The sequence below is a fragment of the Lissotriton helveticus genome, chromosome 1_1, assembly GCF_964261635.1.
Source record: "Lissotriton helveticus chromosome 1_1, aLisHel1.1, whole genome shotgun sequence".
NCBI lineage: Eukaryota > Metazoa > Chordata > Amphibia > Caudata > Salamandridae > Lissotriton > Lissotriton helveticus.
The window spans coordinates 1,817,809,338-1,817,953,516 of record NC_136057.1 but is presented as its reverse complement, the minus strand read 5'-3'; the positions used below and the strand labels follow the sequence as shown (position 1 = coordinate 1,817,953,516).

General features: G+C 45.2%; 1 protein-coding gene across 2 annotated transcripts; it reads right to left on the bottom strand.

Moving 5' to 3' along the window:
- Positions 1–59,274: 59,274 nt before the first annotated feature.
- DDX59 (DEAD-box helicase 59) lies at positions 59,275–138,490 on the bottom strand. Of its 2 annotated transcripts, XM_078640992.1 has the most exons (8): positions 137,509–138,482; positions 125,143–125,310; positions 121,274–121,363; positions 107,990–108,241; positions 106,218–106,370; positions 102,985–103,113; positions 60,001–60,244; positions 59,275–59,428 (listed from the first exon to the last, which is right to left on the bottom strand). In XM_078640992.1, the coding sequence occupies exons 1-8, from the start codon at positions 138,370–138,372 to the stop codon at positions 59,412–59,414; spliced, it is 1,917 nt and encodes a 638-aa protein (XP_078497118.1). In that variant the 5' UTR covers positions 138,373–138,482; the 3' UTR covers positions 59,275–59,411. The 2 variants fall into 2 exon arrangements, with proteins under 2 accessions (XP_078497118.1, XP_078497123.1); XM_078640997.1 differs by lacking the exon at positions 59,275–59,428 and having other exon boundaries at positions 59,547–60,244; positions 137,509–138,490.
- Between the last annotated feature and the right edge of the window lie 5,689 nt (positions 138,491–144,179).

The window sequence follows — 144,179 nt, the reverse complement described above, 5'->3', positions numbered from 1 at the left end:
GTGTGCGAATTGACTAAATGTACCACGCATGTAGATATTGGCATCAATACACCCGGTGAGGTCAGACAACACACTAATTGTAATAGTGAAAAGTTGATCTATCTTGCTACTTGCCCATGCAGCCTGAGGTATGTCAGTATGACTACGCATAAAGTTAGAACACACATCACTGAGCATCGGAGCACCATAAGATACAAGAAACTGTCTATGAAATTGACCAATCATTTTATCGAACAAGGATAAACACTCAATGACTTACTCTGGACAGTGTTAGACAAACCCACCCCACTGTTCACATTCCAAGATTTCTCAGTTTCTTTTTGTTAAAGAACACCGCTGGATTTTTAGTTTGCGGAGCCATTTAAAGAGTTCTGAATGATGATACTGTGGACGTCTGTACCCTAATACTTTTCCTGCACTTTTGTGACACACACACCCTCATACAACTTGCACGATAGCCATGTATCTGGCAGTTAACCACTTGACAACATCTGGTGTTTGGAACCTTAAAGAATCCCTGAAACTAGTAAACTACATGAGCCTTGATTACGCTAAATTTAGACCCTGCCTTACCTTCCAAATTTAGCACTGATGGTCTTTTATTTGCCTGCTGAAAGTTGTTGAGGGGAATGAACACTTCAAGATTATACTTACAATTTAGTCATACTTAAAGGACTACAGACTCCGGATTCCAGTTTAAGGATTTATTATAAGGCCAAAAATAATTGAATGTAAACGCATCGAAGAATCAACTAATATAAGTACATAAAAATCAATACAGAGCCAAATCTTCGCATATAATTAATTCAGCGTAGAAGGCATACAGTAATAAGTTCAAGAAGCAAAATACAACACAGAATGGGGGCTGTATCTAATTCTTTGTTCATTAGGAAGGAAAGCATGAATTATCTTTCCCTATACTACTCTCATCAAGGTTCCTGACTGAGTACCCTAACTTCTTCCCAAGGGTGTCAGCACGTGTAGACTTCCTTAGAAGTACTCACGTCAAATGGGTCAAGATAGCTTAAGGCTATGGAGCTCGCTCTTAAGATGCTCCTTCTCCTCCGAAAATCTAGAAGTCTAATTTCTCTGTCCCTGCGCATAATACAACAAGTATTTACAATCAATGGTCTCGTCTTTGTTAAAGTTAGAGCTATTGGCATTGCTCATGACATTATTTTTGTTTTTAAAACATGTAAATAAATGGCATTGTCATTTACAATGCCAATAGCTTAATCTCTCGCAAATACGAGACCTATTGCATTTGCACCCACACACAGAGCCACACACACAGAGCCACACACACACACAGAGCCACACACACAGAGCCACACACACAGAGCCACACACACAGACAGAGCCACACACACAGACAGAGCCACACACACACAGACAGAGCCACACACACAGACAGAGCCACAAACACACAGACAGAGCCACACACACACAGAGCCACACACACAGACAGAGCCACACAGACAGAGCGCCACACACACACAAACACAGCGCGCCATGCACACAGCGCGCCACACACACACAAAGAGTGCCACACACACACACACAGAGAGACACACACACACACAGAGCGCCACACACACAGAGAGCCACACACACACACACACAGAGGCACACACACACACAGAGCCCCCCCCCACACACACACAGAGCACCCCCCCACACACACACACACAGCGCGCCACACACACAGAGCGCCACGCACACAGAGCGTCACACACACACAGAGCGCCACACACACACACACAGAGTGCCACACACACACAGAGCGCCACACACACACAGAGCGCCACACACACACACAGAGCACCACACACACACAGAGCGCCCCACAAACACACACACAGAGCGCCACACACACACAGAGCGCCACACACACACAGAGAGCCCCACACAAGCACACAGAGAGCCCAACACACACACACAGAGACACATAGACACAGAGCCACACACAGAGAGAGAGCCCCACACACACACACACACAGAGCCCCACAAACACACACACAGAGCCCAACACACACACACACAGAGCCACACACACACACACACATAGACCCCCCCACACACACACACAAAAACGATCACAACCAGGGAACAGAGGCAAGAAAAAACAATCACAACCAGGGAACACAGGCAAGAAAAAACGATCACAACCAGGGAACAGAAGCAAGAAAAAACAATCACAACCAGGGAACAGAGGCAAGAAAGAAGCAAATATAATAATACCAGGGCGCACCTGAACATTGCTTATGCTGGCATTACTCAGGTATATGAAGTTGAACTCTTCTACCATGTGCCAAGGTTTGCGCCATACTCGTGTACTGCTAGAAAGCATTAACTATACCTCCATATACTACTGGTCTATCAACGGGGTTACTAGAATTTTAGAGGAAAACACCAGAGTGCAGGCCGTGATGGTTTGATTTTTTTTGCTTTTCTGGCTTGAAAGCTTCTTGCAGGTAGTCTTCTTGTAGGGAAGAAATGGTTAGTGGAATGGGTCTAGAACTAAGAACAAACATCAAAAGTGGGCTCGGCACGCGGATACACGGGGCAATTGACACAAAGACATAGATGGGTGAGTAAGCAAAGTTCACGGAAATCATAAACATTTGCCCCACCCGGAAGTAAACTACATGTGAGATTATTTCCCTCCTCCAACCAAGGCACTGTACCAAACTAAAAGCTCCAAATCACTTGCGCCACTGTATCCGCAGCTCAAAGTTGCACTCACCTGCATGGTTTCCTCCTCATGCATCGCCGGGACAGACAGGGAAAAGGCGCGCAGGAAGGGAGGGGAGTAGGCGGGCAGTACAACACGCGGACGGAAGCCCACAGGAGACAACCTCCTGGGTACACTGTCGGAGTCAGCGCGCGTGGCCTACGGAAAATGCGCGCAACTGTGACACCTCTGCTGCCCTTTAGCACCGCCCCGTGTTCCCGCGCGAGTGTAAGGATCGAATTTAGCCCCCCGTCTCCTCCCCGCAGACGGCACCTTGGTCCGCTCGCGCTCAGAGTGATGTGAAAATGTTAACTGTACCCAGGAAATGAACAAAATGCGTCACCAACCATAGGGGACTAGGTGTGCTACTCCATGTATGATAACTTTTAGAGCACGGAAGGATAAGCTCACCTTCGGTTTCTCTTCAGACATTGCGCCTGGTGATACCGGGTGGGATGTGAATTTGGTGATTGTGGAGTGTTTTATAAAAAGGTTTACTGCTTAATTAACGTCAGTCCAACTCCTCGGCCGTGCCGTTTTGCTCGAACCCCCGCACCCTCGTGCACGAGCTTTCATACCCCCCTCTTCGAAACTTATCACCGATTACCCTTATTGGGCTGCACGAGGGCACGTGCTGCAATACGCGTTCACGGAGCACGTGACACACTCCTAAAAGGAGCACGCTTCGTTTCAGAAAACGATGTCACAGGTTATATAAGCCGTCAGGAGGGCAGTCGAACACCACCATGTTTCTCCGCGGTCAAGCAGAAATGCCTCGGAGAAACGCCCGTCATTTTCTGATAGGGGGGCGTGTTTTTCTGTCTCTCCTCTTCCCATTGGCTGGAATGTAAAATTCCATCCAATGGGAAGAGGAGAGAAAGAACATGAAAAAACACGCCCCGAATCCGAAAAAGATGGGGCTTAAATGGACAGACGCCCCTCTTCTCCAATGGCTGGCCTCCGTTTAGGAAGCCAGCCAATGGAAAAGGGGTCGGGTTCAAGCCCCATACTCTAAAACACAGCTTTCCAAACTTTCCACGTCGGTGACACACCTTTTCGACAATCTTCATCTTGTGACACGGTAATGCGAGCGAGCGCACCTACAGGGGGTTCTCTCTCCTCTCCGTCTCCCTCTCACTCCTCTCCCTCTCCCTCCTCTCCCTCTCTCTCCTCTCCATCACCCTCTCACTCCTCTCCCTCTCCCTCCTCCCCCTCTCTCGCTCCTCTCCCTCTCTCCCTCCTCTTCCTCTCCCTCCTCTCCCTCTCTCACTCCTCTCCCTCTCCGTCTCCCTCTCACTCCTCTTCCTCTCCCTCCTCTCCCTCTCCCTTTCCCTCTCTCCCTCTCCCTCCTCTCCCTCCCTCTCCCTTCTCTCCCTCTCCGTCTCCCTCTCACTCCTCTCTGTCTCACTCCTCTCCCTCTGCCTCCTCTCCCTCTCCCTCTCCCCCCTCCCTCTTCCTCTCCCTCCTCTCCCTCTCTCTCCCTCCTCTCCTTCTCACTCCTCTCCCTCTCCCTCCTCTCCCTCTCCCTCCTCACCCTCTCCCTCCTCTCCCTCTCACCCCTCTCCTGCTCCCTCCTCTCCGTCTCACTCCTCTCCCTCCTCTCCCTCTTCCTCTCCCTCCTCTCCCTCTCACTCCTCTCCCTCTCCCTCCTCTCCCTCTTCCTCTCCCTCCTCTCCCTCCTCTCCTTCTCTCTCCTCTCCATCTCCCTCTCACTCCTCTCCCCTCCTCTCCCTCTCCCACTCACTCCTCTCTCTCTCCCTCCTCTCCCTCTCTCCCTCCTCTCTCCCTCCTCTTCCTCTCTCACTCCTCTCCCTCCTCTCCCTCTCCGTCTCCCTCTCACTCCTCTTCCTCTCCCTCCTCTCCCTCTGTCTCCTCTCCCTCGCCCTCTCTCCCCCTCTCCCTCCTCTCCCTCTCTCTCCTCTCCCTCTCCCTCCTCTCCCTCTCCGTCTCCCTCTCACTCCTCTTCCTCTCACTCCTCTTCCTCTCACTCCTCTTCCTCTCACTCCTCTCCCTCTCCCTCCTCTCCCTCCTCTCCCTTCCTCTCCCTTTTCGACAATCTTCATCTTGTGACACGGTAATGCGAGCGAGCGCACCGAGCGAGCCAAACTTCCTACAGGGGGTTCTCTCTCCTCTCCGTCTCCCTCTCACTCCTCTCCCTCTCCCTCCTCTCCCTCTCTCTCCTCTCCATCACCCTCTCACTCCTCTCCCTCTCCCTCCTCCCCCTCTCTCGCTCCTCTCCCTCTCTCCCTCCTCTTCCTCTCCCTCCTCTCCCTCTCTCACTCCTCTCCCTCTCCCTCTCTGTCTCCCTCTCACTCCTCTTCCTCTCCCTCCTCTCCCTCTCCCTTTCCCTCTCTCCCTCTCCCTCCTCTCCCTCCCTCTCCCTCTCCCTTCTCTCCCTCTCCGTCTCCCTCTCACTCCTCTCTGTCTCACTCCTCTCCCTCTGCCTCCTCTCCCTCTCCCTCTCCCCCCTCCCTCTTCCTCTCCCTCCTCTCCCTCTCTCTCCCTCCTCTCCTTCTCCCTCCTCTCCCTCTCCCTCCTCTCCCTCTCCCTCCTCACCCTCTCCCTCCTCTCCCTCTCACCCCTCTCCCGCTCCCTCCTCTCCGTCTCACTCCTCTCCCTCCTCTCCCTCTTCCTCTCCCTCCTCTCCCTCTCACTCCTCTCCCTCTCCCTCCTCTCCCTCTTCCTCTCCCTCCTCTCCCTCCTCTCCTTCTCTCTCCTCTCCATCTCCCTCTCACTCCTCTCCCCTCCTCTCCCTCTCCCACTCACTCCTCTCTCTCTCCCTCCTCTCCCTCTCTCCCTCCTCTCTCCCTCCTCTTCCTCTCTCACTCCTCTCCCTCCTCTCCCTCTCCGTCTCCCTCTCACTCCTCTTCCTCTCCCTCCTCTCCCTCTGTCTCCTCTCCCTCGCCCTCTCTCCCCCTCTCCCTCCTCTCCCTCTCTCTCCTCTCCCTCTCCCTCCTCTCCCTCTCCGTCTCCCTCTCACTCCTCTTCCTCTCACTCCTCTTCCTCTCACTCCTCTTCCTCTCACTCCTCTCCCTCTCCCTCCTCTCCCTCCTCTCCCTTCCTCTCCCTCCTCTCCCTCTCTCCCTCTCTCCCTCCTCTTCCTCTCCCTCTCCCTCTCCCTCCCTCTCCCTCTCACTCCTCTCCCTCTCCCCTCCTCTCCCTCTCCCTCTCACTCCTCTCCCTCTCTCGCTCCTCTCCCTCTCTCCCTCCTCTTCCTCTCCCTCCTCTCCCTCGCTCTCCTCTCCCTCTCCCTCCTCTCCCTCTCTCACTCATCTCCCTCTCCCTCCTCTCCCTCTCTCGCTCCTCTCCCTCTCTCCCTCTCTCCCTCCTCTTCCTCTCCCTCTCCCTCCTCTCCCTCTCTCACTCCTCTCCCTCTCCGTCTCCCTCTCACTCCTCTTCCTCTCCCTTCTCTCCCTCTGTCTCCTGTCCCTCTCCCTGTCTCCCCCCTCTCCCTCCTCTCCCTCTCCTCTCCCTCTCATTCCTCTCCGTCTCCCTCTCACTCCTCTTCCTCTCACTCCTCTTCCTCCTCTCACTCCTCTCCCTCTCCCTCCTCTCCCTCCTCTCCCTCCTCTCCCTTCCTCTCCCTTCCTCTCCCTCTCTCCCTCTCTCCCTCCTCTTCCTCTCCCTCTCCCTCCCTCTCCCTCCTCTCCGTCTCACTCTCACTTCTCTTCCTCTCCCTCTCTCCCTCTCTCCCTCCTCTCCCTCTCCCTGCAGTCTCTCTCTCTTCCCCTCTCTTTCCCTCTCTCTCTCTCTGGCTCTCTCCCTCAGTATCTCTCTCGCCCTCTCTCTCCATCCTTCAGTCTCTCTCCCCCTCTCTATCCCCCCTCTCTATCCCTCCTCTCTCTTTATCTCTCTTTATCTCTCTCTCTCCATCCTTCAGTCTCTCTCCCTCTACCTCTCTCTGTGTCTCTGTGTTTCTCTCCATCGGTATGTCTCTCGCCCCCTCTCTCCATCCTTCAGTATCTCTCTCTCTCTCTCTGTCTCTCCCCGCTCTCTCGCTCTCTCCCTCTCTATCACTCCCTCTATCTCTGCCCCCCCACCCCCACCCCCCCATATCTCTGTGGCACCCTTTCGCCATTCCCCTTCTCTCAGGAACTTCTCGCGTGAGCCGCCCCATGAAAAGCATTGCCTCTGCTGTTTGTGCATTACAGGGAGCCGTTGGTGGTGATATTATTATTATATGCAACTACTGAGAAATAAATTCAACAAAATAGACAAATACAATGATGTAATGTTTATAAATAAATGCGGCGGTTATAAGAGAAAAAGCCCATGGACCTGAGGCTGGCCAGAGTCCCCACCTCTCTGCTAACGCCTGAGTTTTCTAAGTAATAAGATGCAGCGCCTTGAACCAGTGCGCCAAGCAGAGACTCCTTCCGAAACTGCTCGGAAGCTGCCACTGCCAGGTGTCTGACAAGGTCAAGGAGCAGGAATCATGTTCGCAGCAGCCGGTGCCCCTGGCTAAGGCTGGTGCTTGGCAGGCGAGACTGGTGCCTGCTGGGCCCAGGGTGGAGGGAGGCGCTACAGAGCATATTAACAGCAGCAGACACCCCCCCAGCGCAGAGGCGCAACTAGAGCCACATTTCGGGGGGGGCTGAAACATTTAGCAGTAGGTAGGGTAGCGCTGCAGGGGCTCTTAGAAGGGGTGAAACATCAACAAAGCCTCTTTAACAAACACAGGGTCTTTTAATGACCTGTGAAGTGCTCGGATGCGGCTGTGTGTGTGCCCGGGAGCTGTCTGAACCCGGGCTGCCACACACGAGGGGGGGGGGGGGGTCATTGTCACGCGACACACCCACAGAGTGGAGGCGACACAGTACGGTGTTGCGGCACACACTTTGGAAAGCTCTGCTCTAAAACATAAGATCTCGCCAGCGTGACTGCGCAAGCGCAGCCTACGCAGGCCGAGACCTAAAAAGGACTAACTCAGCCCCCTCCTTAATGTATCACCTGACAAATCATTTCACTTTCAAAGGCTGTGATGAATTTCCATCACTTCTCTAATTAATTATTCTTTTCTTCGAGTGGCCTTGAAGTACAGATAGGCAAGGCACAGAAGGTGTCCTCCCTTCCTGCTTCTCAGACTGTTCAAATACATTCTGGTTATCTCCTTAAATTAAAAATAACGAGGTGGAATTCCAATACCTGCAGTGGGGTGAGAGCATACTGTTCTGGCACACACAAAGATGTATTTAATTATTTCTTCAGCAACTGGGGCTTTCAAAACTATCAACAACTTTTAACTCTGGGCCTACATTGCAGGCAACTCTAACACACAATTAAATTGTTATGAATATAACGTCGTTCTGCACATTATGCATACAGAAAGGATGGTGTCTCTAGTACATGTAAATTCTATTTAAAAGTGTGCATTATATTTCTTGCTTAAGATGTAAAATAAATGCATTTAATAAACATAATACACTGCACACAATACAAATATATATGAATGCGTTTAAATCATGAGTATGATGCACCCATATAGTTTAGAATGGTGTAAGCGCTCTATCAGCCTGACTGCTTTACTCTCCCCAAACTTCCTAGATACAGGACCTCACAAGCTATATAACTAGTTCTACCTCCTGATAAGATGTTAAGCACCATTTTACTGCACATGAAACAGTATTGTTTACTTGCATTCTGCAACAAAACACATTCTGCGTATTTGCTTATTGCTTTATTTTAAATGGTTCATGAGTCCTCTGCCCTGAACTACATTATACCTTATTGACTCTTACCATACCTACTCGGACTACATTTCCCAGAATAACTTACTGGTTATGTCCTCTGCAATACAGCACTACTGATTTTTCATTTTATAGCATCAAATATTGTACTTCTCACCACATACCTTTAATAATCATTTTGGTAGGTTGGTTTCTACGTCATTAGCCATTTTCTTTCTTTTGATGTAAATCCACTGAGTGCTCCACCCTGGACTGCACTTCCCATCATCCTTCCATTGCCCTGCCCTTTGCACGTGTCACACAGCACTCAATCCTTACATTAACTAACCGTGCTGTGGCCAGCATCCTCAAACCTGGCGGGAGTCGGACGTTTCAGTGACACAACATTAAGGTAAGCTGCTCACATGAACCTTCAACCACTCGCCCTTTCAATTTCACTACTCAACACACGTCTCCTTCAGCCCAAACCATGCTGCACTCACTGAGCTTGAGTCTCAGAGTAGCATTTCTGTTCCGCATCACCCCGCCCTGCGATCAGCATTTTTTTCCCAGGAACATTTACTGAGCACACCACTCCTTTCGCCCAAACAGCGCTGCCCCCACTAAGCTCTAGTTACGGAGCAGCAAGTTTGCTTGAACACTTGCTCAATAGCTAAGAGTATATATTCACCCACCGCGGCTCAATTTGGGTTTGTGTAATAATTGCTTGCGGCCAGGGCACAAGTCCTAAAAAAAAGAAGTGGGGGGACTTACCAGGTTAGGCAGTATGCAAGTGAAATCATGACGCGTGCCATCACAGCGCATGATATCACGATGCTTGACATTGCACGGGACATCACAGGAAGTGAACTAGCTGGAAGTGACATCATAAGAAGTGACATCAGAGATATTAAGACCTCACGCATGTTTATCAGATATATCAGGAGTACATTTAAGTGCATTATGAGATTTACCAAATGAGATTTGGCATTGGGGTTGAGCCAAAAAAAGTGGCGCAATCCTGATGCAAAATCTGGGCCTCAACTAACACATTTATTTTTTTCAACCCTACCACAAAGAAATTGGCAACAAGAAGCATGGTAGTAGATCTGTATTGCTTAATTGGTTGCAAAGTCTACATTTGAAAATACTTGATTAGGTTAAGGCATCTGCTGTGAAGGTGCCCAGTAAATCTTAGGGAATAGTAAAAATGGTGAGATACCTCTAGAGGTTAATGCACTTGCTGGAGAGATCTGTGTTTTGTGAAGTCCCAGATTTGAATCAAAGTGGTAGAGAAGGTAACTTTGTCTCCTGCAAAACACATCATCTAACACAAAAATGATAGATTTTTCTTTTATGTAGATAGTTAAGTGGGTTACTGCTTTTAACACAGATCCTTTTGTTACCTGCAGTTCATAAATTGTAATCCTTTTAAAAGTCCACAGTGGGGTATGAAGGACATGTGCCTCCTACACCTTGTAACCCTCACTGTCTCATGTAACTCTTGAACATTGATTTACACACGTACATGATTTATTGTCAATGTGTATGTTATATAAAGAGCTCTGACACCCTGCATTGGGTTTCATAGTGCTATAAAAGAAACATAATAGTGCTATTGAAATTGTTATTTGTGTAAATACTGAGACAGACCAACACACCTGACATTCTTACAGTGCATTCATCTATTATATACAAGGACTGAACAAAGGCAAAAGCAGGCCTCTCTTAAGTACCTGTGAAGAAATAACAAGATGTGTGCCTTTGTTTCCCCTCCATGGCATTTACGTTTAAGTGTGAGGTTCCAGGCCACCTCCAGTCAGGATATTCAAACAAAAGGAGGCATGATGGCCCCTTAACTTCGTCACAGCTGGAGGTGAAAAAAAGCCCCCTCCCTGCACGCTGCCGCTAGTAATCAAAAGCAGGCGCTGCAGAACTTGTCCCGGTGTCTGAAAATTACACCGGGACAAGTTCAGCATGGTTCTGTGGGGCCCAACCTCTTGGCAGAAGGGACGGTGTCCACCCTGTGAAAACAGTGAGTAGACGCCGTGTACCTGCGTGTACCCCGAATGTGCCCTGCTTGCAGCTTCTGTAGTGTATTTGCCACGCTTTTAAATCTGCACCTCTCGTTTGAGCAACAAACTTGTCAAACAGTATTCACATAATTTGTATGGTGCAGAGGATTATACCACTTCCCACTAACAGACTGCTAAAGTCGAGACTGATTTGAAAACACACACTATCATTGAGTACTGAGAGACAATATGCTGTTACCTTATGCTCTTCTTGGCAATAAGAGCATGACATTGCTAGTTTCTGAGGGATTCTACCACTATCCATGGGCATACTAGGCTAGTATGGTCAGTGAGCTTTCTTAGCCAGCATTACTACACTTGGGCTAGTCTGACTCAGGCACCACTGTTTTTTTTAGCTAGACATTCAATCCTAGATGTAACTCCCACAGCATATGTTTAATCCTTCATAAGTGTATGACCAAGTCTTCATACAGCACTTTCGTCATTAGTTTAATTTTTCTTCCACGCACGATATGCCACAGCCAGGCTGTTTTTTGTCACTATCTGACAGGACTTTTGGCTGAGTGTGTCAGTACCAAGGACCCTTGCCTTTTTACCAATGTAATATTTACCTATATCACTCCTTACAAGACAGCGTGCACCCTGAGCCACACACCAGGCTCCCTCGAGTTGAGGCATGACATTCGACTATTGCGGGTAAGCGTGTGTGCTTTGTATGAATGCCACAATTGTATCTATGTTACACACACACATTTGTGGTGGATAAATCATATCAGTGTTTGGGTAACTGGTGGCACCATATTGGTAAGTGTTACTAACACTGCTGCAATAACCTAACTGTCATTATATCACTCTAGAGGTTGTAATAAAGTGGATCCGCTGTTGCGACTTTTTGTGGACCACTACATTTGGTTTTGTATTTTTCCATTATATGCACGTTATTTGAATGGAAGCAATACTTCAGGGTCCTGATGAATACTAATACACCTCTCATGAGGGTCTAGTTGGCAGAAACATGTTGACCAATGACACACAGAATTAGGGTTATTTGACCGCTGCATTGCCTCTTCACTCACCCAGCGCTATATAAAACTCTTTAAATAAAATAAAAAAATAAAATAAAACCGGGCACGCAAAAATAAAGTTGTACGCCTGCTCTGGAATCAGTTTTAATCATCACTATCACATTTTTGTTCATGCATTGCACGCTCTGCTAGCCTCACCACCCTTTAGATCTCCATAGGGAATCTACCATATTTCAAAACATCAGAAGAGCTCCTTCTTTTTAAAGAGAGAGTTGTAGCTCGCATTCTGATCTGCTGTCACGGTGTGAGGAGAATTTCAATGATAAACCAGGCCACATCTGATGAGGGAGGCATTTCTACCTAAAAAATGAATACTTTTGTTCAGCCAGGTTTCCAATTTTCTCTTAGACCGGGGCATTTCTTTGTGTGACAGACGGGCTGATATCATCATAATCCGATGTCCACAAAATCTCAGACACCAGATGGTGAAGGGATCCGCTAGGTCCTGATGAAAGCTGGGAGACCCCTTCTCATCCCACTATTTTTAATTTGCCAAAGGTATACTAAAAATAAAATAAGAAGGATTTACCCACAAGCCATTTTGAAGTTCAGATCCCTGCTTGTGACTTAACAACAAAGAGCTCCCTCAAAAAGCAGGGTTGAGCCCACCCGGTAATATTAGATGTACCAGGCTTAGGACTTGATGATGGAGCATGCTATGTGATAGCGTGGACGAGAATGATGTCTTAAAAAAAATAATGACCGTTTTCTAGGGAATAGGTTACAAATTGGGGGGGGGGCTCTAAGAAGAAGGCTAAGTGATTTGGAGAGGGTTTTGAAATTAGACAACAAGAAAAGGCAACTCATGAGGATTTATGCAGAGCATTCTATAGCAGTATTATCTCTATTATGTACTTTGTCATTTTAATACACAAAATAGTTACAAAAGAGATTGGAATGCATACTTACCAATATTTGGGAACGAGTAAGAGAGTGATTTAAAAAAAAAATCTCCAATTACAAGTTGGGGACGTTTTTAGCATGCTAAAGCCAAACTAGCAGTTTTTAGTTGAAAAGAATACAGTGAATTTCCCACCTAAATCAAGCATTCGCATGTATGCCCGCGCTATGAAAAATCCAACATTTCATAAGCAAAAATAGAATATACATTCCCCAGACATTCTTGAAAACATTATTCACAAAAAATTATTTTGTTGTGTATCGCTTCCAGACGAAGTCATTATCACCAATACAGGTTTTCAAAAGTCTGTTACTTCCTGCTCTGACCTATGGCCAGTAAAAAATATAGAGTTTCTTCAGCAGTGAAACAAATCGTGTGCTGTGACTGACAGTGAAGCATAACCAACCATACTCTCGCAAGAGATTCGAAGTAGGCCACATGCCTACAAACCCAAAACAGACGGGAGACTTCTGCTTTTTAAAACCAAAAATGTTTTAACTTTATCCCTCCTAAAATTGCCTCCACTTTATTTCTAGTGCCCAAATATTTTTTCAAAATTTCCAATTTGTTTTCCAAATGTTGTCCCACATCGGCGGCGGCAGAACTAACTGCCATCTCTGTTGTCAGTATGGGTCTTCAGGTCAGAAAGGGGAGGAAATGGCAGGATTTTGTAGGGGAAGGGTAGCAGGAGGCTAGGTGTGTTATCTGTATTTGTATAGGACATGACTAACTCAAAGGGTCGGGCGAAGTCCTGGCGCTGAAGCAGGAACTGTATGGGCAGAGCCAGGACAGGGGAGATGAAGGACCAGGACTTCAGTATACTACGGAATTCAGTAATTGCGGTTGGGGCTCTGATGTGTAGGGGCATGTAGTTACAGGCTTCAGGAGCAAGGTAGATAAAGGCCCGACTGCCAGATCTGGTTCTGCGTATAGGGGTGTTGGAGTAGAAGTCCGGTTGAGCAGAGGTGTCTGGTAATTTTCTGGAGGTTTATGGGTTTGTTGAGGCATGTTGGGCTAATGTTGTGTAAGACTTTGTATGTAGGCTCAATGAGTTAAAAGTGTGCTTGTTCATGAGTGGGAGCCAGTGGAACTCTTTGAGGTGCGGAGTGGGAGGATGAGGGCGAGCCAGCCCACTCAGTTTTGTAAGTTCTGGAGTCTTTCGGTCAGTTGAGCATTGATTCGGGCATAGAGTTCATTGCTGTAAACAAGCTTGCTGGTGATGAGTGCTTGGGTGGCTGTTCTGCGAGTGTTGGGGCTACTTTGAGGTGCTGGAGGGCCTGGAAATTCACTGTTTTAGCGGCCCACAGGAGGTGAATTCAGTGGTTTGAGTGTTTCTCTAAGAAATTTCACACATCTGATTGATAGCTGCAGGGTGGGCGTAAAATCCGTTTCGCGGGCGAATTTGCGGATTTTCTGCGATTTCGCGATCCGCGAATCTCGCGAAATCGCGGTAAAACCCGCGAATCAGCGGGGACGAATTTTCAGCCAAGCAAGGGTTACAGCAGCAGGTGCAAAAGTTGAACCTAATTTCTTTGTAACCTTTTACAAAAGGGTTACAAAGAAATTAACTTCAACTTGGGCACCTGCTGCTAAGTGCTTTCTGGCGCCTCGTTGCCTACTTGCAACTATTCTCTGACCCTGCTCTGACCCTTGAAGCAGGGTCAGAGAATAGTTACAAGTAGGCAACGAGGCACCTGTCCCAGGAATTAAACCTCATCAGGAAGCACTTACAGATATAAAAAAACAGGAAGAAGGGAGAGGATGGCAAACACACCCATTTTGAGTTGTCAGGAGGGGTTAAACTAAAAGAGACCTTTACAGCACAATTTTCCTATGCATTTTGCTAAAAATAAAGAGCTGTATGTTCTGTAGGGGCAACTCAGGAATCTGACCCTCTCTTTCTTTCTCTCGTTCTCTCTCTCTCCCTCTCTTTCTCTCTATCTATCTCTCTCTTCCTCTCCTTTCTTGCTCTATTTATCTCTTTCTCGCTCTCTTTCAAGTTCTTCCTCTTTCTCTGCTTATCTCTTTCTTTCTCCGTTGTTCTCTCTCTCTTTCTCTCTATCTCCCTCTCTTTCTTTCTCTCTATCTCACATCCTCTCTTTCTCGCTCTCTCTTTCTTTCTCTCTCACTCTCCCTCTTTCTCTCTCTCTTTCTCTTTCTCTCTCTCATCCTCTCTCTCTCTCTCCCTCTCTGTGTGTCTTTCTCTCTTTCTCTCTCTCTTTCCATGCCTCTCTCTCTCTTTCTCTCTCTCTTTTACTTTCTTGCTCTTTCTCTGTCGCTTTCTTTCTTTCTCTCTCGTTCTCTCTTTCTCTCTCCCTCTCTTTCTCTCTCTCGATCCCTCGCTCCTCTTCTCTCTCCCTCTCTTTCTCTCCCTTTCTCCCTCTCTTTCTCTCTTTCACTTTCTTGCTCTTTCGCTGTCTCTCTCATTCTCTCTCTCCCTGTTTCTTTCTTTCTTTCTTTCTTTCTTTCTTTCTTTCTTTCTTTCTTTCTTTCTTTCTTTCTTTCTCTCCCCTCTCTCTCTTTCTCTTTCTCTCCCTCTCTTTCCCTCTCTCTCCCTTTCACTTTCACTTTCTTGCTCTTTCTCAGTCTGTCTCTCTCTTTCTTTCTTTCTCTCTCTCTTTCTTTCTTTCTTTCTTTTTTCTTTCTTTCTTTCACTCTCTCTCTCCCTCCCTCTCTCTCTCTCTTTCTCACTCTCTTTCTCTCTTTTGAAACATTGCAAAGATCTCGTAGATGACAAAGTGCAAACAAGCATTTGCAATGCAATAGGTCTCGAATGTTTTGTATTTACGTGACTTAGCTGTATTGATATTACAAATTACAATGGCTTTTAATTTTTTTAAATAAATAATACTTAAATAAAAGTGATTTTAATTTATAATGGCAATAGCTTAAACTTTTGTAAATAACGTTTGTGAAGATTATGTTCAGTGTATTTTATTGTGACGAAAATCCAAGAACAGATGTGAAATATTAACATCTTTTTGTGACATTTGTAATAAAGTTTGAAACATTGAGAGATCATATTTGAACCAGTTGTTGTTGAATGGTTGCGCAGATTGATGCTGGGGTGGCGCTGAGTGGTGCTGTGGTGGTGCTGAGTGATAATGTGGTGGTGCTGAGTGATGCTGTGGTGGTGCTGAGTGATGCTGTGGTGGCACTGAGTGGTGCTGTGGTGTGCTGATTGGTGCTGTGGTGGTGCTGAGTGATACTGTGGTAGTGCTGAGTGATGCTGTGGTGGTGCTGAGTGGTGCTGTGGTGATGCTGAGTGATAATGTGGTGGCACTGAGTGATGCTGTGGTGGCGCTGAGTGATGCTGTGGTGGCGCTGAGTGGTGCTGTGGTGGTGCTGAGTGGTGCTGTGGTGGTGCTGAGTGATGCTGTGGTGGTGCTGAGTGGTGCTGTGGTGGTGCTGAGTGATGCTGTGGTGGTGCTGAGAGATAATGTGGTGGTGCTGAGTGATGCTGTGGTGGTGCTGAGTGGTGCTGTGGTGGTGCTGAGTGATGCTGTGGTGGTGCTGAGTGATGCTGTGGTGGTGCTGTGGTGATGCAGAGGGCAGAAAGGCACAAAAAGCAGTCTAACAAGGGGGTAGAAGGGCAGAAAAACAAGGGAAAAACGAGTCTAACAGAGGGCAGAAGGGCACAAAAAACACGTCTAACAGAGGACAGAAGGGCAGAAAAACAAGGGAAAAACGAGTCTAACAGAGGGCAGAAGGGCACAAAAAATGAGTCTAACGGGGCAGAAAGGCACAAAAACGAGTCTAACAGAGGGCAGAAGGCCACAAAAAACGAGTCTAACAGAGGGCAGAAGGGCACAAAAACAAGGGAATAACAGAGGGCAGAGTGGCACAAAAAACGAGTATAACAGAGGGCAGAAGGGCAGAAAAACAAGGGGAAAATGAGTCTAACAGAGGGCACAAGGGCACACAAAACGAGTCTAACAGGGGGCAGAAGGGCAGAAAACCAAACGAAAAACGAGTCTAACAGAGGGCAGAAGGGCAGAAAAACAAGGGAAAAACGAGTCTAACAGAGGGCAGAAAGGCACAAAAAACTAGTCTAACAGGGGGCAGAATGAATCCCGCCCTGCATGTTTGTCCACGAAGATGCCACCTTTTTGTGCAATACCTCTACTCAACTGGAGTACTTTCTACTGTCTAATCAGTAAGTGCTCCCTCGTTGGCTAAATGTATAGGGGCAAATTTACAATAACTGGCGCATCCCCAGGGATGCGCCAGTTATTGTGCGCCGCAGCTCCTCCACCCATGGTGTGCAGCGGCGCACCATGAGGCAAAAACGGCACAGATGCGTGACGCATCTGTGCCGTAAAAGCAGCGCATTGCTGGAGCTGCGTCGCGCTTGCGACGCATCTCCAGCAATGCTCTGGGGGGGCCCTATCTTCCCAATGCTGCATCAAGCCTTGCGCCTGCTTCAAGCAGGCGCAGGGTTTTGACGCAGAATTGGCCTAAAAGTGACTGAGTGAAATCTTGTAGATTTCACTCAGCCACTTTTAGGAGGCTGAGTCGGAACGCCTCCTGATGGCGCAGGGCTTTACAACATGACGCATCTCACAGAGAGATGCGTCACGTTGTTATACCCATGCCGCTGCATCACAAAAGGTCTTGGTATAGGGCGGCAGTGGTGGACCAGAGGGTGGTAGTGATGAACCAGAGGGTGACAGTGATGAACCAGAGGGTGGCAGCGGTAAACCAGAGGGTGACAGTGCTGAACCAGAGGGTGGCAGTGCTGAACCACTGAACCAGAGGGTGGCAGTGTAGAACCAGAGGGTGGCAGGGGTGAACCAGAGGGTGTCAGTGCTGAACCAGAGGGTGTCAGTGCTGAACCAGAGGGTGGCAGGGGTGAACCAGAGGGTGGCAGTGATAAACCAGATGGTGGCAGTGATGAACCAGATGGTGGCAGGGGTGAACCAGAGGGTGGCAGTGGGGAACCAGAGGGTGGCAGTGGTGAACCAGAGAGTGGCAGTGGTGAGCCAGAGCGTGGCAGTGCTGAACCAGAGGGTGACAGTGGTTAACCAGAGGGTGGCAGTGGTGAACCAGAGGTGCTGTGATGAACCAGAGGGTGGCAGTCGTAAACCAAAGGGTGGCAGTGGTGAACCAGAGGGTGACAGTGCTGAACCAAAGGGTGGCAGGGGTGAACCAGAGGGTGCTGTGATGAACCAGAGGGTGCTGTGATGAACCAGAGGGTGGCAGTGGTGAACCAGAGGGTGGCAGTGGTGAACCAGAGGGTGGCAGTGGTTAACCAGAGGGTGGCAGTGGTGAACCAGAGGTGCTGTGATGAACCAGAGGGTGGCAGTCGTGAACCAGAGGGTGGCAGTGGTGAACCAGAGGGTGACAGTGCTGAACCAGAGGGTGGCAGGGGTGAACCAGAGAGTGGCAGTGGTGAACCAGAGGGTGGCAGTGGTGAACCAGAGGGTGGCAGTGGTGAACCAGAGGGTGGCAGGGGTGAACCAGTGGGTGGCAGGGGTGAACCAGAGGGTGGCAGTGCTGAACCAGAGGGTGGCAGTGCTGAACCAGAGGGTGGCAGTGCTGAACCAGAGGGTGGCAGTGGTGAATCAGAGGGTGGCAGTGGTGAATCAGAGGGTGGCAGGGGTGAACCAGTGGGTGACAGGGGTGAACCAGAGGGTGGCAGTGCTGAACCAGAGGGTGGCAGTGCTGAACCAGAGGGTGGCAGTGCTGAACCAGAGGGTGGCAGGGGTGAACCAGAGGGTGGCAGGGGTGAACCAGAGGGTGGCATGGGTGAACCAGAGAATGGCAGTGGTGAACCAGAGGGTGGCAGTGCTGAACCAGAGGGTGACAGTGGTTAACCAGAGGGTGGCAGTGGTGAACCAGAGGTGCTGTGATGAACTCGAGGGTGGCAGTTGTGAACCAGAGGGTGGCAGTGGTGAACCAGAGGGTGACAGTGCTGAACCAGAGGGTGGCAGGGGTGTACCAGAGGGTGCTGTGATGAACCATAGGGTGGCAGTGGTGAACCAGAGGGTGGCAGGGTTGAACCAGAGGGTGGCAGGGGTGAACCAGAGGGTGGCAGTGGTGAACCAGAGGGTGGCAATGCTGAACCAGAGGGTGACAGTGGTTAACAGATGGTGGCAGTGGTGAACCAGATGTGCTGTGATGAACCAGAGGGTGGCAGTCGTGAACCAGAGGGAGGCAGTGGTGAACCAGAGGGTGACAGTGCTGAACCAGAGGGTGGCAGGGGTGAACCAGAGGGTGGCAGTGGTGAACCAGAGGGTGGCAGTGGTGAACCAGAGGGTGGCAGCGGTGAACCAGAGGGTGGCAGGGGAGAACCAGAGGGTGGCAGTGGTGAACCAGAGGGTGGCAGTGATGAACCAGAGGGTGGCAGTGGTGAACCAGAGGGTGCTGTGCCCATACACGACTGCATGGGTAACTTCGCCATGCAAGCGGCCCGCGAACACGCAAAAAGCCCTGCAAACACGCAAAAAACCCCGCGAACACGCAAAAAAACCAAAAATCCGCTAATTCGCACGAATTCGCGGATTTTGCGCATTGCGAATTCGATTTCGTGCGAATTCGCGGAACGCAAATTCGCAAATTTCGCCCATACTTTCATCACTGTTCAGTGATATCCCATAGAACTTTACAAAACTCGTTTTCAAACTTGCCTCCCTCCTCCTCTAAAATTATCAGCCAGGGCGTGGCCAAGATGGCGAGCTAAGAGGACGCATCCCTCGTGAGCTCCCAAAGCCCCGGAGCCCACGCACCGCCAATTACCGCTAATCTCCCCCAGATCAGGCGGAAAACGGTGCCCAGCGCGAACAGGAGTGCAGCGACGCGACTTGGAGAATCCCGGTGCCCTCCAGGGTGCAGCGGAGCCGGGCTGAGCGATCCCCGGAAGTGAGGCCTGTCGCCGAGCCGGGAGCCCCGGCGGTGCGCCCTGCGGAGCCAGCCGGCGGTGCACCCGGAAGCCCCAGCGAAGCCACCGGGACGACCGCAGGGGAAGCGCACCCCAGAGCGAGCCGATCGGGAGGCGGCGGAGGAGCACACCACGGCGGGCTGGCGAATCACCGGCCGAAACACACCGCGCCGAACCCGGGAAGCCCCAACTACGCGACCCCGGGGATTCGGGGGACGGTGAGGCCTACCCCGGAGCCTGGACTTCTGGAGCCCTCCAGTGCGCCTCAATCTGTCTGGAGGGTCGGCGCAACGAACAAAGAGCGCGCCACGACTCCCTGTGCTGCCCGGGCGGGCTGTGGGGACCACACCACCATCCCCTTCTTCAGTGGACCTCGGTAGGCCTACGGAGCGAAGGCGACGCTCGGCCCAAGGGCCTTGATTGCGACGGGGCCCTCCCTCCTTCATCACGCCTCGCACCGGAGCCGGGCCGTGGCCCTCCCCGGCGTGGACACTCCAGGTGACGGGCTGTAGGCCTGGGGGGAACATTGTGCGGCTCAAGAACTGCGGTAAGGGGCATCGACCGCGAGAGACATAGACCTGTGCCACTTCTGTCGCGGTGCGGAGAGAGGCCATCCGGGCCCTTCCAAGCAGACTCCACTCCTACAGCTCTTACAGGGGTGGAAAGACAGCGTGGCCTACTTACCTTTGTCCCTAGACGCTCTCTTCCTCATGGTGGGCCGGAGGTGATATCCCGCGTTCGGGGCGGACGACGGCACCCACCTCGGGGTGGCGACGCGGAAGAAGACCCACAGCTGTGCTCAGTTCACGGAGTGCCGCAGCGAGGAGTGCTGACGCGTGCATCTCGGCCCACGCTGCCCAGAACCTTATCGGTGCCCTTTGTGTCGCGGTCCACGCCTGTTGCTGCGATGTCGAGCAACCGAGGGGGGTAAGAAAGGTGACCGCACCTTGCCTGATATGTTGAACAGAGTCGCCCCCAGACAGGATAGGAACCAGCCCGCCCCGAGCCCTCCGTCCAGCTCTCGAGGGGCCGAAGGAGGGGAACCCCCGGTGACCCGATCATTTCTAGAGTCATTGTTCAGCACCCTTAGGGAGGACTTCCAGGCGCTGAAGCAGGAGGTGGCGGGGGAAGTCCGTGAGGTGCGGCGAGAGGTCGATTCCCTTGGGGAGCGAGTGACCGTTATGGAAGAATCTGGCCAAACCCGTGATGATGAGATAACGCACCTGCAGCAGGAAGTTCTACGGCTCAGAGACCAGCAAATTGACCTCCAGGCCCACGCAGAAGATCTCGAGAATAGGTCCAGGCGCAACAACATTAGAATTCGGGGCGTTCCTTCTGGAGAAGAAGGGGAAGACGTGGCTGCGTACCTGGGCGGTATGTTTCGCGACATTTTGGGGGAGCCTGGAGACTTCCCGATGAGGATAGACAGAGCACACAGAGTGGGGCCACAGCGACGAGCCTCTGCACCAGCCCCAGATATCTTAGCCTTCCTGCCGGATTTCCCCTTGAAGGAACGAATCCTACGCGAGGCTCGACGCCGGCAACCGCTAAGTTTCCGGAATCATCCAGTGGCGCTGTTTCAGGACTTATCCACGATCACCCTTCAAAAGCGCAAGTCCTTCAAGATAGCCACAGACTTCTTGAGAGAACACGGCACACAGTACTCCTGGGGCCATCCCTTTCGGCTCATCTTTCGCTGGAACGGCACCTTGCATCAACTCCGGTCCCTTCAGGACACTTGCGAGGTGCTGGGGATCACAGCAACAGAAGCCGACACTCCTACACCCTCCCAACGACGCGTCACCAGAGGTGGGTGGCAGACTGTCCGACGGCGCCGGCCCACTGCTTTACCTGCGCGACCGGACTCACCCACGGTCAGAGCTGAAAGGGAGGACGCAATATTGGTGGTTTCCAGAGACACGTCGTCTGGTGGTGTGGCCCTAACGGCCTGAGCACACTCCGGGGGGAGATCTTGATGGCCTCATCTTCATAGCAGGTGCGGGGGTTCCGGGAGGGAGGGGGCGGCGGGGGAGTGCAGGAGGTGGATGGACGTCCACTCGAATAACTTACCACAGACTTGTCCAATAGGGACCGGACTGGGACAATGACCTTCGTTCAAGGGAAGTTGGGGAGGTGGGGACGTTGGGGTACTGGGTGGGGTGAGGGGGGGAGATGGTTGGGATTGGAGGGAGGGGTTTGGGGAGCCACGGGTCCAGAAGTTTGGGGTGGAGTGGCTGGGTGTTGGTTTGGTTGGGGGTTGCTTGGAGGGGACTTTGGGATTTGTGCTGGGCTGTCATGTTTAACTGCTATTCCTCTTTAGCCTCGCATTGCACGCATTGGGTTCCGGATCCGGTGCTATCGGGCTACTGCATTTGCTCGGCCTTATGCCGTTGATCCTCACGACGATCATTGCCGACATAGCCTCATTGCTCGCTGTTCTTGTGACGACTATTCATGGCCCTTAAGATAGTCACCCTCAATGTGAAGGGACTGAACAACCCGGTTAAGCGTAGGGCGATATTATCCCTCCTTGAGAACGCCCAGGCGGACATATGTCTTTTACAGGAGACTCACCTCTTGGCCCGGGACTGCCTTAGAATGAGATCACCGAAGTTCCCAGTACAATTTTTCTCCTCAGGGCCCACTAAGACGGCGGGGGTTGCTATCCTAGTCTCTAGAAGGTTTAGGGGGGAGGTCCTGCACAAGGTTGCGGAGCAGAAGGGGAGGCTCCTAGCTTATAGGGTCAAGCTGGGGTTTTTTTTGTTCACTGTGGGTTCCGTCTATAGCCCGAATGACCGCCAGGACCTATTCCTACACTCAGCCCTCGAACACATAGCGACTACGCCGGACAGACACATACTCATCGGGGGGGGACTTGAACATGGTCTTTGATTCGCTCCTGGACAGATCCACGCAACGACGCCCACACACCGGGGAGTTCTCACAACTGAGTCACTCCCGCCTAGGTGATCTTGATATGCATGATTTATGGAGACGCCTGCACCCCACTACCCGAGCCTATTCTTATTATTCCCATGCGCATAGGACATACGCGAGACTGGATCACATCCTAGTTATGGGGCCGATGGCTGCGCTGGCGACGGCTTCCGACATAGGGGTTCTCTCGTTGTCGGATCACGCCCCGGTGTCGGGTTCCTTTCAACTGCCGCCGGTATCGCCCTCTCGGGGAGTTTGGCGCCTCAGAGACACCCTGTTGCATAAGCCAGCGGTGGTAAAGCAGATACGCGACGCGATTTCTGCATACCGGTCCCATAATGATAATGGGGACACATCCCGGGCGACACAGTGGGCTGCCTTGAAGGCGGTGCTCCGCGGGGAATTCATCGCCGTCTCGTCTGTGGAGAATAGAGAACGACAGCGGAAACAGGATGAGCTTACGACCCAGGTGAGGGAGCTGGAGCAGATGCACCAGAGAACAGGGGCCCCCAGAGTTTGGAGGCAGCATAAGGCAACCCGGAAATTGCTCTCCGCGCTAGATATGGACAGAGCGGAATATGCGGCGCTGCGCCTGAAGCATGCATATTACACTGGCGGCGATAGGTGCGGCCGCCTCCTGGCAAACAAACTCCGTATGAAACATCAGCGTATGCGGGTTGCGGAGTTATCGACTCCAGGCGGGGCGAAGGCTACGGAGGACCCTCAGATCGCGGAGGGATTCCGCCGTTACTATGCCGACTTATACACAGGCGAGCCCCCCTCGGTGTTAGCTGAGGCAGATTACCTGGAATCGGTCGAGCTCCCTGCTCTCACCCCAGAGCAGGCGGAGTACCTGGAGCGAGACATTCGCCCGGAGGAGGTGATTGCGGCTATCTCCCGGCTTAAGCATGGGAAGGCTCCGGGCCCTGACGGTTATTCCCCACTTTTCTACAAGACGTTCTGTCAGGACCTGGTCCCTCTGTTGACGCGTCTCTTTAACTCCTTCGCGGAACCGGGAGCCATTCCTCCGGATTTGCTCTGGGCGACGGTTTCGGTTAATCCCAAACCAGGGAAAGATAAGACCGAGTGCGGCTCCTACCGGCCAATCTCGTTGTTGAACGTGGATCTCAAGCTCTACACGGGGATCCTGGCGACTCGTCTGGCGCAATATCTGCCGGGACTTGTGGACCCGGATCAAGCAGGGTTTGTCCCCGGTCGGCAAACGGTGGACAACACTAAGAGAGTGGTGCACGTCCTGGAGAAGGCCTCCCGCATCCCTGGGGAACGCATGCTATTGTCAGTCGACGCGGAAAAGGCGTTCGACCGAGTGCGTTGGTCTTACCTTGAAAGAGTGCTTTGCAAAGTGGGTATAGGGGAGAAATTCCGCACACTCGTATTTAACTGTTACAAACACCCGGCAGCGGTGGTGCGGGTAAATGGGTGCAGCTCCGACCGCTTTGCGATTGAACGGGGGACCAGGCAGGGATGCCCACTGTCCCCGCTTCTTTTTGCTCTTTACATGGAGCCGTTTGCCCAGAGGATCAGACAGGACCCGAGGGTGACTGGCGTCCGGATGGGAGGCCACGTCCACACCATTAGCCTGTACGCGGATGACGTGATCTTCATGCTTGAAGACCCGGGGAAGGCACTCCCGGCTTCCATCGCCGAGATGGACGCCTTCGCCGCGGTAGCGGGCTTCAAAATGAATATGAGGAAATCGTCTGCCCTAGACCTCTCGCTGTCCGTTGCAACGAGACTTGAATTACAGAGGCGCTTCCCCATGAGTTGGTCTAAAGATCTGATCCCGTACTTGGGTGTCTTGCTGGCGCCCTCCCTGCCCGCTATGGTGACGGCAAACTACACGGCATTGGGCAGTAAGCTGAAGGAGGAATTGACCCGCTGGAACAAGGGCACGTTGTCGTTGCTGGGACGGATTGCCGCAGTGAAGATGACTCTCCTGCCGCAGGTCCTGTACTTGTTTCGGGCACTACCGCTTCAGCCACCGAAAGGTTGGATCCGTCAGACACAGGCGGACATCGCCCGCTTTGTCTGGCAGGGTCGCAAACCCAGGCTTAGGAGAGCCTTGTCTACTCTGGCTCCGGAATCCGGCGGCCTTGGCATTCCAGATCTCCAAAAGTACTTTCACGCGGCGCAACTTCGGTTCTTCGTGGAGTGGAGCAAATGGGAATCTGACAGACACTGGCTGTTTCAGGACCAGGCGGTGGCGGGTAGGACTTTACAGGAGATACCCTTCATGCGCAGGGCTCATCGGCCTCGCAACATTTACGCGTCTCTGGTCACCCAGGTCCCGCTCAGAGTGTGGGATGCTGTGAACGCTACGCGGGAACTTACCACCTTCCCGTCGCCGCTTACGCCGTTGATCGGGAACCCGGACTTCCAGCCTGGGATGGAGCCTGGCGCGTTCGCTCTCTGGCGGGATGCCAGGTGCTGCGCTTTGTTTCACATGTATGGTTCGGAGGGGATTGTGTCGTTCCAGGACCTCAGACGGGATTACCACCTGCCTGAGACTGAACGTATGCGATATTTACAGGTTCGCCACTGGGCGCTGCAGCCGCAGGTGAGGGAGTTGGCAGACCGGAAACTTACACCCTACGAGATGTGGCTAGCGACTCGCTCCTCGGATGCCAAGCTCGTTTCGGACCTGTACAAGCTTTTGCAGCCCCCCACCTTCCACATCCATAACCCCGGGAGGGAGCGCTGGGAGCGGGAACAGGGGAGGGAATTGAGCCACAAAGAGTGGGACGACATATCTTACCGCGCACGCCACTCGGCTTACCACACTGGGCTCACTGAAACTTTCACTAAAATAACTACATACTGGTACTACACGCCTCAACGATTGCATGACATGAATCATGGCCTCCCAGATACCTGTTGGCGCGAGTGTGGACAGACTGGCACGCTCACACACATCTTATGGGACTGTCCGTTGCTGGATCCCTACTGGAAAGAGGTCTTAGATGAAGTTGACCAATGTTTTGACATTGAACTGCCTCGCTTCCCAGCCTATATCCTATTAGGGTTACCCAACGGGTTGATGTATCCTCTGAGGTCCAGGAAGGGTAGGCAGATAGCAATTGCATTAGGCTCAGCGATACAGAACATACTCATATATTGGCGCACCACCACCATTCCCAACACTACCGGCTGGCTACACAGGTTATGGCACGTTCTAGGTATGGAGAAACTATCCCTCACAGTGGCGGGAGAGGTGGATAAGTTTGAAGAATTGTGGCACCCCTTTCTCACCTTATTGCAGTCGGAATTCAAGGAAATTACCTGTCCCCGGTACCTCAGGCTCATGCGATTGACATCCCTAACCACTCCGCAGGCTTAGTCGCCCTGGATGATATCTGTGAAGAAAGGAGGCGGTTTCACTGAAATGTTGACAAGGGCACATGACATTAGCTCGGCGCAACCCCGAGGGGGGGGGGGGGGAGGAAGGAGTAAGGGGGGTTCGGGGGGAGGGCAGGGAGGGGCAGTTACGTTGAGGGGGGGTTGGTTTTGGGGTCAGTCGTCATTGCTCCTACGCCTAGCATGTGGCTCCACAACATGTTCTGAGTGTAATGTCTGCAATTCTGATGGCGCTCAAGATGTAGAGACTCTGAATAGCATCTTTTTGACGACGAGTTTATGTTGTATGTATTGTTTTCCTCCTATATAACTCTGCAATAAAATGCTTTAAACCTAAAATTATCAGCCAAAATGCAGGCACCGAGTACCCAGGAAATCCTCACTCTATTACACAAACAAGCAATCCAACCCTCATCCATCAGGTTTCTTAAGCTTGCTTTTCTTAGTTAAAAAAAAAATAACAAAAAGATGAGACCGGTCATATACCTCAAACACTTCAGTTTGTTGTTTATAGCCATTTCAAAATGGAAACCATCTTACATCTCCGAGATGCCTTACTTCAAGTCGATTGGATGATATGTTTGGATCTTCAGGATGCATACATCACAATCCCCATCCACCACCATCACAGGAAATGTTTTCAGTTCCAATGGCAGGCAAAACGTATCCGTTTTTATCTTTTCCTTTTGGACTTTCCTCCGCACCATGGTGCTTAACCAAATTATTGAAACCTGTTGGTTTCTTCCTCAAGTCCCAGGGTATCAGATTAATTATCTACCCAGACTACATTCTTCTAATGTGTAAAACTCTGAAAATTCTTTAATCCCAAATTTACATCACCTCTTCTCTCCACTCAGATTTGGGGTTCCTCATAAACCTTGCGGGTTTAGCGGAAACAGTGGGAAACGAGGTTACTCAGATCATCAACCTCTCGTTTCTCACTGCTACCGTCCCAGCCTGCTGGAAGCAAGCTAAATTGCTCCCACTGCTAAAAAAAACCGGACTAGATCCTGTCACTCCGTCCAACTTCCGGCCAATATTTTTGCTGCCAGCGCTTGCAAAAATTTGCGAAAAGATTGCCTTTAATCAATTAGATAAATTTGTTGAAACCACGGAAGCCCTGCATCCAGCTCAATCTGGTTTCAGGGCTGCCTATAGCACCGAGACGGCTTTAGTCGAAATATCTGAGGCTATTCGAGAGGGTCTAGACGAAGGTGGCAGAGCGGCTCTGATTTTACTAGACCTCTCTGCTGCCTTCGATACGGTACCTCACTCTCTTTTACTCTCCAGACTAGCCGCCATAGGCATTATTGGCCCTGCATTGGACTGGTTGACCTCATTTTTAACTAACCGTACACAACAAGTTTGGTTGCCTCCCTTTGCCTCTACCCCTAAATTACTCTCTACAGGTGTCCCACAGGGGTCTACTTTAAGCCCTTTGCTTTTTAACATTTATCTTACCCCTTTGATCTACCTTGCTGAACAGTTAGGGGCAAAAATTATGGCCTACGCCGACGATACACAACTGTTGTTTACCTGGTCTAAAGATAACTTAGATACGTCGGTGGCCCAATTTTGTTTGTCCTCTGTTTTTCAATGGTTAGCACGTGCCCAGTTAAAGTGCAATGAAAGTAAATCCGAGATCCTGCTATATGGCTCTTTCCCCGAGGATTTTAGTGGTCGTCTTTGGCCTGCTGACCTACCCCCCCCCAAAAGCCATATGTGGCCCTGTGAAAAACTTAGGTGTCTGGTTCGGAAAGAACCTTAAATTTGAAGACCATTTAAATAAACTTACTGGGGTCTGCTTTTCTACCCTGAAAACTTTACGTAGGTTTTTCCCTCTCCTACCGAAAGAGGCTAAAGAGACTGTCATTCGCGCCTTGATACTCTCTAGGCTGGATTACACGAATGGATTGTTCTGCGGATTGCCGGCATACCTGATCCACCGTCTTCAGGTCATACAAAATGCCGCTGCTAGACTCTTGTTTAACACACCTAGGCGTTCCAGTGCTCGACCCCTTCTCCGTGCTCTTCACTGGCTCCCAGTTGCCCACAGGATTTTGTTTAAAATGTTAGTGCTTGTCTATCGTGCTATCCATCAAACAGGCCCAGCCTACCTGAGGAAAAGGTTTTGTCTGTATGTCCCTAACCGCCCCCTTCGATCGGCCAACCTGTGCCAAATGTCCGTCCCTAAATTTAACTATTGCAGACTGGGTGGCCAATCAATTTCAGTGAGAGCCGCAAAAGCCTGGAATGCTCTTCCCCTTCATATAAAAACTGCATCTACTCTCAGCGCTTTTAAGAAAGGACTAAAGACTCACCTTTTTAACGCCACAGCTTAATCTTTTTTCATTTTTTCCTGGTGTCTGTCCTCTCCCTTTTCTGTTCAGCCTTCACCGCGCCAGGATACTATTTTTTTAGTAATAGAGCGCGCTACAAAAGCCTTTAATAATAATAATAATAATAATAAACAAAGAGAATTCTGTCTTAATTCCTGCTCAACAAATGGAGTTTCTCAGCTTTCTCATAAATTCAATAGACACAACCCTCCACTTACCCCAATCTAAAGAAGAAGCAATAAAATCAGAAAGTATCCACACCCTAAAAACTCTCCCCCATCTTGCTCCGATCTCTTGCAAGGATTGTCAGTCTGCTTTCCTCATCAACTCGAGCCGTATTCCCAGGTCCACTTCATTCTTTACTCTCAGAGTTAAGAGACTAAAAATTCACCATCGCCGCTAAGGTCTTGCTTATTCCAACTCTTTTAGACAACAAATCCAAACTAGAACTCCAATGGTGATTAGACCATTTAGATGCCTGGAAAGGCAAACTATGTTTGCTTGGTTCCAAATCTTGTATTATAATCTGATGCAAGCCTGACCAGTTGGAGCACCCGATGTGGTCAAATCTCGTCTGGCGGTACATGGTCTCCACAGGAGTCCTCATTGCACATCAACTGTTTAGAGATGCTTGCTGGCTCCTTTGTGATCTCAAGTTTCACAAAAAAACAAGATCCAGTGTTCCCCACCTCTCCGGATGGACACTCTTTCTGCAGTGCGATACACAAACCACCTAGGCGTCACCAAATCAAAACCCTTGGCGGAACTGGCAAAAAACATCTGGGAATTTTGCCTGCTCCGCAAACTTGCTCTTCATGCAGGATATTTACCAGACAATCTCAATTCCGTAGCAGACTGGCATTCTTGCTATCTTCACGATTACAGCGATGGAGACTCCATCCTTCAGTCTTTGATAGGTTGTTTCACAAATAGGGACTATTTCAAATAGATCTCTTTGGATCCCAACTGAACTCTCACCTTTCCCAGTTCTTCAGCTGGCATCCGGATCCTTTAGAATTGAGCACAGAGTCTTTTTTTAAGGGTTGGTCTCATGCAATCAAATACACCTCCCCATGATCAACAGGGTCCTAGCCAGATTCGTGGTCAGAAGGCCACTCTAATAATATTTGTCCCATTTTGGCAATCACAAGGATGGTATCCTCCCCTCTTGGAACTTGCGATAGACTTCCCCATTCTCCTACCCTCCTTTTAAGATCTCCTGGACCTGGAGGGTCTCGCTCACAGTCTAATTCTAAACAACACACTTTCCTTAATAGCCTTACCTAGGCATTTCGGCAGAAGCTTCAGATTATATCAGCAAATCATGGGCCCCAGGCACTAGCTGTGAGAAGGTGGCCTGGTATATGCTGTCCCCTAGTTAAAGTGGGCACCCTGCACCAGTCCACACGACCCTTATGATGTATGAGGTCAAATATACTCTTATTGAAAGCTATCCTAGTGGTAGCTATAGAGAGCAGCCTTCAGGCTTAATCTTGAAGGAATGTAAAGCAGCTTGTTTGACCAGAATATCACCTCCTGAATGACTAAATGAAGGAGAACCACATAGTAGTTCTATAAAAATATGTATTTATTAATATAACACTAGCTACTATCCTCTACACGAGGATAGAACACAAAGCACACAATACGAGAGCGATAGAACAATTGTAAGTAGCACAATACACAGTGGGCTCCAGGGGGAGACCAAACCATATACTAAAATAGTAGTATAACAATCACGACTTGACTAGACACAGTGTCTAGTGCACGTAGAATCGCTGGGACCCCAAGGAACCACCCAAGGTGATGATACAGGGAGCCCACGGAGGACAGGTGCAGTGAGGAAACATGACTGCTTCCTCTTTACAACTCTATGGGAAAGTTGCGGCTGCAAAGTTAAAGTTTAAGGACCCTTTTACGAGGACTTCGAGCAAACCCTTTGGAACTTGAGGTTGGAGAGCCACCCCACCCGTGGATACTGCAGTACCAGAGTTACCTATCCCAGGGGAGCCGGGTGCATAGGTCTGAATTGGTATCGGAAACCTCAGCCGTTCTCTATGGAAGCTGGTGAAGAAGTACTGCTGCCAAGAAGGTGAAAAAGTTCCGGTGGAAAACAAGCCTGGATTCTGGATGGAAGGATTCTGAAAGCAGAGGGGACAGAGTCTGGGTCACTTCAGAGTGACCAGGGGCTCGGTAGACGAATGCCCACTGATGTCGGGTGCTTCAGGTGCGAAGAAGGGATGCTTGACTACGGAGAACCAGGAGATGTCCAGGATGACCAGGGGCCAGAGGTGAGCTGTCCCAAAAAGGATGTAGAGTGCTGAGGGGTCGATGTCCGGCTGGAGCGCCAACAAGCCTTGGCAAAAGCAACACACGCAGGAAGGTCAAACAGGTTACAATGTGGACCAGCAAGTTCCAGGGGACTCCCCAAGCAATGGGGAAGTCAGTGCACGTCTGGAACAGTCAGGAAAGCCCAAGAACAATCAAGATGACCCTCAGGAGGACCCACAGGCTGAATGACCAGGAGTCACAAGGGGACCTCAAGCAAGACTGCAAAGCACCAACCCACGGAGCACTCGGTGCGAGGAGGCCCGGAGTTCTTTGGGGCAAATACTGCTCAGTAATCGCCAACAAGCATATGCACTTGTAAATGGATGCGGTGCACCGGGGTTCAGGTTACGCAGCCCCCACAAGGGATTCTCGCCTCACACTCGGTGAGAGGGCAGATTGACCTTAGGGACCTTCAGGAACCCACCTCCTGTGTTGCTGACATCTTCGGAGTCCGCAGGAGCAGCAGACCAGTCAGTTGCGCTTTAGGTGCCTGTGAAGCAGGGAAGTGACTCCTTCACTCCAAGAGAGATTCTTCTTCTTTTTTTTATAGCTTCACAGCAGCAAGATTACACAAAAAACATGTACGATATACAATAAATAACAATAAGAAGATGAAATGATACAAATATACACATAAGTACGTAAATGATGAATCACCCCTCAATGTAGTCACGAAAGGCACCCCAAATGTTTTTAAAAATCTGACGTTTCTTAGGACCTTTAACAGAAAATAGTCCCCATTCTAACTTACATAAATTATACATTTTTGCCCTCCATACCTCAAATACTGGGGGATCTTTCTGGAGCCACTCACTAGCTATACATAAGCGAGCGACAGTCATAGAAAAAAAGATCAACTGTCGATGTAAGTGTAATGTATTCGAGATGGTACTTTCAGGCAGCTTCCCTATTAACATCATGGCTATCGGTTAAAAATAACTGATATACAACTCCAATTTTAGATTGTCATCTGACCGTCGCTGTAAGAGAAAGAGATGTAGTTTTTACATTAGACCGAAATAAAAAATCCCTAATCTGCAAGAATTTGAAAAACTGCACTTTAGGTACACCATATTGCAAAACTAACTCATCAAAAGATTTACATACCCCATCAACAGAGTGAAAATCCCTTAAGTTCCTAATACCTCTTTTTCTCCAGACTAAAACTATATTATCCCCAAATATGCCATGTAAATTCTTCAATGCGTGTAAGGGTGTATAATATGAAATTTTCCCCATTGTATTTAGCATATGTAGTCATTTCCACACTTTGTAGGCACTATTCAAAACATTAAATCATGGTTGTTTAAAGTAGCTACCATCCACTTCTGTGAATAAACACTGTTTAGCAATGGGGCCCATAAGGATTTCAAACATTGTGGGTGTGGTAGCTCTATTAGCAGCACCTTCCCCAGTAATTAACACTCGCATTTTTAACAAAAAACATGTATAGAAATATAACGCAAAATCCAGAACCACTAAGCCCCCTCTCTCGATAGGTAGCGTCATAAATCACATCGCGCGTCTAGGCCTACCCGGACTCCAAATACATTTCCCAGAAATAGATTGAAGATTTTGTAATCTAATGTTTGTAATTTCCAAGGGTAATGAACGAAATAGATAAAGAGCCTTGGGTAAAACTTTCATTTTAATAATATTACAGCGTCCTATCAGTGTAAAATATAATCGCCCCCACCTATCAAAAGAGTCTTTAACGTTGCAGATCAGTAGGTTCCAATTTACTTCCATCCCTTCAGACATAGAGGTTCGAATTTGAATACCTAAATATGTCACCTCATTAACTACCACTCATCTATCCAAATAATATTATCCAAGCACAAAATTTGCGTTTTAGACACGTTTAGCTTGTACCCAGTAATCTATCCAAATTCTATAGCTAGCCGCTCTATCTCCTCTATCGCAAGAGAGGGGTCCACCGTAGTCACCGCTATGTCGTCTGCGTAGGCAAAAACAGAAAATTGACAATCATAAACCGAGAATGGGGGACTACGAGCATTTTGAGATAATTGTTCTATAAAAGGATTTATATAAAGAGCAAATAAAAGGGGAGAGCAGGGGCAGCCTTGACGAGTGCCCCGAGTTATAGATACCGCCTCTGATAACAAACCCATGGCAGAAATTTTAGCAGAGGGGGTTTCATACAAAGCTTGCAAAGCTATAATAAATTTATCTCCAAAACCGCTTTGACCCAACAATTGCCTCAAATGGCCCCATTCAACACGGTCGAACGCTTTCTCGGCATCCAATACTATCAGCACTAAATCCCTCTTTTCTGTACCTGCGATATCAAATAGTGTTACAACTTTATTAACATGTTCAGTAGTTCCAAGTTGAGGGATGGAACCATGTTGGTTTAAAGAGACCAGGGAGGTAATAACTGTGGATAACCGATTAGCTAAGATTTTGGAATACATTTTATTATCACAGTTTAATAAGGAAATTGGGCGGTATGATCCCACCAACTCCGGAGGTTTGCCCTTTTGGCAGAACATCGCAATCGTGGCTTCCGACCACCAAGATTTAGGTGGTTGCCCAGACTGTGCCAATCGGAACACTTTCAACATCTCATCTTTAATTAGGTGGAAAAACGTCCTGTACACCTCTACAGGGATCCTATCGGGTCCTGCCGCTTTCTGCATGGCCAAATCTTTTACTGCCCTTTCTAATTCAATCATAGAAATCGGGGTATCTAATTGCTCTGCCACTAAAGGATCTAATTGCACCAGTCCCTCCCACAAAGATACACTTTCATCCCCAGTTAAGCCCCCCTGGTGAATGTATAGAGTAGAATAAAACTGGTGAAAAATAGAAAGTATTTGTTGAGGATCAGAGTGCAATACATCATTCTAATCCTTCAGTGCCTGAATCACTCATGCAGATTCCTTCATGCGGAGCCGTAAAGCCAGCCTCCTTCAAATAGTCTCCCCAAATTTGTGAATTTGCTGTTTCGATGTTCAAAATTTCCTAGCGTTCTCCTCACTCCAGAACCCCAGGACCTTTGTGCGATTTTTAGCCAGATTATTCACTAATCCAGAAACATCTTTCTCATCCAAAGCAATCCCTATAGTTAAGGCACCTTCTGCCTCTCTCAAAGCCTCATAATTTTGAGCCAACTCCAACTTACGCTTCTTCTGTTGATATAAGCTAAAGCTGAGTACTTCCCCTCGGAAACAAGCCATAAAGGTATCCCATATAGTGGTAATAGGTGCTAACAAATTATTATTTGAAAAAAAGTCCTTAATCCAATAACCCATGTGCTGCTTAAATTCTTAATTTAAGCAAAGTTTCCAGTCAAAAGAACAAGAGTTATATGGAGGCCTACCCCTAGGTAAGGATAATTCTAAAACAGTAGGAGCGTGATCAGATGAGATCCTCGGATGCACCTGAATGGACGCACAAGTTAGAAGCAGAATAGGTGTAAAAAAAATCCAACCTTACTAATTTTTTGGGTGGGTGTGAATAAAAAGTAAAGCCCATATCATGTTTCCTTAATTTGCCCCACACATCCACTAACCCATAATCACAGACTAGATCATAAAGTGCTTTAAAGACTTTTGGTTTTCGTCCATCATATTTCTTGGGGCCCTCTTGTAAAGCCTGATTAGTCAAATAAATTAATATTAATATTCCTACAGATCAACAAGGGGTATGGCAATGTAGCTAATTCAGTATTTAATTCAATAAAAATCCCGGGGTCGTCCAGATTAGACCCATAAACAGTACAGAGCGTGATTTTATTACCCTCAAACCCGCATTCAGCTATAGCCCACCAACCAAGTTTATCTGCCAAAATCCGACCAGTGATGGCAAAATTACCTCTAGCCATAATAGCTACACCAGGAGTCATACCTACTTGACCTGAGGCGACTATTAATGAGAATCCCAATTCTTTCATCATATTTCGCTTGGCCCAGGGTATGTGTGTCTCTTGTATACAAAGTAAGTCGGGCTGAATCTGTCGTAGTTCCGCAGCCCCTTTCTGTCGCTTTAACCAGTTATTAAGACCTGACACATTTAAAGAACACATTTTTATTCCATCACGTAGCATTGTTAAGATATATATCAATCCTCCAGATACAAAGAGTGCCAACCTGAAAAAAAACTAAACTAACTGCCAACCGGTAGCAAAATTGTATCTTTTTTTGTTGCATAACATTTAAGCATTTACTTGCCACTGTGACATTTTTTCCCATTTTACCCCACTTAAGTGCTGCCCACCTCCCCCAAAAGCCCCTACCCCCCTCACCCAAGAGAGATTCTTCTGTTGTCTTAAGTGCACCGCTGGTCCTGCACGGAACCTGTATGAAGCAACAGCACAAACTAAGCTTCGTCCGGAAAGAGGGACGAAGTCGAGCTCAGTCGAGGTCCAGCGAAGTCCAAGGTGTCCAGACGGTCAAAGGGCAGTGGTTTCTTGTGTAGAATCTTCTCCGCGTAAAATCTAAAGTCTTACAGCCAGGTAAGCCCTTTTGTACCCACGTGAGAGGGTTGAACAGATTCAGGGGACCCTCCTAGGGGAGGGGCAGGACAGAGGGGTGGCTACACCCATGTCCTTTGTCCAGTTTCATGCCAGAGCAGGAGCCAATGGCTCCCAGAACTGGGTTGAGCTGGACTATGCACAGGGACACCAAATGTGCCCCCTGTGCAGACTTTCAGGCACTCTCAGAGTGCGCCCACCCAGCCTCAATACACTAAACCCTGTCTAGGAGGTAGTCACACCGCCCAGTGACAGGATGCCTATTGTGCTGCCTTCCTCTGCTCAAGCTTGGCTCAGCAGCAGGAGGGCAGAAATGTGCCTCTGGCTGGCAGCATCCATTTTGTGCTGTCCGGGTCGAGAAGGCTGGCACCGGGTAGACCAGTTACCCCCGAAGGTCGCTTCTGAAGGGTGGAATCATACCTACCACAAGAGTAACTAAGCAGCTGTTTTCGAGATAGCATTTACCAGGAGGTTGTAATGTACCTTTACCTATATGTCCGGCTGAGTCACATGCAACCTGGGATAATGGTCTCTGAAGGCTGCAGAGAGGCTCTGCTCATGCAGGGACACCCTCTCACATAAAACCCAGCGCCCTGCCTTCAGGATTGATAAGGCCTGCCATAACTGTGACATAAGTTTTAAGTGTAGTGACCATTAGATATAGTGAACATAAATGTAATGTAATGATGTAATGTAATGATGTCTTGTAAAGCGCATGTATCACCCCACATGGGGTATCTCAGCGCTGTAGACCGCTGGGGAACCCGTCCTGGCTTTCCCTGTGAGATTGTCCCTACTGGGTATCTCCAAGGTGAAACCAGGCATCCCCGGTGTATGTGGGGGGCCGTTGTGGAGCTGAGGCAAGCTAATGCCCAGAGTTGCCGAGTGTGATCCCTGGTTAGAGTAGGCACCGAGGCGAGAATTATCGAGTCCGCTGACCCTGGTCCACGACCCTGCCGCGTCGGGAATTGAACCCTGGCGCCCGGGCCGCCCTCTGCTTCCGGGTCTGCCGCCTCTAACCAGTGAGCCACACCACTCCACATAAATCTAAAGTAAGTGGTGCAAGCAACCTCTCACCAGGCTGCAGTAGCAGACCTAGAGTTCCATTTTGCATGTCCTTTCATGGGTGACATAATACATGCTTCAGCCAATTGGAGGCCTCTGGGGTACCTATGCCCTGGGTACATGGTGTACCATATACTAGGGACTTATAAGGGGACCCCAGTATCCAATCTGGAGTGTACCAAAGCACATGTATGTCAATTTAAGGGAGAAAGCAGAAAGACTGGGGTCCTGGTTAGCAGGATCCCAGTCAGACTAGTCAAAAACAGTGAGACATCAGGAAAAAAGTGTGGGTAACCATTAGAAGCATATACTACTTTCCTACGCTAGCAAAGCCTACAAGTCAGCCTGGTCTCTTTGGTCTAGCTGGTGCGTGAGAAAAACTGTTAATCCCTTTTCAACAGACAGCATCTTCATAGCTAACTTCTTGGAAAACTAGTAGGAGTGTATCCCTCATATGTAGTCTTATAAAGAGAGTAACATTTTCTAATCCACCTATTTAAAAGTACAGTGAATTATGGGAAGTGAACCTCGTTTTGCAATTGTTCATTTCTTGACCAGATAACGTTTCTCTTTCCCTCAAAAGGCTTTCAGACAAGTTCACTATGCTACTGTGCTTAATTTCCATCAAACATTTATCTAATTTAAAAGCTTTAGATATTTAATTTCACCATTTTACTCCCATAGGAATTCTCTTCAACATCAGAAGATCACACAAAACCAATTTGGCTTCTGTGTTTTACCCCTACTTTCCCAACCAGCCCAAATTGTATGTAGGAAATGTCTTAAAGTTTATGAGCAAAAAACAATACATCTCAGAACGTCCTTTTAAACCCAAACTCCTCCTTTCCTTCAGGAAACCCCACAAACCCATCCCTTCCCCACCCTTGTCCATTGATTTAAATGGATTAGGTCCCTTGCTGGTATTGACACATCCCTTTTTGGAGCCCATTCCTCCCATGGAGCCATGGCTTTCAAGGCCTTCTGGGCAGGTTCGCGGTTAAAGGACATTCTGAGATCGACATTCTGGTCTAATGATGCTATTTTTCGCACTTTTATGTACACCTGTTGATACTGAATCTTCTGTAGAAGTTAATATGCTTTAAACAAGCATAGTATGGGCCTCCGGTCTTGCCATAAAATGTAGATTTTCCTAGTAATTTATAAAGGAAAGTCTTACTTTTATTAAAGGCAAGTATTATCCATCTGCAACACTGTATTAATTCTGTGTTTTTCCCACCCTAACAGTTTAACCCCTTCACTGCAGGGGTTATTCCCCCGCTGTGCTGGGGGGGAGGTGGGCGCGCACAGCGCACACATGCTGATGACGAGCTCAGCTCGTCATGAGCTACGGCGCTCCGATACTCATGACGAGCTGAGCTCGTCACAGGTGCATTGGCTCCCGTGGAACGCTCAGCACAGCGGGGGAATTCTCCCCGCACCTGAGCGTTCCACGGCTCATGACGAGCTGAGCTCATCATGAGCACCGGAGTGCCGTGGCTCATGACAAGCTCAGCTCGTCATGAGCACCGAAGGTGTTAATCTACCCCAACATCTACTCCCTCATCAGAAGCTCCTGGTCTCTAATGACTCTCCATCCACGGATCCTACAGAGAAAACAACTCCTGGCTGGTCCAGTCCTTCAATGGTTTCTTCTCTGTAATCCGGATCTATTTGGAAAGACTCTGTTCAAGACATTTTTACTTTCATCTTAGCTATTTCTATTGTGTTTTACATATATGCTATGGTCAAGACTTACTCATAACTTCTCACACAAAACAAGAGGGCTGTTTGCAGCCAAGTTAGGTATAATAGACTATTCCTTAGTCCTGATTGGTACATTGTACTACTGTTCTTCTTTCCCACTGGCTTGTTGTTCAATGGCCTCATGGGACAGGTTGTTTTTAGGTCTCTCATGCGCTGCATAGGAGAGGATCTTTTGGAATCAATAAGCATTTTGGCCAAAAACTTGCACGTTTTGCATTGCTTTCTATTGCAAAGCGTGCATGGTTTGGCGTTTCCCTTGCGGGAGCGAGCAGCAGCGCCATGTGTTAGCAATTATCGCGCTCGCTCCCGCAAGTTAAACACTGCGTGTCCCTGCTCTCGGCCGCTCTCCCCCCCCTCCCACTTGTTTATTATTGTAGGCAGCCACTCCCCTTCCTGTATGAGTTGCTCGCCAGTGCCGCTGTCTTTAAGCGCTTGTTTTTATAGCAGTGCGGGCTCCCTGTGTTTTAACGAAGCCGTACTCACAGGTGAGTGTTGCAGCCAAAAAGGTGAATTTACTTGACGTTTCATCTACACTGAAGCTCAGGGTTGAATGCCACTGTGCTCTAAGGCAGTGACGTGTTCAAGGAGAGGCGTGAAAGTAACAATGGCGGGCTCCCCACTCAAGCAAGGAATCAAAACTGAAGGCATTTCCACGTGTGACGTGTTTGATTTATGAATATCAACCAACCGGTCAAGATGTCGAGGATAAGCTGAACCAATAAAATGCAGAGCGGTAAAATGTCATAGTTGCTGAAATGCTGGTACAGGGGTGTTGGCGCCTTGTAGGGGTTTCCAAACAGCAGCTGTTGCTTTTCAGCATCTCTCTTCACTGTTTGAGGAGCGGCCTCGAAGGTTCGTGCCACACACCGCCTTAATACATCTCTGATTCCAGAACTAAAGGTAAGGGCGATTGAATCTCTGACTGCGACAAACACCTTTCTTGAGAAAAAATGTTTTTAATCCGACATCTAACACTGTCGCCCGTTCTTGGAAAATTGTCTGAACAGTACTCCAGTCAAGGGTTTAGGACTTTTGGCAACCGGGGCAGAAAGGAACGAATGTGTGAGTCTCCTCTAATACAACATTAAATGACATCAGAGAAAGTACTGTTACTTGACTATTGTTGAAGTGATTTTGCAAGAGGCAACCGTAGCTGCCGAGTTTTCAGAGTCCCCTATGAGTGACCTTTGCAGGGTCCATGCCTGCTTAGCTGTGACTTGTCTGATACTTTGAGTGACACTTTATCACCAGTAAAAACCAAGCACTGAAATCTGTAACACGAGATGAATATCAAAAAGCATTTTTTTGCATAAAGAGATAGTTGCATTGAAATAGTCGCATCACCCCTTGAGTGCTTTAATGCGTCTGGTGGGGTAAAACATGATAGACAACAATTCGTCATTACAGATGGGATTTTAACAAGAATTTGCAATGCAATAGGTCTCGCAGTTACCCGAGTTTAAGCTAATGGGATTGTAAATGACAATGCCTTTTATTTATGTTTTTAAAACGAAAACAAAAATAAAAGGCAATGTTATTCGTAATGTCTATAGCACAAACTCGCATAAATGCGAGACCTGTTGCATAGCAAATGCTTGTTTTAAGTGTCTTGACTGTAGCTATTCAATAAAGCAAGGGACAACATTATATTTGCCTCCGTGTCTTTAATAAAATGAAGACTTTCCTTTATAAATTACTAGGAAAATCTACATTCTCTTTGACCTCACAGCAGTGTTTGATACTATGGCTCTCCTCCTTGCAAGGGTACACTCTAGGATGGCTATGAGTAGTCTTGTACTCAGCTGGTTCAGCTCATGCAAGTTCTTGTCAAAAAGTGAGCTTCTATTACTAGGGTGGTGTTGTAGACTGCATTTGTGAAAACTTAGCATAAGAGCTCAGATGCCGGGATAGCGTCTAAGAGTAGTAAAAATAGCCAAGGAGGAGCAGAGGATTAGTTAGTTTCTTCAAATGTGATTGATGTAACTCCTCCTAAACAAGATATACTGAATAGTTAACTTTATTATTAAGAAATTGTGACACAATGTTTCAGCGAAAGAAGGTAGGGATTCTCATGGAGCTGCTTGGAAACATGAACTTACAAAAACGTGGACACGCTGTACCATTGGAGAAGCAGTACATGGGAAAGTATCCTAGGTCATGCTTATAGATGGCAAGCACACATGCTTGTTTACGTTCTGATCACCCTATTTTGGCTAGAGACAGTCCTTGGAACCAGCCCTTCCATCCTTGAAGAAAGAACCAGAAGGTATGATTTGCACTAGGATCAAAAACACCTCCATGGATGTGATATATGGAAAAGTACAGTGAAGGGCTAAAAGGTTCCAAAGTGAGAAGATTCTAGAAGGGACAATTGCCCGTTTTTACAGATGTAAGACTATACAATACGCACTTAGTGGAGAAGTAAAAGGTTCTCAAGTAAGAAGATTTTAGCTTTTACAGACATAAAACTATACAATCCGGACTTAGTGGAGGCTCAACATTGAATTGGGTCACAAGGTTCTGTCACATAGGAAGCTGCTGTTCCCTGCTGCAGCTCAATATCTAGGCTTGGACTGAACATCAAGTGGGTCTCTGCACAGCAACGCAAAGACGGCAACAGGGAGTATCTGATGGATTGTTTCTGTGTTGCAATTGTCATTTTATTCCTTATGAGAAATATCATTTGCTTATTTTCATCATTAGCCTTTCTGTTATAATAAATGCATACGAAAACCTCTACCCCAGTGTTCGAGTTAATTCATTATGTTGAGGGTTGCATGACTTCACTTGTGTCCTAAGGCCTCTGTGCCTGTGCTTTGAGATTCATCTGTTACTGCCAGGTTTGGTTATTTGTTTTAGTAACTGACAAATGCTGGATGGACATTTGAGTTCCTGACGTAAATAACTTGGACCTAAAAGTACCATCCATCAGGCGTCCCAGTCAGGTGTCCTAAGGAGCTCTGCCCTTGCCCCCTTTATCTTCAACATATGTGTTCTCCTGGTTGAGCTATGCATTTGTTACCATCAATACTCGGATGACACAGCTGTACAAACTTTCAACCCATTAACAGATTCTACACACTTGATTAAGTCACATCTCCACCTACCCTTGGATAATACAGTTACATCTAATTGAATTCAGCCAAGACAGCGTTTCCGCTCCTCATCTACAACCCAGATAGAGCTCACTTGGTTGTGACAGCTTCCTGGAAGCAAGGAATACGTAAAAGTGGCCACCACTGCCACGTCCTTCAGAGCTTTCTGCTGAATAACAGGCTCCGTCTAGGCTCATACATTAAGAAAACTCCCAATGTACCCAAACCAGCAGAATCGTGTTTGTAGTATCAAGCTGTGTACTCCAGAGAAAATGTAAATACATTTACAATTGAAATAAAAAATGCAGTACATATATCAGTCATTTTTTGGATCGACTACAGCCTGACAAGCTTGTGCACAGATATAGTAGTTACCCTCAATGCCACAGCATGGCTCCTCTCAGGCTCCCTCAAATACGACCACATCAACTCAGAAGTGTAAAATCTCAAATGGTTTCCCCAAGAATTCCTGACCCAGAACAGACTGTCTCATTTACAAGGTAGTGCACTAAAGCTATGGGTTCACGTTCTGGATTCCAGCACTACAACGCTCTCCTAACTTGTTCTTCTCACGAGTGTATCATCTCCTTCAAATTTTATCACACGGTATTTTGCACCTTGTGCAGACACTCATTGATGCAATTCGTTTTTTGTAATATTCTATACATTTTCACCTGTAATCTATTGTTAATACCCCTGAAGAATGATCCTATGTAGACTTTGATGATTATATGTAAAGATATTGCTAAGAGTTTTTACCTCAACTGTGTTTTGATGAAGAATATGTAAATAAGTTATGCAAGTGGATTGATTATTGGTTCCCCACAGACTATTCCTGTCATCACATTATTCTTCTTGACCCGTTTGTGCTAACAGAAGCTTGCTGAGCTTGTGTTCTGGGAGATTAGGATGGAATAATCCGGATATTGGCCAAGTCCAGATTTTTGTTCTTCACCTACTAGGGTCCCAGATCTCGTTCCCCTGTCTGGTCATAAAGTAAACTACCATGTTGTCTGCCTTGATCAGGATATTTTAATGCTAGTACTCTGAGAAAGCACTAGAGGGCAAGATACATTCCCCACCGCCTTCGCATGCCGATATGGTAAGTTTTCCACTTTTGGGCCATAGTCCTTGAACTGCGAGTTGGCTAATAGGGTCCCATAAAGAATGCATGTGTGGCTGGAGCTAGCCTTTGAGAAGACTATAAGTAACAGGCTCTTTTGATGTTGCTACAGCAAGAAGAGATAAGTGTATGTCATATTTCCTTCCAGTTTTTCTGATCTTTAACATAGCTGTCTAAGCTTTCCCAGAAAGGCCTTATGGGCAGACACAAGAGTGACAACATGTTTCTGACTATGGAATGAATCGGATTGAGGGATAATACTTTTTCGGGGAATATCACTTACAACGCAACTTTTACCACGCAGTGCTTTTACATCGTAGCTTTTACAACGCAAACCATTACAACGCATTGCGCTGGGGGAGGGGCGCTCTAGGATAGGGAATATATTTAATTTACTATCCAACACCTTCCCTACTATCCACGGGGACTGGAGTTGGAATAGTAAATTAAATAAATCACTATCCAGCGCCCCAAAGCACTATGCGTTGTAACGGTATGCATTGTAAAACTCGCGTTGTAAAAGCATGCGATGTAAAAGCATGCATTGTAATGTCGTACATCCTACTTTTTCTGATGCGGAGATTATGGTCTCTCCAGGCAGGGACATACACTTACAGCTCAGGTGTAGAAATGTATTTGCTGGGTTGCTTGCTTCCAGACAAGTGGTTGGTCAGTCTTGTTCGACAGTTTTGATATACCCCCCCCACCACCACCACAATTACCGATAATGCATTTAAACAGCACAGATGTGGCTGATTTCCAGACAGCTGTTCATTCTCCTCTGTCCCTTGCTTCTTCAAAAGACTGGTAGCCAATGGCTATAACCATCCATACAGACATGTTCAATACTTACTCATAACTTCTCACACAAGCAAAGAGGACTGCTTGCAGCCAAGTAGGTATAATGGACTGATTGGTGCATTGTACTACTGTTGTTCTTCATTCCCATAAGCCTGTTGATCCCTGGCCTCATGGGACAGGTAGTTTTTTTAAGTTTCTTGACTGTTGCTATTCAATAAAGCAAGTATTTGTGTCTGAGAAAGACAACACACTCAGATAACTGCATTTCTTTTCAGGGCCAAGTTTTCCTCAACTACTTCAAAAGAAATAGACAACAGACAGTGCGGCTTTTAGTAGCTTTAGTATGCAAATAATGTTTCAGGCTTAAATGTTCGTGACAGGTTCCTGTTACACAGATCGGTTTGCATCCAGGCTGAATTCTAGACAACACACTTTCAGTCTGTAACCGGGCACAGAAGCATCGATGACACATGGGTTTCTGCAACCCTGGTGTCTAGTAATAAATTATGCCTTTTTTTCCCGTAGAGTTTTATATAGCGCGCACTAGACCCGAACCGAATCAAGTATCAGAGCGCTTTACATAGCACAAGTTACGTTTTTTTTTTTACATGAGGACACACACTTTCATTTTTAGGCACGGGGAGATTTAGTGATTTGCCCAGATTCACAGGAGGTTTTGGCGTCGTTACCGAGACTCGAACCCAGATCCCCGCGAGGTCGAGCGCCTTAGCCGTTAGGCCAACTCCTCTCCCCATACAATTCCCAAGGTTCTGAGCCTGGTCTCGCTTCAAAGCTCAAAACCATGTGACCATGGCACTCTTTTAGTGCAAGCACTGTTTCTATCTATGGAGGAACGTTTTACAAATGATCAAACCAGGCACACTCTGATATTGGCAAGCACTCCCGCATTGTATGAAAAAGCTGCCCTCTGCTGATCTACATCAGAGGCATGTCGGGGACAATTCCTTGCCCTTTCTCCAGAGCATGTCAGAGGTGACCTAGACCCTTTGCAGAAATTGGAGTTGTATGAGGAGATATGGGGTAGAAATGACCACCACCTTGGGCAACCCAAGGGCATCCCACAAATCCTTATCTGTCAGGGGGACAGACATCGCCTTCCAAGCCTCTCAGAATTATAATAATGTGGGAGAGACATTAATAATCATTGCTTAGTATGTCAGATTTTTTGTATCCCAGTGGGGGTCCATCTTTACTTTGGCCTCAAGGACAATGAAATCGTTCACTTCAACTAGACTTTTGAGCTAGGAGCTAAGGGCTTGCCTGAACTGAGATGTATGAATTCTGAATTAAGTTTAGAATTCTAGAAATGATCACAAGAGTGATTGACTTGGTATTCCTTTGAGTTGAGTTATCACAACCACCCATGGAAACACATGTAAGAGGAGATCATTTGTGTCCCAACCCTTTGCAAATGGCTTACACATAACGAGTCCTTCCAAAAGCTGATGACCCATTTACCACAGGAAACTCCTGAAAAACACCAGCAAAGGAGCATGGTTTATTCCCAGCAAATAACTACTGTTGAAGAAAGAAGATGATTAGTCCATTAGATTGTGTCAATACATTTACCCCAAATGCCAATGGTTTCAAGAAAATCATCAACTGGAACATTCTGGCTACACTGGTTTCCCTGAAAATGAAAAGAAGCATAAAAGACAAACTAGTGAGAGCTCATTTAAGAATAAAAAAAAATCAGACTTGACCACTATACCAAACATTTGGAAAAGAAGACCCTGTTGGATACCGTAGATGTGGAAATGCTCCTGCTGTGACTCAACCATCACAAGTGATGTCTTAACATACCAACAAAGGAAGATCAAGCATTCTGACTTCCCCAGCTGTAGTACTAAAAATGACAGAAGGTGTATATGTAGGGAAAATGAACCAAGAAATGATCGCAAGAATAAGACAATAGAAGTCCAGAATCAAGAGTAAAGTAGAGAATGCAGTGATTGTTAACTGGTTCTTAAAAGAAAAACACAAGTTAAGTGACAGACTTCAAAATTGACAATTTTGAAGATCGCCAAACAAGATTCTAGAGAGGGTGTGATAAAAAAAAAAGAAGCAGAAGCGATTATTTTGCATCTTAAAAACACACATCATTTTGGAACTCTACTGACTAGTCACTCAGCACAACACCCCCAGGTACTCTCCAAGACTTAGATATCTCCCATTCTGATACACTGATCAATGCGGACGCCCTTGACCCCCCGCATATCATCAGAGACAAACCTGCTATGGCTAGAGTAGTGTTTTCCAGCGGTGTGAAAGGACTCGGAAAACATAACAGGGCACCACTAATCCCCCCCCCGCCACACTACCCCTTCTTTCCCACTATCCTTTTCCCTTTCTTCATCCCTGCATATTGGTTGTATCTTCGTTTTTCTTTTTTTGTTTCTCTTTTATCTTTTCTTGTTCATAATTTCCAGCACATGGATACATTACCGATATCATAACACAGCCTAGGCATGTTCACTAGAGAAAGAGTGCTAAAATGTTAGACAGTGATCTTGCACTGCAGAGACAAGCTCCCACTGATAGACAATTGGAACTCTAAGATGCTAGTAATAGAGATTTGTGCAGCTGACGCTGTCGTTTACCACTGATATGATAGATAGGAATATGTAAAGCAATGTCATCTGATCTCCTAGGCCCGCCATGCTAGCACTGCTTGGGAAGATATGAGGCCCATGGACTCTTGCTCTCATTCCTTCTGTGTTGCCTTGAAACGTCTGCATATTGTTGCACTAAATGCTATGCTGTGTTTCTTTTCTCTTTGTTTTCCCCTATAAATGCCAATAAACACGTTTTGAAACAAAAAACACACATCAGGACTAAATGAACAGTCAGAGTTACATAAAAGTTACTCCGATCAACAATATGCAAATGCAAGAAAAGAGAACATCTACTTATGCATAATGGAAGCCTACATGCAAGTTCCCTATTTATCAAAGATCCACAGAATAGTTGAATGCCACAGCCAAGAGAGGCTTGACCTTGTAAGGCACACAGCATAAATGGTCCTCCCCATGTCTGGGCATTCATCAAGAGGCCAGCACTGCCAAACATTTACAAGTACCTTCAAGACAAATCTTAAGTCTAAATGAAAACTTCATAAAATTCATTGAGTTGCACAATTGTGCTCAGTTCATATGCCAGCAAACCACGCCTTGCCTGTTTAAAGTAAAAAAAAAAAAAAAAAAAATTAAAAATTAAAAAAATTAAACACTGCTTTGGCCGAACCATAATCCGGTCCAAAGCAACCAGATGCTCTTACATAAACTGCCAGTGGCTTCACAGGAATAACACAACTATCATTCATGGTTCACATAATTAACACGAAAGCTAGGCTAGCACAGTAACGCCTATGAAGGCGCAGTGGGCACTCAATTGAGTCCCTGTGGCAAAGTTGAATTTAGATCAATCCCAGGCCCTCTTCACACTTAGAGAAAATCAAATGATAAATACCATGGCAGTAGGTTACCAGACGTTCCCACTGCACGGGATGCCGTACAGAAACACCAATCCTGACAACAGACCACAAATAGTGGAACCAAAGTCAACCTTAACAAATTTCACATCTGATGAGCCATATGTCCTCTGGGCACTCCCCCCCACCCCCCCCCCCAAAAAAAAAACACAGGTTATTTCACTTCACCCTGTCCTCAGTGTCCTCCACACTGTCTTTCAATGTATTGTATGTTGCAAAACGATGAGTAAAATATGTTTTTAGTTGCTCAACTGTATCCTCCAGGTAGCAGATTCAAGTGTCTGCCAATGGGACTCGGCTGCCTGCAATGCAGAGCTCCTGATGCAAAGGTGACTTTTCAATGCCCATCTCGCCAACTTTTCCCTCGAGCCCGGCATCGGATGATTGGATTAATTTAAGGATAATTCTGGGTGATGAAAAGGAATCAATCTGTCTAGAGGAGAAAGCAGCTTGCTCAGAGTCAATGTCAGGGGCTAATACAAGATGGGGTAGTGAAGGTTATGCTCTGCGTATTTGTCTAGGTTTTGCTGGTGTGGAATGTGATACACTATGTCTTTTACTCCTCACACCACAGTCACATTGTTGGGGATCAGTTATGCAAGGTGTTGCCGGGCCGGTGACTACGGGCGGTAAACACCAATGGGTGGGGCAGGAGTGGACCCTACGCTTCATAAAAATAAAAGTGAGATTCTAACATTTTTGTCCCTAAAATCCACAGTAGGCGCTCTTCCTCAGTAGGGGCCAAGTGTGCCCCACTGCAGCCGAATTCAAATGTATGGTCTGGATAATGGCTCGGCTACAATCAGATGACTGTCCTGGAGGGTAGTAGTGGTAGTCTATCCCACCACTGAGTGTACCCCACCAAGAGAAAGGCAGACCATATGGGACTAGTGCAGAAGAATATTCGGTCACAGGAAGGTGGCATCAGGGGAGGTATGGTCTTCTTCAGTTCCACCGCTTTGCCAAGTGCCAGGTTACAGACCTAGGATCATGACCCTTGGCTCAGCATCCAGGGGTCACAGAACAAGGTGACATCCAGAAGTGCTAGGGAGGGGGCAGGGGATATGTAGACGTGTGGCAAGTCCTTTGACTGCCACCATTTTTTATCATGGCAACAGCTGATGAAAATGTAGAGAGAGGGAGGAGTGTCCAAGGCCCATGGATATACCCCTGTACACCCGAAAGTATACTCTATAAAAGACACCAAAAAGTAGGAGGATGCTGGTGGAGGGATCCCTTCTCTGCCCCAGCCGCCGCTTGAAGAGTAGGCAAGAAGCACAAACACTGGGTGGTGTGGTTCAGCTCATTAAAGAGTTGCTGATGCATCCCACACGCACTGTTGCATGGCCATTTCGGGCTCATGGTGCGTTTGGCAAGGTCTCTTTCAGAAGAATCAGATGGTGATGGGCAGCGCGTAACACGTTCCCAGGCCACCCCCTATGGCTGCAGATGTAGCTAGTAATAACGAGTGAGAGGGTCTCCCCCTGTGTCTGTAGCTGCTCCCCTGCAGATCTGACAGGACACTCCTTGGGAAGTTCCAGGAAGGAGAAGCACAAGCAGCCGGCAAGCAATGCAATTACTCTGGCTGGGGGCCATTGGTGCATCTCCCATGCAATGCTGGCTGCCATTTTAAAACCCCACAGCCTGGTACCCAATGCCCAACAGGGCCCATTTGGCCGGGGTCCCAATAAGCACTAGGATCTCCACTGAGTCTGACTTCTCACACCAAGTGAGCAGGGCAAGCAGGGGAAGTCTGTGTTGAGTGCTTCAGCCTCAACAGGCAATCCTGCAAGTATCGTCTCCAAAAGCAGTAGCGGCCGATATAGCTGGTTCCTCCTGTGAGAAGTTGGCCTGGCATATGATGTCCACTATTCTAGTGGTAGCTGAGGAGAGCAGCCTACAGCCTAAGAATCAGAGGCGAGTTAAGCAAGTTGTTTTACCAGTAATAATCTCTTGAATGATCAAATGAAAGCACACCACACAAGGTGTATATCAAATATATATGTATTTAATCTAAACACAACCCCTCTTGTCTCTTTATGAGGTCAGAGGTAAAAGTACAATACAAGGAATGTAATTAGCATACGATAAGTTGCACAGTATACGTTATGCCCTAGGGACCTCACAAACCATATACTAAAATAGTGGTATAACAACCACGTGTCGGTTAGAAAGCAGGCCTAGGGCCTGTAGAACTGCTGGGACTACCTAGAACCACTCATGGTTAGGATGTAGGAGGCCCACGGTGGACGCGTGCAGTGTCTAAACACAGCCGCAGATCACCATTGACTTTCTATGGAGAACGAACAAGTTACAATTTTAAAGATTAAGGACACTTAGAGGTGAACTACGATGGAACCCTTTTAGACTTAGACACTTCGAGAGTCAAGACCCATGGGAGCACCAGAGTACTCGAGTGACCTCACCCACGGGAGCCGGGTGCATAGTTGTCTTTTGGTGTCGGGTTTCGTCGTCGATTCCAATGGAGAGCTGCGAAGAAATGCTGCAGGCGACCAGAGGAAAAGTGTCCGGGTGGATCCAAGGGTGGATAGGAGATCGGAAGAACCTGAAAGCAGAGGGGACAGAGTTTGGGTCACTAGCCAGTGACCAGGATGGCAAGGAGAAGATGCCAGCCGATGTCGGGTGTTTTCAGGTGAAAGAGATGAAGCTTGACTCTTCAGCCACGAGGTACAGTAGGCGTCGACGACGACCAGGAGCTGGATTCGAGCTGTCCCACGAAAGATCTTGAGTGCTGCAGCGTCGGACTCCGGATTGGACCCAACAAGTCTTGGCAACAGCAATCCACGCAAGATGACAAGATTGGTTTCGGTTCAGACTAGCAAGGTCTGGGGGACTCCTCCTTTGGAGAGGAGTGTGAGCACGTCTGGAGCAACCAGGAAAGCTCAAGAAATCACTAGCCAATGGACTAGGAACCGCAAAGGCGCCTCGAGCTGAAATGCACAAAGCGGGCCCAAGGATAACTCGTGGAGTGTAGGCGTCTGAGCTTCGGTGCAAAAGATGCTCTGGGCAGGGGCTTCAAATACCCCAAAGCACAACTTCGGGATACCTCGGGAAGCTTCGAAATCCGGCGGGAGCCTCGAAAGTGCAGACCGGCAAAGATGCAGTTGGTGTCGGTTTGGACAGGGTGGTCACTCCTTGACCACAAGGGAGATTTCTTCCGTCTTCCAGTCGATATGGAATGTCGAAGGTCCAAGATGTATGTAACAAAGTTTCGTCCAGGGTAATCTAAAGTCCAAGGGACTGGGATCCTATTCTTATAGCAAGATTAGGGGTTGGACTAACTCTAGGGTCCGACCTATGGGAGGACCTGGGGTGGGGGTGGTTACACTCCTTCCCCTTTGTCCAGTTTCGCGCCAGAACTGGGGCTGAGTGCCCCAGCAACCAGTTTGAACTGGGAAATGCATGGAGCACCTTGCATGCCCCAGGCAGTGTCTGGAAAGCATTCACTGAATGTAACCCACCCTGCCCCAACACACTAAAACCTGTCTGGGGAGGTGCTGGAACCTCCCTCGGCAGGAAACCTATTGCAGGCCTCCCCTGCTGGAGTTTCGTCCAGCAGCAGGAGGGCAGACTCGTGTCTGTGGCAGCAGCATCCACTTTGTGAAGCTGGTGCTCTGTTTAACTTTAACCGGGTTTATCAGTATGTACATCTTCTCCCTCTAGAAGGGTGGAATGCTACCCCTGCCGCCAGAACCTGCGGGGGGGTAGTATTCCAAAGTGTTTGACACCTTACACAACATGTTTTGATAAAACCAAACCAAAGTTAGCATTAACCACAAGGATTATAATGCACTTAAGAGTATATGGTATGGCTAGATCATAGAACAGCTATAAGGAGATGGTTCTGAAAGCTGCAGGGGGGGCTCAGCTCATGCTAGGGCATCCTCTCACACAAAACCAAACACTCTGCCTTCAGGATTGTCAAGGCCTGCCATAGGAGTGACTTATAGGTTAATATGTGTCTATATATATATATATATATATATATATATATATATATATAGATAAAGGTATACTATATCTAAGTAAGGGGTGATTACACCACCTTACCCAGGCTGCAGGTGCAGACCTGTGGTGTCAGTTTGGAAGGCTAACCAGGGGTGGCAAAATACATGCTGCAGCCCCTGGTAGGCCTCTGGGGTCACTATGCCCTGGGTAGCTAAGGTACCATATACAGGGGTTCACAAGGGTGCCTCAGTAACCAATCTGGTATGTACCTAAAGTACATAGAATACATTTTATAGAGAAAGCAGATAGCCTGGGGCCCTGAATAGCAGGGTCCCAGTCCAACTAAGTCGAAAAACAGCAAAACACCAGGCAAAAAGTGGGGGGTAACCATGCAGTAAGATTCCACCTTCCTACACCCCCCCGCTCCCCCCCCCCCCCACTGGCAGATCACTTTTTTATCCTGTGTCCAAGATTCCTGACCTGGCTTTTCTGGCAGTAACAGGCTTCAACCGCCGATTCCATGCGAGCCCACCTTCCGCCTTGGCCTGTTGGCAGCATATCCTATGGCTTGAGGTACAAGCAATCTATGCCATTTCCCCACTCCAATTGCAGCTGACAGATGCCAGCATAATGCCTATGTAGTCGGATTGTGTCTCAATGGGAAGGGTTATGCAAGATATTTTAGGCACAAGGACGGAGCTCTTCCAGAAAAACTGGCTGTAATACCGCACCACTGCCAAAACAGCATGTGGAGTACCAAAGAGTTCAAGCCTATTCAATCTTTTCATGAAGCCATCAAGTTTAATCCTCAATAACTCTGTCACCCTGCACCTCTATGTTGACGACACATGACTTTATTTTAAAACCTCAATGATTTAGAGCACTACCCTCCTAAGAAATGAGTTATATTGATTACAAATGTGGATGTGAGACATCTTGTATCCAGAAAACGGAATTCCTTATGACCTCAATCTTTTGGGTTCCTTGAAACTGGAGTGCTTCTCACATATTCCAACCCCCTCAGGCAAATCCTTATGCTTCACACTATAAAAGATGGACACACCCTAAACAAAATCTTTCATCTTATACCCAGGCTCCTCCTAAAATAACTGTCTAGTTACTAATCTTTAGGACAGAATTTCAGAAAGGTCATACTAGCAGGGGTACACTATACACTCATTACTATTCTTGGCAACAAGACTGGTCTATTCAGCAGCCTAATTGGACCACATAATCGCCATACTCTACGATCTCCATTTCCATTCCAGCACATGTACAGTCCGGTTTAAAATCTGCTGCCCAGTACACAAAGCAATCAATAAGATTATTTTGTTCTTAATAGTGGATCTACTTACCATCTCTGGTAGCTGAAGGAGGCCAAGAAGTCATAAAACTCTTCTTGAATTTCCCAAATTTAAGAAAGTACAAAAACAGCCCTTCCTTGGCACGGCCATCCCAGTCTGGAATTCTTTGACCCCTGATCTCAGAATGCTCACCAACTTCAGGAAACCGCTCACGCCCCACCTCATTGGACAATTACTGAAGTAACTTTGCTAAGGATTTCTGCTCTACAATAAGGAAGTAGTTGTGCAAATGCCATGCAATGTCAAGATCTAACTTTAAAATTCCTCTCTTATCTCGATGTAAGTAGTGTTCAGTCTAAAATGCTTTAACGTAAATTGGCATCAAACTGCGGTGTACTATGTAAACGGTAAAAACCCCAACTTCTGAATGGTCCACTGCTCCTCAGAGATGACTTCCTAATGAGCTCACTAACCTGATTGTCGTTTGACTGAGGAAGTTTGGATCTCCACCAAAAATAATGTACCCTTTGCAAGTCTGCATGTGATTCACCACTTGTCCACGTAAAACAGACCTCAATGAAGATGTAAGATCTTCATCCTCTGACGAGCTTGATTACATGAGGGCCCGCTATATACTGCCTAAACAGAGATCAATAGTAGACCCATAATATGAGCCCCGGTCCTCAAGGAAATCACCTGTACTCTCAAAACCACTTATCTCTCAACTAAGGCTCCAAATCTTGTTTGAAGGAAAAGAAAGAACTGCAGATGATATAACGAACAGAAACCCCAGAAGTTCTATTTTTTCCCTGCGGTAAGATAAGCCATCTCACAGTTTACAACAAACTCAAGACTGTAAAGATCTATGGTAATGTGAGCGCATCTGACATACTAGACAAAGCCCTTTTAATTTCTTTTGGACTAGAAACAAATTGCTTAGAAAGCAGAGCTAGGCTTTAATATTTGGGTGGCAATGACATCTGTTCAAAACGTTAGTAATTGTACTTCTCATGTCCAATAATTTAGATTGACTTTTGTTTTAGAGACCTGAGCAAACTTTTGTGGAATCAGGCCTCGATTTTGCCATTAACGACATCAACTGCCAATATACATCTAGACATTATGTAGCCTTAGAAATAGTAAATTGATATAGGCATTCTGCGGTAACTTATTTTTCTCATCTGATTCCTCAAGATTTCTTAATCTAAATCCGAATGTTGGGCTACATCCTTGTATGTGACGTGTCAGCTGGATCAAATATAGAAATACAATGTTCACCTCTAATTATATGGACTCCTCGAAATATATATATTGGAGGAGCCATGCCTCTCAGGTTTAGAAGCTGATGAATTAGAGTTAGGAATCCATTAACCAACTTTGTCTGGAAAAAAACGCCGAGGAATTAGTAGCAAAATACATCTTTATTGCCAGAGAAGGTGAAAAGCACACCACTTACTTGCTTTCTTTTCAGTTTTGAAAGCTGGGACACACATATTACCTTTTCAGCAGTATAAGGATTATTGACATTCTCTTCATTCATTTACACACACTTAACTGTATTTTCTTCTCCAGTATCTGATGGTACGTACGAGCATTGATGCTTCTTTTTAGCACCTTTGTAGCAGAAAGTTCCGGCCTGCTCATTTCTTTTCTTGACACAATACACCAACTTTCTTCTGTACAAGGAGACTTCTGCTCCTTTTTTCTGAAGGGGCTTTATCAGGGGCTTGCTGCTGGTCAAGAGGCTCAAGGCACTGTCAGTGATCGTTTGTGTAGTGGTTTACTAGAAATTGTCAATTTTGAAAAGCTCCACATTTTGGTCATGGCACGTGCTTAACATTCCCTATAGAAGGTGCCCTTCTAGGTCACGTTTACAAATTACTCTATGAAAACTGTTAATATTGTCGAATGGGGGTGGGAGCTCACCTTCTGACACACCAGCACACAATTTTCTCAAATGCATTTTGGTAAATGCAGCGAGCAATAATACCTAATTTACTTGAAATTCTTTGTATTCACCATAGTTGATGCAGCCAGTGCTCTGCATCTCCGGATGTGTTTCAGGAGATCAGTCCTTCTACAGTAGCAAGTAACAAATTAAATGTGGGCGTACTAGCAATGTTGCTCACTGTCTTTTCAGGTTTCTGTACCAGTCCCAGAGCGCAGATGGTTCCCAGAGCTAGAGAGATCAACAACTCAACATGGAGCCAATCACAAAAGGGGAAGGAGCACATTGCCTGGCATACCAGCAAACAATTTGCCCATATGCATTCTGGTAAATGCACTGGATGATAACACTCACTTTAGCTAAATCTTTGTTAGTCAAATTCTATTAGTAATAATAATTTTATATGGTATTAATGTTATGGTACTAGGAACCTTGCAATTGTGAACCTAATTCCAGTCAGCTGAGCACTCATCTGAGAGAAGAAGGAACAACCCCTATATATACGTTTTCACTATCGCTACATGCTCTCAATGGCAGTGAGCAGTAGTGGCTGGGAAGAACCCCTTTGGGCTGTGGCCACGCAATCTTAAGGCCACTATGAAAATTCCTTGATGTGGCCTGTGACCAATGACCACCAGCCATGTCTTAAAACACTGTGTAAGTTAACATCATGCTGCCGAGCACAACAAAAACAAAAAGCGGATGCTCAGGACTTACATACAACAAACTTTTTCACAGTATTTGAATGACAAAATTATGCATAACGACATTCATATAGGTCATATACTAAATATATTTAAAATGGAATTAATGCGGAAAATAGAAATGAGATGCACGAACTTTTCTCAACTGGGCAGCAAATATGAATGGTGTAGTAAGTACTACACCTCTGGAAGGCAGGCGAGTGGTTGGTGAAGTAATGAAGAAATAATGGTAACACTTTGGCTACCAAGCATTATTTTGTTTGTTACACGGTATACTTTTTGCTGCTGACAGAGTGAAGAAAAAAAAAATTATGCTAAACTGGAGCCTGTGTTTTAGTATAAAACTTTTTAAGCAAGCAGTAACTCTCCTTAACAAGCCTTTGCAATGCAATAGGTCTCACAACTGCGAGATTTTGAGCTACTGGCATTGTAAATGACAATGCCTTTTATTTATGTGTTTTAAAAACCTGCGATAATAAAAGGCATTGTCATTTGCAATATCAACAGGTCAAAGTTTCTTAAATACAAGACTTATTGCATTGCAAATGTTTATTGTTTACAAGTGTACCATGCTGCGCTTTCACATTAATAGAGGCCACACCCTTTTCTTTAGATGAGCCATGTCTAAAGAAAGGTCCGTGGCTGCTATTAATGTGAAAGCACGGTACGTGGCACTGTTACCAAACAAATCATTTGTTTGTTAAGTTGACAAACAAGTACACTTTTTTTTTTAAGTGCCCCGTGAAAGTGTGCATGGCGCTCAATATTGCATGAAAGCACGTAGTTCCTGAGGTAGGAGAAACTTATTAAACAAAATAGTCAGGGGCGGATTGGGAACAGCAACCATCCCTGGCAGTTTGCTGCCCGACCAGCCCTAGGAGCTGGCGGAGAGGGATGGGGGAGCTAGCAAGAAGCACCGCTCCCACTTTTCTTACAGGGGAGATATATTGCAGCACTGCTGCATTACCGGCCCCCAGTGACAAAAGCGGCCTCACTGGCACAAAACCTGCCCCCACCCCTCCGGCCCACTGGGGAATTGCCCAGTGCCCGCAATGGCCAGTCCGGCCCTGAAAATAGTGCTTACAGACTAAATAAGACGTACTGTGGGACAACCAAAGTAAAAGGGCCAGTCCTTATGGGAGGTTACAAACGAAGACAAGGCGGTACTAAGCAGGGACTAACAAGTCTATTAAGGAATCAGAAGCCAGTATTCACGAAGGACAATGACAAGGCAATGACAAATATGGGCAGAGATTGGGCGGGGCTTCAGGTCCATACTCCAATACAGCATGCCTCACAGAGCAGTGCATGCGCTACCCAGGATCGACCTAAAAAAAAAAAATATATATATATATATATATGACAAGGAACATGAATAGCTGGTGCTCCAGGTGCCAGTGAGGGGCTTGATCCATCTTCAAATCAAATTCTGAACGATACCCAAGAAAGGAATAGATCCAAATTTCTTAGCTCTGGCTTGACAATGCAGTAGTCAAAAATTCTCTAAAATACATATAGAATGGAATTTGACTCCATCCAGAGGTGTATTTTCTCTCACCTCATGTTACTGACTAGGTATCATTCCATCCCCTATGGCATGCTAGTTTTGCAAAGCATTAGGGATTCATTTACATTTCAAAAGTACACTGAATCATCCCTCATTTATTTTACTTATAAAAGTATTCTGTACAGAATGCAATACACAGTTTCCCTTTTGTTTTTTCAGTGCATTAGGATTGTTAATGCATTTAATCATGACTCAAAATGCAAGGCAGAGTAACAGGCTTTGCCAATGCTTGATTGTTAGTGCATGTTGTCCTATCCTCATACGAGGCTCTAGCTCCTCCTATTGTTAGGTTTTGTCAGCGACGAGGCGCAGGTGATCACAACTTCTACTGGCGATTCCAGAGTAAGGTCCTTAGTACGCTGTGGATATCAAACCTGACCACATCACCACTATCCTCAAGAGTACTTTGGTTTCAACTAGAGTGCAGTTTGGTTACACTATCTGCGCACTGCGCCAAAAGTTCTATGTTTATGAAAACCCTTCCTACTAAGCTTAAAAGGGGCATGGCAACGTCAAAGTGTCAAATATGAAGAGGTGATGATTATTCAACGAAGCACAAATTAAACATGTCGACGTAATTTAGTCAAGGCATGGAATAATCTTCGTTCACAGCCATGGCTCCTGTCAGATGAACAGAGTTTTAAAAAAAACAGTAGATAGCTTTTTCAAAAGTACACATGGAAGCAAAGGGAACATGACTATCTGTACTAAGCCAACTTTATGTACCAAAATATACTCCTGAAACTAATTTGAAGATGAAGCGATATTTTATTAGTTTAATCACGGAGATGAACTTTACAAATCTTTGCAAAACTCTAGAGTCCTAACAGGAGGTGCGATTCATTCTAAATAATACTTTCAACACAACAAAATAGGACAATGTTAATCATCCATGCATTCATTCATCATTTTAGCCGTACTCAAATCCATGCTCTCACTTATCCATCACTCTTTCATCAATTCATGCACACACTTCCTCTTCATACATCAGTTAAATGATTCACTCACTCCTTCATTCATACACCAAAATCGGCACAATATGCACTTATCCATGCACCAAATCGGTCACCAATTCAAAAAACAACTAACCTTCCATCCACCCATGCATGCATGCTTTCTCCCATTGATTCATAAACTCACTCATCCTTCAATTTAGTCACTAATCCTAGGACTTATTCTCAGAATCAAACACTCACCATCACACTATGACATAAAAAACAGCCAAATAATGTTTTCATAAAAAATTAAGGCAGTTAGCAAGAGAAGAATGCCACAAGGAAGCTGAAATAAGAAGGGGCCATGTGTAGCAGCTGGAAAGCTGCTAGCGACGTAGGAGGCTAGCTCCTCCGAGCAGCACGGACATAAATATTCACCAAACAACAAAGTCAATAAATCCACCACCGTACTGTACACCTCTCTAAGTAGGCGGCATGAAAAATAATGATGTAATAGTGTTGAGTAACCAATAAGGAATTACTAAATACGCAATGTGAAAATGTCCGTTTTTTTCTTTTAGCAAACTGCCCGTGATTTAAGAAGGTACTGAGGATGGACTACAAATCCTATGATACCCAGAGTTGGTTTGCATGCAGGCACCATTCCTTACCCCAGTTTCAAACACCATACCCCTCGTATGTGCACATTTGGAGCCTTTTCTCACTGTATCCCTCTCGACCGACATGCGAGCATATGAATAATCATATCAGTGTGTGCGAGAGCGGAAAGACGAGATTACAAAGCCCAGAGGGTATACTAGTCTCCAGACCAGGAACCTACAGCCTAATCCAGTCTTGGAGACTTGGACCCGAACCTCGTCTATGTTTTAGAAGAATAAAAAAAAAAAAGTACTGGTGGCAGCATAATGTGTCCCATAGTAAACTCGGGAGGGGGAGCTTATCGCGCTATCCTATTACATAGATGCGTCGGTGACACTCACCTCTGCGACTGCTCGTGAGCCTGCAGCCAAGCAGGAAATATATGCATCGCTTGGCTACTACTACAGTTTATGGGACAAAACCAAAGCACACCTTTGCTGCACGGCCGATATTGTTTAAGATTAATGGCATGCCGCCTAAAGGAATAGCAACACCCGCAGTCTATGTTGGAGATTCAGAGTTGTGCGCTGTTAAACAAATGAACAATGGCAAAATAGAAGAGCGACATGTGTGTCCGCCTTTGTTTAGCATTAATGGCGTGACGCCCAGAAGAAAAGCAACGCGGGGCAGCCTGTGTTTCAGATTAGGAGTGCTGCGCCTTTCAAAAAAATCAAACTGCAATACACTCCATCGCAAGTTAAATGACAAAATAATAAGAAAACTTGGTGAAATCAGACATTATAATAGATATAATACGAAAACATAGGAAATGCAGAGAGCATAAACACAATCGAAATTACAAAGGCAAACAAAACTGTACCGCAAGTCACAAAAAGAAAAAAAAAACACTACTTCCAGCTGAGGCTAATGCTATATTAAACAAGCTTTCACTTTGTAAATAATACAATTTAAAAAACAAGGTCTCGGCATTGCGGGGCGGAGCGGATTCCTTTGAAGTCTGATGGGGGGGGCAGGGGAGCGGATTCCTTTGAAGTCTGATGCCGAGGCTCAAACAAATGGTGTGCGATGTGGCTGGCGATGTGCACGCGCCTAGCTCACATGAACTGTACCTAATCCGCAGTTTGGGTACACTTTTGAAAGCCTTACTATAATCTCGCCAAACAAGCATTGCTAAAGCAATGCCTGAGGCTCGACCTAAAAAGTGATTAGCTCCCATTAGGAGATGGACCCTCGGCACTGGCGCTTACAACATACAACAACTATGTCAGGTATGTGTAGGTGGTCAAGTCATGCACACCAAAACATAGATTTTCCTCATTCTGGATTACGAAAAAAGACAGAGAACCAACATGATAACCTCCTTTAATGGCACCACCATCTGTGGACCTCAAGCAGTCCACAGCGCCTTCAAAGGACATCCGTGTCAGTTGCGATCATTTAATAATATTAGTATATATATATATATATATTCGCCAACTTTCCCCCAGCAAGGGGGAAAAAACGGGTCACACACCCAATTCCAGTTACAAATCTGCTTTATTTTTAAGTTACAGGGGCTAACAGCGCGTAATCAAACGCGCTGTTAGCCCCTGTAACTTAAAAATAAAGCAGATTTGTAACTGGAATTGGGTGTGCGACCCGTTTTTTTCCCCTTGCTGGGGGAAAGTTGGCGAATGTAAAGCGGCGTGGGTTCTGCCGCAGGACAACGCACCGACACGAGCGCTGCATACCCCGGAAAATTTTAACCAAATTGGAGGATATATATATTTTTTCTCTGTAAATCTGTTGAAATTTTAAATTGGAGGCTAAAAATTAAGTTATCCTTCAAATAATTAATGAATGGGGGAAGTGCGCTGACAACAAATAGAATCTAGTACAGATGCTTGGAGGCCTCAACTGAAGTATCTATGTGCACCACCAAAATGAGAGCATGCAGGAGCAAATATGACAAAGTGATATGCTAAAGTCTAGCATTTAACTTCATCTTTTAGAAATAAAACCACATTTTGAAATCTCCAGTCTTCCCACCACACTTGAGTTTTGCATATTTTTGCCTTTGTGAATTAAATACAATATTTCATAGTGGGAGTATTTATTTAATGTATACTTGTTTCTGTATTTTTGTGCCATGTTTTGAAGGTCAGTCCATAGAAATGTCCTAAACCTGGCTTCCAGTGGCGAATCTGTGGGGGCCCACAGTAGTCAAAAGGTTCAGAACCACCGTGCTAAATCAATAGGAGTGCTGAAAGAAAAGAATGTTAAGAATAACTGTCGCAGATAAAGAGAGGGAGACATGAGCTCTCAAGCAGAAGATAAACAAAAAGTAAATCTAGAAAGCACAAAATAAAATACTAATGTGATTTTATCCTCAATTACATTTATAATGTCATAAGCAGTGCACCGATGAAACAAGACATGGTTGTTTAGCTAATCTCAACTTGCACATTGTTTTGGGTATGACGTTTAATGTTGTATCCTTAACAATCTTTAAGTGATGTTTTTAATAAACATGGTTTACAAGATAAGGTTTTATTAAATAGCAATATCAGCCATTTTGTTAAGTCATTACAACCATTCACTATTAAATAAACTTTTTCAGACAGATTTTCTGAAATTCAATAATTTTCAGAAACCATTTATATGTACAATTTATATTTCATAGACAACATTATGAAACTTTGTACAAATTTACATTTTATAGTATAAAATTAATTTGAACACAATATTATCTTTATCAAACTTTACAAATGTGTAATTTACAGTATAAACAAGAAATGAACAAAGTTACAAGTAATGCAAACTATCATTTTTTACTTTTATCATGCTGTCTGATCAGAGCCATGAGATTGTTGCCAGTCACAAGCTGGTTGTGAGACTGCTTTGCCTTCTGCTCTTTTTTTTGCTGGTCGTGAAGGTACGGTGAATATAGCAACTGCGGTGGGAGAATGGAACCAGTAGGCTTTACTCTCTTTACAACATCCCAGAAAAGGTTCTTGTTCTTTTTGTTGACAAAGGTAATTGCTGTTCCTTTGTGACCCAACCTCCCAGCTCTTCCAACCTGAAAATAAGGACAAAAAACAAAATTCCAAGTGAAAGTGTTATGGTTAAGCAATTAGGTTAGTTCAGGACACTGTGTATTATATGCTCAATGTATCTTAATTGTTGTATTCCATTTCTAAGCATTACACCTTCATGCAAACTCTACCACAGCACGTTAGAGGAATTTGTGAAGTGTGAATTCTATGTTTTACCTGACACTGAAATGTGTTGTGCACGTGACAAACCCGCAATGTTTTAAAGCCACATCTGATGATTATTCACTTCAGCAGAACAACTATCCTCAATCCAAGCAATGTTCAGCTGTTCACCGCACAGAAACAACTTTGACCACATCATGAGTTTGTTTACATATAAATGCTTATCTTATGCCTGACAACTATGCTCAAAAGGATACTTGACAAATGTTAAGTTGCTTCACAACTTACATAATTCTCTGTCACAAGTACATACAATTACGAGGGAGGTAGTACACCCCACTGAAGGAGTAAACAAATCAAGGGATGGTTTTCCTGGTAAGTTTGTGAATACCCACAAACGTGTGTTTGTCGCAACACACTAACTCCTATTTGATCCTTTCCCACCATGGAAACAGTCAAAGTGTTACTCCAGCGGAGGGCTGGAGTAACTCCCCTTCTTGAGTGGGTAGGGGACTGGATCACATCAAAATTTGGTTTAGGTGTAGAAGAGAATTCTTTAAAGGGAAAACAAATGTTTTCATGTATTTGCACAGCCAGGTGCCTTTGCACAGTGCATAATTATAGACTGTGTACAATTACACACTGGGGAAATTCCAACTTTAAAATAAAAAAAAAAGTAACACCTACAGTATTTCACCTGCAAAGATGCAACTGGAACAGCTTCTCAGGCATACAACTGTTGAATTCTGTGAATTACGGCAAATTGTAAATTTGCACCCTTGTGAAATAGTACTTCTGCAAGTGCAGATTTAAGATTCCATTTGTAAATTGAGTACAGTGCAGAATGTGGTCTGTATAAAGTTCGAAACTGTAGACTACTTTACTAATATCATTATCCACAGCATACATGAGCACAAGACCTTTCATTGGCATCTTACCCAGTCAAATAAGCACATTCAGGTTTGAGATTTCAACCTACAGTCTTTTCTGACCAACTTGGACTGACTCATTGCTTAGGCAGCTGCACTAACTTATTTCTCCTATCGTTCTTCTCCCATAAGCAGATATGCAGGTTTTCTAGCTACTTGTGTAGTTAGATGAAACTGTTAAACATAAAAATGATACTGTGTTTCTGATAACCACCTCCTTGTTTTCCTTTATTTAACGACATGGCTACAGGTCCTAGTTGCAACTACATATAAACAGCACACATTTAAAATAGTGTGGCTGTTTCAAACAGGACAAACGTCAGCAAGTATGTGCAAATCAATGTAGCAATATGACCGAGGATGCTAATATCCAAGTGTATGTAAAACATTTCATTTTGTTATATGAGTTAGATACATTATTTATTTATTTATTATGTAGCTTATAGAGCGCGCGGCTACCCCCAACGGGAGTGTTCCGGCGCTGAAGCTGCGATAGATGGATTAGGAGATGAGCACTGTGAGGCCCGCGTGAATCTACGGGAGACTGAAGAGCCATGTTTTCAGTAGCTTAAGGAAGCTAGGCTCCGATGAGGTATTTCTGATTTGTATGGGTAGGGCATTCCAGAGAATGGTTGTTTTGACTGAGAATAAGCATCCGCCCAATCTGGCCTTCACAAAGCGAGGGGTAACGAGAAGTTTTTGGTGTTTAGACCTTAGATTTCTTATGTGGTGTGATTTGTAGATTATTTTCTTTAAGCAGTGGGGGCCAGTTCCATTTATTGCTCTGTAAGCAAGGGTGAGTGCCTTGAATTCTGTTAGTTTTCTTACCGGTAGCCAGTGAAGGCTACGTAGATGTGGTGAGATGTGATGTCTTAAAGAAACATTTCTTATGAGCCTTGCAGCTGTGTTCTGTATTGTTTGCAGCTTTCTGAACAGGTAGCCTGGTAGGCTCAAATATAGACTATTGGCATAGTCGAATTGTGATGTCACCAGTGCGTGGACAATAGTTTTTATGAAATCCATCGGTAGAAGGTGGAGGACTGTCCGTAGTGCCTTTAGTTTCCAGAAGCATGTAGAGGAAAAATGTCCTATCTCGGTCTTGCACGACAATCTATTGTCTATTTTGAATCCCAAGTTCCTCGATGATGAGACAGGGCATCGGGGGGGGGGGGGGCAAAGGTTGATTAAAAAACAATACTTCAGTTTTATCGGCGTTAAGCCGCAAGCAGTTTGTAGTCATCCAGGTGGAGATGTCTGTCAGACAATGGTTGAGTTTAGGAGTAGCTGCATCTGAGTGGTCCTTAAAAGAAAACATCAGCTGTGTGTCATCAGCATATGAGATGACACGAACATTGTGTAGCTCAATAAGTGGGGCCAGGGGCAAGGTAAATATTAAAAAGGGTGGGACTCCACAAATCAAAGGGCGGGCGACGTGATGTGTGGTTAGGGTGATGATTAAATGAAAAGCGTGTAAGAAAAAAAATGCCTAAGCGGTACGACTGTATTGGGTAAACCCTTAGGGAAATTAATGGACCAGGTCTTGCTGAAAAAATTCAGTTAAGTTCATACACAAATAAAATTGGATTTGCCAAGTATCAGTAAATGTAAGTGAAGTGCATATTTTAGATCATAGCTCCACATACAACAATAGCTGAGCTCTTGTTCTGTTAAGTGTTCTTTGGTTCTATTTTTGTAGTTTTGGAGTCATTTGGGATAACTAATTTGCTCTCACCCTCTAACACAGTGCACATCCTTGATGTCTGTAATTAGAATCATGTTAGGCTTAGACTTCACAGAGTGCTCTGCTGATTTTGTGCAAGATTTACAATAGCTACATCATTTAGAACCTAGAGCAGCGCATTTCACCCTCCTCCTGCACTTGCATTTTACAATCCTCCTGGCCCGCTCTGCAAATTGATTTTTATAGTTTTTTGCAGGAGCTACACCTCAAGGTAAATAATGATAAATCCTACATTTTAAAATGCAGGCCAAAGACCACCCGCTCAAAGATGTTTTTAGTGGCCATACACCAATAAAGAAAACAATGGACTTTAGCTACCTAGACATTCTAACACTAGTTTGAAATGGGGCCGTTTGATTCTTCAAAATGCCTAGTAGTTGGAGGTGGATTGTGAATCTCGGTTTAGATTTGCAAACAAATTAGGACACAACAACCCCCCCCCCCCTGATATGTGGGTATATATGGTGCAGGAGTCTGGGAAATTACATCTGTAAAGACCCTCCAGGCAGCAAGCCTTTTAGGACTTCCCAGAGCAACATCAAGTTTTATCAGTCACAATGAAATGGGCCTAGATTTCATAGAAGATATGGTGGGCTAGACACCCATCTTGCTGTGGGTTAAAATCTGGTCCATTAAAGAGTTACGTTTTACTCAGGGAATAGTAGAGGATTGTCTGAAACAGACTAATAAGCTAGACATCTCATAGATCAAGTATATAAAAAAACACTGTTCATGACCTAGGAATACCCAGTGTCTTCGAGAATACTAGCGAGATTGGTTTACGCAGAAGGCCTTGGTAAAGGACACATACCATTCCCATAGAGATAAGATGAGACTTGAGAAAGTTCTAGACATGATAACTGTCCACTCGTATATCCCTTTGCCAACCTGCGAAGGCTTGGAGCCCCATCTATCATGGATAAAGGCACCAGAACACAGATTTGTTTTAACCCGCCTTCAGATGAATATGATTCACTTTCCGGTGGCTTTCCCCTTTACTGGCACGTGGTTTGCTTCACTACCCTGCTGCCCATGCAACACAGTGTCCATACGGTCCACTAAGCACTTTGTTATTCTGCACTTTATGCTCTGCTTTTAGAACCTGTTTTTTATGCCCACTTTTAGCTGAGAAAGGTTTTAAAACACACCAAGAAGGATTATTGCTTTTACAATGCTGTGAGTTACTAACAATCTCTTACCCAATGTTGAATTTTATTACTCAGGCGAGGAGCTTAATGAAAAAATACACAAAATGACCCAGCTATGATGGCAAGGAAGAGCAATGATGAAGTACAATTCAGTAATTGACTTTTGCAATTTTAATGTGTGGGATCCGTTTGTAATTTGCTTTTAACATGTGCTTTTATGGTCTTTTTGGACCGGATAAGGATTATTTGACTTGACAATACTCTTTGTAGGGAGTCGCTCTGACAGTGGGGCACTGAACTTGTGAAATGACATTCTCGAAGTGATCCATTTTCTGCCACACTTCTTATCTCTTGGTAGCTTTTATTCTGGGGCATGGACAGAAGATGCTCCATGAAGGAAGCACCTCTATTTACTCTGTTGCAGTTTGAATACCTAGGCAGGAGTGACTGATCATTGTGGTAATGCCCGGGGCCGTTACATAAAACGATTGTCTCCATTCCCTTGCAGAATATGAAAAGGGCCCCGTGGGCATCCCATATTCCACAGACCTTAATTTGCCTTGGTTAACATGTTTCCCTCTCAAGAGTTTTGGATCCACTGAACCAGCAATGCAGGGGCTTGCTTCACTTAGGCTGGTAGACCCTAAGGGGCTTATTTACAAGCCCTTTGAGCCGCAGGTATGTCGCTTTTTGTGACGCACCAGCGGCGCAATCTGCTGCCCCATATTTACAAGTACAGGTAAAGCCACACTGCATGGCTTTTCCTGTCCTTGTAAATACAGCCCCTTTACACGCAGCACTTTGCGTGAATGGTGCGTTCCATGGGTGTTGCTGTGGGTTTTCCCAGGCAACACCTATGGAACCCGACACATACCCAGATTAATGAGAAATCAAACATGGGAATGCATCTGAAGGCCCGACAAGGAGAAAGGTTTTCATTTCGCCCTGTTTTCTTCCTCTTTTTATGTGTGCGGCATTCTGCAGCACACACAGGAAGAGGAAATCACCTATTGTCATTGTTTTTCTGCAGGAGGGGGCACCTTCCTCCAGAAAAACAATCACTGAAAAAAATACTGTTTTTTAACTCTAGGTGTGCTGCTTTAAGCAGCACACATACAAGTATAAAAATCCCATTTCAGATTGTTTATGTGCAGGAAGGGACACCTTCCTGCACACACACAAATTTTACCCACAACGCAGCCACCCTTGCACTATGGTGCAAGTGTGCCTGTGTTTACGCATTGGTAGCAAATTGTGCACCAGTGCAAGGGAGCGCAAAGGGATCAGCCATTTTGCTGTAAATATGATGCATCCCTGTGCTTCGGAATTAAAGCACCATAGCGCAGCCAAATGGCTTGCTGCACTGCCCTGCGTTAATTCCTCGTAAATGAGGCCCAGAGTAAACAGAACACTCAACTTCCACAACCACTTATTAAGAGCTTGTTACGACTAATAAGCTCCCTCCATTTTCCCCTTTATTGCAAGCTGAGATAGGGACAGGCCGCTGTAAATTGGGTGTGTACTGGAATAATGCCTAATAATGATAAATCATGTGAGGTGTAGCGACTTACACGGCCGTAAACAGTGCAACTGTAAGTGGTAAAATAGTTCTGTACATATCCTCCACTAAACTCAACTGTCCAATTGCCATTGGGCCACTAGGTTGGTTCTTCCATTGTTTTTTTGGAGGACCTTTCATCTCTAAGGTTTCCTACGCTAGGACCAGAAGAGGTCCTCAAGGCATTGTCAAAAGCTCATCCCGGAGGAACGATTGAATACGTTTTAGTAATTAAACAACCACAAAACAATCACTTTTTAAGCTAATTATTTCAGGCACCGAATTTCGGCATACAGCTCGGTATGGGTCTCCGCACGCAGCTGCTACCAGAAGATAAAACAGGTTTGAACCAAACACTTTTTTGTTATGTCTTAGTAAAATAAATAAGCCGAGCATCACAGTTACTGCACAGCAAGGTTTTTTTTTTTTTTTTAATAGGAAGGCATCATTAACCTTCCGCTTAGGGTGACCAACCGACCGTAAAATTCACGGACCGGCTGTTATTTAGTATGATGTCTGTTGTCCATCATCATTTCTTTTATGGACTCCTTTGGTCCGGAATTTCGGGAATTTTAGGAAGCTATGCTGTTTGTTCCCTTGCTAGAGGCCACATGAGTTTAAAAGTTTTCACTCAGGGCCTCTCGCACTTATCTTTTAAACTGTAGACTGAGTCTGCCTGCAGCAGCCCCTCGAAGACCTCACAACGACTGTGGACTGGACCATTGTCATTCTAAGACTGCAGCTGATTATCACTTATAGAATGACAATGTGCCCTATTGTAGTGACAGCATGTGGGGTGCCTTCTCCTGCAGCAGACTAGGGCAAGGCATTCTACTTTTGTCTTGGAGCCATGCTGGATGGAAAAAATACAAATAAAATAAACTGTTGGCGGCAGAGCAATCATCTGTGCAAGGCCTCCATCTATAGGTCATTTACCACATTGTCAAGGTAGATATTTGTGAAGGGTAGAAGTGATGCCCACTTTTAAAACAGTATTCAGTTCAGTTTCTGATGTCCCTGAAAATATTATTCGTTAATAAATATAAGGTGCAAGGTAAAAGAATTCTGTATAAACATGAATACAATGGGTTATTCAGCTAAGTGCTTCTTAATGTCATGGGACTGGAACGGCGTTTTCACTGTACATTTAAAAGCAAGATTTAAACATAAAAAACACAAAAATACTATTGTATGTTGATTGTTACATTAGCACAAATCTTGATTGCAGAAAGGGCCTGATGTCTTCTGTTCTCTTCTTTCCTTAATTACACAAAATAGCAAAAAATGTGATGTTTTAAGTACAGAATGATTTCATTTATTAAGATTATGATGTACTCCTTCCTTTGTATTAAGTCTTAGTAATTTTTTGCCTTTATGGATAAAATTATAGTTCATAGTTTCATTTCTCATTATGTGTAATATATAATTGTGTAAATTCATATTTTATTTAATAAAGCTTTATTAACTAAAAAGAAAACTGGCCTGATGTTGCTTTGCAAAGCTGTTCGCATACTGAAAAACTGTGAAGTGCACGATTGTCTCAACCTAATATAAACTTAATTTGACTTGTACTTATTTTGGTTGTCTATTTACGTACTTTTATACTTTTGTGTGACCTCTTCTGATATGTCTGTAAAATGTATGTGTTGTCCCAAATTTTTGTCCTGAAATTTGACCCCTTGTCCTGAATTTTTACACACACCGTCCTGAATTTGCACCCATGCTACTTGGTCACCCTACTGCTGCAGCTGCTCCATCTTTTCAAGAGTATACATAAAGGATTTCCTAAACAGAATTATCACTTTCAGCTCACTTCTCGAGAACAATTGAGCAGTGCTTACATTTCCAATTACCACTAGATGGTGCTAACGTACCGTTCACAATTTGTCAATTAAAATGTCGATCTCAAATAACTTTATTCTAAGTAATAACCACATTTTTTTACCTTCGTAAAATACTACACAAAATATCAGTATGATTAATATTATAATTAAATTCATGAGAAGTGAATATCATCACTGAAGTCGAGGATCGTGAAGGTACCTATTTCAACTCTGAAGATTAAGAAATAAATAAATAACCAGGCACGTTAAAAAAAAAACTTTGATTCTTTTAGCGGTCAACAGAATACAAAAATACAATAAACAATACAATTGTTATATTGTGTTTATTAGTTCCGGCATGGAAGTGCAACCATCTGTCAATTGTTAGGGTGCTAAAGTAGTTATACGAGGTGAAGCCAAGCAAGCCACAGAAATAAAATTCGAAACACAGTATCAACTAATTAACATATCAAGTTTGCCTGTTAGTTAGTATTAGTATGAGGGCATTTCATTAGCCAAGAATAACTGATCCATAGTGCCTTGAGAGCCCAATCAACTTCGGCCCGTTAGACGGTTAGAGTTCCCTATAGCTTGGTGGAAGCGGGGATAGAGGGCAGTGCAATCAGTGGCGGCCGACTGCATTAGAAAGTGGTAGGCGGGCACTTCAGGAAATATGAGCGGAAAACAGTTGAAGATCGAGTGAAACGGAAGGCAGTGTCTAACACAGGGAACAGCAGGGGAAGGGTGAGAGCAATCTGGGCCCAAATGGTAGCAAGTAAACGGTGTTGATGGAACATTTCTTTACTCACAACATAATCATTACCTGTTGCAGGGCGTTAATGGGGGGATGTAAAAAATGGGGGGGGCGGCTCTGAAAGGGCGTGGCCCATATCATTAAGGGTGTGGCTTAAAAACACACAAGTTAAAAATCTGTGCTTCGCATAGTGTACCGGCCCACTGGTATTTTGCGGTTTCTGTCATTGCAAACAGATATAGGATTCAACGAGTAACATCATACCTATAATTCAGGACTATTGGCTTTGTCAATGGTTGTTAGTTGCAGAAGATAAATAATCAGAAACTATGGCCTGTGTATAATATTGAAAATGCTTCCACTTAAAGCCCTGGTGACACCACGACAATGTTGCTGCTTTTGAGTTTCAAAAAGAGAAGGGAAATCTAGAGAGATAAGGACTCTCTTTAAAGGATTTCCCTCCCCCTACAACGCTCACCTGGCATGACGTCATGCCGTAACTTCTTCACTAGTGAAAAGTGAGCAGTGTGAGCACGCGCACATCGATGGGCCTGCTGTCACTGCAGTCTGGGAAAAAACGGAGCGCGTGTGCCAGGGCACAAAACAGAGCCCAATAGGGACCTGTTTCGAGTCTCCCTTTAAACAACTGACGGTGCTCAGTTCTGGTGAGACCCGGCCCACTTAAAGCCCTGACCTGTTGTGTCAGTTCCAGAGCCGATAGTAAATTAGAGGCAGCAGTGTGTTGCTGCCATTTCGCAGCTGTCACCATGTAAAGTCAGTTGCTGGGTTTTTTGGGACCTGCATCCGTGAGAGAGGTAGAGGAGGGAGAGGCGATGGGCCATGACAAAGAAATAAAGGCGTCGGAGGGAACTACCTTAGGCGCAACCCCAAAACTCTCAATCGTGGTCCGTAATTAATAGAGCTCTGGAGTTGATGGCAGTGCAAGTTTCTCACACTGCCTGGTAGAGTCCAAAAATACATAAACGGTACAAAATAAAAACGTAATTACCTACTACTTTCTGGTCCTGCAGTTCATCGGAAAAAAAAGGAAGAAAACGGTCTCTGTACCAGCTCCCCTAACCAATTCAGTCGCGGCTGCCCCGGAACAGGGGTGGTGAGGCGGGGAAAGGGGGTGAATGGATTAAAAAATAAACGTATCCTTCGCCGCTGCCCGCCTCTGCTCCATTCTCTTCGTCTGCACTGGCAGCACCGGAAGCAGGCTCTCAGTCAATCGAGACGCTGCATGAGAAGCACTGTGATTGGCCTGAGCATCCTGCTTGGCCGCTCAGGCAGTACCTGGGAGCTTGGGCATGTTCTCCATCAGGATGCACAACACAGCCAGGTGAAGAACATGCTAATTGTGCAGGACTGTTTGGCCAGCCAAACAGGGATGCGCACTTAGGGAATGTAAATCACTCCTGCGCCCCTGATGGCGGGGAGCCCAGCCCCGCCTAACCTGGCTCCAGTCCGCACAGAAAAATAAAATGATAATAACCTATTGTTATTATCACTTCATTTTCACTTTTGCACCGCTCAAATAGGAGTTGTCACGATTCGCTCTCGTACCCAGCACCAGAGGGGCCACATAGTGGGACTTTCCAGTATTCTAATATGCTTCCAGACACTCACCTTTATGCATATCATGACTTCCAGCCATTTGGACACTTATTGGGAACTGACATCCATTCCCAAGCCATGCCGGGTTTTGTGAAAGCCATCCTGCTTATACTTGAAGCCAGCCTACTCATGCCTGAAACTCAATTACCCAGAATTCCATGCTCACTGCTTTATCTCCACCCCTGCAGGCCAAGGATGGGTGGAGGAATTCAGCTCACCTGTGGCTGGCTGCTGCTAGCCTGCTCACACCTAATGCATATGATCACTGTGAGCTCTTTTACGCCCCAGCTCCCTTCAGGCCAAGGTTGGTCATTGTAGCTGTATACCGGTGAGACCGATCCTTGTTTCCAGTGTTCCTGGGCTTTTGGTGTTCTTGTTTCCTGAGCTTTAGTTATGCCTTCTTCCTGATCTGCTGCTACTTTCCTTGTTCCTGAATTAGCACCGCCTGCAGTGCTACCCTGACCCCTGACCCCTGAGCCTTAGTATTCCTTGTTCCTGAACTGCAGCAGTTACCCTTCTCCTGAATTAGCACTGTTTGCAGTGCTACCTTGTTTCCTGAGTTCCTGAGCTGTAGCTATTCCTTGTACCTGAATTAGCACTGCCTGCAGTGCTCTTGTTTCCGGAGTTCCTGAGCTGTAGTTATTCTTTGTTCCTGGGCTTCAGCTAGTTCTTGTTCCTGAATTGCACTGCTTGCAGTGCTCTCTTGACTCCTTGTTTCCTGAGCTGTAGCAATGTCCTGTTTCTTGAACTAGCATTGCCTGCAGTGATACCTTGACTCCTCAAGCTTTAGTAATTCCCTGTTCCTGAACCAGCACTGCCTGTAGTGCTACCTTGTCTCCTGAGCTAAAGTAATTTCCTGTTTCCTGAACTAGCACTGCCTGCAGTGCTACCTGGACTCCTGAAGCTTTGGTAATTCCCTGTTCCTAAACCTGCACTGTCTGCAGTGCTGCCTTGACTCCTGAGCCTTAGCTCACTTCTTGTTCCTGCCCCAGCACTGCCTTCTATGCAACTTTGTTTTCTTGATTCCTTAACCTGCACTATTCTAGTATACCCTTGTAGCCTCCCCTTCTGTATATCCTTTTCCAGTCCCTGCTCTTCTTCCCATTTCCTTGGTTCCAGTTCTAGTTTGCTGTCTTTCTATTCTGAGGTCTTGCTTCTGTTGCCTTGTATGTGTGTTACCTGCTTTCTGCCAAGTGTGCCCTGTCTTTTTCTTCCTTTCCTGTTATGCACTCCTCCTTGCTAGCTCCTTGTCTATTGTGCTTGTGTTTAGTTCTACCCCTTTGCTGTTACTGCCTTGCGTGTTCCGGTTTGATCGAGAGGATCCGTGGGCACAGCGGACTACCTAGGTGGTGTTTCTTGTTCACTGTGAGTATTGTCTTTGAGTTACATTTATAACATCACCATAGGTATAAGCACCTCAGACCCTGCCTTTGCATCCATATCCTACATGTGGGTATTTGCTGTCAGTATCTGTAACAGCAATTGTGGGTAAGAAACTTACTGAGCTTCAGTCTTCCCGTGTGGAGCTCCCGAGTGCTTTACCCCACACCCCCCTTTATAGTTAATGGTGTTTCATATGTCTTGCACATTCGTCCTGGGTGTAGTTATTCTGAATGCTAAATTGCTTTGTGAGTGCCCTCCCTTCTAAGTCTTACCTATCTTGATCACTTGTATAGGCTTCCCATTTGGATCCCTCTTTCTCTTCCGACTCCCTGTATGATCCTAGGCAGCGCTGTGTAACTTTTCTACCCAGTGCCCAGTCCTTGCCCAAGTCCCTGACTGTGTTCCCCACATAGTCCCAGACAGTCCCTGACAGCAGTGGGGCGACGCTCCTCAGCTTTAGCAGAGAAGCCCCCTTGCCAGGTGGATAATCAGCATGAGAGAAGCGCTAGGATTGGTTGGAGCAGGCTGGCTCAGCACTCCTGCAGTTACTGGAGCCCTGTGCCTGCTCTCCACCCAGCTGTATAAGACAGCTCAGATGGAGAGGTTTAAAGTGCGCTTGTGAGGCTGCCCAACGCAAGTTAGACCGGCCAAAGTGACATGCACACTTTAAACTTTAGGTGTACACTATTCCTCTTCCACTGCTGGCAGTCAGCAGTGATGGTCCCGCCCAACACTTGGCTCCAGATGGCCAGCTGAACTGAAAAATAAAACTGTAATAAAATTATTTTATTACAATTTTATTTTGCATGTTTGCTGCGCTGGCAGAAGGGTGGGCGACTCTTCTCTACCCTTATGGAGGCACTGCACCTCAGTGCATCAATATATTATGGTGGTTTTTTTTGGGGTTACAGAAATTATATTATGGTGTTTTTTTTGTGCAACTTCTAGGAAGAAGGTATTCTAGTTTAATGGGACCATCTCCCTCCCTCGACCACTACATTTTGCAAGGTAAGGCTCATTCGACAACTGCCCATTTAGACAATTATTCAGTTACGCGATTATTTAACGCTTGCACTTTACACGGCATTTGGACACTTCTTTCCACCATCTTTTGCCCTTACACGCTCTAGTGTTCCGGCTGGACCCAAAAAATGAGGGACGCAGCATGGACAAGCGGTTACGTCTCCTAACTTACGGGGAAATGGAAGCTTTGAAAACTCTTGCACTGGGGGAATTGTGACGCTTTAAAAACGTTTTAAAAAACCTTTGCGTGGGGGGAATTATGATGTTTTTTAAAATCCTGCATCAATTGTTTCTTTTTAATAGTTGTGAATCCTATACGGAGTGCTGATTGTTACTAGAAGCATTGACACTAGAATTTCAAAATATGTGAGGGACTGCACAGTGAGGAAATTCTGCACACGGGTTACACACAGTCTGGACACTTGTCAGCCATCTTTTGCCCTGATGCACTCTAGTGTTCCAGATAACCCCAATAAATGAAGGATGCCGCACAGAAGAGCGCCTACGGAAAGCCAGTTTGCGCCCATCCGGGGCCAGATACCCTGCTCCTTTTACTCAAACTAAGATACATTACACAGTGAGTCAATTGTATGCGCACCAATCCAGTCCTCTTTAGCTGTTTCCTGTCTTCATCCAATGGGCCCTAATCACTTTTCTGTAGCTTGTGTCAATTGCAGCCAGCGGCTCCAACCTGACATGACCCAGTCACTCAGGTCTCCCTCTACCACAGTTTGTTATATGCTTATGGTTAACTGCCATACATAACTCAATATTCGCTGCCTCTTATTGGAATCTGCGTCCAATGTACTTTTCCTTATTGAGACTTGGCTCAAACATGCCAACCCTCCAGATTCAGGCAGGAGACTACTGATTTCAAGGCTAGTCTCCGCCCGATTCCTGTATGCAAAGAGCTGAATGCTCGGCGGGCTTTTGCAGACAGGGCCTGGCCTTGTGTGACTCGGCGTGTACACTACCAGTAACCTGCTCCTGCAGGCCAGCGCACAACATTTGTCACGCTGTCTGTGCCTGTCATAGCACTTTCTCAGTGCTCCTGACAAGTAAGGAGTAAAAAATGTATATTTGCATTCAGTCCCATACTAATGAACCCGATTGAGGCCTTAATAGAAGTCAATGGGGGAAATATATTCTCCTAATTTATAAAATATATAATTTTCATTTTCTAATATGTAGGCAGCATGATAGCTCCGGCCTGATGTGGTCCAAGGCTATTCTATCACTAGGCATGACCGTCAGGTAAAGGAGGGGGTGGGATTGCCATTATCCATTGAGAAACCCTGAAAGGAATTGTTGCTCCTCTCCATATTGAGAACTGTAAAAGCCTCCTTTTTAACTTGACCGTCGTACTTTCAGATTCTCGAGGATCGCACTGTATGGACCACCAGGCCCTTCTGCTCAATTCCTGCGACCCTTCCTGATGTAGTTGCAGGATTAGGTGTAAAAAGGGTAAATTTCACTGTACTTGGTGATTTTAACCTACACCGGGACAATGCGGTCTCTAGGAACCAGTCACATGACTGTCTCTACAACGGTTACAATTAGTAAAGGGACCAACCCATGAAAAGGGCCACACTATCCATTTTTTGCTCAGTAATGTCACCAATCTTCAGCCATTCAGCACTATCCCTTAAATATAGTGTGTTCACTTTTTGATCCCTTTAACGTTATCTGTCACCTATATTGCTAGGCCTCAGGTTAGGCACTAGGAACATCGCTGATCAAAGTTAAATCTGGATGATTGGTCAGCAGTCCTACAGACGACAACAAGACCTAACTTGACAGATAATGTCAGTTCCTCAGCACGTAGACTCAATGATTGGATCGTTACCTCACTTGACACAGTCCTACATGCTAGATGGATTAAAGTTACTTACTGGGAGAAGAAATCCCCCTGGTTTAAGGCCAATCTGTTTGCTCTGAAAAAAGCCTGCAAATGACTGGAAAGATGCTGGGGATGGTTCTATGATGAAGCTCGTAAAGCCAAGTATAGAAGTGCCATTAGACGTTATGATACAGAGATTAATAAAGCATCTCAATCCACCTACAATTTGATAAAAATTGAACATTCTGCCAACTACCCCAGATCCTTAGGGATATTACAAAACCCAAGCCTGTTGACTCTGCGCTAGAAGCCTCTGCTGAGCATAGTAACAATCTGTCTCTTTTCTTTCATAAAAATAATCAGTATATATACTCTTCCTTTTCCGACGGCACAGTCACTGAGGTACCCTCATGTTGAGAAGTTTCTTGAGCACAAGCCAGGGTAGACTTTCAACTTTGCTAGATCTCAGTGTGAGCCTGCTTGAGGACCATGTAAAGGAAGTAAAATCAGGTTCACCTCGAGACCCTGTCCACTTTCATATCCTGCAGCAAGGATATGACAGTACTTCTCCCACCTTGATGGATTTGCTTAACCTCTCCCTTATCAGTGGTCAGGTCCCCGCACAAAGGAAGCATGCAGGGGTTAGGCCCCTCCTAAAATAGATGGGGTTAGACCTACTTTGTGTGAGCAACTTTAGGCCAATCTCTATGTGGCCAGGGTTTTCAATGCTTCTGGAGAAGTAGGTCAATAAGCATCTCTCAACTTTGCTGGAGTCCAATGACTTCCTCCACCCCACCCAAATGGGGTTCAGGCCACAGCACCGAAACAGCCGTGCTGCCTGTGGTCAAGGAACTTACAGCTTTGTTGGACAGAGGAGGGTTGATCACCCTGTTGGACTGGAGCGCGGCATTCAACATGGTAAATCATGCCACTCTTATTCAGAGGACGGCAACGATGCCTATGTGAGGAATAGATCGTTCCAGGTGCATGACCAGTTTTGGTATTCTCACTATTTTCCTCTGAACTGTGGGGTGCCACAGATGTCCTTTTTGAAATCCACCCTTTTTTAATCTTTATCTCCTTCCACTGGCCGAGACGGTTTGACCCTTTGGGTTGTCATTGGTTTCATATTCCGATGGCACCCAGTTGGTTATATCCATCTCCACAGACAACAGCTCCAATAACCATCATTTGATCCCCCATCTTCATTAGCCCAGTAATGACTCAGTGGTGGCCCTCGGATTCCAATAATGATTAAGCGCAGCTCCACAGAAGTTAAAAAGCTTAAGAACCACTGCCCTAGCTGGTATGCATGGCTATTTGCTAGTTGATTAATGATGGTGCTGCACCACTTTGTTCATTCCAGCCAAAATGGATTTGTGCCCAAATGTAGTACCACTCTACATCAGAGAAGTCTACGTCATATGAAAGCAGAGGCACAACCCTAAAGACTAGCTGGCCAAAAGGATTATAATGCAAAAACCCTCTATAAAGTTTCTTCTTAAGAAAGAACTGACAAATCATTTTTATTCCCTCGCTATCGCACAAAGGTGGCGGCCCTGGCCAGGGTAGCCCTAACAAATAACTAGGCTTACAAATGTATCATTTGAACTCAGAATACTTTGCAGGAAACCTAGGTCAAACAGAGAGTTATCAGCACATTTATATGGTTTTGGAACTGCTGACTCTTTTTCAGAGATGTGGAGAAATTCCCGTTCTAAAACGGTGATCCTATCAATATTATTTTATTTCCCTGCTTATATCACGATCGTAGCGTACACTTTTGAAAAAAACTAAACATATGGTAGGAACTAGTGTGGAATGAAGGAAGTTGCAGGGTCACATTCAGCAAACTGCAATTATTTTTGTTACGGAGCGAACCTAGATTTTTAATTAGGTTATTATAGCAGTGCAGCTTGAGATTGTATCAATGTGGGGCCAATCATTACAATGATTGGCGAAACAGTATACAAGAGTCATTATCACCATGGTGAGCCCTGTTTGACAAGTATACCAATAGATTTAATAACTACTCTAAATTGATAGGGGTGGTCAGATACTGCTAGCACCAATACCGTGACAAATTGGACATCACTTTGGTGTACTCTAGAACACGTGCTTCAGGCGGTGATCCCAAGGGAAACAGTCCTTCTGGAGTTCTCCCCTCTTAAGGATAGGGTACTGGACGAACTCATGCTCCAAAAGGCCACGTCACTGACTTATAAAAACTACTTAACTACACTCGATGTCTTAGCACATTTAAAGGAGCAGTGGGAACGAGTGCTAGGGAGATTATAAGACCGAGGATGGGAAGAGGCCCTTGCATCCCTCAGGGAGGTAGCCATACTCTCAGGGTTTAAGCTGATCCAGCGATGGATCCTTCATTGCTCTAATTACGCCCAAAGAACAATGGTAAATATGGGGAGGACGAGGGGTGTCCATTGTCTGTCTTCCACATCCTCTCGAAGTACCCAATACTGCAGGAGTTTTGTTCTACAGTGATGGAATGCCTGGGTGAGGTGGGGGGTGACGGCATATGTGTCTTTGCAAAGCAATGCATTCTGACTATCTGGGGAGAGACAGACACCAACAGGGCACAAGAGACATGGAGAACATTGGGCCTAGTAGTGGCAAAAAGAAATATAGCAAAGTCATGGGAAGCTAGGCAGGTCCCAGACTTAGGACCATGGATTGGTGCATGATGGTGGAATGGGTGGTGTACGAGGGTAGAGGTTGCCCCAGGAAATGGGGGGACATCTGAAATGGCTGAACTACCTATGGAGGCCAGATTTGTCAGAGCATTGACCTTCCTGGTGAAGATGTGGCACATTCAAGGGACACTACAACAGACGAGCGCAGGGACAGGAGAGGGGCGAGTTGGTGGGACAGGGAAGGGTGTTAAAAGATAATGCAAGATATACAACAGAGGCAAATTTGAAGATTGTTATTGTATTCGAAATGTCAATAAAAAACAAAACTTAGGTCTGGTCACTCACTAAGTAGTTTGACATTTTCCATAGGGTATGTGCCTGGCTAAGATGCAGGTCTTTGTAAAAGTTATTCCTTCTATAAAAGTTAGAAATACGTACAACATAAACCTACTTCTGAAGTTTGAAAAGTTTGAGAGAGATCATGGCATGTCACCAGGCCAAATCGCAGCATATGGTTCTACTACAAGAATAGTGAGGTTTATTTGAGGGTACAGAGACACTTAACCTAACTACAAACATTATTTATATTAGAGTGATACATAGTGTTACAACTTTTTACCTCTACCATCTTACTCTGTCTACTACAACCAAACCATTATCTGAGATCCAAATGGGCGAGAACTCTGGGGAATTATTAGTTACAGAATGAGTGGGACACTATTACAGCACATGTGGCCTGGCTATCAAAGAACAGAAGATTCAAATTGATACAGTTGAATTATCTTCACCAGACAGTCTCACGTCAGCCAGGCGGAGTCATATCTTACACAGGAGAAGCGGTTGTCCCAGGTACCTCGCCATTACTGAGGTTAATAACTATATAGTATGAGATTGCCCACTACTGACACCTTAATGTCAAAAGACAAACCGCATCAGACAGACCCGTGGAAGCACTGGGCCCCCCCAGAGACATGAATCCGACACACAAATTGGTTAAGGCCTTATACTACATGGAGACAAGGAGTCACCTCATCAAATGGTTATATGTAGGAGTATGTGTGCATGCTGCGGTTCAACTTACAGACTTATGAGCAAAATGGGCGGCGGATATTGGGCAAGAGATTTCAGACAAGGAGTGAGCTGGAATGTTTTTATTTATATTAAGTTTTATATAGCACGGACGTGACCCAAGCAGGTATCAGAGCGTTTTACAGATGTACAGAAGTAAAACAGAGGTGCATGTAATAATCAATGATAAGCAAAGTAATGGAAAAGATAGAGGAGCAGTAAAATATGCAAAGGCAAGAGGAAATGGTCTGTTGCACTTATATGCTACACTAATAGAGGGGTTGAGCACAAACCAACGTTGTAGACATAGTCAAAAGCAAAGGACCCCCTACTGACGGAAGGTGCCATCAAACAAGGGCATTCATCCATAGAGCTTTCAGTTCTTTTTCTAAAGAAGCCGTAGAGGGAATCAGTCAGATGTGCGGAGGCAAGGAGTTCCAGATTCTCGAGGTAATACCAGAGAACGCCTGATTAGAAGTTTTCTTTTTCTGGAACTTTTGAGGTTTCAGCAACAGATTGGTGAGAGCCGATCTTCTAGGAGTTCCAGCAGAGAGCTTCATTTTTTTTTGGGCTAGGTACGAGGGGTGTTAAAGTAAAGGGCCTTGTGAGTAATGCACGCAATCGGGAGATGAATCCCAGCCTCCAAAGGCAGCCAGTTTAAGGATTTCAGTATCGGCAAGATGTGGCTCTTTCTTCTGGAACCCGTGATGAGCCTTGCTGCTGAATTCAGAAAAGCCCTGAGCGGAGCCAACTTGTATCTGGGAAGCCCACAGTGTGTAGCGCAGCCATAGTCTAGCCTGGATATTACTAGCACTTGAACAGCAGACTTGAAGTCATCTGGAGGGGGAGTGGGAGGGGGAGGGGGGGGGGCAGGGGAGGAAAGGTTTTAATCTTTCTTAGAATACTCAAGTGGTAGTTGGCACCTTTGGAAGCTGAGTAATTTGTTCCTGCATGCTCAATGACTTGTCAAGTACAATTTCAAGAGACCTAGCAGAGTCAATGATGTGTGAGGTACAGTTGAGAGCTGTTAGGTGGCTTAAGTACTCAGCGATGATGGCAGTCTGTTTAGTTTGTGCCATCTGGAGGAATTCCGTTTTGGAGGAGTTGAGCTTAAGATGTTGGGAAGTCAGCCAATGTTGAGTTTTGAGTAGGGTTGAGTTGAACGATTTGATGTCGTCTGGGGAAGAGATTTTTAGGTAAAGTTGGGTGTCATCGGCGTACATGTGATAGTGAATGTGGATGTGGATGAATTGAGTAAATCCGTAAGCAGCTCCATGAACAAGTTGAAGAGTGTGGGAGCGAGTGCAGATCCCTGAGGGACCCGAAGAGTGGATGGCAGGGAGTAAGAAAGGGAATGATTGACTTTAAATATTTGCATTCTGTTGATGAGAAAGGAGGCAAACAAGTTTAATACAGGGCCGGAGAGACACATCCTCCGTTCTAGTAAGTCCAAGAGGTTATCATGCTTGACCGTATCAAACGCTGAAGATAAGTCAAGGAGGATTAGAAGGCAAGCATCATTCCGATCAAGCATTTTTAGGGTGTCATCCACTACGTAACAGCAGTTTCAGTACTGTGTAATATTGGAGTACCCCAAAAAAGTGACGAATGCAAAATTCAAATTTATACAAAGCATGGTTCTCCATAGGATCTATTTCACACCACGCCGACTATAGCGGATGTTACCAAATGCACAACATTATTGCCCTCATTGCCAGCTGGACCAGGCACACTTAACTCACATGTTATGGGCATGCCCTCACCTAAGAGGCTTCTGGGAGACGGTCTGGCTTCACATAGAGACAGCTACACATTGGGCTGAGGAGTGCCTTTTAGGCCTACGTAAACGCTCTGCCCAGCAGAAGGTTCAGCTCAGATTCCTGGACCTCGCTCTAATCATAGCCAAAAGGTCCATAACCATGAGATGGAAGTCAGCAAAAAAACCCTATTGCCTACACCTGACATAGTGAAATGCTGCGTTGGGGTGGGGCTGAGAATGCCTCAATACGTAGTTAGGAGGCCAGGGGACAGCGGAAAAACCAGATATCCATGGAGTGGGATATTATGCTGGAGACCCTTAAAGGTATAGTCCTGGACCTAATAGCTAGCATCCCGAACGCATAATAGTCCAATACATGGTTACCACACACGGACCAGCAGTTTAAGACAGGGTAAACTAAAAGCCATAATCATTAACGTTAAAACTTTCTGTTTGATGGAATAGGACGCAAAGTACTCCAGAATATAGATGTGGTTGCCATTATGAGAGTGGGAGGCGGGAGGCGGGATGGGTTAGGTTTGTTGGTTAACAGATCTTTTCAAACATTTGTAGAATGCTTAATAATAGAGTTGTATCTCCCTGTACGCCGATGATATCCTTCTATACCTCTCCAAGCCACGAAGGTCTATCATGGCGGCACTTGATATTTTCGCGAGTTTCGGGAGAAACTCTGGGTTTCGTATTAACTGGAGCAAATCTCACCTTTACGTCCTCCATGGCGACCCCCCCGAGGCTCCCCAGCACCTGCCCGATCACCGTGGCAGAGGACAGTTTCAAATACCTTGGAGTCTTTGTCTTCACAGACAAGACCAAGATTTATGAAAGGAATCTACTACCGCCTCTGAGACGGCTCCAACGTGACGCTAAGTCCTGGCAGCAACTCCCATTATCATTGCTGGGTCGAGCGGCCCTCTTTAAAATGATGGCACTGCCAAGATTTCTTTATGCCTTACAAAATTATCCTGACCTGGTACCTAACTCTTATTTTGTAGCAATTGAAGCGGCGCAGAGGGACCTCCTTTGGGCAGGCGCCCCTAGAATTGCATTGCATAAACTAACACTGGGTTGGTACGATGGTGGGATAGCCCTCCCTGACATCCGTAAATATTACTGGGCCGCTCACCTCTCTGCTATTAACCAAGGGACATATAGCAACGGTAACGATCCCGGGTACGGAATGGACAGATGGCTACTTCCTGGGGGGAATTATGAAGCTGCACTCTACTCCAAACCGGGTAAACACCAACTCACGGGACCGACAAAACACTCAGTGCAAATATAGCACAGCGGAAGTTCGGTTGGTCAAATATCCTTACCATGGCTACTCCACTATGGGCGTCCGAAAAATTAGGCAACTTGGGACGTACCAAGGAGTTCCACAACTGGGACCTTATAGGTATCTTGCAAATTAAAGACTTATGGGGCCCTGAAGGGATTCATTCCTTTGTCCACTTGCAAGAAACGCACGAACTAGCACAAACTGAATATTACAGATACATGCAAATAAGACACTCCCTCCAGTCAAATATTCTGCCGGGGACGAAACTGCCACAGGCCTCCCCACTTGAAGACAGACTGCTGGATGGACACATGCCAGAACACGCCATCTCGCTCACATACAAAAAATTGATCAATAATCCCCCTGACCCGCTAAATTCCCTTAAAGAGAAATGGGTTGCTGATGGGCTAGAGATTGACGAAGAAGAATGGATGTATGCGCTTGCTTCCCCTAGGGAAGTGGCGATCTCGGCCAGACTGCGGCTAATCCAACTGAAAATATTGCACAGGGTGTACATCTCCTGCACAAGACTACAGTTGATGGGGAGGGGGGGGGAAGAAAGGATCTGCAGGAGGGGTTGTGGTGAGACGGGCTCTTTCTTCCATATACTCTGGGATTGCCCAAAGGTGCGTAGATTCTGGAGACGGGTGGTACAGTGCATGCAAGAGGTGTGTGGGGTAGATATACGCCCAGAGGCTAAGAGATGTCTCCTAAACGTCTGGGAGCCTACAGATCTGCCTGCAAAAGGGAAAATTTGGGTAACACTTGGACAAATGGTGGCAAAAAGAAACATCACCAGATTGTGGGGCGCCCCTACCATACCAAAATTGGTAGACTGGCAAAATGACATGGACTGGTGCATGCTGCATGAAAAGACTGTGTACGTGGCACGAGGGTGCCCTCGGAAATGGGGGGAGGTGTGATCGTGCTGGAATGACTTCAGAGGTAACATCTGCGAGCCTCCACAGGCCCTACAGACTGGCTTAGAAGATGTAGAATGAAAACTGGTTCTCCACAGCTGTATATGTCATGAATGTACCGTATTGTCACTGTGTTTCTGGTGCTGTAGCAGACTCTAACGTGTAATGCATTGGCCAAGTTTGTTTTCATTATTCTAAATAAAAAGAATTAAAAAAATAATAATAATAATAGAGTTGCAATGGGTAAATAAATGTCAAATGATATCTGACAATATGCTGTGCTTGAAGATATAACACGTATATACAAACACAGAATATTGTTACATGAATCAGTAATGCACAATTTGCTTTTATTTGCCAGCAATGCTGACTGTAAATGAAAAATCAATAAAGTCTGTTAAAAACAAAAAAGACAGATCGGTGAACATAACTTAGAACAGGGGTCTCCAACCTTTTGTGTTTTGAGAGCTGCTTCTGATCATTGAAAATCATCATGAGCCACAGAAGGCTAAGCAACACGCGCATTGTTACCAGACACCCCCATGCCCAGCTTCATTAACTATAAGACTAATGTCCACAGAGCTAGATACTATGGTTTGAACAAAATACTTTCACTTGAGGCACTATGATAGGGCTGCCAAGTGTGTCAGTAAGAGCACTGTCTGGGGAGATGCATGAACATGGGTGATGATTGATCCTTCCCTCAGTATGTGTCAACAGGTAAATAGGACTATTGCTACCTGCTGGGGCGTTCTACGCATACTGAGGAGGATTAAGCACTACCTTTCGCAGCAGGCTAGGAAACAACTGGTAGTGGCTTTAGTGGGTTCTCGCCTGGATTACTGCAATGCGCTGTATGCGGGGCTGAACAAAAGCCTGCTGCAGCGCTTGCAGGTGGTCCAGAATGCAGCGGCTAGGTTCGCTCTGGATCTACCACGGGGCACCTCGGCCACACTGGCTAGGAAACAGCTTCATTGGCTCCCCATGGAGGATCGTATTCTATTTAAAACCCTGTGTTTAATCTATAGGGCTCTAGCAAAAAACAGCCTTATAGGAATCGGTTCCATCCTGTCTTGTTATAATCCTGGTAGGAACTTACGTTCCTCTAACAAGGCTCTCCTATCGGTCCCGCGTATCCGGAAAGCCAGATGGGGTGGTAAAGCCTTTTCCAATCTGGCACCCAAGTGGTGGAATGCTCTTCCTATGGAATTGAGGTCCCTCCCCACCCTGCAGCTTTTTAGAAAGGCCCTGAAGACTCGTCTTTTTGCGCTCGCATATGTGTAGTTTGATTTGCCATCTTCTGATTTATTTTTAGGCGCCCTGACACCTTAGGGTTTTGGTTTGCGCGATACAAATTACTTTCAAATCAATCAAGTCAACATGTGTGTGTATGAATAGGATATATTTGTATGGGTGTCTGAGAGCCTGTGTTGTATGTACTTGCAGCACTAGACATACTTTGCCCCATATGTGGCACCTTTACAAGTTTAACACAAACATACAATCATTTTTATTTTATTTGGATAAATTTGAAGTGCAGAAAAATGTTCCGCAAAAATGTTCATAATATGCAACATTTTTCTGGACTTTAAAGTTCTCTCATTTGAAAAAAGGATGCATTTTTCAGTTATATTTATGGCACAAAGTTTACTGGGAGCAAGATACCTGCTGTTTGTAAATGTGACACTTTGAAATGGAAGATAATCAGTCTGTTGGTGGTATGGGACCAATCACGGATACCCTCCCTTTGACTACATTTCTCTCCCCTCTAATGTCTATTCACCATAATGTGGAGCTCACCCCAGTATACAGGGAGATGTAGTTTGAAAAATAGAGGGAAGGACATTTTTGCTCTTCTCGAAACATATGACAAGGGACGAATCTGAAATTTTAAAAACTGCAAAAAAGCTCCAAGGGCCAAAACCTGAAAGATTTAGATAAACAACTTCGACCCGAACATTAAACAGGCCGCCACTCGGGAACTCATTCCATTTGAAAAATACATTACCACATGAGAAGGTATTAAGGGAGTTTTGTTTAACTCATACAAACGCCTAACATAAATAAAGCATCAAACTGGAACCAAAGAAGTGGGACATTGGAGTTGTGGGGGAGAGACAAAAAAAAAGATGTGAGCGTTTCTAGATACACATTATAGATACACATCAGATTACAAATAGACACTCTTACATAGGGAGCCATCTGTAAAGTCAATGTTCTGGTACCCAACACTGGACAGGCTGAAAAGTATGTACCTCTCCCGATCTGGAAGTGTTGAAGGGATTGTGAAGGAGTAGGTGATGCCCAATACATTTGGCGGGAATGCCCCAAACTAAAGACCTGCAGGTCAGATGTACTCCATACTGTTACAGCCATAATAGGTTGCTGCATCCCCTCGCACCAGAGTACAGTGGTCTCTGGCCTTAAACCAAATGGATGGTACTACCTTTGTAATCTTGAATGGAAGTTTGAATCCCAGCAACTGAAAGAAGGTAGCGGCATCCCCCTTAGGAGGTGTCTCTAAAGGGCCTGGGACACCATGGTGACTGATGGAATGTCAACTGCCTGGTAAAAAGCAGAGATAACTTTTAGCCCTTTGGCAAACAACTTATTTGGAAAAGGACTGCAGAGAAGTTTGACACCTTGCCTAATGGTACTATAACTGCTGATACAACAACTGGATATAACCTAGGATTTTGCCCTTTATCAACGTTCATTGATGCAAATGTTATTGGTGCAGATCTGGTAGATTAAATTGGATGGACTAGTATTTCTGGTTCTTACAAGGGGATGAACAGCAGAAGAAATTTAGTTTTTATTTTTCAGAAACAATGACTGCAATTTCATAATGGAACTGACAATTTAAGGATTGAATACCCATGAGAGTCCACTTAAACTCTGACTACAGGCCTGCCATTGCAGCCTTTGTGAGATGGTGCTAGCACCTCTCACGTAAGTTCTCTTATTATCGGAGGTCACTGCACTTAAAACCTGTAAGTCACCCCTATGGTACGCCATTCAGTCCTGAGGGAAGGACGCTTGGTTATAAGTGTGAAGGTGCCCCTGCATGAGCAGGATACTCCTCCAAATCCCGCAGTCCTTACTCCAGGCTTTGTGAGTGTGGTCAGCCATCTTAAGACATCAGTCATTGCGCCGAACCTGGCCATGTTTGGTATCAAACATGTTGGAATCATACCCAAACACTGATTCTGGTGTTGGAGGTATGATCCCATGTACTGAGGGGCTCCTCAGAGGAGCATCCTCTACCTCCGGTTACATCCTTTCAGGGTCTGCCAGCAAGCTAGTGCTGCTGCCAACCACAGACATTAATGTGCCCGCCTGCTGCTGAGCTCGAGAAGATATAACAATAGGTTTCCTGTCCTGTATTAGGCTGGGGTGGGGGCACTTTCCCAGCACCACCAGACTGCACTGAAGGGCACATTTGGTGCCCTCCTTGCATACACCAGTTTGAGCCAGTTCTTAACCCTTGGTTCATGCTAAGGCGTAATACTGGACGTGATACTCCCCTCTCTCCAGCCCCTCCTCTAGAAGGGATCCCCAAGTTGTTCCAACCCTTTCCTTGGGTATTTAAGGGCTCCCCCGTGGGTGGGTCCTAAGATTCGTTGTGGAACAAGACTCCTCTCTGAAACCAAGACACTCTTCGACCGCCTGGACACTTGGATTTCGCCTGGGAAGACTCCTGCTGCTCCTCGTCTGCAAGTAATCTGCCTTGTCTGTGCTTCGCTCAGGATCTCCAGGGACCTGTGGGCATCAAGAACATCCGAAGTAATCTCTTGGAGTGAAGGAGTCACTTCCCTGCATCTGCCGGTGCCGCACCCAAAGCGGACCGGTCTGCTGATCCTGTTTTCCTACGGACCTCTTGAGGCTCAGCAACATAGGTGGTGGATCCGTAGCTCCCCAGAGGCCAGACCGGTCGTTCCTGTAATTTGGAGGACAGAATCCCTCGTCTGAGCCGCTGAGACCGAGCGCCTGTGCACTGCGTCGACTTGTCATTGCAAAGGCTTGTTGGCTCTGCACTCCAGAGACCTTCAGGCTACAAGAAGCTCCAGCATCTCATCCCTCAAAGAACAGCATCCTCCCTGCATCCCCTGCTTGTGGGCTTCCATCTTTGGTTAGCTGCCTGAGGTCCTCTTTCGACTCCTGTGCCTTTGGCCTGTGGGTCTTCTCCAGTCTTCTTCTGTTTTGGCGGGCTTCCCTGCTTGCTAGGGGCCTGCTCGGACTCTCCTACACGTGATAAGTCCCTTGGACCTTGCTGGTCACAACGCTTGCATCGCTTAGTCTTCCACCCTATGTTGCGGCTACCAAGGCTTGTTTGCGCTCCCGCTGGACACCGACACCAACAGCTCATGTACAGCTCCTTGTCTCCCACAGCGTCAGTGGGTCCCCACAGCTGCAGCAACAAAGTCCTCGTGAACTCTTCTGAACTTCCTGACAAAGGTGGGCATTGTGCTTCCTTGCCTCCAGGTCACCTCAGAGTGGCATAGACTCTGCCCCTCTGCTTGCAGGTTCACCTCTTCAAAAAACCACCGTTGGATTCCACCAGACATCTTCACAGACTTATCCAGAGGCATTTCCTCCCGAGTCGCCCATTGTCATTTACGAGTGGTTCCGACGTCACTTCACCCCTACGACTTCCCTGGTGCAAGTAACCTGGTTCCTGGGGCATTCACGAGTGGGGTGGCTCTCCAACAATCCATCCTTCAAAGGGTTTCTTCAGGGTCCCCTGGGAAGGCTCTTTTATGGCACTGCCCAAAGCTCACTAGATATTGGAATTGGATTCTGGATGAGGTTGAGCAGGCCTTTGACACTGCCATCCCCAGATTCCCTGCCTATACACTGCTTGGTCTACCAAACGCATTAATATTCCCACTTCGCTCAATAAGGGGAAGGCAGATGGCCTTAGCACTTAACGCTGCCCATCGAGTACTATTGTCCTGCTGGAATTTGGGTAGAATCCGTGATCATCTGCAGTGGCTCCACCAGCTTTGAGCTTTTCTTGGCATGGAAAGATTATTGATGACAACCTTAGGAGACAAATCAGAGTACTCAAAGATTTGGACCCCCTTTATATCTATCCGCTCCAGTGAGTTCCAGGAGCTGACTTGCCCCAAATACTTACGCATTTTGAGATTTATCCTGGATTCTCAGGAGGAGGAGGAAGTCATTGGTACTATAGCACGTTCATCATAGCCCTGCTTCTCTTCCTTTGCGCAATGCTCCTGGGTTATTGGCTCGTTCGGATGGGGTCGGGGGGGGGGGTTGATTTTTGTTTAATTTTTGTTGTTGTTGTTGTTGTTTTCAGTCTTGGAAATGGCAAGTTAGATGGCTCAGCAGCTAATTTTATACGAGGGCATCTTTGGGGGGCACGGTGTACTGTTTCAAATATTTTATCTGTTTTTGAAAGCACTTGGGCTACGGATCAGCTCCCCTTGTTCCTCCGATGACGCAGCTGGCCCTGGATGGGTTGTAGGCGGCTTGCTGTGTATTTCCCATTTACATTGCTGTCTGTACTCTTTCCTCTGGTAATTTTAGCGCGGCCGGCCCTTTCGGGTTGTAGGCGGCTTGCTGTGTATTGTCTTTTATTAAGGGCTTTGCCAATAAAATTGATTTAATTCTAAAACTGCAACTGCGACTTCTCCATTGACTTTAATTGAACATGCAGCTGTGTTTCCACTCTGCACACAGCCTCCTTGGGGATTCTGGGTGCCTATCTTGGATAGTGCTTGATTTACCAAGCTCTTTTAAGCCATTTGGTCTAAGTCCTAATCTCCTTTGCAGTTTGCATTCCACTTATTTAGTATATGGTTTGGTCTTCCTCTGGAGACCAGTGTATATTTGTGCTACTTACATGATTTCTATTAAGTATTTTTTTTGTGTGTTATTGATATATCTGGGTAGGAGATATACCAAGTGGGATTGATTGCATTGTATTAATAAATATCCTTTTTTTTCTTACACACTGTGTGGTTCTTTCTCATCAAATCTACACTCTTGATTAAATATAGTAAAACAAGCTGTTTTACACTCCTTCAAGATAAGCCTAAAGGCTGCTCTCCACAGCTACTTCTTTGAGAGCTTTAAGGTTATCAAAGAACACTAAAATCACCATAAAGGTTGCCTGGATTAGGGGAAAGGTGCATCATTCCTTTAAGTGTGCATCATATACTAAGCCAGACTCCTACAGTTTGTATTTGTATGCCTGTTTTTAATGTTTGTGAAAACCACAACTTCATAGTAGACTAGAGAGTGGTAAATAATCACTTGCAATCCAGGAATTCATAAGGAACATGATCCTGAAGAAAGCCCATTGACCTGGAGTGGCATTTGATAGGCCTGAAACCTATCGACCTTTTTGGGTCATAATACAGCCTAGCAACATTCTTCTATAAGTATTTTTAACCTTGCCAAATGTATACTCAATAAATGAACTACCTACTTTAAATCGGAGAAACCTGAATGGAATTTTAACCATAGCTCTCGCCCTAATAAGTGCTACTCTTACAAATTGCGTCGAGCCCACCTCCTCACATTAGGTGCAGTGGGTGAGGATCAAATGGTGAAGCATGCCACTGGATGTACCAGTGGGTGAAGATCCTTCTAAATAATCATAGATTGCAGGGGTTTCAACCATTAAAAGCCTCTGGGGACAAGGCATCATAGGACAGCCCACTCATTTCGATAGAATCTAGTGGAACAACAGACAAAGCATCTCTTCACATACCCACCCATCGACCCCACTCCAAATGGGACCATAAAAAGTACTTGAAATTTCCATGAGTGCCTTTTAATCCATTGTGTGCGTCTGACGGCCAATGGCCTTCCGACGTCACAGTGGGCGTGAGCATCGGACAGACGGTGCCGTCTGTTCTGCGCCCGCGTCAAATTTCCCCACACAGCGGGGGAATTTACGCCACAGCGAAAGGGTTAAAATTGATATTGGTCGGTCTTTAGGTTTGTTTTTTTGTAAGTGAAAATTGGGCTCCAAGATGCGCTATTAGACTCCATATATTCAAACTTTTCTCGAGTGCAGTACCCTCCTTGAGGAAGAAAGACTTGCTGGCTCCGTTCACTGAAATCTAGCTTTGGGTGTTACCCATGCAGACAGCAGATGGTGCCCGTAGGATAAGTGGGCTCTGTCAATGTCGGAAATGGGCAGGGTCCTTTAAGAAAAAGCTTGGGCACCTGCACTTTTTTTAAAATACAAATTTAGCTCTGTATCTAGCTCTGTAGCCAAATTGGAAAGCCGGCGGTGCTGCCCACAGTGCTTTGTTGAGGATGGGTGTAGTGGCCTCGTCACATAAGACCCCAAAAAAGATGAACTGTACACTTGAGTAGTCTAAAGATAGAGCCCAGGGTAGTGGACAAATCTGAAATGAAAACTTAACCAAACTTTGGATCTTCGGTTGATTTCCAAGACTAGATTTCATTAGCTCCACCACACCCGTGCCAGATCTTCTCAAACACCTACTAACTTTAGTCAATACAGCTCGAATATTAACATTTAAAACTATGTTACCTTTTGGTGAATTTTTTCCAAAGATGAAACTGTTCTTTTTACGGATCTCCACAGAAAAGGAAGCACATTTTCTTGCATTGTGGCTCCTGTTATGTTTCATTAGCGCAATCAACTCAGAAGAGTACAAACAAAAACACTGCATTGCTGCACACCACAAAAAAATAATAATAATAAACCCCCGAAGAATTAGAGGGAATATTGCCTGCAATAGGTCCATATTATGCATGCCACATCAGGCCGCACCCCTGTCCCAGCACCCGGCTTTACAGACTGGGAGGGACGCCTGGCAGCAAAGATACAACTTTTGAAGAAAGATCGAGAGCAGTAAACTTCTGATTCTCAATCTCCATACAAGTAGGTGCAGATTTTGCAGGGTCGGGTTCATGATCCTGTTCTGGTGCTGAAACCGCACATCCTCCGGACATCCTCCTGAGGCAGTAACCTGATCGGAAGACAGATGCTCTTACCCAAAAGAGCAAGTTACTAATCTTCGGTACCACTCTTTCTTCTAGAGACTATCTAACCACAAATTTCTCACCTTTTGAATATTCCCCAGACATCAGACTGAAATGAAAATTGTTTTCAGCGGATCTTTGCCCGCGGGTAGGTGGCGCTGTGCAGCTATGAACGGACACCGTTCTGCTCCAGAAACTATACGCAGAGCCTACATGGGTGCCACTCCAGAACGCGGTCAGTTGCTTTAGAGACGGTCTTCGCCCGCAGATGAGGAGCACCAACAGAAAATGGACTTTGAGCAGAGTGCATATTCCTAGACTTGGGATCTTAATAATGGATAGAGTCCAATTCACAGAACAGGGAGGGTCGATGAGGTATCTGTGGTTAGTCTCTACCAGAAAGAGCGCTACTGAAGGTAAGTAACTTGTTGTTCCGATAGATAACACACAGTAGGTATTTGGTGGTGGGTCTGCGAATGGACTCAAACCAAAAAGTCCTGTGGTAAAAAACCAGCAGGGCTAAGTAACCCTCTCAGCAAATCTGGCTCTCCACAGTTTACTGGTCCATGAATGAATGGAGTGATGTCCACATAGCCTCCATGCAGAGTTCCAATGAAAGGAACTCTGTGTGCCAATGCAGTGTCAGCCTTGGCCCCTGCAGACTGAGCTTGCAGCCCATCCATTTGTTGTGCCTTTGCCAATGCATAGCAGATCTTAATGTAGAGCACAATCCATCGCAAGACGTTCCTTTCCTGCATGGCCTTGCTTTTTTTTTGCTCCAGAGAAGCCCACAAAGAGCTGATTGTTTACCCAGTTTTCTTTAGTACGATCAATGTAAAAGCTCTTTTGGAGTCCAAGCAATGGAGTCTCTCCTCTTCCTTAGATGGGTGAGCCGGAGCAAAGAAACCAGCAAGGTAATATTTTGACTGACATGGAACAACAGGTCACATTTTGGCAAGAAGAATGCTCGTGTCCGCAGACCCGTTTGTAAGGTAAGAACGTGGTGTACAGCAGGTTGACACAGAGCTTGAAGCTCACTCACTGGCTGCACTGATATTATGACAACGAGGAACACTGTGTTGAGGATGAGAAGCCACAAGGGACAGCTGTGCAGTGGGATCAAAGGGTGTGCATATCAAATATGTGAAGACCAAAGTAAGGTCACACTGCGGCACGACGAAAGGAGAGGAAGGAAAACGTATGGTGTAGACCTTTAAGAAAAGCATCAAAATAGGCAATTAAAACAAGGAGGGCTGATTCAGCAACTGTAAAAAGGCCAAACGTTACCCTCTAAATGCACCCAGAGCCAAGCCTTGCCGAGGGAGGGACCAAAAACAACTAAACATCAGATACCTGCCTGGAATGGGTCAATACAGCAGGTGCCACACCAACCCATGAATTTGTTCTTGCAACAGGCGTATACCATCTTCCTTGAGAGAGGACTGGCTGCCAAGAGACATTAACCACCTCTAGCTAAGGGTTGAATGAGGAGTTGCTGCAATAGCAGATCCTTCCAGAGGGACAGCCTGGTCGGATGATAGATGCTCCTACTCAGCGCTATATACTGTACTCTCCATGCCCAATCCAGCTTAAGTATGGCGACTTGGGCTTGCTTGGTCCTAGTCTTCAAAACTTAGGAAGAAGAGGTATCAGCGGAAAGGCATACAGGAGACCAGAGTCCCACCCTAGACTGAATGGGTTTCTAGCAAGAGACTGGAAACTGCAACGTGCAGAACTGCTAACATTGTGAGTTCTCGTCTGTGATGAACATTCCTGGAAGAGATTGTGTGCCACCTCTGGGTGCAATAGCTACTTGTGATCTACTAGGTGTCAGTGGCTGAGGTTGTCTGTCATGTCATTCTAAAATCCTGCAAGGTGGTTCACCACCAGGAAAATTCCTGGATCGTCCAACCATTTCCAAAGGCGGTCGTCTCCTAACAGAGGGTCCATTACCCCACCATGACCTGCTTCTTAAAATACCACACACCAATTGTGTAGTCTGTGAGCACCTGCACCAGCCTCCCTTTGATGGATGGAAGGCAGGCTGTCAATGTCAAGCAGATGGCCCACAGGTTGATATGAAGCCTGGACTCTACCAGAGACAAGACACCTCTGAACTTCACCTCTCCAAAGTGACTGCCCCAACCCAGAAGTGATGCTTCAGTCCCCATTGTGAGGTAAGGAGAGAGGTCTGCTACTGACCCAATCACAATCCCCACTGCACATCTCTAGCAATCTCCTCCGAAATTGGGACATGGTAAGAAAGGTTCCCTTGATGTTGGGCCCACTGAGACTTCAGATCCCACAACCGAGCCAGCATATGCTATCCTGTGTGTTTGACCAGCAGGATGCAGGAAGCAATCCGTCCCAGGAGCATCAGAAACAGCTTCACATAATGCCAGGACAGAGGCTGAAGGGTCAGAATCATAGCCTGGATGTCCTGGACTCTCCTTTCCAGACACCGGACAGTGTTCAGAATGGCTCAGATGAAGAAGATCATTTGAGGAAGCAGGTGTGACTCCCAAAGAGGACTGGAGCTTTGCTGTGGTCCAGAGGAGGTAGACTATTACCTGTGGTGGCCCAACTTTCTACAGTCAATCGTCAAGGTAGAGGAAGACTGGAATGAAGGTGAGCAGCGACCACCACCATCACTTTTGTGAACACCCTAGGAGCACTGATGAGACCAAAGGGGAGCACAGCGAACTAAATATGCTCTTGTCACACCATGAACCACAGGTTGCACAGATGGGTCTGCAGAACAGGAATATGGGAGCAGGTGTCCTGCAGATCCAACACCAGCATCCAGCCTCAAGGTTTGGGGTAGGCTAGACCTGGGCCAGGTTGAGCATCTTGAATTTATCCTACCAGAGGAAAGCGTTGGAAAGAATCATGTCTAAAATATAGTCCTTCTTTGGCACCAGAAACTAGTGGAGCTAGCAACCACAACCCATTTCTGGTGCAGGGACTCACTGCCCCTTTGGCCAAAGGGCTTGCACGTTCTGAAGTAAGGTGTTCAGATGGTCCTCCATCAGTCCTTCTTGGGACAGCAGAAGGTGCAGCGAGGTGGCTAGGAAGAGCAGGGTGTATCCCTTCTAACCAATCTGCAGAACCGAACAGCACAATATTATTATTGGGGGGGGCCATAGCAGGGATAGGCCCAGGTCCCTAGAAAGGTTTAAGTCAGTGCCTAATTAAAAAGTAGTGTCACATGGTTACATTAGGTCCGGGAAGAAACACCATTTCACATGTTCACATTTTTAAGTTTCCTTCTTTTCTTAAACACAACATTTTTACTTACACTTCCGCTGAGTAGGCACACTATCAAATGCCATGAACATTCTGTACAAGGGCTAAGTTAATTACGGAAAATGTTGTGGTTTGTTATTGGTAGTTAGGTGACTGAGCTATCACAATAAAATAAATAGCAGCCTGACTGGGGCTTTGGCATGACAACATGGGCGATGCCGATTATATACATACACAACATCAGTCCTTTGTTTAGACAGAGGAGAATTTCGCTGGCACTGAGAGGTCACCCACATGCTGGAATTCCAGCCCAGCTGATTCTGGTTTACCTCTTGCAAGGGATGCTGCCCAGCTCTCCACCAAGACGTGGATCCTGATGGTACTTACCCACTGGTAATGGGGAGTTAGATCAGCCTACAGAGATTTGGCAGATTCACCCCCTTCCTAGGCACACTAGGCTAAGAAGCGCTAGGGAGGAGTACAATATATTACAGTATTTGTATACAAGCATATATCTTCTGTAATTAGAAAAATGGTTTTACTGTTTATATATGTTACCATTCTCGAAATGCTAATCAGATTATTACATTTCCTTCTGTTGGTTATTGCAGCACAAGTATTTTACTCACAAATCAACATGCTTCAATAAATACTGAACTGCTTTACTGTGTATTTCTTGTGAATCTCTTTGGGTATACATAAGTAACTAAGCAAAAGGGTTTAGCACAGCTGGATAGGCACAAGGTGCACATTGCTCTTCTTCAAGAGACTCATCTGAGCAAACACACAGAGGGCTCGGTGGCGCGCAGGTGGGCGTGCTACCGTTTGGCCTCATCTTTCTCCACATATGCGAGGGGGGTCCTTATTCTTATAAAGAGGGGGGTTCCGTTCACGCCTGTACAGCCCTGTGTGGATACAGACGGCTGTTGGGTCATGGTGCAAGGGAAGTTGGGGAGGGTGTTGGTGACAATAGTGAACGTCTATGGCCCCGTGGTAGATGACACGACACCTTATTTACAACTGTTTAATGTGCTGCGCACCTGGTCTGAGAAGATTATTTGGGGGGGGTAGGGGCGTAACACCCATCTTGACCCACAGGTAGACAAATCTAATCCAACTAGTGCGTGTACGCTTAAAGTTGCACAGTGCATTCGTGAGGCCAATGGGTGGGTAGAGATGGTCTATACGCTCCCGAGAACCTTATTTGATCATAATCCGGTTGTCCTGGAAATGTCTATACCCCCTAATCCGCACCGTCCATTCACCTGGCGTTTTCGCGCTGAATCCCTGTTGGACCCTGTTTACGCTGAGACCATTAGGAATGCTATTATACAGTATTTTGACTTGAACATGGGTACTGCTGACAGTCAGGCGACCTTGTGGGAAGCCTTTAAGGTGACGATCAGGGGAGTGTGTATCAGCACCTCGGCAGGAATCCTTCGTGACCTCCGGGGACAACTGCAGAGGATTAAAGAGACATTGAGGGCATTAGAGGCCCAATACACCAATACACCATCCACTGAGACGCTGGCCCGCATTCACGAACACATTGAGGAGTACAATTTGTTAGCAGATATGGAAGTGAAATTTATGTCTAAACGTTATGTGGCTAGAGAGTATGGTGAGGGTGGAAGACCGGGCAGGGTATTGGCTAATAGACTACGAGATAGGAATGATAACCCCCCGCTTGATCACATCGTAGACGATGCTGGTGATGCCCATCATTCCCAACACAGCATTTTAGAACAATTTCGAAAATGTTATGAATCTGTTTATACGACCCGGGAGGCATGTCCGAATCCGCTATGAATGGCTATTTGGATGACACGGCCTATGCATGGTTGTCGGATGGCCATAGGAAATACCTGAGCCAGCCTATTGAGGAAGAGGATGTCAAGGTGGCAATACTATCTCTGCCAAATGGGAAGGCTACTGGGCCGGATGGTCCGACGGTGGAGTTTTATAAGGCGTACGCAGATTTACTGATACCGCATATATTAGGAATGTACGCTGAGGCCCACGAGACGAGCATGCTCCTCCCATCCCTGAGACAGGCCTTAATTATTACTCTGCTGAAGAAAGATAAGCCCTCCTCGCGGTGCGATTCATATCGCCCGTCACCCTGATAAATTTGGATGCAAAGATATTGGCGAAGATTCTAGCCGCTAAATTACAGCCTTTGATGCCGCTTCTAGTGTTACCGGATCATTCTGGTTTTATTCCAGAGCGCTCGACCTCCCTCGACCTCAATCTACGCACAATATTTGCCATGTTCCATGTGCTCAATCCAGAACTGTCTGTTGTGGCTGTTCTTCTTGATGCTGCCAAAGTGTTTGATTCTATAGTGGAGGTACATGATGTACATTCTTAATAGGATGGGATTCCCCCCTGTTTTTTGTTAGCTGGATTCAGGTCCTATGCACTGCCGCTTCCGCGAAAGTCAGGGTGGGTGGGCTTACATCAGAACCGTTTAGCATACAACGCGGTACCAGGCAGGGTCGCCCCCTGTCCCCCTTTCTATTCACTATAGTACTGGAACCGCTGGCATGTAAAATCCGGCAATCCCAAAGGGCGGCTGCTTTAAACTTTAGCAATCGGCCGGTTAGCATTACACTGTACACGAACGATATGGTCATATATGTCCCTGAACCACAGCGATACCTCTCCCCGCTTATCCGTGAATATATCAAATTTGGTCTCTTTTCGGGTCTTCAAATAAATTGGGGGAAATCAGTTATAATTTCATTGACGCCTGTCACAGTGGCACCCCAGGTGGAATATTCCTTAGTATGGTCGGAAGAACCAGTTAAGTATTTAGGGGTATGGTTACACAGAGACCCAGAGGTCGTAATCAGGGAGAACTATGGTTGCACATACACCGAGCTGGTGCAGCAGATCGCTGGTTTTGTTTAACACTGTCCTTGGCACACCGTATAGCGGTGATAAAAATGGCTATCCTCCCCAAGCTTCTCTACCTGTTCGCTATTATTCCTATCAGACTGACTAAACATTATTTCAAAACAGGTCAGACCCAACTATTGAGACTAGTGTGGGGGGGAAGCAACCGAGGATAAACTGGTCTGCGTTGACATTGCCCTTTGAGAAAGGGGGTTTTAATTCTCCAGATCTGTTTGTGTATTATTTATGTGGACAGGCTCAGTATGCGTATTTTTGGTTTAGGGCTCACAACTTCATCCCGCATATGGCCGTGGAAGAGGGGGACGCACACCCATTGCAGCTAAGAAGTATTATTACCCACACCAATAGGCAGACGCCCAAGTCAGAGATAAACACGATCAACAGCTCTATTTCAGGGTGGCAAGAGATTGGGAGGCGGGCCCATAAGCTTCCGCTGTGCTCCTGCGCTGCCTATAGAGGGCCATGTTGCTTTATCGATGGCAAGAGAGAGGCGCCCCATTGCAGCTCTCAGAGAGGCAGGTTTTACATGTATGAGTGATCTGTATGTTGATGGGCAGTATATCACAAAGAATGACTTAGAATATATACAGAATCCCACACCTCGCTTTCAATACACCTGTTACAGGCTCCGACGGGCAGTACGGGATCACTACACTAATTTTCCAGATGAACCGATCACGCTGAAGGCGCTTCAGTTGATCATAGTAGCTCCGTTGAGGAAAAAGCTGCTCACTAGGTTATATAAGGCAGTGCAGGAGGAGACAGTACACGGGGTGGACAAAAGTATGAAACGCTGGAGCGCTACGTTAGACTCACCGTTGACTGAAGAAATGTGGGAACAGGTATGCAAGTTAACAGTAACTTACGAATTATCCATCAGAAGTTCCTACATCAGGTATACCACACTCCCAAAAAACTACACAGGATGGGACTGCGAGATTAAGAGTGCTGTAAGAGGTGTGGACAGGGTGGGGCTGATTTCCTTCACCTTGCGTGGCAGTACAGGCTGGTCCATCAATACTAGGAGAAGCGTGTTACTCTTCTGTGCACCATGACCGGCCAAGTGGTGGATTGCACACCATTGGAATGTCTATTGGGGTATCTGCCTGGGTTGAAAGCCATAGTGGGGCGAGTTATAAGGGTAGGTTTAGTGCAGGCAAAGAGGCGAGTTTTGTTCACATGGGACAGTCGATTGCGACCGAAAGCTGATCTGTGGGTAAAGGACAAGGTGTATTGTTGTGAGCAGCTGGAATTGTACGCTGAGGATCTACTGACATCCTCATGACCAACGGATATCTGGGCCCCTCTGCGGGAATATTTACTGGCACAGGGTGAATATGAGGATGGGTTATTAATGCAGGCTGTGAGTCAACTAGTGCCGTCAATTCCTTGGTCACTCCAGGTATATGATATAGTGGGATTGTGTTGTAGATATGTCTATGGCTGTATGATCATATGAGAATACCTGTTTTTGTCAATGTGTTTTATTATGAGATGGGGATATGTTGTTAAATTTTGAGGAGCAGCATTGTAATGTACTCTCAATTGATGTATATGTTATGCGACACTGAAAACGCTCAATAAAAAAAATTTAAAAAAGAAAATGTATTGTTGCAAAGAATGACCGGAGCCTCTCCTTGAGAGACTGATGCCGGCATTCAAGCCCACAATACCTAAGGGCAGCCCGGTGGGCTTAACCCTCTTCTCTCCTGAACCATGGCAAGTGCATCTATGGAATTATACGGTATTCTTCATACCAGAGCAGGCTGAAATACACCAATCTTCCTGCAAGGTAGCTCCTCTAAATGTGTCTGGGAAAGAACATTCTAAAATGTTACCTTCATGACTGTCCACAGCCAACCACAACAATGCCTCATAGAGGCGGCAAGCGAAGTGGCAGTGAAGAGAACAGAGACGAACGGGCTTACCACAGTGCGTTGAACTCCTTCTGCAAAGGTCTATGGCAGAAAAAGTTACACCCTGGCAAAAGTGCAACAAACAACCCAAAAGATAAAAATGTCTCTTCTGTGCCAATGACCGGACTCAGACTAAGTCATGCAAAAGAGTAGCAAATGCACACGCTCTTCCTACAAATAAATAATTTTTCTTATTTGCAACATCAAAAAAAAAATAATAATAAACCTAAGCAAAAGGGTTACAGATCTGTTACCACAATTCCCTTGGGGAGCCAGGGTTGTCATGTTCGGAGGTTGCACATCCATTTGTTACCTTGTCAGGTTAGGGGTACAGATCTAGCAGGACTTAGGCCAACATATCCTGATGGTGTAGAGTTCTGATGTTCATATTGTCCAACAAACGCACAGGTTTACTTGGGAAAGTATAAACCGTATAACAGGAGGAGCAGAGTACTAGTTTGCCTCAACTGGATTACTTCAGCCAGAAGGTTGGTTTTGACTTCTAAAGTGGGAAGCTGGAGGTCAAAACCTTTGGCCGCACTCCGCATGGCCATCGCAAAAGAAGCGGAGTTCTCAGTGGCAGGGACTGGGGGAAATATTAAACAAGTATCATGAGAAGTGTCAAGTCTGCTCATCTCTTGAAGATCATCATAACTGTTCTCTTCGTGGTAGGGTTGACCAATTTCATCCTCTGCATCATAATTCTGGCCGGAATTAATCCCAAACAATAAATGTAGCGTATGGGATCTGCCTTGCGTAGGTTGGACAGAAAGTGGGTCAACGGGCAGAAGGCTGTATTTTGGTGGGGACCGGTCTTGGCCCCGTTTGAGATCAGAATGGCACCCACTCCGAGTCGGAAAGCGCAATGGATGCAGCATCCTCCAACATTGGTGAAGTCAGCATTGCTGTTCCGTGTGGCCTTTGGGTTTATTGACGTGCAGTGACTGGAGGCTTTAGAATCATGGTTCCACCCCAATCACCACAAACAAACCTGATGAGTGATAAAATTTGTTTTGGGTGGAGGCCTTTCGCTTGTACACTGTAAAATATTTGACTTAAAGGGTCTCAAAGAGAAGAGCGGTAGCTCCGGATCCATGTCTGGTGGGGTGGAAAGTAAGGAACAGACATCCGTATACTAGAGTGGGGCACACATAGGCTCAGCACGTCATTTCCAGTGCATAGCAGTCAGTGGGGAACCACACAGCTCCACGTACTGCTGTGCAGAGGTAATGCTGAAAAAGTTTCCGGATCCAGTCTGACACCTGGAGAATATTCCAAAGGTGAGGAATGTGCAGTTAGAAGTCTGTATAAGAAGTTCTGGATACATTCTCATTGCCCAATCTGAAGCCATGAGGATGACTTATGCCCGGACGCTCCTGCTCTTCAGAACTCTAAGTATGAGAGGTAGTGACAAAAAGACATACACAAGTCTCAAGCCCCACTCCATTCAGAATGCGTCTCCGAGAGAGCCTTCTTAGGAACTACAGTGCTCAAAAGGTTCGACAACGCACATTTTCTGGGGTGGAGAAAAGGTCTAACCAATGTTCTCCTCATTGCTGGCAGATGCCCTATGCCACTTAGGAGTGTTCACTGTGCCACTGGAATCAAGCTATCCTGGCTGAAGAGGGGTGAAACCCCGAAACCAGTCCTAGGAGGCTTGTTTCCGGTCCAGGGAGGACATAGCTTGGCAGTTCGGGCTGGACTGTTCCCATGGGGCTAAGGGTCAAGACTGATTTGCCTATGGCCAGGTCTAAACTGGGGTGGCATGGTGAGCAAAAGAATGATGGATTTAACCCAGATCTCTTGACTGGGGGTGAATGTTTTGATTTGTTCTGCATTCTGTCCATCAATTGTGTGTCTTTTACTTTGGAGTGTAGCCACTATTCGTGATCTTGCTGGCACCGCCAGCTGAGTTCCTGGCCTGTCACTCAAATATCCGGCCAGGTAGCTTACAGCCAAGGAAATACCCATATACCCGATGCTCTAGCCAGCACCACTGACAAAGTGCTTCTTGGCACATGGCCTAGGACCCCACCTTGCCACCCCATTTTTGCTGCAGTATCACCCTAGCAAAACGTCATCACTGAGAAACTGAACCATTCCCTTTTTGTCAGATGGTAGGAAGGCTTTCATGATGTGAAGCAAGGTCTCTGCAAGAGACCACAGTCCTCATCGCCACTTTTCTCAGATGACGTCCCCATGTCGGCAGTGATGCATCGGTCACCACTGTCAGCTCTGGTTGGAAGCAGGAAGCGTGTCACCAGTCCAATTATGATTCTACCATAGCTTCTGGTCCTGTGCAGTCTCCTCTGAAACTTGAATGGAACCTTACAGGTTCCCCTGCTTCTGGGCCCTGCAGAGCCTGCATATGCCACCTGGTGTAATAGACTATCATGAAGCAGGAGTCCTTGAGGCCCAAAAGCTCCAGAGTCACTCTCACCAATACCCAGGACCAAGAATGAAACATCGGGATCGTAGCCCAAATGTCCTGGACTGGTTCTGATTGAGGGATGGTCTGAAACAGTACCTTATCTAGGATGGTTTCAATAAAAAGGAGCGATGGTGAAGACGTCAGGTGTTATTTTGACATGTTGAGAGAGACCCGTAACAATGTCAAGAGGTTCGGAATCATCTGGAGGTGGTCTACAACAGACTGTGGCGAGCACGCTTTCAACAGCCAGTCACTGAGGAAGGAAACGCTGGAATCCCCAACCTCGAAGTAGGCTGCCTCATCTGCAGCACTTTTGTGAACACTAGAAGGGCACTGGGGAGGCCTAAGGGGAACATGGCAAACTGAAAATGTTCCTGGCCCACCTTAAACCACAAGTAGAATCTGTGGGACTGCAGGACGGGTACATGAAGGTAAGCCCCCTGCAGGTGCAAAGCCATCATCCAGTCACCTGGATCCAAGCCAGACAGAACCTAGGCCAATGTGAGCATCTTTAATTTGTCCTTCCACAAGGAGGCGTGCAGAGTGCAAGGAAGTAGTGGGAGTAACTGCCAGTCCCTATTTCTGGTTCGGGGAACCTCTCTATCCCTGCTTCGGCGGAAAGAGCTTCCACTTCTTAGTTCCAGATGGGTAGTTGCTCCTCTGGAAGATGCACTGATGTAGGTGGAAGATGCAGATCAAAATGGAACATCGGGGCATAGCCCTGTTAAACAATCTGAAGGATCCACCTGTTGGAGGTTATAGTTTAGCAACCTTAGAGGAAATATCTGATCCTGCCTCCCACAGGGTGCTCGTGTGCCACTAAGGACAAACTAGAGCAGCTTGAAGGCTGATGCTGCAGGGGTGGGGGTGGGGTGGGGGGGAAAACTGGGAAGTAAGTTGCTCCTGTTGGCCTGGTCCCCGAAAGGATTGAGGTGCCAGTTGCGCAAGTGCTGGGAGTGGGTATTGCGTGTAAAGCAGCCCTCTGGAGTGGTCTTGAAAGGGATAACATTGTCGAGGGTATTGTCTTGCAAGGGTAAAAAGGCCTAAGGAGCGTGCCGCGGTACTGCGTTCCTATGAAATTAGCCTTGTTGCCAACCAGGCGAAACCCATTGTATGGAATAGCCATTATAGAGGTCTCACCAGAAAAGTCTGTGGACCTCATCCAAGTGTGATGCCAAAGCACCATATTAGTGCTAATTGCTCTACCCAAGCAGTCGGTGGTGTGCATTCCTGAACCTAGAATATATCTGGTTGCCTCCAGACCATCCTGGATGGTTTATGCCAGAATGACCCGAAATTCCTCAGGCACGGCCGGCATGATCTTGCAAAGCACATTCCATAAAGCATGGGAATATCTCCACTGCAAACAGCTGGCAATCACTGGCCGGAGGGCTATGCTGGAGGGGAAATCAGCTTCCTGAATGTCTCCATTCGTTTGGACTGTCAGGAGGCATCATAGAGAATTAATTGGATTTACCCTGCTGGTGGATGCCTGAACCACCAAACTTTCTGATGTATGGTGTTGTATCAAAAATTTAGGTTTGCCTGGATGTGGCCTGTGGCACTTGGCAACCTACTGTTAAACAGCAGACATACACAAGGCTTAGGCAGATAGTATGTACCATTGCATTTATTTTGCTTTTCTTTTTTTTTTTATGAAGGAAGGATTGGAGCTCAGAGTGGATAAGTGTAAGAAGCTAACCTAGCAGGACAGCAATGGAACATAATCAAGCAATTTTTAGATAGAAATAAAACTAGGATTAAGACCCATGTGGGGGTTCCAAACTCAATAACTTATCCACAAGACCAACTTACACCTGTACCCAGATAGGCCGCAACCACATATGGGCAGACATTTGATTTAGCAGGTGTGCACAGCGTTGTTTTCACCAGCTTACAAAACTTTTCTGCCCGGGGTCAGGTTCATGAAAGTTTGAAAAAGACAAGAGGAGGATATAGAGGCAATCAGAAATACTGTGAAGAGCTTAAAGTATAAAATGTTTTTGCCTAGCATTCAAAGATCTACTGGGGAGACTGTAAAAATAGTCACTGTGCGCAGGGACTTCTATTGGCTTGAGGGCAAAAGATTAAAAGCTCACTGGCTTTTCGACAGATATACTCTTTGAACCTAGGGGGAATGCAGATAGATATTTCACATTAAGTGCTTACCATGGACTCTTGACGGAGAATTTATGGCATAAAAAGACTATTTCAGTCTCCCCCTTAAAACACCCACAAGATAATGGAATACAGTATTTTCTTTTTCCCTTAAATATAACAGATTTTGCAAGGAAAGTCCTGAAAAGTGTTTTTTTAATATGTAAAAGTTGGGAAAGCACCAACTGTAGTTTCACATTGAAATGGATGAACAATGTTCTGCTGCGTATAATTTACATTTGTATTTTACAGATGCGACATAGCAACACAGACATTCCACACTATAGAAAGGCATTTGTCTTTCAATCTTAATACAATTAATGTGAGGTGGGTAGGTTCAGACAAAGGATTATTAACAAACCAACATTTTTATTTAAAAAAATCATCCATTATAAAAACTGCATATATGTAAAACCAAGACATTACCTGGTGAACGTACTCATCCATGCTAGAAGGCATATCAAAGTTTACTACTAATTTCACGTTGACCAAATCAAGGCCTCGTCCAAGTACTCCTGTGCTCACTACAACTTCATATTCTCCTTGCAGCAGCCCCTGGATAAAATGAAATATAGTTAAGATGTGTGTTTTAGAAGTCGGACATTAGTCATGGACCTTTGTTTTTATGTTCGCTAATACAGTAGTTAACTGTTTCTTTCTCTAGTTTTGCAAAGTTCAGACCATCACTTACTTCAACGTACAATCCTTTTTCTTTACCCCCCTCCACCACAAAAAAAACCCCACAAAAATGAGGCGTACTAATTACTATTGAATGCTTCAGGCTCTGCTACAATGTGAGCAGATATTAGGTTTTATATTTGAGCTATTTGAAAAAACATTTGTTCATGTGTAGCAAACAGCCAAATTCGGCTTCAAAGGGACCTTCAGATTTAAAAACATGAAGTGCCAAACATGTAACGTTAGATGTCTAAACCTACATTCACACAGCACATGTGATTCAGCCTAAATACGAGGGAGATTGAGCACGCCACAGGAGAGACCAAATAGTGGGTTTGGCACTCTTGCGACATAAAGCTCCAATTATGGCTGGCTCAGTGCACACTCTGCAGCAACCTATTTGGTTGATCAAGCAAAGCTCACAAAACAGCTTATACGAGCTGTATACTAATGTCTCCTTTTTATTCACACCTAAGGTCAAGCAGGCATAACAACTAGACCTATCGCACACAGTTCCTTACTAGCCACCATACTTTCAAACAAGAGGCCTTGACAATCCCTTGGTTAATGGATCCTTCAGGTTAAGCCGAGGACAAACATTTGGTCTCGATGGAGGTTGACATTAATGCAACAGGATACCAAATGTTTGATGGGGAGCACATGAAGGACATAATGCTGGCAATTAATCTGAAATAACTGCGTTTATGACCTCAACAATAACTATCTGCTACAGATGGTTTATTGTTCTCATACAGTCATTAATAAAGAGAAATTAAAAAAAGAAAAGTTGATTGGGGCATAAGCCACAATATTAGAGAGCTTTTCGATAATCAGAAAACTATCATCAGAGGACATGTACGATATTCCTCTGGGGATACCATATACTGCACAAACCTAATTACTCTTATTCTACAGATTAAAGTCACCCTTGAAAGCTGAAGCTATGTGCAAAGTGTCAAAGGATTTGGAAAAGCAAAAATAAATTATCTGAAAAAATACAACTTTAAAATCCCTGAGCAAAGGGTAAATAAATAATAAATGTAACTGAAAGTAACATCAGGCACAATACATCGTAATCTGGAGAGGTCTTGAATACAGGTTTCAAGTTGTTCTCTATTAGAGAATATGGAACGTCATAGCATACATGAAATGCTATCTCAATTCTAAAGTCCTTAGTAGAGTCCATCCCATTCTAGGCTTTTTTCCTACTTACGTTATTCACCAAGGGTTCCAAATCCTGTGCAGGTTTGAAGACAAATCTTTGCAAAACACTTTCCATACAGTGTTCAAGTGTGTGCTATTAAACCACACACTGTACTTCAATTAGAGAAAGTTACAAGTATGTGCTGGGTAAAGACTAGAAGAAAGCTTTTTCTAAAAGTAATGTTAATTGAGGAAAGTGGGGTATGTCCAGATGAGGGCTTTTGGCTCAGATTTTAATTAAACTGTATTACCATAAACCCAATAACCCCAACCCACACAATGTCAACAATTTACTTAGATGCGGTTTTTGGCCAATAACATCAATAAAAAGACATGGCTATCCTGCTCATCTGACACCAAACAATGCTTTGTGAAGGTGCGAAAAGTTCCACACTGCAGCTGTTGTCTGGATTTGTGATGATGTCTTTTACAGCTATAAGAGCCAGCATCGAGACACAGGAGCCGCTATACCAAAAGATCATAAAAGCCAGACTACAGTTTCCAGCCAAAATGTGCATTTCAGGTGGTTAATTACCATCTATGTTGAAACTTAAGGTTTATGACTGCGAAAAAAGTACTTTATTACCAACTTTGCTTAAATGATAAGTTTAAGGCTATATCGTATTGTTGACGTTATAGATGGCAGCAGTGGGTGGGCGGTGTATTTTACTAAGTTGCCTGGGAAGGTTCATGACACATAAGGAGTAATTCCAGTAGAATTCAGCCTGACAGATAAGAAAATGGAGGAACGGAGGGTTTGATATAATGGTTGATGGAATTGTAGGCAAGAAGAGTAGGGAGGTGCGTGAAATTGGTTAATTGGGAAGGGTGGAGTTACATCTGTAAGGTTAAAGAGGACGCAGGTGATAATGACTTTGACTGGTGGAAGGAAAGAGTACGCTGGGAAGGAGATTAAGCGGACACATAACGAAGGTACGGGAGAAGGCTGTGGATATTTTCTTTGAGGGAATAGGGGAAGCTAAAGCCATATTTATGGGGAAAACGATCGAGTGGCTTAGAAAGGAATAGGGAGAGGAATAAGGGAGGGCCATGTGCTCCTTTGGGCATCGATTTTCAGCATGTCATACATTTAGAGGGAAAAACATCAAGTACGGGGATAGTATTTTAAGCATTGCACTGGGTGATGATTGAACGTAGTAAAATGGAACAGTTTATCTAAAGTTGATTTTTTGTAATTTGAGGTGAACCCCTGACGAAGGGTTAGAAAAAAAAAACTAAATGCATTGGGTATTACATCTACTACGGAGGATGAATCCTGTTTATTTCCTACTTCAGAAAAAGGCCTCATGTGCATATATGTTCTATTAGAAATATTTGAAGACATGATGCCTCTCATGGGACAAGCTAAAAAACGAGAGTATGAAGAAAGTTTGGAATACCACAAAATAAATAGATTTAAACAAAAGAAAAAGTGTGTGATCTTTGTAATGATGCAGGGATCAAGCTGTGCATCCGGGATAGGAGTGGAACTCCGTTCCAGTTCTTTGACATTTGTGGTTGTAACCATCACAAGCACAGTTGTCAAAGTATACAATGAGCTTCCCCAAAACCGCACCTTGCTTAAATAATGAAAAACAACACAGCTAGATACATGCTTTTGCAATGCTCTCCTTGGTAATTGAAAAGTTTAATCTGTTCAGATATGACATACAAGTAAACATAAATAGATACATCTGTTTGATTATGAACTGTGGTTTACTGATGCAAAACATTTCGCCTAATCATAAAAGAGTCATCCACTTGAAAAAAAAAATAACCTGAAGAATACGTGTTCGTTCGCTCTGAGTTTTTTCTGAATGGATCGAGACGCACTGCAGCTCTGTGATTTTGTGAACAGCATCACTCAGAAGATCAGCTCCTAGCCTGCAGTCCACAAACACCAAAACAGGTGGTTGGAAGAGCTTTGCATCCTGAAAAACACAATTTTATTGAGTGGCATTAAAAAAAAACTGTGTGAGAAAGAAAATGTTGGGCAATGCCTTTGCTACGTTAGGGTTTTGACGATGGGAGGCAGTAGAGTCAATTCCTAGGACACTAGAGATCCATACCAAATACAAATCTGCTGCACTTAATAAAGCAACAGTTCCCCATTTCTTAAACCCACTCTGGCAATAGTTAAAGGAGGGAGAGAACACATAAAACCTTATTCATCTTGTTAAGAATAGCTACAGAATAATAATTCCAAAAGGCCAAACCAACAAAACTCCAACAGATAATACAAATACTGGCCATACAAATGCCAATAGGCAACTGAAACAAGACCTCAAAAGGAAGCCTTCTCGAAACTACCACTCAAAGCGGAGGCTGTTTTTGCTTTCCCTCAAAAACAAAGTACGGAACACTATCTAAAAAAGAGCATTTTGCTTGGATTCATTTGAAAAAAAATATGCAACACCAAATTGTGTCAACACTACAGTGCACACATAACCTCTATGATGAATACATGATGTTATTCAAGCACACTTCACCCAAAAAGGATAGCAACCCTTGTGAGTAACACTCTCCCCCTGTTCACGCAAAGTGACATGAGAAAATTTGAGCATGGGAGAATTTTGCTTTCAACCTCGACCTTCCGGTCTCTCTTAGCAAGCGTCTGCAGCTGGCTCAGAACCAAGCCGCCAGACTCATTTTTCGTCTCCCTCGCTGGGAATCTGCTAGACCGCTACTTAAGCAACTCCATTGGCTTCCTGTTGTACAACGCACTCTTTTTAAAGCTGCCTGCATGACGTTTAAAGCCCTTAATGCTCGCAGCCCCAGGTTCATTCAGGATCTTTTGCCTAAATACATTCCCTCGCGTAACCTCCGGTCTGCCTCTCAAACTCTTTTGATTGTACCCCGCTTTAAATTCCAACGTAAGGGAGGACGCAGGTTTGCCACGCTTGCTGCCAAGTTGTGGAACACTCTCACCCTGGAGATTCGCTCTTCCACCTCTTCTCCAGTTTAGGCAGCAGCTCAAGACATGGCTATTTGTGCAGGCAGCGGCGTAACTCCTCTGTCCTCTTTCTTCCCTGGATTTTAGTTTCCAGCATTGTTGGTTAGCGCCATGAAACCTTTGGGTGTATGTGCGCTGTACACATTCTGGATAAGATAAGATAAGACCTGCAAGTCCGGTAGTGAAATTAGTTTTTATGTCCTGCACATCCAGTAGTCTGGATTTTAGGTGTTAGTGCTGGTTCTCTCAGCCCTTGCTAAATGTCATCTTAAGTCCTCAAAACATCACTTCAGCGATTTTAACAAAGCTTAGCTACCCCAACAGAGTGAGAATCAAGACAACATCTAGTTCACTTTTAAGAATGTGATGACCCAGTAAAAAGATTCAAAAGCTAGCAACACTTCCCCCAACTGGCCATGTTTTTCAGCAAATTTGAATCATTTTAAAACCAAACACTCATAATTAATTTGCAAAATTCCTATTCAGGATTATAACTCACAAACCACTAAGTAAAAGAAGATCATTGTGTCTTCAGCAATACTTTGTGGGTTTGGTAGCAGCAGGCATAGAAGACATTTTATAAATATTTAAACTTACATTTAAAATTTCAAACAATTTCTTCTTTTTGGAAGGTTCTTCGACCCACAGAATAATTTGACGCACATTGGAACAAGGTAGATTCTTTTCCCCAACAGTTATCCTGAGAGGATTGTGCAAGAGCTGATTTGCAAACTGCTCTATGCTCGTCGGAATAGTAGCAGATACTAGTATGGTCTGATGATCTTTGGACGTGCTTTCCAAAACATCTAAGACTTGCTGCTGAAACCCCATCTTCAACATTGTGTCAGCCTGCATGAAAAGAGCATTAATAAAGATATTAATTTCAGTCAGTCGAAAACTTTATTTCGTCAACCGAGCCATAAAAGTACATTGAAAAATCTTCTAACATTTACACAAACTAATCAATATTTACAATCCCATACATTTGTGCAAGATTAAAACGACTGACAGCCACACAACAATTTAAAATGCATAAAAACAATTAAAATGCAATAAACAAAGTTTACAAAAGTTGTTGCGCTTCATTTTAGAAGCGCACAGAATGTGGCATACAATAATAATTTCCAAATGATCCTCCCCTATAATTGCTTTAAAAACCCTCTCCTAATGTGCCACATAGCATTTAAAAAAACAAGATACAGCAAATACGATTGGAAGATCGGTATCATTTTTTAAAACTCTGTAAGCCTCTAAACAACAGGCAAACCGTAGGTTTTACCATAGTTGGGATTATCCAGCGTTTACGAGGCAAAACATATGCAAGGCAGAAAAACCGTACATGGTTTTCAGACTCGGCCGTTGAATTACATGCAGGACACACCTGAGTTCTCAGGAGTCCATAAGCTGGTGTGCGCTGCCAAAGTTAGATTCCCCAATCTGAACTGCAGATACAATTTATTAGCAACAGGAGGCTAAATTACACCCAGGAAGAGTTCTTTTCTATATACCTCTTTTATTTGTAAGAACTCCATCGTCAGCCTGCCCTCTTTGGTACTTTCCTGGAGGGACAATAGGTTGGATTGCCTGTAGTGTTTTACAAGGTCCGGCCTGGATATCAAAGCACAGGATAGCTCTGGGGATGACCATAGTTCAGACCTGCCAAGCCTAAGAAGAGATTCCTTATGTGCGCAAGCCACGGAATTTTACTGGAATTTATCTTGGGAGGGCTCCTTTAGCTTGACTTCGTAGAACAGCTCTGGAGTTACCCATACCAGGTGCCAAAAAGTCAGAGGCCTAATTGGCCTCATGACCAGATCCATATAGAGGGAAACTAATGGGGTGCTGTGTGGAAGGCCTATAAATTGTCTCAAAGTTGTTTTCCATCTCGACGAGGTCAGAGGTAGAACAATGCCCCGAAAGCTCTAGTGTAGCCCCCCCCTTGCTTGGGCCTTAAATATCTCCACCACAGGAGCTGCTGGCTTATATAGAGATGTTCTAAACAACTTCATGATCCCTACCATTGTCTGGGTTAGCCTAAGTCTTGCTTTGGCCATCTGGGGGCCCCACCCAAATTGCTCAGACAATGCAATACCCAAATAATCCCATATCCTCACTTTTTCAAGGAGGATACAGTTGAGAGAGGGGTTTGGGCGCCTACTCTTGGGAGGGTTAAAGACCATAAATTTAGTCTTGGATAAGTTAATCTCCAAACCGCTCATATTGCAAAACTGTGCAAACCCATCCAGGATGCGTTGTATACCTAGAGGTGACTTGGACAAAAGCAAGGTATCATCCGCGAACATCAACGCAGGTATCTTCCCCTTGGCTAGCTTTGGGGCATCAGTGTCTTATGTTGTTAAGAAAGTCAATAAGTCCATTGATATAGAGACAAAATAGGGTGGGGGCTGAAACGCATCTCTGTCTCACCCCCTTTTTGACAGGAAAGCGTGTGGAGAGTTCCACATATTTTCCACATCTAACCTGTGCATAGTTGCCAGTATGTAGCCTCACTAACACATTGAGGAGGTAAGGAGGAATCCCAAGGACGCTAAGCACTTCCCAAAGCTTCTTCCAGAGTACAAGATCGAAGGCCGACTTCAGATCAACAAATATAAGATAGAGGCTGCCACCCTCCATCTTCACCGTTTTCCAGAAAGGTAGCTGTAATCTAAATATCTTGTCTACGGTTGACATGTTTGATCTTAAGCCGGCCTGGTAGGGACTCAAAATCTCCTCCTCCTCAATCCACCCCTGTATCCGGGCCAAGAGAACCCTGCCCATCAGTTTTTGAGTGATGTCAATTAAGCTGATGGGTCTGTAGTTAGAGGGTAGCAGAGGGCAGCCTTTTTTGAATATGGGTACTATCTCAACGCCATTCCAAGTATCGGGGGGATTCATGCCCTTCAGAATAGCATTGAATAGGGCACACAAATATGGGGCCCTAATTTGGGTTCCTCCCGAAGGAGATCCCCCGGGAGTTTGTCAAGACCAGAGGCTTTGTTGGGGTGCAAGCTGTTAATAGCATTTCCAACCTCCATCAATGATATGTCCCAACTCCCCTCCTGACAATGCTCCAGCGTTATACTCTGGATATCTGAGCTGGTGGGACCATCAGCCTCTCAGTCATACAGAGACCCAAAGTGTGACTCCCAAAATTCGGGCGCTATGTTGGGCTCTATAATCGAACATCCTTCACCCTCTCCAGTGTTCACTAGCCTCCAAACCAATTTAAGATTGTTATCCTTCAAGGCAATCCTGAGGGCATCCCACCTCTCCGTTTCTCATCCTTTATTTTCCTGCTGCAGAATCTTCCTATACCTAACTCTGGCTAATTTGATATTTGACCTGTCTTTAGCCTTCACCGCTTGCACAAGCTCCTGATTTGCTTTGCGGCACTGGTTGTTAAACCAAGAGCATTTGGGTCAGTTTATTTCCCTCTTTAGTGTTACCGGATAGAATACATCGGTCAGATTTACAATTAGCTCCTCATGAATTTTCTTGCCCTGGTCTCTATCCCCTGCAGGTGCCTCCAACTGTCCCACCTCCCACATTCTGGCTATCAAAAGGTATTGCTAGCTGGTAAACTTTAGCCAATTTGAGGGGAGAGTGTTGGATACAGCTCCATTTAACTTTCCTTCTGTTGTTGGTGGTCTTTAGAGCACTAGACTCGGTTGCTGGGTGGGAACGGGTGGTGGACACGCCACGATTCCCCAACTTCAGGATTCCAATCAAGGCATTGTGGTCACTATCCTGCCTCTGCTGAACATAGAAATCAAGAACTTTTCCCCAGGTTCTAGTTTCCACCATGATGTAATCAATTAGCGAGGCCTGGCCATCTCTATTGAATGTAAATTGACCAGGATGGTCAGACATTGTCCTCCCGTTGCATGCCCTCAGAGAGTGGGACAACATAAGTGAGTGGAGTTGCACGGCCAGAGGGGACCATACTTTGATTGGAGTGATCTGCGGATCAGGAATTGACCAGTATAGATCTTCTGAGGGAGCCTCATGGGTTTGGTCGGTTAGTGGCTCGAACTGGCAATTAAAATAACCACCTATGATCAGCAAGGTCGCTGGATCCAAGGTTGGAATAAAACGCCCTAAATGGTCTATGGTGGCGGATTCTAGTCTATTGGTCACAGGTCTTGAATAGACATTAATTAGGGCTATTTTCATCTTAAGCAGGGAAATTAATTTCTCTTTCATTACCTTTAAAGCATTTTATATTATATTACAAATGATGCAACCATCTAACTATCTTTTTGGTCCAATTCTTTTCATTAAGCCTTAGATGTCAAATGTATTTTACTCATATATTAAAAACATCAAGCGAGTGCAACCCAAAAACAAGGGTACTCTGTTCCTAAAAATCGAAATTATAAAAAGATGTTGAAAAATGCAGTGACCCACTTAAACTACTCTATCTGAAATAAAACAAGAAGAAGTAGAATTACAAACAGGGCCAGTGAAATGATACTATTCTGGGGCCATAGCATTTTCCACACAATTATGGATTAGTAACATTTGCCACATAAGTCATCATCTATTACATAATATGCAAATCTTTACAAAAAAAGTGGTGTCTAGCTCAAAAGGATCAAAAATTACTAAAATCGCAGTGACCTGTGTTGTCGTGCAGTGGAAGGCCCTCCGCAAAGTTTGACAGGTCATCTTACAGTTGTTTGTACTGTATTTGGATGTTAAACTAGTACTAATAGAGGTGGAACCTTTTCCTAGATAGTGTTTACATGTGAAACAAGCATTGCTATAGCCAATAGGTCTCGTCTATGGCTTTGCCAATATGTTTTAGTCATGTTGTACTCTGCGGCTGTATATTTCCAGAATTCAAAAAAACATTTAAGGACACTGGTGAACTCCTGGGTCCCTTTACTTCCAGGTAATATTTATGTTGTAGACCCGACCACTTAATAACACAAGATTAGACAGTCAATGTAGCAAAGCTTACTTTCCAAAAAAGATGCAGAATGTTAGTGATCGTGAGAGAGACAGATGGTGGGGAACCCTGCATAGGGCATGGAGTGCTACGGCACAGAGGCAATAGAAGCACGTCCATGGGAGTAAAGTGGGCGGGCAATGGGGATAGCATGTGAATAGGACAAGGGTATAGGAGAGGGCCATGGGGCAAAGAACAATAGGAAGGAGGAGCAAATAAAACAATTGCAGGGGCATTGATGTTTGCAAATCCCTAGTTTAATTGTTTTTTACATTTGATCTGCATTTAAAAACTACAGAAGGAGCATAGTTCAGATTCCCAGCAAGTGAAATATTTCTCTTAATACCGCTTAAAAAACAATTACAGTTGATCAGTTGTACCCTTTGAGAATACAGCACATGGGTTTTAGAAAACTGTGAAAATTTGCAATAAATATTGTACAGTACATTTTAGTGCAATATAGCAAAAAATCAGTGTGAATGCAACATACAGTACTTCCATAAATTAAGCATAGCTATGCTCCATGATAGTGGCCCTATTTACAAGAGAGGGCTTGGTCTACGAGATCAAGCATGCAGGGCCATAGGAGCATCTCCAAAATATTTAATTGGCAGTGCAAACAACGCAACAAATAACAAAATGTATGAACCACGCCCAAACCACATTGTCTATGAGTGGGGAACCGCAATATGGACTTCAGGACAAACCATCAATCCATTGATTAACAGAAAGCCATATCCGGACCTCCCCACCCATTTCTGCGACTTTCACTCTTTGTACTCATATAACAATCTCCATGTTATAGATAGCCAAGAACCTGGATCTTCATTCAGAAAATGTGGGGAGGGTTCAGAGTTTAGCCAACTTGCAGCGATACACATTTGTGCTACTGTTTTGGCAATGAAAACCATATACCCCTCCTTGTAGAACCGGGGGGTCTTAGAAGTAGACCAACCAGCTGTGTAGGAAACACCCAAGTCCACAGCTTCCTCCAAGTACGTTCAAAAATGGGAGACCACACCACTGGGAGTGAAGAAACACAGGTTTATTAATCTTACACAGGAATCTCTAGAGATGGAAAAGTGTCCGAGACCCACTGGAGGTAGGTAATGGGAGACTGTTTGACTTGCAAGGAGCATGCAGCATCCTTTATAGGATGTGGACACTCCCCTCACAAGAGAAGGAACGCAGAAAGTCCATATAGCCTGCGGAGATGGAGATACAGATCACCTGCCCTTTGTCATGGAGCTTGATGCAGGAATGGGGCATTCTAAGCCTTAGGCACATCACCTGCCTCTTGCCGAGTAGTTGGAACAGGAATGAAACCCCAGGACGAGGTCATCTGCCATCTCAACATTCATAGCGATACAAAAGGGGATGATGGACGGAGCGTTTGAGCAAATCAAACACTCACGCCCAGTCAACTGATCTGGGTTTAATCCATCTCCATTCTTTAGCTCACTTGTTTCCGGTCCAGGGAAGGCATGGCTTGGCAGTTCGGGCTGGACTGTTCCCATGAGGCACAGGGTCAGACTTGATTTGCATATAGCCATGTCTGAACTGGCGTGGCAGAGTGGGCTAAAGAACGGTGATGGATCAAACCCAGATCTTTTGACTGGGTGTGAGTGTTTGATTGGTTCAGATGCTCCGTCCATCACCACCCCCTTTTGTACCGCTTTGGCCGCCATAAGTGTGGCAAGGTATGCTCAGACGTGAGTCCCTTGCTCACTTTGCCACTGGATTCAAGCAAGCCGGGCTGAAGACGGCTGGAATGCCAGAAACCGGTCCTCGGAAGCTTGTTTCCGGTCCAGGGAAGGCATGGCTTGGCAGTTCGGGCTGGACTGTTCCCATGAGGCACAGGGTCAGACTGATTTGCGTATAGCCATGTCTGAACTGGGGTGGCAGAGTGGGCTAAAGAACGGTGATGGATCAAACCCAGATCTTTTGACTGGGTGCGAGTGTTTGATTGGTTCAGATGCTCCGTCCATCACCACCCCCTTTTGTACCATCTCAACATTCATGGAACATTTTAGCATGGGTCCGGGGAAAAGGTCAGCTCAAGTGCAGGTCGACATGTATGTGGTCAGTGGAACAGAGGTGAAATGGATTAGTTTGCCGGATGGAGGAGCCCTCGGAATCTGTGGGGTGGTCAAGGTGCTGCGGGATGCTGTGTCCACAAGGAAACATCCTTTAGCGCCAGCCACCGATGCTGTAACATAGGGTCCCTGTTGATCTACAGGTACCTCCACTGGTTCCTTCCCCCATCCTTGACCTCCCTAGACTGACCAATATACTGAGCTCATCTCAGTATCGTCTTTGGCATAATCCTGAAGGGTAGCCTGGTGTTCTGAATTATTATCAAACCTGTTGCCTCTATATTGATATTGGGGTCGGGTGGGGGTGTTGAACTGTCGCGGTTGCGTTTTCCCGGCGGCAATGTTAGCTGCTAATATTGTAAAATCTTTCTTCCAATGTCCTGTTTTTTTGCAGTAAGGGCAAATATCAGAGGGTTGGGGTCCCGGCCTATAGAGTTGCTGGTTTGGTGCTGGAGGGCTCTGGGGTTGCTGGGAAAACCTGACAGTTTGCTGACGGGCATGGTTTTGAACACGGGGGTGGATGCGGGTGTCTAACTGACTGAGCAATACTTGCTCCTTCAACTTCTTTTTCTTGATTTCCTTTTCTTCTTCTGCGTTTTTGTATTGGCTCTCATAGTATTGTGCCATAGTCAGTATTGTCGCTGGTGTTGCCGCTGGCCAGCTACTTTCCCTGGCCATAAGCCTGTTCCCCACTGCTGGTAAGAGCCCTTTAACAAAAGTTTGGATGAGTAAGTGGCGGCCAGTTTCGGTGGCCACATCCTGACCACTGAAGTCGGTGTATGCTTTTCCTAGTCTTGTAAAATAATCAGAGACTGACTCCTCGTGGTTCTGTTTGCAAGCAGTGAGAATGGTCCAGTCGATCTTTTTCTTTGGGGCCATAGTTTTTAGTTTAGCTAACAGTCTTTGAGGCAGTGCTAGGATATCGTCATGGGGTTTTTCTCCAGGTTTTCTGTCCCTATCCCTTTTCTCCAGTTCTTCCCATGTACCATGGGAGGCTGGCTGGTCGTCAACATATCTGAGTGGTTTCCAGAGCTCTGCCGGTAATATTAAGACAAAGAACTGAGTAACATCCATTAAAGTTAAGGTATAAGTGTTCAGTATCTGCTGGACATTCTCGTAGCACCCAGTAGGATTCTTTCTGATGTTTGGTATATCTTTCCATAACTGCAACATTTCAGCCTTTGTCCAGGAAGTGTACACGAAATTAAACATCAGTCTGGAACAAGCATTCAGGTCATTGGGGTTATTGAGGACTAACCCATCACCCCTTGGAGGGACATAGATGGGGGCAGCTTCTTTAACCGGCATCTGTTTCCCTCTTTCTGCCTGACTGTCATTAACCAGCTCAGCCTTAATCATTGATAATAAATTATCCCCATCAGCCCGCGTTGACTCTCCCCCATTTACATTTTTATACAGTTTTCGAAAGACAGGTTGTAATTCTGAACCTGTCCCCTTCTCTGTTAACCATGAGGTGGTAGGCCATCCGCTCTAAAAGGTAGCGGTGTGTTGGCGAATGCATCTGATCTTTAGCTGCAGCATGGATATCGGAGGGGGCAGCGCAGTCAGCAATCAACTGATAAGCCGTACGATCTAACTTTCTTTTCTCTGTCTCACTGAGTCTTGGGGGGGTGTGACCTCCTATACTCGCTTTGATCAGAATTATATTTGGTGTCTGAATCGCTACCCTCCTTTCCAATCCTACTCCTTATCATACCCCCTTGTAGTACTGGTCTTAGAACTACAACGGGGAGGTGGGGTTTCATTTCGTCCTCCGGTACTGCTATCAAAACGGGCGGGGGTTGAGCGTTGAGCAGGGTGGCATCTGTGACAGGTGCCAGGGGGGACTGCATCAGTTGTTGCATCTCGTGGTAAGCAGGGGGTCTAGATAATAGCATGGCATCATCTTCGTCAAGTTTGGATGGTCATAAAGGATTTCGTCCTGTAACGTTTAACCTGGCTTCTCGGTCGCATCTCTCTATATTTCTTTGTATCGCTCGTCCTCTAAGGGCTGCGTTTTCTTGCTGAGCAAGTTTTCTCAGTGTCTTATTTTCTCTAGCTTGAGCTCTTCTCTTTCTTTCATTAATTTCTTTCCGCCACAAACCAAAGGAATCAAACATACTCGTTTGCACCTTCCGTCTATGCAACTGCTCTTCCAAATATGTAAATGTAGGTACCTCAAAAGAACCGAATTCTGGCCACTGTAACTCAGCGTTATTTTTTGTGTATTTCCGCCATAATTTAGTATAAATTATACCGGAAATACCATATTTGATGTACATCTCTTGATTAGGGGTCCCCTCTGGAGGGGCTGGCTGACTTTATTCCAACACATCCTGACTGTTCGAGCAACAACAGAGTTTACAAAACGTACTAAAAACAGGCATGTTCACTGTACTTAAATAATATTTCTCTCAGAAACCAGACAGTTCCCAATCAGGAACACATTACCTGTCCTTCGGTCTTTGCAAACATCGAATCAGAAACCATCAATCAAAACAGAAAAACAGACACATGCATGCGTAACTGAATCAGTATATAAGAATTCTTTTTATGTCGCTTAAAGCGTCCCTACCAGAAAACCCGATGTGTTTCTCCGCTCCTGGGTTGTTCTCCTCCTTATTTTCCAGAGAGACTAGACGGACCAGAAAGGGATTCCAGTCAGGACTGTGGCCACTTGTAGTCAAAGACACCGTTGAGGGAAGAAGATCCAGGCGACGTTGGCTGCGGAGACTCAAGTCCGCTTTCCGCAGATGCACTCCTCAGTTACAGATCTTCCCCCTCCTCTCCGGGTCGTCAAGCTGAGACCACCGAGTCTCTGATGGAGCCCTGCGTTGGTGCGCCAGATCCGAAGACGTAGACCACCCAGCGGTGCAGGAAACACCCAGGTCCACAGCTTCCTCCAAGTACGTTAAAAAATGGGAGAGCACACCACTGGGTGTGAAGAAACACAGGTTTATTAATCTTAACCAGGAATCTCTAGAGATGGAAAAGTGTCCGTGACACACTGGAGATAGGTAATGGGAGACTGTTCAACTTGCAATGAGCACGCAGCATCCTTTATAGGATGTGTACACTCCCCTCGCAAGAGAAGGAACGCAGAAAGTCCATATAGCCTGCGGAGATGGAGATACAGATCACCTGCCCTTTGTCACGGAGCTTGATGCAGGAATGGGGCAGTCTAAGCCTTAGGCACATCACCTGCCTCTTGCCGAGTAGTTGGAACAGGAATGAAACCCCCGGGCGAGGTTATCTGCCATCTCAACATTCCTGAAACATTTTAGCATGGGTGCGGGGAAAAGGTCAACTCGAGTGCAGGTCGACATATACGTGGTCAGTGGAACAGAGGTGAAATGGACGATGTAGTCACAAAGATGGTGGGGCGCATGGCAACTTAGCAGATTCAGGTGTCAATAATACTTTGCTACTTATATCCAAGGATTCTTGCAATATCAACCCCTCCTCTCCAAGCCTCCTTTCCCACTTAGCGTTTTGGGACTCCAAATCATTTGTTGAGTTTTGTACCGGTAAGTCCTAAAAGACACCGATCTTAGCCCTCTTATGGATTGCCTCTATAATGGGGATTAGAGTCGCCAACCCTAGAGTCTTAAACAATTTATTAATAAAATCCCGAATCAGGAGGTATTTGAAAATTGAGCCCATATTTCTCCTGAAGATCCACAAATGGGCATTGATGTTCTCCATCAAAGAAATGCCCCATCTGTAAAATAGCTCTCAGCCTCCAAATATTGACAATCGGGTCTTGGAACATCAGTGGTAGAATCGGTGTCCCCCACAGAGGTGCATATTAGTTATATTTGGCTAGATTACCTTTCCTTTCAAACTGCGGCCATAATCTGAATACACCAAGCAAAACCTTAAATTTTGTTATGTTGTAATAACTGTTTTTCAGCAAATAGTCTTTAGCTTCCTCCCTCATTACAAATTCATATATTGAAAGGGATTCGGCTGGTCTAAGCATGTGTATACTTCTGGGCACTTTACTTCACTGCCGCAGCATGAAGCGGGCCAAAACCGACAGCGTTCGGCTCCATCCAAGTCGGCGTCAGGCAAGGATAGAAGAACAGCCGCACCGGCCACTCAGACAGTCGCTCTCTTGCCCGCAAAGCCCCGTTTGAAATGTAATGTGTAAAGAGGATTTTCAAAGGGAACGAATACTTTACTCAACATCTGCAGCATAATGTGGGCCTTCCCGGATGCATAATTAGAGTGGCCCGGTGTAAAGATAGATGAAAACACTGAGTTGAATGCTTGTCCCATGAAGAAAAGTTAGCTACTTATTTGCTTCTTGGGGGCTAAACAGTAATGTGTTAAAAATAGTTTACGTTTAATTAAATACCATTCCATTATATCCATTCCTTACTCCGCCTCCTTGGCTGCACTCCTGAATCAGACTCCTCAGCCCAATCATCCTCCCTTATGTTGCAGAAGAGGTCAGCTCGAGCTTCTCTCTGCCATTGGGGGCTGTATAATTCAAACCGGTGCTGAGATAATAGCACCGGAGTTAAGAACCTTACCCCATAAACGGAAGGGAGATAAAGTCTGTATTTGTGCAGATGGGCTGAAAATCAGAACATCGAGGTTGGGAGTTTCCTCACACGCATACAAAGCATGGTTCAATATGTTTTTGGAGTACGAGGAAGCTGGAGTGTGATGGGAGATGAAAGGGAGTGGTACAAACTGCACTAAGAGAAAAATAGAAAAAAACACAACCAATATGCGAATGATGGAGGAAGAAACAATATGTCCCGACAGGAAGGACAGTAGGATGAAACCAAAAGGTTTGTGACTAAGGTGGACGTGTGTGCAAGAGCAGGCTAAAGAATAAGTAGTCGATATATAGGTTTTATTAAAAGTGTTTTAATGGACTGAAAATGATGAAATCTAAATTAATGACCGCACAGAAATGAAATATTTTCTGTAAGTAATGGATTGGTCCTCCTATATATACCATATTCACCAGCATGCTCAGTTAGGTGGAAAGGAATATAAGGAATGAAATAAAACACACACACTGTGTAGCTGTAATCATGAAGATCATAGGGGATAATTTAGGTTAGGATACGCATAAAATTAATTGACTCACAAAAAATGTAAAAGTCTAGTCTGAACATGTAAAGCTGGGCTAGTTCGAATTGAGTTTTCAGGAATGTGAATTAGACACAGGCCTGGGGTGTATATTTTTTTATATAAGGTAGAATTTATTCTTCTTATTTTCTTAAATGTAAAACCATTTTTAGACAAAAAAAAATAAGAAATGTGATGAGGTTTTTAATATATTTAATGCACTGATTATGTATATATGTATAATTGTTTAGGCCCTGATGAAGTCCCTATAAGGGATGAAACGTGTTGGCTGGGTCTGCCCTAAAAATTATTAAGATCTGATTTGCAATAAAAATACATTTAGAAAAAACCACCAACAAAACAAAGAAAAAAAGAAAAGACTACATATGAATATTTGGATCTAGAGTGATTATAGCTTTATACAACAGAATCATGGACATATGAATGAAATAACAGATAGATTGTTGCCTTCCTACTAAAAAGTATTGTTGCTTTAAATTGAGTTTTATGGATGGTCAAAACTCTAGGAGTAGGCACAATATACATACAAATTTTGGGATATTGACCAGTGCAGTCTAAAAGATCACTACGGCCATTGTTATGAAATTCTACAATAATCCACTCCAAGTCACTCTGAAACAATCTACTTTAAGCCACTCTATTCTACTCTGCACCACTATACTCTACGCCACTATGCTGCATTCTACACCACTCTATTCAAAACCAATGCACTCTACCCACTGCACTACACTGTAGGCCGCTCTGCTACTCCACTCTATGCCACTACTCTCCACTGTATGCAATGCCACTACACTCTACTCCATGCCACTACACCTCAATTTACGCATTTCAACCCACTTTATGCAACTCCACAATACTTTACTCCACTCTATGCTATGCCCCTCCACAGTATGTCACTCCACTCTGACACTCAACTCTAATTCACTATATTCTCCTCCATTCTAGGATATAACACTCTACTCCATTCTACGTCACAGTACGCTACAATGCTCCACAATACTCTACGCCACTCCATGACTCTCCACTTCACGACATGACACTCCATACCACTCTCTTCTATGCCACAAATGTTTAGCCAGACTGAACAGGAGCCACGCTGGTGCACAACATGGCTAAAACATATTGACGAAGCCAATAGTTCTTGCATAGGCGTAACCTATTGGCTTGTATGGATCTAAGCAAGAAGAATACTTGCCAGCTCAAAGCTTTCACGTTTGCAATTTAACTGGATGGATTTGTTCTCTTTAGAATGAGTTACACAAATAGAGTAAAATATCCACTTCTGTGCAACAATACCAAAACCTGTGAATTAGAGGACTACAGCTACAATAAAATGGGCAACATGTTGCTTGTGGTCAACTATATTCACATTATTGGCGACAGTGGCATGTGTCCAAACAATCGATCAGAGAATGATTATCATGCAGTATTTACTGATGTCCTGATTTGTTTTTTTTCTTTATTGGTTCACAAATACATTTAATAAAACACTGGAAACTGAACGTCGTCTTACATCTACAATTAGGTTTTGTTTTTTTACACACAAATTACCTGCATCATCAACATGAGCAGGATTCTTTCACTATGCACATGTTTAAAAAATGAAGGTTTATTTGCAAGCTTTTCTAAAGATTTGATTTACCAAAGCAAAATACCATGTTTGAGAGTAATTAAGTTTTCATAAAAATTAAAATGTTGGCTTTAGCCTTTGTACATACTTACTTCATCAATAACAACAATTTGTATGGCTCCAAGTTCAACTGACTCCTGCTTCAGAATTTCAAGCAGCCTTCCTGGGGTTGCTATAATCAACTAAAATAGGGGTGACAAAAGCAACATTGTAATAAAATCACAATCTATGAATAATCTCAAGAAATACTATTCCTTGAAGGTCACACTGTCGACTGTTCAATCTTTTTTCAGGACAATTGATTTCTGTACCTGAAATACACATTACAACAAAATAATAGTGAGGCATTGTCAGCGTTAGGCAGAGAAAAGTCATAGAACAGTATGACTCTGACCTTTGGAGGTATGCGTGTCTGGTCCACAGCCACAATTTATGTAAAACTCCTTGACAAAGCATGATAACACAATTTGTTTGTCCTAGCCGTTGTTGGCTGGCTCGTCTGGTACTTTTGTACCCATTAATGACAATGCCCTATTGATTTTGGGGTACTTCATTTCCCAAAATGTGGACTTGCTGTGGCATTCTTGGGAGGACAATTATATTAACCTCTTTAACAGGTGTTTTGGAACCAGTAATCTCCCAAGCCCCTTCGGGTTCTGGCAACTGTGTCAAGGAAAACCTATTTCAGTTGAGCCTGTAATTAATGTACTAAAGCTACAAACACAGAAAAATGGTGCAGTGAATTCCCTTGCATAGATGAGTTGAGCTTCCTAAAGAGGAACTGCAGACACATTTAAACCCAATTTTAGAAGGTTCTAGAATGGGCCATATGGCTAAATGTTTCTCTATTCAGATGAGCAGATACGGAGTGAGCTTATGAGAGAAAGAGAATACAAAATCAGACGGCCTTCAAACGTATTAATATATAGACTAATTCTAAGTACAACAGCTTTTGAAAATCATGCTATCAGCTGCCAAGAGAACGTCTTGGCTCAGTTGCAAGACGGGAACTGCTGTTTAAAAGGATTTCGTATTTCCAGGAATACCAGGCCATTTACATTAATTACGCTTTACTATAATTAAGCTTCAAGATGAACAATTTGCATTTAACTTATATTAAAACTGTTGAAAGATGTCCATTGAAGAATGGTAACTTCTTTGCATATCCTCAGAATAGGTGCACCATGAAAAGGAACAAGGAAAAGGTGGGAACACTCAGTTTACCTTCCAGTATCGTTATTACACCATTACACCAAGCCCTACTGCTCCTCATCACAGCCCTCATTTACCTCCCTCACCCCTCTGTAGTCTCCCTTCAACCTGGTGATGCAGGATTTCCGAGAAATAGGCCAGGCGCCTATGACATGGTAGATGGGGTAAACACAATGATGGTAATATGTTCCAAAACTGGACATATCACTACAAAAGGGCCATGATACACATATGTAAGTCATGAGGACTACCAGTTGTAAATCAGAGCATCATTAAACTAAACTTATTTTGAGGAGCTGAACAACAAGACCACACGCTGAATTTTCTGAAAATACACCAGGTACATGTAAAACGAATTCAAAAACAACAATTTCAAATGGCCTAGACACAATAGCAATTATGGAATTCGCCTGGGGCATTTATTGTAAAAATTGGAAAGTCACAGAAGGCTTTCAGTAAACCAGGGCACAGTAATGCATTTACTTTCTGAAGTCATGTGGCTGGGCAAGCACTGGGATATTCTTTTTTTTTTTTTTTTTTTTTTAGGTCCGACTGCTCTTGCTAGCGATTTGTGTTTGGTTTCACATCTAGAGCTGGTAAAAATAATGTTTGAAAAACCTAGATGACTGCACTGTCCCCATGACAACCGCGTACTCGGGACGTTACAAGACATGTAGACATACAGATCTACACAAACTATAAACAACTGTTAGCACTAACCTGTCCCTAGGGCTAAATTTGCACTTTAGGAATACACCTGTTATGTTATATAAATTTACATTTCACAAATGCACTTTCTATAAGAGAAAATTAATTTCTTACAGATCTCCACTTATCATTTGTAGTGTAGTGCAAGAAGAGGAAAAAAAATGTTTTGAGAGGCAACTCATTCCTCTCACAAATCTACAAAAAGCCCCATAATAATAGGCCCACTAGCACAAATCCCTAGTATGACTTTTGAGGCTGCACTTTAGTTTGTGGCAGGTAATGTAGTGGATTATTCTAGACAACAATCAATGGACACTGCACCATGAAAGATGACCCCAAATCATCGGAATCCATCCCAACAACATAACCTTAAAAGGGAACTGCCTCTTTGTAACAAGCTTTGCATTATCACTTAAGAAACCATTGTCAAGGATTGGACTCAGGTGACTTTGTAGAGACATGTGGGAGAAGAACAATTGATGTCCAAACAACTGAATTCTTAAGACTTCGATGCATTACCATTTTTCCTACAAATGCACACAATATGAAACTGAACTCCTTTCAAGAATAGTTCTAAAACACTGCCATGTTTGAACGAGCAAACATGTCAGACAGTTCCCACAAGAGAATTACTACTTGGAGAAAGGATTGACCAAACTGACCGACAACAATGGTTATCTAAAACTTGAAATAGCAGCTTCCCTGGTATTAGTTTAGGACCACCAAACAGCAAATTTGGTGGCAACTCAGTATTGTTGGAGTATACTGCACTAATCAAAGAAAGACCATAGCTCTAGCACTTTCATAAGATTATTTTCTGGAGAAAGTAATGGGCTTGAAAATGGACTCATGGCGAGCTTAGGAGCAAGGATCAAGCTGTATATATATATATATATATATATATATATATATATATATATATATATATATATATATATATATTTATGAAATATACCAACAATGCAGAAGAAACAGAAATGCAATACATCTAACGATTATGCGTTTTTTCTGTAAAAGTAGAAGCAAAAGCCTAAGATAGCTTGTTCACTTCAAATACTGTGCCCATTAAATAGAATACCCAAGTGCAGTTTTATCATCAAATTTTTAAAGTACGATTTGCAAACAATATGCTGGTGTTGAGGGGATTGAAAAGAAAAGTATGGCAGAGCTATTGAGAAGATCTAAAAATGAAAAAAAAACTAAAACTAGTGCCCTCACCATGCACTGCTAATTACCTTCCGCATTACATCACTCACAACATTTTCTAAGATATCACTGGCACCATCACTGCAACATCTGAATACTGCTTGGTGGGGGCACGAGTTTTAGGGCACAAGTTATAATTACCTGATGTGAGGAAACCGGCTTTTTGCATGTTTCTCCCCACTTTTTTGACCACATTTGGAGTACAAGCAGCTGGTTTTTCGACTGAGTGCGCAACGAGGCCTGCTAACCAGACCTCAGTGCCAGTGTTCTGACCCATTACAAAAGTGAGTATCGAAATAGCTATACCCAAATGGCAAGTACTGGCTTACTTATAAGTCCCTAGTATAAGGTACCCAGGGCATGTAAGGCAGAGTGTCCACCCAGGGCTGCAGCACGGTTTGTGCCACCCTGAGTGTGACAAAGGAAAAATGGCTCCCAGCCTGCAATTGCGGATGGCATGGGGAGCAAAAAAAGATGGATTTATTCCCAGATCTCTGTACTGGGGTGAATGTATGACATTGTTCTGAATTCTGTCCATCAATTGTTCTTTTTGCATTGTCACCCAGAGTGGGACGGGTATGCCTAGACGTGGGCCCTGTGCTCACCATGCCACTGGAGTCAAGCTATCCTGGCTGATGAGGGCTGAAAGCCCGAAACCAGTTCTAGGATGCCTAGGATGCTTGTTTCCAGTCAAGGGAGGACTACATTGCATTTAGTAGGGCAGGGATTTATTCACCAGTTTTGGTTGAATAAAGATCACATACATTGAACAAAATAAAAAAGCAGATCACCCAGTTGCTGCCAGATTGCTATTTCAATGCCTAAAATAACTGACCTGTATACTCTGCTTTAATCGATGCAGCTGAAGCGGCAGAGGTATTCCCCCTACCAACAGCGCAGTTCTCATATTGGGAAGTCCGGTCATCAGTTCCTTCGCCTGGTGCTCAATCTGAATGGCCAACTCTCTTGTAGGAGTCAAGATTAGAGCAACTGGCCTGCCACCCTATTAAAAAAAAATAAACATACGGTTAATCTTCATATAAAATTCACTCTTGGAAGGCAGTTTTACCGCAACCTAAAATAAAACAGTGAAAAATATAAAAAACGTGAGATATTCAAGTGAATCACTCAGATAGTAAACTGTGCCAGTTTTGCATTTGGGTTTATACAAGCAAACTGGGATAAAAATCAAATATAATTGATGAAAAGTCATACCTATTGTCTATCACTAATATTTCATATTCCCTTTATATAAGCTTCTCATTCAGCAACACATATGATCTCAAGTTACAGAACATATAAAAAAGAAATACATAATCATTCCATCATTAGTCAATGTTGAAGTCTAGTTATTTTTCTTTCAAACAAATGTTATAAATGTTTGCAGGTATATTTCCAATGGATCCAACATGGCTCATGTGAGCAAATAATGGCAAAGAAACAGATACATAGTGTAACCAGTGAAAAATAAAGAAGACACAAGAAAGGATACTGATCTGCCCCCACCCACACCACCTCTCCACCCCCACACCAAAGACTCTTGACGACTGGAAATCAATAGCGCTGAAACCAAATAGAATATTGAGTATGATGGCCATGTAGAGAAACACAGACATCCGATATGAATGTAAATGCCTCTCTAGTCACGATATCCAGAACTGGCATTTAGTATCACCATACAGAGCCCAGGAGCAGGCCACCGTTCCCAACGTTCTATCCTGCCTTTCTCCACATTCCAGCTCCCTCAACAGTCTAGAAACATGGCATGTCATCCAGACAGTCACATACACACAATACCAGACTACACCACCGGTCCTTATGTGTTTTCCTCACCACCCCAGAATGCCCTAACCTCCCTATCCAGAGTGTGTTTTACCGGGCAGATGGGGCGCCAGATCTATTCCCTTAAATCCGCCCACTCCTGCCAGATCTTAGGGTGCTTCTGAGGGCAGCCCAGCACAAGTCGAGTGATTTTTTTTAACATCTTTGTATGAACTACCTAAAGACCGAGGTAGCAGTAACATTGAAATACACTTAAAATAGAGTCATTCATAACCCTCTAAATGCCTTTTATTTTGCTCCCCCTGTAATATACCTCTGCAGCCTGCTAGCAACCAGGTCATGATAATCCACTTGATTTCTGTCTCCCTGCTACTTTAAATACCCAAATGCAAGTTCCCTCTTAACAGAATAACAGCAAAATACACAACCAGTGACAAAGCCAATAGGTCTGACTTATCAAGCTGGTGCTTACTGCACTGGTGGCCGTATGATTTACTTTATATAACAGCAATATAATCGTACTGGTGCTTGCTGCACTGCTCTCAGGTAGATTTACTTCGAACAGATTCACAGACCATTTTGAGTTCCAAAAATGTCTTGACCAGTGTTCCCAAGCAACCCAAACATTATAGCTTTTTTCCTTTCTGCACAATATGCTTTTCCATTGATAGCCACTAAATAATTTTCAAAAGATATGTGCCAGTTCTTCAATTGCATTGGTGGTTTGCCTGGTTTGTTTAAAAATACAACAGTTTGGCTTATGGTTTTAATCTGTGCCATGGTGTTTTTCAATTCTTTGATCCCATCCTCATCGCTAAATTGTTATGACGGCAATCACAACTAGATGATGCTATTAAGACTTTATTTACATATACGTATAAACTACGTCTACACGCAGGTGATGGCAAGGCAAACTGCTTCTCACAAAAGAACATGCTTATCTGACTCCAACATTCTATGACATCGCTTTAATACAAATTAAACATGCCACAAACTTGTATTAATGGTTCATTAATGCAAAGTCTTTATTATTAGGGTGAGCACTGTAAAGAAATGCTATCAGTTCAAACTGCACTATTGACAGTGGTTCCAGTATAAAAATGTGTACACGTTTGAAAAGTACACCGATGCAAGGCTATGTATAATGCTCCCAGAATACTCCCTGATTAGTTGCAAATATTCGCGAACATTGAAATCAAGATAGGGGATTCTTTGCTTTCAAAATAAAAATATTAACATAAAGTTCAACTAGGAAAAAAGACGTTTTTCTAAACTACTGTTAAATTTTAGTTACCATTTCTTTGAAGCATCATTTAGGAAAATGTGTTTATGCATGCAAGTATTTCCATTTCCCAAACATATTCATAATGGAAATTTCAGTGTAACCAAGATTATAGGAAACAAAAAGAAAACCAAGCAAAGGCAAAGCCAATAGGTGGGACATTGGTGGTCAGTCTTTTGGTTTAGTCAATGCGTGCCTTGTTTTCACATTGTTTTTGTAAAGCTTTATTGTTGTGGGGGCTGCTGGGCCCTCACCACTATAACAAACTTTGGCAAAATCCAAAATATTTTTTGATCTCAAAAAGCACACATTGCCACAGTAGTCCTTGGCATTGCCAAAACTAATTTGTGTGCCGATATGCTCCTTGTGAAAGAGCAAAATGGGGACACTCACATTGAAGCTAGCGGACAGATGGAGAGAGATCAAATGTAATTAAAAAAAAAAGTCCTGGTTTAAGCCGGACCTAATTACGAGCCCAAATCTTAAAGAACGTCACAAAGGTGCACCCATGGTATATGTCCTTGGATTAGAGCATACTTAGGACTTTCATGAATTCACAAGAATTAACAGAAGTAGGTAATTGTACTCTTAGAAAATATTTGTGAACTGGACCTTTGTTCTTTTAAAGTATAATTGATACCCGTGATCCTCAGTCATTATTTCAGGTCCCCTTGTTTATATGTAAACTGCATTTTAGCACTAGCATATGCATGTGTAGATTTGCTCATATGAAAATCTGTTGAGCATTTACAAATTCACTTTCCACCCAACATTTTTATTTTATTTTAAATAGTCGAACCCTAGAAAAAGTTTTACTTCTACCCTGGTCAATAATTCATTTCCATCCTTTCTCGGGATGGGAAACATTTAGAGAAGAGATGGTGAATACCCCTTAAACATTCATGTTAGTAGGTTTGCACAGACGCATAAGGGCATCCCAACCCTGAAACTAGTACATACAGCTACCTTCAGCCCCAGTATGTAGATCTGCGGAAAGGTGAGAAAATAAGGGAATTGCTAGTATTCAAACTCTGCTATAGTTTGAGCACTGGCATAATCTGAGGATATTATTACAGCGCTTATGTAATGAGATTTCTGCCATAATTTGTCGCTGTGCTATGTGGCAGCAAAGGGAGAAGTGCATTTTTTTCACTGGACAAATACATTTATGAAGCAACCTGTCTCATGGACAAGTAGATATTTTATTAAATTCCACAACCCTGTGTTAGGAGGTTCACCATTGTCTGGAAGATGTTGATAGGTGCCTGAAGCAAACCTACCTCTTCAACAGCCAGTCGTTGTGGTAGAGGGAAGCCTGGAATCCATGACTGACGATGCACTGCAACCACAGCCATCACTTTCGAGGAGTACTGGCGAGACCAAAAGGGAGCACTGAGAACTGAAAAAGCTCCTAACCCACTGAACTGCTGGTTGAACCAGTGAGCCTGAAAGGCAGGGATATGGGAATAGGCACCCTTCAGGTCCAATGCCACCAACCAATCTACGAGCACTAGGGCAGACCGGACCTAGATTAGCATGAGCATTGTGAATTTGTCCTTCCACTGGAATGCGTTAGGGCAATGATCTAAAACAGGACAAAAGCCCCCATCCTACTTCGGGACAAGGAAATAGGAGGAAAAACCACTCATATCCTACTTCAGAACCTACTTTCTGGCCCCTTTGACCAAAAGGACTTGCACTTCCTGTTTTATTATGGGGAGATGGTTCTCTGTCAGGCGTCCTGAGGGTGGTGGAAGGTGAAGTGGATAGGAAATAAAACAGGAGGGCATAACACAGCCATACAATTTGCAGTACCCACTTGTCTGAAGAGATTGCTTGCCACCTTGTTCTTCTCAATCACTATTGGCTTCACCTACTTCAGTGCTGGCTAGACACAGAGAGCTCTTTACATGCCCCTCACTCAGTGCTTTGGGCAAAATCAAATGCAGGTGCTCACCAAACTGAGTGGGGGTGGGACTTAAGGGGCAGTTAGGGGCCTGGATTGGTACGTGTCTGCAAGGCAGGCATTTAACATCATCAGCATTTTCTTGGTGTCCACCTGTGGCTGGTATTCTTTGATCCAAGTAGCCTTGCAGATTCATCTTGCTATGCTTTTTGCCGTCCAAGGGACTGGAGAAAGTGATCAACAGGCACCTCTCCACCCATCTAAAACAGCACCACCTCCTGGAATACACCCAGTGAGGGTTCCGCAGCAACCACAGCACAGAAACAGCCAGCATGGCAGCAAAAGACGATATCTGGTCTATAATGGATAGAGGGGAAACAGACACTCATCATGCTCGACCTCACTGCGGCCTTTAACAGCATCTCCCATGGCGCCCTCATCACCAGTCTCCGGGACTCAGGACTTCAGGGACCTTGCCCTCAGATGGATCGCCTCTTTCCTCTCCAACAGAGGCATGTATCACACTCACCCCTTACACCCGAACACAAACTAGTCTGCAGAGTCCCCAGGGCTCCTGCCTAAGCCCAACCCTGTTCAATATGTACATGGCACCCCTCGCTCACATCTTAGGTGCCCACTGCATCAAAATATCTCCTACGCCAATTACACTGCTCAGCCTCCCCCTCACTGACACAAACACCACCAGGATTAACTTCACCTCCTGCATGACCAATGAGGCAAACTGGATGAGAGAGAACCGCCTTACACTCAAACGGGAAAAAAAAGATATCCTGATCTTTGCAAACAAGAGCTCCCCTTGAGACTCCTCCTGATAGCCCTCCACAACAGGCCCCAGGCCCATCCTCACTGACCACGCCTGAAATCTCAGGATCATCCTTGAAGACAAACTCACAATGAACAAACAGATCAATGCTGTGACCACATACTGCTGCCTCATTCTCAGAATGCTTCACAAGATCTTCAAGTGGCTCCCCATGCACACAACACGCCTAGCCCTCATAACCAGCAGATTACTACAGCAAAGCTGACTAATACGGCAATGCGCTCTACGTTGTCATCTGCAACCAGCTCATGCAAAGACTCCACACCATCCAAAACACCACCGCCAGACTCATTCTAGATGTCCCCAGAAGCGCTCACATCACTCCCAATCTCAAGGAACTACACCAGCTACCCATCATGGAACGCTGCCAATTAAAGCTACTGATCCACACCTACAAAGTCCTACACAACACAACACCAGCATACCACAACGACCAACTCTACCAGTATTCCAGACAAATATGCTCTACCTCTCATCCTCGTTCAGGTCCCCTGCACTCGCAGAAGCTAGTCAGGAGGGTATGATTTCTCGGTCATCGCACCAGACCTGGAAAAAGCTTCCTCAACATATCAGGACAGTTCCTTGCCTCAACTTACTGCCTCACGACTCAGCCAAGTTACAAAACACTCGCCTTCAGACATGTACTTTTGGATTTTGTGCATGTTATTAGACATGGCAGGTAGAAGCCCCGGTTTCAAAATTGCAGGGCCTAAATGGTACTTGTGCTGTTAATTGGAATGTAATGCTGCAGGAGCAGCTCTGTGCTACGATACATTGGTTATTGACTGTCACAGTGGTGCACGCACATGCTCCGATCTGAAAGCCTCAGTCTCATCAGAACTTGCACTGACTCTAGTTATGGGCCGCAGTTCCAGACATTTCTGCAGAACGGATTTAGGACCAGCTGCGCCTTTTTTCTCGACACGGACGCCGACGAGAAACGGGACCGGGTGCCGGATGTAGGAGCAGCACACCTATCGAAATCCGTAATATCCAGGGACACATATCATAGTGTTCGCCGGCAAATATTTCACTAAAATCTCCTATCAAGTCAGAACTACTATTATTATTATTATTATTATAAATTTTATAAAGCGCTTGGTTACACCTGCTGGTGTGTCCCTGCGCTAGAAGCTACTGTTTGTTTCCTTAGTCGTGGGACTCTGGTTGCGGCTCGAAGCCCTATAAGAGGCCTTAAGGGTTGAGGAACAGGATTGTTTTTAGTTCTTTGCGGAAAGTCAGCTCAGATTTTTCCAGTCGCATCTTTTCTGGCAGCTTGTTCCACAGGTTAGCTGTCGAGACTCTAAAGGTTTTTCCACCCATTCTTACTCTTTTTACCTTTGGGACCTGCACCAGTCCCGTGCCCCATGATCTCAATTGGCGTGTGGGTTCATACCGCTTAAGATAGTTGAGCAAGTACCTAGGGCCTTTTCCGTTTAGGATACGATGTCCTGTGCAGAGGGCCTTAAACCTCACCCGTTCCCTAATAGGGAGCCAGTGAAGTGTTTTTAGAGCCTTTTGTGAAGATGCCATTCTGGGCAGTTGAAGGATCAGGCGGGCTGTCGCATTTTGTATGCGCTGCAGTCTAGTGATGCACTTTTCGTTGGCTCCTAGATATAGTACGTTTCCGTAGTCCAGCCTGGATGTTATCAGTGCATGGACTAGGGTTAGGCGCACCGGCGTAGGCATAAGGTCCAATGTTTTTCTAAGGACCCGTAATATGCCAAAGCACGTGCCTGCCACTTGTTTGGTCTGGTGGTCGAAGGATAGATTTTTATCCAGCCAGACTCCTAGGTTTTTCACTAGATTGCTGGGTGTGGGTAGTTCACCCAGCTCGTCTGGCCACCACGCTGAGGTCCATACTGATGGGGTTTTGCCTATGATCAGTCCCTCTGTTTTATTTCCGTTAAGACGGAGACAATTGTCCGTCATCCATTTGGCCAGTTCACGCATGCAGCTCTTAAAATTATCAGCGCATTGTTCTTCTGGTTGCGTGAGCGACACGATCAATTGCATGTCGTCTGCGTATGACACTGTCTCAACCCCGAATTTGTCTGTGATCGCTCCAATCGGGGCCACATACAAATTAAATAAGGTGGGGCTGAGGCTGGAGCCTTGTGGAACTCCCTGCTTGAGTATCATTTCATTGGACCTAAACTGTCCTTGTGCAACCTGGAAACTGCGGCCTGTAAGGAATGATTCCAACCACTCCCAAGCTTTGCCTCTTACTCCTCCCTTTCTGAGACACTGCAGCAGTGTGTGATGCGCCACAGTGTCGAAAGCGGCACTGAGGTCCAACATAATGAGTGCCGCTGTATGACCTTCATCTACGTAGCTCCGTAGAGTTTCCGTTGAGGCCAGTAGGGCCGACTCCGTGGAGTGTAAAGCACAGAAACCCGACTGAGAGGGGTGGAGCAGACCATTGGTCTCTGCGAATGCAGACAGTTGTTGATTTACTGCTTTCTCCGCAATTTTAGCAAAGTAGGGGAGAAGGGAAATAGGTCGCAAATTGTCCAGTTTTGCAAGACTGATGTTGGGTTTTTTCCTCAAAGGGAGGACTATTGCTTTCTTCCAGGCAGCAGGTACTTGTCCTGATGCAAATGAGAGAGTGAGTAATTGAGTGATGTATGGCTCCAGAGTGGGTAAGCTACCATGGAGTTTTTTTGGTGGGGCTGGGTCATTAGGTGATCCTGATTTAATGCTGCCTGCTATATGGCATATTGATTCCCGTGAGGGCACTAAAAATGCCGAGAGGCAGTTGTTGTTTTGTATAGTAGGGGGGGTTTCCGTTCTCCCATCCCCTACTCTAGCTGCCTCCGGAAACGCCGTATAGATTTTATCCACTTTGCTAGCGAAAAACTCTGCTATTTGATTGCAAGCTCTGACTGATCCGACTATCGGGGCTGTCAGAGGGATAAGGTCAGATAATTCCCTGTATACTAGGAACATTTCCTTCATGGAATTGTTCGCGTTCTTAATTCTGGTGCAGTAATAGGTTCTCTTCGTTTTCCGGATGGTGGCATGATATTCTTTTAAGCCTTTCCTATATTCGGCTCTGTCTGTCTCAGAATATGACCTACGCCATTTCCTCTCTAGATTTTTGCATGAGGCTTTTAGTTCTCGCAGTTCAGTATCGAACCAGGGGGCAGATTTAGATTTCCTTGCCGGCGCGTTCCGAGTCCATGGGGCTGTGTGATCTAGCGCTTTTTGGATTCGTAGGTCTAATATTTCGCAGGCAGAATCAATTTCCTCGACCTCAATCGGGCCTTCTGATTTTATTATTTTATTAAATTCCTCTGGGCAAAATTTGGCCCATTTCCTGCGTTTATTAGTAGTGGTTTTCCCATTCTGAAGTCCGTTTTCCGGGACCGCTACCCGAAATGGGACTAAAAAATGGTCAGACCAGATAACAGGCGTTGGGGGTGCTACGGTCAGAGTATTCCAGTTGGCGTAGATAGGGTCCAAGAGATGGCCCTGGCAGTGAGTGGGCACATCTGATTTTAGCAGCATCTGTATGCCTTCTAATTCCTGTCTGAGGTCCTGCGCTACGTTGTTTAGGGGGTCCTCAAAATAATAGTTTAAGTCCCCTAAGAGGAGGAGTCTCTCATGAGTGAGAGCAGAGAATGTGAGAGTGTCCATCAGTTGCGTGGGAAAGCTGGCTGCAGGTCCCGGTGGGCGATATATTAAAAATCCCTGGAAACCATATCCATGGGGCACTGCTAGAGAAAAGAAACCTGTCTCACTTTTTCCAATGCACCTCTCTTCTAGAGTGCAAGTCAGCTCATGCTTATGTATAATCGCGATCCCCCCCCCTTTCCCCTTCCTCCTGTCAACTCTTTTGATATCATATCCTGGTGGAAGCGCGGCCAGTATATCTGGTGCAGACGCTGAGTGTAGCCACGTCTCCGTAAGGAATAGTGCGTCTACCTGATGCTCCGTTAGATGCTCGTATAATTCTAGCTTGTGTTTCCCTAGAGACCGGCAGTTGAGCAGGGCAAGATTTAATATTCTAGCCTTGTGCCTCGATCCTAGTTGTCTGTTGAGAATGAAAAAGCAATGAGCACATGTTTTGTCTCCATGATTAATGTTTATACTATTCCGGCATATATTGTCAGTGGGAGGACACAGGTTTCTAAGTTCCCTGGAGCTATATAATTTCCGGAACATAAGACCCCCAGGGGTTCCTGCCCCTGGCCCCGGTCGATCACGGGCGGGCACAGACGGGCTTGCCTTTGGCGCGCCTTCGGCGCGCTTCCGGCGCGCCCGCTGCGCCCGTCCGCTGCGCCTACGGCGGAGGTCAGGCATTTGTAGCGGAAGTAGACAAGGGAGGGAGGGGCCAGGCAGCTGGAACGCTCCCCTTCCACCACCCCCAAGATGGCGTGTGTTCCTTCAATGCCGGCCCGTGTCAGCTCGTGAATCGGCTGTGGGGGACCAGCAGAGGTCTGTGGGCAGTGGCAGTCACTCGTGCAGAGGTAAAAATGAATGTGCAATATTTAAAAATGCTTTCAGTCCTAAATCGACCTTCAGCCAGACACACACTTTTAAAAAACAAACGTGCTCTGCACCTCCCGGCTTTTCGCCTCAAAAGGACAGAGTCTTCTGTATTAAGCGCTGCGGGGGTTAAGTGGTGGTTTAAGTACTCACCAGGGGGAGGGAGGGGCCAGGCAGCTGGAGAGATGGCGTGTGTTCCTTCAATGCCGGCCCGTGTCAGCCCGTGAATCGGCTGTGGGGGACCAGCAGAGGTCTGTGAACAGTGGCAGTCACTCGTGCACAGGTAAAAATGAATGTGCAATATTTAAAAATGCTTTCAGTCCTAAATCGACCTTCAGCCAGACACACACTTTTAAAAAACAAACGAGCTCTGCACCTCCCGGCTTTTCGCCTCAAGAGGACAGAGTCTTCTGTATTAAGCGCTGCGGGGGTTAAGTGGTGGTTTAAGTACTCACCAGGGGGAGGGAGGGGCCAGGCAGCTGGAGAGATGGCGTGTGTTCCTTCAATGCCGGCCCGTGTCAGCCCGTGAATCGGCTGTGGGGGACCAGCAGAGGTCTGTGGGCAGTGGCAGTCACTCGTGCACAGGTAAAAATGAATGTGCAATATTTAAAAATGCTTTCCGTCCTAAATCGACCTTCAGCCAGACACACACTTTTAAAAAACAAACGTGCTCTGCACCTCCCGGCTTTTCGCCTCAAGAGGACAGAGTCTTCTGTATTAAGCGCTGCGGGGGTACTATACCTATTGATGGCTTTTTTTCTCTGAAGTTCCACTTCCGCGAAAGACGTACTTATGGGCTCAGCGTACACTGCTGTTCGTAGTGAGAATTTTAAGCTCTGTGACACAATAACCTGCAGACAGTTTGAAACTTTGAACCAGCGATCGACTTGTGACTTCCAAAGAGTGCCTTACTTTCGTGTTTTTCGGCGTTTATAATTAATCTGCCCTGAGGAAGCCCGATCTGGGCGAAACGTGTTGGCTGTATTTCTCAAGATACTTTATGAAGATGACAATAAAAATATCTGAAGATCATCAATGAAGGACTACTACTCTTTTGTGAACGCTTACGAATATTTTTCTTTAAAATTCTTTTGATGTACCGTACTTGATTGTTTGTTGCCTCTCTGTTCTTTCTTCTCTTGTAAAATTGAGGTCCTCAGGCAGTGGACCTATAAGGTGGGCAACACTGGCAAATAAGATTTTGCTTTGACTCTTGTGCATATATTGGAGGTAGTGCAACCTTCAAATCCTTACTGCCTGTCTTTGTCTATTTATGCAGATGGAAGTAGTACACATAAGCAGCATCTTCGAGGGTTTCCAATGGCTGAGCTAGATAACTGAAAGATCTGAAATCTACCAAATGCATTAGTCAGTCACAGATTGCTGCACTGCAGATATGTTATGGACGGCCATCAACAGAGGCCTTGAGTATGTAATGAGAAGAAGAAGAACGAGGTCCGTTAATGCTGAGGTAGTAGTATGTTTGGGGGAAAAAAAGGGTAGCGACTTTGCATATGCACTGCAAAACTATGCCAGTTATGTTTAGGCAGTTTCCAGATCACTACATTTCACAAAATGGGTAGGTTCTGATATTTAACTATTTATATCTCTATAATTGTTTTTCAACTTGAAATAAAGTATCATTCAAAGTGCTATGCATATGGCACTTACATAGCACACATACCCAAACTAAAAAATTGGCAGATTTACTGTAACTTCCAAATAGAACAGAACATATGACTCTTCTCACATTATAAAAGAACATCAACCACAACAAGATGTTAGGCAGGCACTGTTATTATCAGAAGCTCGCAAAATCAGCTTTGAAGTGCCTCAAGATTCATTATTCAGCACCACCCTCTTTAACCTATACAGGATCCCTCTGTCCAACATCATCCGTGGGCATGACAACATCCTCTCTTACACAGACGACACACAACTCATAATCTCCTACTCAGATAAAGACCCCCAAAACAAAAAAACAAGTTCACTGCATGCTTGTACAAGTCGCTAACTGGATAAAAGCAAACTGTCTCAAACTCAATACCGACAAGACAAAAGTAGAGATAGTCTGCAATAACACCTCACCAAAGGACTACAGTTGGTGACAGGCCAAAAGCAGAACCATACCCAACCCCCACGCCAGGTACCTTGGAATTATCAACAATAAACTTGACATGATCGCACAAGTCAACACTGTGACTGCATCCTGCTTCAACAACCTTAAGATGCTTAGGAAGCTCTTCAAATGGTTCCCACACAACACTGGAAAAACTGTCCCTCACACCCTAGTTCTCAGCAAGTTAGACTACAGGCACACCTGCCAAAGCAACTCACTAGAAGACTATAAACCACACAGAACTTGGCAGCAAGACACATCCTCAACCTCCAGCGCAGAATTAACACCACACCTCGGAGAGCTCCACTAGCTCCTAATACACTGACTTACTCATTTCAGACCCCTCACACACATTCAAGGAGCTACAAAACTTATGCCCCACCTACCTGAACAGTCCATCTCCTTCTACCAACCACCCAGACGCCTCTGCAAGACTCCTACGTGCACAAGTTCAATGCACACACAGAGCCAGAACAGGAGAATTGGAGTTCCTTAGATCACTCCTAAAGTATGGAACAGACTCACTCCACATCAGAACCTGCTCCTCTCTCCTTTAATTCTGCGAGAGGCGGACAACCTGAATTTTCAATTAACCAACCTACCATTGGCAGTGCTTAGCACTCACACACACAGCGCCAGGATATCCTTGCGGGTGATAGTGCACTTTTCAAACACACAGCACTTGCGTTGCTTGTCTTCCGTGGCATATCTGGCTGGGACAGAGCAGCATCAAAGGCGTTTTCCGTGTACACTGCAATGAAAAGACGCATAATTTACCTGCCCCATGGCCCTAGAGATCACCGGCAGAAGAAAGGCAAGGCTCTTGCCAGACCCGGTGTCAGCGCTGGCGACCACGTCCCTGCCCGCCAGGGCGGCAGGCAACACCTGCATCTGCACAGGTGTGGGTGCTTCATAGCCGGCACTGGCTAAGTTGCCGCAAAGGGCTTCTGGGAGGCCACAGTGCTCGAACTCCACAATTGGCCGTGGTGGCTCGAGACCCTGTACCAAAAGACCCAGCTGCTGCCTAAGCCGATGCACCTGCTCTTCCTGCAGGCGGGAGATGAAAGGGTGCTCCGAGTACCGGTAGCGAGCATCTGCAGGCTCTGAATGTTCGGTAGGCTCCAAGGGAACAGGAGGCGTTGCGGGTTCTGGCGGCCTGGGCCCTAGTCCCGCTTGCAATAGGCCCAACGCCTTGCACTCAAGGCTGCACACATCCTTTTCAGTCTGCTCGCAGATATACTCCCCATAGCGGCCGCACAGCACACACACTGGCTCCCCCGGCCGCGGCCATCGCTGACTCTTGCTGAACGACTTCACGGGCTCTTCCTCTAAGGAGCCGTCCGGGATGACTGCTGTTGTCGGAACATCTGGCAGCGGCGCTGCTATGTGCGAGTTATCGGGCAAAGGGGGAGTGGAGACCCGTTCGGGAGTTGGCGGAGAGCGCTCGTCCAATTGAGGGGTGAAAGGGAATATACATTTGGGGGGAGAAACTGTGGCTAAGGAATTACCCTCTTGGTGGTAGTCCTGTGAATGTTCCACCGGTTTGTCCACAGAGACCAACGGACTGAGGGTGCTCTTCTTAGCAGGGCAGCTTTCCTCGTCTACGGTTCTCTTCACTTTGAGAGAACGGGGCAAAAACATCGTACTCCGTACCCGGCTCTACTCCTCTTGTTAACAACAAAACTTATCATCAACAGTACTATCATTCCGTGAGAAACTCAGAGCAGCGCCATTTTAAAATACAGAGGTCAGTCCCCCTAGAAAGCACAGCAAATGAGATTCTTTCCTGGCATCGATTGGCCAATGAGAGTTGCTCTAATTTTGATAGCGAGGCTTGGAATGCAAACAGTGCCGGATAGTTTGACGTATCCTTCTTCCGGTTGAGAGGCGATTGGAAGTTTGAGCTACAGAGACTGGAAGCGGAAATTCGATGCGAGGTATTTCGGCTCCGACTCCCAGTGCTGGTCAATTATTTAATGAAATTGTTGCCGGAATCAGCATTGCAGTGGAGCCGCCGACGGGCCGGTCCAAGGAGCGCTCTGGAGAGGGGGGTCTGGAGTGAGGAGAGACTGGCGGGGGGATAGCGCCCCCAGAGAAAGGGGGGAGCGGGGCGAAGTGGAGAAGCACTGGCTTTTGAACAATTGGGGGCACTGTGAGGGGAGAGGTGCGATCAGGAGCAGGAGGGTATAGAGAGAGGAGGCGTGGCATGCAGAGGTAAAGGGGCGCCTTGGAGTGGTGACAGCAGCGCCCCACTTGAGGTGAAAGCATGGGTGAACGTGGGTGGCTACAGGAAAGGGGGGACGGTGTGTTTGGTATGGAGCAGGAAAAGGCAGGTAGGGTAAGAGAAAGGTACGTGCAGGAGGGAGTGGCAATGTCAGAGAGTTCATTGAGAGTTGGAAGAAAGGAGGGAAGGCAGACAGTTTGGCTGGGAATGGGGAGATTGAGGGTATTTTTTATTTTGGGAAAGGGCATAGAGAGGAAGGTAAAACGAGATTATAATTACAGGTGTGTCACAGAAAAGCAGCATTTCGAGAAGGGAACTGGAGGTGAGCAGAGAGGTACGGGGGAGGCGTGAAAGACATTGCAAGAGGAGAGCTACAGTACCATAAAGAGGTGAAGAGAAGGGGGTGTGTAAATCAGTGGGAAGAAAGCGCGGCAGAAGATGAGAGAATGTGTAGTAACGAGGTCGGTATGGTTGATTACCTCAGTATTTATTTAGTAACACAAAGGATATAACAGGTGAGGGCCAGGGGGAAAAGTACTTCTCATCCGGCAACAGCTCCGCAACTGACTACATATCGAATTCCTACAATGGAATACACCATACATTCTAGGCACGAGAAAAGATTAAAGGAATACTTGCATACTAAGCGATACAACACATCCCCCCCCACAACAACAAAAGAAAAGTATGTAGATTCAAAATACAAGGTAAATACAACTTAACCTAAATAATTACACAATAAAAAAAACCTAAGGCAAAACTACATTACAAAACCTTCCAACCATCCAGGCAAAACTTTAGTTCTTTTGCAGGGCAAAGGCACCACATCTGCATCATTAGTATGAATGTGATGCTGATCTTCACTACACCCAAACCTTCCCCCCTTATCATTAGAAAGGAAGTTGGAATCAGAATCGGATTGAGAAGAAACAATCTGTCTACTACCACCACAATCACTAGCCAACTGAGACTGTGGTGGACTATTCTCGAAGTGATCTTCAATCCACCCATAATCATCCGATCTTAACATGGGCGGCGGTTCACTCTCCACTTGGTCAGGATTAATTGCCACACTCTTGAGATTCCAGACCCTACCATCCTCCAATTGAACAGCATTCTTCAACACTTCTGCCACCTTAACAGGGGATTCAAAACGACTCTCACCCTTAGCTACTTTAAAAGGTTTCCTAATCCTAACAAAATCTCCAATCTTAACCTGTACTTCCTTAGTGTTATGGTGTCTATCATAAAAATCCTTACTTTTAGCGTGAACAGATACCAGATTCTTTTTAACTTCCACAGGAGACCAACTAGTCACCTTGCTATCCAACAACCATCCAGGATTGAATTTTGCTCTCGCTGACCTACCTCTCATCATAGTGAATGGAGACAAACCAGTACCACTTTGGACAGTAATTCTGTAGGACCAAACCGCTTTTTGTACTTGAATCTTCCATTCTAGTCCCTTGTTCATAGAGGCTTGAATAACACCCTTAATCACCCTATTGAATCTCTCTACGGTACCATTACCACTTGGATTGTACAACGCAGTGGTTTTATGCTTAACTTCACATCTGTCAAAATATTCTTTAGCAATTTTAGAGGTGAATTGCACACCATTATCAGACAATATGCACACAGGTAACCCTTCCATAATGAAACCCTTATCCAAAAATCTAATTACAGATTGAGCATCCGCCTTCTCCACAAACTTTACAACTGGCCACTTTGAGAAAAGATCAATGACCACTATACCAAATTCTTTTTGTTCTCCAATAGGTCCAATTATGTCCACAGCAATGGTATCCCAAGGTGAATCAGGAATCAACCCATCACGCATCATAGGCTTTAACGTCTTAAGTGTTTTGTCAGCTGAATTACAAATAGTGCACCTCCTCACAAAGTCCTCTACCATTCCATCCACACCCGGACACCAAAACATTCCTGTCACAATAGACTTTGTCCTCACAATCCCAAAGTGACCTTCATGACATAACTGTAAAATTCTCTTCCTCAACGTCACTGGTGGAATCACCCTCTCGCCTCTGAACAATACATCCTTTTCACATGATAATTCCATACAGACTTGCCAAAAAGCATTTAAATCATCATTAATACTACCCTTCTTTGGCCATCCCTTGCAAATATATTCACAAAAATCCTTTAAAATAGGATCCTTATTCTGCTCTTCCATCCACACATTCTTACTAATAGCAGGAATGCCAGAACCATGTACAAATGCCACACAAACATCATTCCACAGGTCATCAACACACTCCTCAAGAGGAGGTGTTAACCTAGATAGGCAATCAGCAATTACATTTTCCTTCCCTGGCAAATAAACCATTTTGTAAATGTACTCCTTCATCCACATAGACAACCTTGCCATCCTAGCTGATGCACCGGCAATACCATCACTAGATAGAATCCTAAATAATGGCCTGTGATCAGTGCGAATAGTCACTGGTTTACCCCAAACAAACGCACGAAAGTGCTCCAAAGCCCATGCACATGCTAAACCTTCTCTCTCTATAATGGGGTACCTACTCTCAGCAGGAGAAAGGGCTCTTGACGCAAACAAAATGATACTTTCTTTACCATCCACACCTTTTTGCGACAATACAGCACCCAGGCCACTATTGCTCGCATCTGTAGTCAAAATACAGTCTGTATTAGGATCAAAACTTGCCAAAGCACAAACTTTCTGTAAATCTGTCTTGATTACTTTAAATTCTTCATCACATAACCCGGTCCATTCAAACTTCACATGTTTTTTTAAAAGGGAACGAATATTGTAAATCTTTGATGCAAAATTTCTGATGAACTTGGCACAATACTCAGCCATGCCAAGAAATGCCCTAACCTCCTCCTTTGAAGTTGGTGCAGGAAACTTAATGATGTTATCCACTAAAGCAGGTTTAGGTCTCACACCCTCTTCACTAATTACATGACCTAAGTATGACACACTTCTTTCACCAAACCTGCACTTAGATCTCTCAATCGTCAAACCAGCACTTTGCAACGTACTTAACACGCGTTTTAATTTTGAATCATGGTCACCTTTGTCTAACCCTGCCACGAGAATGTCATCTTGGAAGAATGACACCATGTGCATGTTCCCAAATAATGTATGCATCAAACTCTGAAATACAGCTGCAGCTGATGCCAGCCTGAACGGCATTCTTCTGAACTGATAACAACCGAACGGGGTTATAAGCGCTGTGAGTTTCCTGGACTCCGGTTCCAACTCTACCTGGTGGTAAGCGGCAGAGAGATCGATTGTTGAAAACCAAGTTGCACCCCTTAATGAAGACACCATTTCATTTATTCTAGGCAGTGGGAATTTATCCACAACAATATTATTGTTCAAATGGCGGAGATCTATGCACAAACACATTTTTCCATTGGGTTTTCTGGCCACGACGATCGGAGAAATACTTTCTGATGTTTCGATTTCTTCAATTACACCCTTGCTCAACAACCCTTCAATCTCTTTTTTTACCTCCTCTCTAATCAACATTGGAATGTGTCTTACTTTATGTATTTTAGGTTGAGCATTTTCTTTCAAAACAATTTTATGCTCAAACCCTTTCAGAGAACCTAACTCCTTGCAGAATACCTTTGGAAAACACACACACAACTCATCTTCCAACTTACTTCTTTCATCCAAAATCAGGACCTTCTCCTTGCTGTTCGCATCTAACATTATATTTAAATTCTTTTGATCAAACCATCCCAAAACAGATGGCCCTACTTTTGACACGTACAATTTTCCCATCGTAATCCTCCTTTAAAATAAAAAGGTGAGCCATCTAAAACCCAACATTCCTATTCTTTCTCCTGTATAGCTAACAGGATTAATATCAGACTTATCCAAATGTTCACCCAACTTACCCACAAACTTTTGTATCCATACATCTTGGTTAACGATGGTATAAGGTGAACCCGAATCCGCATACACACTCACACACACAGCACCAAACAAAACTTCCCTTCCATAGCGTTGTCAGAAATATTTATCACCACATTACCCCTCACATTCTTCACACAAACTTCTTCATCCTCATCTTCCACCTCTACTGCCACATCTCCATCCCAAACATATTTAACATTGCTGCGTCTACGACATAATTTGCTGAAATGTCCAATTAGCCCGCAATTTGCACATTTTTTTTTCAAAGCTGGACAAAATTGACTGAAAGCCAAATGTTCCTTGCTGTTGCATCTATAACATCTTCTCTCTTCTACACCTCTACTTGGAAATCTCATAGGTTGGTTCGCCCACTTCCCCTGTTGCTGCTGACGAAAGTTCTTCATTGGTCCTTGAACTTTACAAACTGTCCCCATAGTTTTAGACACTTCCTTGTCTGCTTCTTTAACTACATTCGCACATCTTCCCGACATCTCCGATTTCCTCATTATAGCAACAACATCATCCAAAGGTGCGTCACCATTAACCCACAGTCTATCTTGTAGCGCAGAATTGTTATTAAACATAACAATCTGATCACGAATCAGTTCATCATGTAGCCCACCAAAACGACAGTCAATTGCCAACTTTTTTAGATCATCTAACCATTCATCAACTGTTTCATCTTTAGTTTGCTTCCTCTGAAAGAACTTATGTCTGATGACACCCATACACACTTTGGGTGCAAAATATTTGTCCATATCTTTAATTGCATTTTCAAATACATTTAAATCCGCGTCTTCACACTTGCTCATTCTAGAATATGTTTTTAAACCCACTGGTCCCAGTGAGTGTAACAAAATCCTCTTCTTCTGTTCAGGCTTCATCTCTTTTCCCTCATCAACAGCTTCTATATAATTCACGAAGTACTCTTTCCATTCAATCCATTTAATAATGGGTTGAGTACCTTTAGCCCAAAATGGCTCTGGGGGGCTTATTGAAAAATTCTGTTGTGCCATCTTCCTATTCACTTCTTGAACGTTGTCACCTTCACCCATTCAATTTCTCAACAAAAAAAAACTTCAATTTATGTTACTTATTCCTCTTTCTTTTTGTTTTTTAAAATGTACCACTTCTCTATATATATTATCTTCTTTTTTTTCCCAAAAAATAAAAATAATAATAATAACTCCAATTCAATAATCACGAAGATTTCCCATCCCGACTGCCTCACCTGTTGTCCAAATTCTTCCTAATCGTTCTGGTTCCTGTAATTCCAAAATTGTACCTCAGCATGCCACTCGATGTTTTTTA

Coding starts and splice junctions, on each gene's coding strand:
- DDX59 (XM_078640992.1), bottom strand. CDS start 138,372: ATGTTTTTGCCCCGTTCTCTCAAAGTGAAGAGAACCGTAGACGAGGAA. Junction 103,114..106,217: donor AACGAACACGTATTCTTCAG/GTTATTTTTTTT, acceptor CATTTTATCCAG/GGGCTGCTGCAAGGAGAATA. Junction 60,245..102,984: donor TGGATGAGTACGTTCACCAG/GTAATGTCTTGG, acceptor CCTTATTTTCAG/GTTGGAAGAGCTGGGAGGTT.